Here is a 144179-nt window from a genome sequence, read left to right as displayed (position 1 = left end):
GTATAATTGCATGTTGTCGCACGTGCGGTCATTATTGAGACCGTATACTTTTGTACGTCATATATAGAGGTGATGAGAGAGAAAAACCACACCTCGTGAAAGAAAGTGAGTGAAAGAGAGAGAGAGAGAGAGAAAGAGCCGTCGTCTGCGTCTCCGACAGCAAGCCGACCCATCTTAGACATAACGAAGGTCTGCGTCCTCAAGAGGTTTGGCCCTCTCTCTCTCTCCCTTTGCTTCTGAAATTTCCCTCTGCCTTTGCCTCTATCTCTCTCTCTCTGTTTCTGTCACAGTATATTGCATATCTAGCTCTGTCTTAACAAACAACACACACATACAGCCACAAACACAACACACATACACACACACTCACAAACACACAAACACACAAATAAAACATACACACACACATACACACACACACACACACAGAAACAGACAAATATAACATACACACAAACACACAGAGACACAAATACAACATACACACCAAAGACACACACACTCACAAAACCAGAGACACACAAATCTAACATACACACACAAACACACACAGATACAGACAAATATAACATACACACAAACACACAGAGACACAAATATAACATACACACACACACACACACACACACACTCACAAACACACACACACACACACACAAATACAGACACACACACACACAAATACAGACACACACACACACACAGAGCCTCTCTCTCTCTCTCTCTCTCTCTCTCTCTCTCTCTCTCTCTCTCTCTCTCTCTCTCTCTCTCTCTCTCTCTCTCTCTCTCTCTCTCTCTCTCTCTCTCTCTCTCTCTCTCTCTCTCTCTCTCTCTATACTAAAGGCGCGCGTAGAGAGGCATAACCGTTGTGCATGTCTCTATGCGCGCCGTTAGTACTGTGCATCGACCAGTGTATGTGTGAGTGTTATAGAGAGAGGATGTAAGGTGGGGGAAAGAGAGAGAGAGAGTGAGTCTTTCTTTTACCTTATACTAACGGTGCGCGGAGGTGTTTTTTGAGGTCAAAACATGCTCCACGCGCGCCTTTAGTAATGGGAGTCGCTCACTCTCTCTCTCTATTTAAATATGCTAAGCTATAGAAAGGAGAGGGAGAGAGAGAGAGAGAGAGAGAGAGAGAGAGAGAGAGAGAGAGAGAGAGAGAGAGAGAGAGAGAGAGAGAGAGAGACTCCTCTTTTTGTATACAGTGAAATGGCTAGAACAAAAGCCACTGCAAGGAAGGCAGGCAAGGGACCAGGATTAGCAGCTAAGGCAAGTAGCAGATCTGCAACCCCAAAGAAAAGACCTGGAAAACGCAGTAAAATTCTGAAAGGTCCAAGGGTGAAGAAGTTACAAACCTGCATGGGACTTTTCAGAGAAATCAGAAAGGCACAGAAATGTGTAGATTTATGCATACCAAAGCTGCCCTTTCAGAGGATGGTGAGGTCCATATGTGAAGAAGCTACCTGGGGCACCAAAAGGTGGAAGGTGGTGGCATTAATGGCTCTATAAGAAGTAGCAGAGGACTTCCTACTGGAGTACTTCAGTGGCATCACCATTGTTGCAGCCCATGCCCACAGGGTTACTATAATGGACAAAGATAGTGAGACACTGAAAAGAATAAGGTGGAGGTATGACAAACTACTGGTCCCCAATGTTTGTAGGGATAAGAAAATGAGGGAAATTTTGTTATACCCCCCTGAGCTAGTGCCACAACTCACAGTTGTAGATGTCACACATGATGTGAATACAAGGGCAAGGGCAGAGACTATTGCTCGCCAAACAGAGGACATAAGAGAAGCAGAGCTTAAGGAGAAAGCAAAAGTAGCAGTGGAGTCCCAGAGGCAAATAGAATGCAATGTGACCCTATCCATAGAGGCAAGCAATCAAGAAACTCTACTTTCAATGAAGGATGGTTTGCTTGCAGAGATACCATTTGTAGATGGAGCCAGAAAGCTAGCTCTGGAAAAAGTGGACATTAATTTATTTCAGAATCCAGATGCTCAGATTTCAGACACAATTATCTATGCTTGTCTTAAGTAAGTGTTACTATCTTGCTAGCTTTGAAAACTCAGATAATAGGTTTGCTAACTCAGGTAAACTCTCTGCAGCCTGATCAAAGTCAACTCCCACTGCACACCCACACAGAGGTGTTTCTTCTTGATCCACAAATGTCAGTGATTATTAGACAAAAGAACAGTCCATCTGGGACCTTTGAGAGGTGGTTTCTCCACTGTGCTATGCTGGAAGTTACTGTCATCATCTTTCCATATGAGAACAACCATCACTGGAGTCTCATATGCCTTGATGTTGACCAACCAGTAGTGTGGGTGTTCAATTCAATAAAAGGAACTCACCCTGAAATTAGGCTGTAAGTGTTTTGTATCAGAAAGTGTTTCTTATAGATATCCATGTAAATTTGAAGCCTCATGCTAACATCTTGACGCTGCTTTGTGCAGTTGTATAAAGAGGTTGTTGCTTGCCTATGGCAAGCTATGTGGAAGGTATGAACTATACAAGGCCCCAATCAAAGATGTACCTGTCCCAAATCAAACCGATGGAAATTCTTGCGGCTGGAGATGTCTTCTCCATGCAGAATATGTCCTGCAAAGCTACTTTGCATTAAAACCTTTCATGACTAAGGTAACCATTTGGCAATGAATTCAGTCAGTTTTGGTTTAGTTTATAAAAGAATTCTCACCATGTGGTCTTTCAATTTTGCAGAGTGCTTTAAAAAACTACACATATGATTATTTGCAAAGATACTGGGTAAGTTTAATACAACACCTGCTTACTATGTCTAGCCCCAGAGAGCTTGAAGATAGCGGCTTGGATGACCGCACTATTGATCTAACAATACATGACGTGCCACCACGACAAACCCCTGCATCCGATACAGTGGAATCACAACGGGCTGAGGGGGTCATATCAGCAGAAGATGAAAGAGCCGAGGATGAGGAAAGGTCAAATGAGAATATGGAAGGTGCTAGTGTACAACCAGAGGAGACAATGAAAGAGCCAAGTCAGCCAGTGGAGGAGCCAAAAGAGCCTATGGATGAAACCCAAGATGAGGAAAGCAGGCCTATAGATGAGCAAAAGGATATGGATGAGGAAAGCAGGCCTAGGGATGAGCAAACTGATATGGATCAGGCAAGGATGTATGAGGCAAGTCGGTCAACCGAGGGAGAGGAAAAGGCCTTGGAGGAAACCTTGAATGAGGCAGAAAGAGCCATGGGGGAGACCCCTGATGAAGATGTGAATGATGACTATGAAGATGTGAATGATGAAGCTAAAGCAGAGGAGAGCAACAACGACATCAACACTACAGAGACCCAGTATGGACCCTTGCTACCTGTAGATACGGTTGTTCCGGTAATGTCTATTCAAGTATGGAAAAATATGTTCAGCTTCTAACTACTTATATGTACTTGTCAACTTTTACAGAGGTTGATTATCTTGGACGTCAATGGATTGCTGCTGATGCGCGTGCCTCTCGGTGACATAGAACCCTTTGAGGATTTGCAAACGTTTCGGATGGGAACTTGTCGCGTCGTGGTTTGTCCAGGAACCAAGGAATTTATTCAGTTTCTTCTTCTGCGCTTCAGAGTTGCCATATGGTCTTCAATGCAAAGGCAAAACTTTTCGCCACTAGTTACAATAGTTTGCAGTGTATGCGGCGCTCACACGTCAGATTTTGTCTTTTTGTATGATCAAAGAAAATGCGTTACCGTTGAGGGCCACTACCACCCTAAAAAACCACACTTACCTCTTTTGTACAAACCGTTTAGCCAAATTGATGTACCCTTTGATGCAACTAATACACTACTGATTGATGATACTCCTGAAAAGGGAGAACTAAATCCGTCGGGAAAAACTATCTCACCACCTTCTTTCGAGGGGCATTCCTTCGATTTTTACCTTGAAGACATTGTGATTCCATACTTACAGAAATTGTATCTCAGTCCATTGTTCACAGACGAGTTTGTACTTTCTAATGAATTAAGATGACTCTTCTATCATGTCTTTGTCTTGTCTAACATTGAGAGAGAGAGAGAGAGAGAGAGAGAGAGAGAGAGAGAGAGAGAGAGAGAGAGAGAGAGAGAGAGATTTGACATGGTAAAGAAATGTACTTCAAGCACACTTTTTCACAGGGCACAATTCACAAATGAGCTCAATAAACTTCATGTATTGAAAGTCATTTGTATACACTTGGGTTCACAAGAATATCTGTTACATTGACACTACTTCAACCCGACCATCCAACTCTTTGCACAAAATATCTTTTTCCCTTCGCCGCATCACCTTACGGCCAGCTAGGAAAAAGGAAAAATCTGATAGGTCCCTGTCCATTGACTCTTCAATTATGTCATGCCGCAAATGCTGAAGACTGCATAGCTCCCTTATTGTAACCACCAACAGTAGGCCATGCTCTTTATCAATCACTTCCACATCCACAGCAGGATTATCTTCCAAACCTGCAGAAACCTGGTCCATAGGAATGTACTTACCATTGAGCATTTGTGATCGCATATACCAAAAAGAGAGTAACAGTGATTGGCTTGCAATCATGTACTTGACAACTAGAGTATCAAGCACGACCTCGCACCGTAAACCAATCTCTTCCTTTACATACCATCCTCTGTCAAGAATTTTGTCACAGGATGACTGCTGAAATGACTTGCATATGAACATAGTTTTCGTAACACGGATGTTGTAGCTATGAAACAACTCTATGAAGAGTGCAACAGGACAAAAGTTTGTAATTCTAACCAGTTTGGTGGGAATAGAGCTACGTAGAGACCTCTGTATATCCTTGTAGAGCTTACTTCGCATTGCCTCCACCATTGTTTCCTCGAGAACTGGCCAGTCCACAGTGTTCTAATCGGTTGGTAGAGGCACTTTCACCAACATGCCATTCTTATTCCCTGAGCTGAGTTGGTAGAAGTGGTCATACAAAAATATTCCCTCATCAGCCAGGCTTTTGCTGCTCCTCCCTGAATACTGTAGAGAACCAATGTGGGCATGAACAACATGGAAGAGGCCTATTATGCACTCCACATGCTCCCATTGCTCATAAGAAGAGGGATAAACATCTGCAATATATATAAGAAGAGTTAAACTAAGAGTATCAATAAGTAAAGATGACAAATCTAATGTAATTGAGCTGTGAAGAATGGAGACATTGCTCATAAGAAATGGGAGAAACATTGCAAAATATATAAGAAAAGTTATAATGAGAGTATCAGTAAGTTCACATGTCAAGAGTACTTACAATTGCAACATGGTTGATGTATATCTGATACATTTCCACCGTTTGCTATCACCTCTGGATGGGTAAACACATGCTGAACAAGAACTTCCTTTACAGATCTTTTGCCGATTTCAACTTCGAAATCCAACACTCTGGCCTTCCATGCTGAGCGGTAAACGTTGATACCACTAGACCTCTTGGGTCTTCTTGGTTGCATGAGGACCCATGAACCTTTGTTTATCCTTTGTCCAATGGCATTGGTTCTCTGCACTTATTGAATTTGATATTGTAATTGAGGATATGCTACTACTTGGCCTTCTAGGCAAAGTGCAGCTGTTGGTTGTTGGTGTGAGAGACAGTAAACACATGGAGCTTCTTGGGCGAGAAGACGTGGAAGCCATAGCTCTCAGAGAAAAGCTTTAGTGGAGGGAGATTCACTTTGAAAGCATTCTAATGGAGGGAAAGTGTTTTAGAATTCCAATATCTTGTGCGGGCTTAATGGTCACCCTCCAGTACGTTAATGACCATAAGAGAATATCAAAAGTGGGACCACATGCAAGCACCTAAAAGATCGGTAAAAGGAAGGAAATTACGATGCTACAATCCTAGATTCGTGAAAGTTTTATGCTATTTTCCTATTTTTTGAGTCTTTCCACGTACTTTCCTATGTAACGTAGCCTTCGTGCTCATTGGAAGCGCTCTATTTTTCTCTCTCTTCATATGGCCCTCCAAATGACCTCTGAAATTTCCTAATGCCATAATTGGGAATTACAAGGGCATCAAGCAGGGAATTTCACCAGATATGTACGTCCTGATCACCTTCAAATGACTCTAATGGCATGCATAAGTGGAAAATTTACAGTCATGATCTAATTTGAGAGTGTTAAACTCTCCTATCACCATCACTGCCATCAACGGCAAACATTTATAATTGAATTTGGCTAATCATTAGCAGCTTGGAACATTCTGCTCGTCAATTTTTAAGCATTCAAGGTGTTTTAAGAGTCTTTTTCTTTGTGTCTTGCATCTAGTCTCTCACACCTCCCACAGCCAGAGGCTCGACGCCTGTCCGGCTCACGTAGCGAACACATATCCTCCGACATCTTTGGTGAACCCGGCGCGAAACGAGCCGGGGTGGGAGGTAAAGATGGAGATGCTAGAAGAGTTAAAGCAGTTTATTGAAGATTTCAGTACCAATGGATTTGATAAAAATCTAGCAGTTGCAGATTTGCCAAAAATGATGGAATTGGTTCAGGGGTATCTGCAAGAAGCAAAAGCCATGCAGATAAAAAAGCAGATTGATGATGCTATAGAGCTAGCACTTGATGTTGTATGTGAGCAGTATTATGTTTTTTAGGGATATGATCCTGTTGGAATTAGGGTTGCAGAGAAACACACACAGCTTGGAGAAGACGAAGGAAGCTCAAGGCACACAATAGAGAGTGTGTTACTTAGTGTGCAATGGAAAGATAGATAGCCCTAGAGTGATGGGCGTATATACAATGCACGGGGGAAAAAACCTCCTAAAGAGGGAAAAAATGCCCCGGCGGTCCTAGTGTGTTCACACACATCACTACCACATGTATATGGTAACAAATCCCCCCTGGAGTGATGCGGTGAACGAGAGCTGGCACATGAGTAAAGGGAAGTGCCATGCCCTGAGGACAGGATCAGTCCACAAAGGGGAGTAAGCCCAAAGCTTTGCGGAAAGCTTCAAGCTTCTCACGAGACAATGCCTTTGTGAAAAGATCTGCAAGGTTGTCCTGTGTTGGCACATAAGCCAAGCTGATCTCTCCTGCTGAGAGCCTCTCCCTGACATAGTGGTAATGCACCTCAATGTGCTTTGTGCGAGCATGAAAAACTGGGTTCCTCGCAACTGCCAATGCGCTCTGACTGTCAGTGTAGATAGTGTTGGCAGTGTCCTGTCCAACACCCAAGTCAGCCATAAGGCGTCTGAGCCATACACACTCAACCGTAGCTGTGAAGACTGCCCTGTACTCAGCCTCACAACTCAAAGTGGCCACAGTAGGTTGCTTCTTGCTCAACCATGATATACATGAACTGCCAAGCATGAAACAAAAACCTCTTGTGGACACTCGCGTGTCAAAACAACCAGCCCAATCTGAGTCCGAAAAAGCATGTAAGTCTGGCGGCAATGATCCCCCCTTGGGATAAAACAAGCCAAGATGTAAAGTGCCACTAAGGTAGCGGAAAATCCTCTTGACAGCCTGCCAATGCTTAGACCCTGGGCTATGCATAAATCTGCTGACCTGCGAGACTGCAAACTGAATATCTGGCCTCGTGTTGCATACATAAATGAGGCAGCCAACAGCAGTTTGGTAAAGAGTGACATCAGCAGGATCGCCAGCATCATGTAGACTCAACTTCAAACCTGTTTCCATGGGAGTGGCAATAGGTTTGCAATCCTCAAGTCCAAACTTACATAGCAATGTCTCTATGTAACTTTTCTGACACAAGGCAATACCACCATCACACTGCTTAAACTGTATACCCAAGTAATGATGCAACAGCCCCAAATCTTTCATCTTGAAAGTAGCATTCAAATCAGCCTTAAATTCAGCAATATGTCTCTCATTTGGTCCAGTGATCAGCAAATCATCAACATAAAGAACCACAATGAGAAATACATCATCCTCACGCTTTACATACAATGTGCTTTCTGTTGGACTGTTACGAAAGCCTCGTTTAACCAAATGAGTGTCAGCTTTCTCATACCAAGCACGAGGAGATTGCTTCAACCCATACAAAGCCTTCTTACATTTGCACACTTTGTCCTCTTGTCCTTTTATGACAAAACCGCGAGGCTGCGTTACATAAACTTCCTCAAATATGTCACCATTCAAGAAAGCAGTAACAATGTCTGATTGATGTACATCCCAACCAAAATGAGCTGCCAATGCACATAGAAAACGCACAGTAGTCATACGACAAGTGGGAGCAAAAGTCTCTTCATAATCTATGCCTTTTTGTTGTGCATAACCCTTTGCAACAAGTCGAGCCTTATGGCGATCGATCTCACCATCCGGCTTGCGTTTCAACTTGTAAACCCACTTCGTACCAATGGCCTTTTTGCCAGGAGGCAAATCACATAAAGTCCATGTGTCATTCTCTATAAGTGCATCATATTCTGATTTCATGGCAGCAATCCAATTTTCTGAATTCTGTGCTTCATCAAAAGACAGAGGCTCCTCAACGTCATGTAAATTAGACACAGCCAAAGCATAACAATCTGATGCATAAGATGCATGGCGAGAGCCTGAACGAGTACGACTAGATAAAGGTGCATCCAATTTACTGTCACGCAAAGTGTGCACCAGCCATTTTGGCATACCTCTAGCCTGCTCATTTTCAGCCCTTTCCTCATCAAGTACATCATGTACATCTGCATCAGTAATAGGCTGTTCTAAAACATTTTCAGAAACCCCCATAGGCTGTACATTTGCCTCATTGGAACTTACATTCGTATTTCCACCACTGAAAAGAGGCAACAAAGTGTCATAAATGTCCTGTGAGCTTACATTACTGTCTCTAGTACATGACAACAAGGGTTGAACAGAATCTTCCACAAACACTACATCCCGTGAAACCAAAATACGTTTTGTTTGCGGATGATACAACCTGTAACCTTTGCTTTCAGCACTATAACCAACAAAAATACATTTGACAGCCTTATCATCCAATTTTCTGCGCTGCACTTGTGGCACCAAAGCATATGCCAAACAGCCAAAAACACGCATGTGCTCAATAGAAGGTTTTCTATCATGCCATGCTTCATATGGAGTAATAGACTGCAAAGCTTTCGTAGGATACCTGTTAAGTACATAAGTGGCACACATGATGGCCTCAAGCCAAAAAGAATGCGGCAAAGCTTGACTTTTGACCATACATCGTGCCATTTCCGTTAGTGACCTGTTTTTCCTCTCAGCAACACCATTTTGCTGAGGTGTATAAGGCACTGTACATTGGTGTTTTATCCCACGACTAGCCAGAAATGCATTAAATTCATGAGACATATACTCCCCCCCTCGATCGGAACGGAGGGTGCCCATAGTACATTTTGAGACATTTTCAGCCATAGCCAAAAATTGTTTGAAGCACATAAAAACTTCGGACTTTGCTTTAAGCGGAAATACCCATGCATGCCTGGAGTAATCATCAATGAAAGTCACGAAGTACAGGTAATTGCCCAAGGACGGAGTTTGCATGGGCCCACAAACATCACTATGCACAAGCTGCAACCTGCATGTGGCCCTAACTGAACCATCCTTTGGAAACTTAGAACGCTGCATTTTACCCAGAATACAGCCTTCACAAACATGTTTGATAGGTGCTTCAAGAGGCGGCAAAGAAGCAACCATATCAGATTTCTGCAAACGCAGCAAACTGGCAAAATTCAGATGACCAAAACGTGCATGCCAAAGTTTTGCATCTGAAATAGCCCTTGAATCTGCAACAGCATTTGCAAAATTTTGTCCACACTTGTCATACAAAGTGAGCTTATACAACCCACGGCACAAAAGCCCAGATGCAACAATTTCATCACCAAAACTGAGATCATGAACTGTACATCTGTCATCCACAAATTTGACTACAAGTCCAAGTCTAGCAAGTGCGGATACAGACAATAGATTCTTCTTGATCCCAGGTACATAAAGTGCATCAACAAGTGTGAAGGAACTGCCATTAGCAGCAGTGAGCACAATCTTTCCAACTCCCTGAACTGGATAAGAGGCGTTGTTGGCACAAGTGACTGAATTCCCATGAGGGACAGACTCGAGAGAGGTAAACAATTCACGATGTGAGGTAATGTGCTTTGTAGCACCACTGTCGAAATACCACACATGTGAATCTGCAGCAACTGACAAGCATGCATCATGGACAGCAGGATTGTAAGTGCACTCTGCGCTAAAAGCCCATTCTGCATCAACATCAGCATCACAATCTCCTTTCACAGAAGACTCAACAATGGCTGCATTTGTAGTGGAACCAGCATTTGCAGTGGAACCACCCTCTTTCTTCTTAGCCTCTTTGGCCTTCAACTTAGGACACGACTTGATCAAGTGATCATTGGCTTTACAATAATGGCAACGCATCTTCTTTTTGCCCTTATCACCAGAATTGCCAGACGAAGTGCTGCCAGCAGAAGCATTAGGAACAGAATTTTTGCCACTCGCAGCAGAACCATAAGAAGTGGCTGCATTACTGTTACCACCCTTTCTTTGAGAAGCAATAAAAGCCTGTTCAACTGCACGCTGCCTAGTCCTGTTTTTTCTAGAAAGTGACTCTTGCAACAGCAATGTGCATAATGCATCAAACTTGACAACTTCAGGATTTCCTTGGGTCATCAGTCTCCAAGTACTAGCAAAAGTCTGGTAGGAATCTGGTAAGGCATCAAGAACAGTCTGCACAAGGGAACTGTCAGAAATGACTTCACCTGCAGAAATGAGTTGCTCATTGATATCCTTGACACTAGCAAGGAAAGTGTCCATATCATCTTCCTCATGCATAATCTTCGACTCTAGCTCTTTACGCAGCAAAGCAATTTTAGCCTCATTGCGGCTTGCATAAAGACCTGCTAGAATATCCCAAGCCTGTTTTGCAGATTTTGCTGAACGGATGTGAGGAATAATGGTGCGCTTCACAGACAACGCAATCAATGCATGAGCCTGCGCATCCTTAACATCCCAACGAGCTTGTTCTGCTGTAGGCAAAACAACTCTAACAGCTGCAATCCTTGCAGCAAGACCTGCAACATCCTCAATATCGCCTACATCTTCAGAACCAGGACGTACATCAATGCCCTGCACAATGTTCCAGACACCTTTTGACACAAGAACGTGTTGCATCATATAAGCCCACATAGGGTAGTTGTCCCCATCCAACCTGTCCTCAGCAGCAAACATCTTGAACACATCTGTGTTGTTGTTGTCAGCCATGGTAAATGCTGCACCTGATGTGAAAACTGCCCGAAAATAGGAGAAATGGAGCTGGAACAACTTGTGCTATATAGCACAAACCGTAGAAGACTATAAGGCACCTGTTATGCAGAAAACGGCACTGACAGAAAATCTGCACAAAATGACGAAATAACCTGTGCAGTACTGCCCGTAGTGGAAACGGAGGCCGAAATGAGCCCAAATCAAAATTCTGAGCAGACCGAGCTCTTCGACCTCACCCAAAAGATTTGTCGACCTGCGAACGCTTGCCAAAGCTCACTGAAATCGGAGAAAGTGAGCAGGCGTGTGCTGGAGCAGTTGGCGACTAAGCCCGGGAGGACGTGACCTGCTCTGATACCAATTGTTGGAATTAGGGTTGCAGAGAAACACACACAGCTTGGAGAAGACGAAGGAAGCTCAAGGCACACAATAGAGAGTATGTTACTTAGTGTGCAATGGAAAGATAGATAGCCCTAGAGTGATGGGCGTATATACAATGCACGGGGGAAAAAACCTCCTAAAGAGGGAAAAAATGCCCCGGCGGTCCTAGTGTGTTCACACACATCACTACCACATGTATATGGTAACAGATCCAGAAGGTTTTATTGCATGTTATGAAGCTGAGATGAAGAGCCGAAATGTTCCAGAAGATCGGATGATTGCAGCTTTTGAGGAGGTTGTAAACTTGGATTTTAAAAAGCAGGTCAAGAACTGGCAGAAGAATATCCCACACGGTGGGAGTATTTCACAGAGGAATTTATTTACGAAACCTCAAGGATTCCAGATCGGGAACTTAAGGAGATTACTGAACGAAATAAGGTTGTCTTCAGTAAAGGTGAAGGGGATCAGATGCAGATCCTCAACTATGATGAATTCTGGGAGCATATATCTGCAAGAAGTAAAGCCAAAGAGAATGCTAAGCTGGAAGTAGCAGATTCAGTTTCAAAGGAGCTTAATTTGAGCAACGAAGAAAAGGTAAACAATGAATTTAATGCTGGAACATATTTATATGATTTTTTTTCAAAGATTGCTTGCATGGACGCTACCTCTAATCATGGTTCCAGTGAAGACATAGACTATGCAACAAGCGGTTCGCAAGCTGTTGACCTTGACATGGGTTATTCTGAAGGAGTTCATCAAGCAGATGAGCCTCTACAGGATATTACTGAAACTATCAGCACTATAGGCGAGCAGGTTAACATGTTTGCTACAGATGATTGCATAAAGAAAGCTATTATATACGCAGTAGCTGATGAAGTGACTAAAATTGTGGACCCAGCACAGGATGAGCCTGAGGACATCAATGAACCTATGATTGCTACTAACAATATGCTTGCAGATGATGCTATCACAGAAGAGGATTCTATAATCGATGAATTTTTGTCTAGATCTGAAGGAGATATTTATGGCAGTATAGAAGAGCTTTCTGATGCGTATACCTCTTCAGAGGGGGTGCCAGATGAGCCTTTACAGTTCTATAATGTATTTCTAAGTGCAGATGAGGAAGCAGAGGATGATATGGATGAGTATGAAGATTCCTCAGAACATGCTGATTGTGAGCAGATTATAGACATGGATTTTTCATCTATGCTTGTAGATGAACTGCATGAGGAGATAACTCCTACAGAACGTGCTAATTGTGAGCAGATTATAGACATGGATTTTTCATCTATGCTTGTAGATGAACTGCATGAGGAGATAACTCCTACAGTTTTGATTAATGTTGAGACTTCTAAGAGTGATTTTCCCAAGGATGCTACAGATGAAGATTTATAGGATACAGCTGCTGTGCATGATCAAGATGAAAATCCAACATGTAAAAATTCCTCTGATGATACAGGTCGAGAGACTCCCAAGTTTTTTCGTGATGGCTATGAAGATAGAGGGGCTGATGATGCTAAATCATCCTTGATACTGCATAAAGTACACATGGTTTTTCATCTGCTTGGACAATGTGCCAGATGTGGCTGGATTTGGATGCTATTCCTATTGATGCTTATGTCAGTGATGTCTTGGATGCCAGTAAAAGGGAGTCAGATTTCTTTAATGCTTTCTGGTAACGAGATTAAGTTGCCAACAGTTTACGGGATGTGGGTGCTGCACTATGCTTCAAGTGAAGCTCTAGTATATAGCGAAGTGCGCAGGAGAAAGGGAGAGAGATGATCGCGCTGGCCAGCTCGCGCCTCGGTTTGTGTCGGGCATGAAACGAAATGTGTTCAGATCGGTAGGGCGACTAGATTCGGAGCCATTTTTTCTGGTTTTTGCGCACCTCGTTTCCACCACTGCGACGTCATAGGGGCATTTTTTGGGCCTCCCTAGCAACGACGGCGCCGTCGTTGCTAAGGGAGGGAAAAGGCTATTAATAGAGGTTTGGAGGACATGTAGTGGTGATTATTGATCGGGGGGAAGACGAGGTCAAGCAAGGCAAGAGGTAAGCAAGCAAAGAGGAGCTTGAGATTCCAAGCGAAGAAAAGCTTGGGGGGGAAGACGAGATCAAGCAAGGCAAGAGGTAAGCAAGGCGAGAAGGAGCTTGAGATTCCAAGCGAAGAAAAAGGCGAGGAGGTGAAGAGACCCAAGGCGAGGAAGCATCTCTCTCTCTCTCTCTCTCTCTCTCTCTCTCTCTCTCTCTCTCTCTCTCTCTCTCTCTCTCTCTCTCTCTCTCTCTCTCTTTCTCAGGACCTTGAGCCATAAGAGGAAGCTAAGACTCGAAGGAGCAAGAGCACAACGTTCTCTCCCTCTCTCGGCCATAATCAAGAGGAGGCCGAAGGGAATGAGGCTCGGCTTCAAGCTCACAATTGAATCAGAAAATCTAGGAACTCTCTCACTCAAGATTAAGAAGATCTCAGCAAGGGAAAGATAAGGCGAGCGAAAATCCGAAAGTCGAAGCTTGGCAAGCAAAGGAAGGCAAGTTGAGACGTTGTAATCGGCAAGCATTCAGGGAGTGTGGGGTTAAGTAGCAAGATAAGGGAGTGGTAAGGTAACCAGGAGAGAGGAAAATATTGCTCTAGCATAATTGGGAATTACAAGGGCATCAAGCAGGGAATTTCACCAGATATGTACGTCCTAATCACCTTGAAATGACTCTAATGGTAGGCATAAGTGAAAAAATTACAATCATGATCTAATTTGAGAGCGTTAAACTCTCCTATCACCATCACTGCCGTTAACGGCAAACATTTGTAATTGAATTCGGCTAATCATTAGCAGCTTGGAACATTCTGCTCGTCAATTTTTAAGCATTCAAGGTCTTTTCGGAGTCTTTTGCTTTGTGTCTTGCATCTAGTCTCTCACACCTCCCACAGCCAGAGGCCCGGCGCCTGCCCGGCTCATGTAACGAACACGTATCCTCCGACAATGTGCTCATGCTAGATAGTACAGAGGATAAAGAGCTCCCTTTTCCTTTTTACACAAATGCACACCTAGCCTTGAAATTTATACATGAGCTTCAAAAAATATATAGCTTTTGAAGATTTCACGCATTGTATAATATTAATTGAAAATATCACACTTGGCACCTCTATGTATAATTGTCCATCTAGTCCTGAGAATGTGCACGTCGCACATTATAGCTTTGCGCAACGAGCCAGATTGTACTTGCTAAGTACCTTGTAGGATTGTAGACTTAGATTAGGATTTTGAGAATGATTGATGGACAAGACAAGTTTGAAGATCAATGCTCAAGAAACCATTAAAAACAAGAAAACAATTATGGACACCTTTCACAACCCAATTGCAGTAGAACCTAGGAGTAGAATAAGTAGAATCCAAAGTGGGATCTCAAATCATTGCTCACTCCAAAAGAATCATCTGTGAGTTGTTTATGTGAAATTGCATAATGTTAGGTCTACAGCTTGAAACAGTATTAAAAGACTACGCGAAAGACTTTCAACCACTAAATCCGGCTGGAGACTATGCTCATAAAAGTTATATGAACCAGTGGGTAAGCTTAAGGATGCATTTGAGGTAAATTTTCAAGAGTTTGCAAAAACTTAGATTATTTTCATTTTCTTGAGAATTTAGGCCAAATTAGGCTTTGACTTGACTCAGAGGCTTAAAACATGTCACAAAAAGACTGACCGGTGAAAAAATTGAAAAAAATGTTCATTTTAGGCCAAAAGTAAATAATCGTGATTATTTACTTTTAGCTCAAAATTGATCAAGGTTGATACCAAAGACTATATGCATGATTACAAACATCTTTCGTGAAGAGTCATAGAATTTGGATCACAAAACAGACAAAAAACTTGATAAAAGCTGAAATTTGTACTGATTATCGAGAAATTGAGTTTGACTTGATAAATCTTGTTCAAATTTTGTGAAACTGGCTCAAAGGCTTAAAACATGTGACAAAAAGACCAACCATTGAAAAAATTATAAAAATTATTCATTTTAGGCCAAAAGTAAATAATCATGATTATTTACTTTTAGTTCAAAATTGATCAAGATTGATACCAGCGACTCTATGCATGATTATAAACATCTTTTGTGAAGGCTCATAGAGTTTGGATCACAAAATAGATGAAAAACTAGATAACCACTAAAATCTGTATTGATTGTTGAGAAATTGAGTTTGACTTGATAAATCTTGTTTAAATTTTGTGAAACTTGACTTAGAAGCTTAGTTTAAAGTGTAGAACATGTTTGTATGCTCAAATGATAAAACAATTTCTATAATTTACTAGAAGTAAATAGTTACAATTATTTACTTTTGTCCAATTTTCAAAAAAATTTGGCCAACTAAGCAACTCACAAGTTCTATCATGTTGTATTGAGCACTCACATCAAATCTGGTAAGATTTGGATCTTTAAAGTGGAAATTGTGGCCAGTTTTGTAAAGACACTCTGCGGACACAAAATTGTTGACGAATTGAGCAGGGTTTATCCAAACTTTGTGAAACTTTGCTAGGGAGCTTAAGTTGAGTTACTTTACCTATTTGTATCAACAATTTGACAAAAAGTTGCTAAGAAATCCCAGAATTAAATAATCGCGATTATTTATATTTGCTTCAAAATTGAGATTTTTTGCACAACTGTTACCATATACATGTGGTAGTGATGTGTGTGAACACACTAGGACCGCCGGGGCATTTTTTCCCTCTTTAGAAGGTTTTTCCCCCCGTGCATTGTATATACGCCCATCACTGTAGGGATATCTATCTTTCCATTGCACACTAAGTAATACACTCTCTATTGTGTGCCTTGAGCTTCCTTCATCTTCTCCAAGCTGTGTGTATTTCTCTGCAACCCTAATTCCAACAATTGATATCAGAGCAGGTTGCATCCTCTCGGGCTTAGTCGCCAGCTGCTCCAGTACACGCATGCTCACTTTCTCCGATTTCAGTGAGCTTTGGCAAGCGTTCGTAGGTCGACAAATACTTCGAGTAAGCTCGTAGAGCTTAATCTGCTCAAATTTTTGATTTGGGCTCATTTCGACCTTCGTTTCCACTACAGGCAGTGCTGCACAAGCTATTTCGTCATTTTGTGTAGAATTTATATCAATGTCGTTTTCTGCATAACAGGTGCCTTATAGTCTTCTACGGTTTGTGCTATATAGCATGTGTTATTCCCGCTCCGTTTCTCCTATTTTCGGGCAGTTTTCACATCAGGTGCAACATTTACCATGGTTGATAACAACAACACAGATGTGTTCAAGATGTTTGCTGCTAAGAATAGGCTGGATGTGGACAACTACCCTATGTGGGCTTATATGATGCAACATGTTCTTGTGTCAAAGGGCGTCTAGAACATTTGTGCAGGGCATTGATGTACGTCGTGGTTCTAAGGATGTAGGCGATGTTGAGGATGTTGCGGGTCTTACTGCAAGGATTGCTGCTGTTAGAGTTGTTTTGCCTATGGCAGAACAAGCTCGTTGGGATGTTAAGGATGCGCAGGCTCATGCATTGATTGCATTGTTTATGAAGCGCACCATTGTTCCTCACATCCGTTCAGCAAAATCTGCAAAACAGGCTTGGGATATTCTAGCAGGTCTTTATGCAAGCCGCAATGAGGCTAAAATTGCTTTGCTGCATAAAGAGCTGGAGTCGAAGATTATGCATTAGGAAGATGATATGGACACTTTCCTTGCTAGTGTCAAGGATATCAATGAGCAACTTATTTCTGCAGGTGAAGTCATTTCAGATAGTTCCCTTGTGCAGACTGTCCTTGATGGCTTACCAGATTCTTATTAGACTTTTGCTAGTACTTGGAGACTTATGACCCAAGGAAATCCAGAAGTTCTGTTCCTAATGCTTCTGCTGGCAGCACTTTGTCTGGCAATTCTGGTGATAAGGGCAAAAAGAAGATGCGTTGCCATTATTGTAAAGCTAATGATCACTTGATCAAGTCGTGTCCGAAGTTGAAGGCCAAAGAGGCTAAGAAGAAAGAGGGTGGTTCCACTGCAAATGCTGGTTCCACTACAAATGCAACCATTGTTGAGTCTTCTGTGAAAGGAGGCTATAATGATGATGTTGATGCAGAATGGGCTTTTAGTGCAGAATGCACTTACAATTCTGTTGTCCATGATGCATGCTTGTCAATTGTTGCAGATTCACATGTGTGGTATTTCGACAGTGGTGCTACAAAGCACATTACCTCACATCGTGAATTGTTTACCTCTCTCGAGTCTGTCCCTCATGGGAATTCAGTCACTTGTGCCAACAATGCCTCTTATCCAGTTCAGGGAGTTGGAAAGATTGTGATTACTGCTGCTAATGGTAGATCCTTCACACTTTTTGATGCCCTTTATGTACCTAGGATCAAGAAGAATCTCTTGTCTGTATCCGCACTTGCTAGACTTGGACTTGTAGTCAAATTTGTGGATGACAGATGTACAGTTCATGATCTCAGTTTTGGTGATGAAATTGTTGCATCAGGCCTTTTGTGCCGTGGGCTGTATAAACTCACTTTGTATGACAAGTGTGGACAAAATTTTGCAAATGCTGTTGCAGATTCAAGGGCTATTTCAGATGCAAAACTTTGGCATGCACGTTTTGGTCATCTGAATTTTGCCAGTTTGCTGCGTTTGCAGAAATCTAATATGGTTGCTTCTTTGCCGCCTCTTGAAGCACCTGTCAAACATGTTTGTGAAGGATGTATTTCAGTTCGGGCCACATGTAGGTTGCAACTTGTGCATAGTGATGTTTGTGGGCCCATGCAAACTCCGTCCTTTGGCAATTACCTGTACTTCGTGACTTTCATTGATGATTACTCTAGGCATGCATGGGTATTTCCGCTTAAAGCGAAGTCCAAAGTTTTTATGTGCTTCAAACAATTTCTGGCTATGGCTGAACATGTCTCGAAATGTACTATGGGCACCCTCCGTTCCGATCGAGTGGGGGAGTATATGTCTCATGAATTTAATGCATTTTTGGCTAGTTGTGGGATAAAACACCAATGTACAGTGCCTTCCACACCTCAACAAAATGGTGTTGCTGAGAGGAAAAACAGGTCAGTGACGGAAAGGCCATTCGTACGAAGTGGGTTTACAAGTTGAAACGCAAGCCGATGGTGAGATTGATCGCCATAAGGCTCGACTTGTTGCAAAGGGTTATGCACAACAAAAAGGCATAGATTATGAAGAGACTTTTTCTCCCACTTGTCGTATGACTACTGTGCGTTTTCTATGTGCATTGGAAGCTCATTTTGGTTGGGATGTACATCAATCAGACATTGTTACCGCTTTCTTGAATGGTGACATATTTGAGGAAGTTTATGTAACGCAGACTCTCGGTTTTGTCATAAAAGGACAAGAGGACAAAGTGTGCAGATGTAAGAAGGATTTGTATGGGTTGAAGCAATCTCCTCGTGCTTGGTATGAGAAAGTTGACACTCATTTGGTTAAACAAGGCTTTCGTAACAGTCCAACAGAAAGCACATTGTATGTAAAGCGTGAGGGTGATGTACTTCTCATTGTGGTTCTTTATGTTGATGATTTGCTGATCACTGGACCAAATGAGAGACATATTGCTGAATTTAAGGCTGATTTGAATGCTACTTTCAAGATGAAAGATTTGGGGCTGTTGCACCATTACTTGGGTATACAGTTTAAGCAGTGTGATGGTGGTATTGCCTTGTGTCAGAAAAGTTACATAGAGACATTGCTATGTAAGTTTGGACTTGAGGATTGCAAACCTATTGCCACTCCCATGGAAACATGTTTGAAGTTGAGTCTACATGATGCTGGTGATCCTGCTGATGTCACTCTTTACCAAACTGTTGTTGGCTGCCTCATTTATGTATGCAACACCAGGCCAGATATTTAGTTTGCAGTCTCACAGGTCAGCAGATTTATGCATAGCCCAGGGTCTAAGCATTGGCAGGCTGTCAAGAGGATTTTCGGCTACCTTAGTGGCACTTTACATCTTGGCTTGTTTTATCCCAAGGGGGAATCATTATCGCTAGACTTACATGCTTTTTCAGACTCAGATTGGGGCTGGTTGTTTTGACACGCGAGTGTCCACAAGTGGTTTTTGTTTCATGCTTGGCAGTTCATGTATATCATGGTTGAGCAAGAAGCAACCTACTGTGGCCACTTCGAGTTGTGAGGCTGAGTACAGGGTAGTCTTCACAGCTACGGTTGAGTGTGTATGGCTCAGACGCCTTGTGGCTGATTTGGGTGTTGGATAGGACACTGCCAACACTATCTACACTGACAGTCAGAGCGCATTGGCAGTTGCGAGAAACCCAGTTTTTCATGCTCGCACAAAGAACATTGAGGTGAATTACCACTATGTCAGGGAGAGGCTCTCAGTAAGAGAGATCAGCTTGGCTTATGTGCCAACATAGGACAACCTTGAAGATCTTTTCACAAAGGCATTTTCTCGTGAGAAGCTTGAAGCTTTCTGCAAAGCTTTGGGCTTACTCTCCTTTGTGGACTGATCATGTCCTCAGGGCATGGCACTTCCCTTTACTCATGTGCTAGCTCTCGTTCACCGCATCACTCCAGGGGGGATTTGTTACCATATACATGTGGTAGTGATGTGTGTGAACACACTAGGACCGTCGGGGCATTTTTTCCCTCTTTAGGAGGTTTTCCCCCCCGTGCATTGTATATACGCCCATCACTCTATGGCTATCTATCTTTCCATTGCACACTAAGTAATACACTCTCTGTTGTGTGCCTTGAGCTTCCTTCGTCTTCTCGAAGCTGTGTGTGTTTCTCTGCAACCCTATTTCCAACAACAACTGAGTATGCCACAAGGTTAAGCATATCAAGTAGACTCCACATATCAAGTTTGGTAAAATTTGAATCACAAAAGTGAGACTTAAGCTAGATTCTTGAAAACCGAGTCTTCGGATACTAAACAATTGATAACTTGGACAAATTTTGTTCAAACTCAGTGAAACTTGTCTAGAGACTTCATCAAGGTGTCTATATGGAAACAATTCTAAAAAGTAACAAAAATTGAGAAAAGCAAATAATCGGATTATTTATATTTGCTCCAAAATTGAGATTTCTTTGCACAACTGAGTATGCCACAAGGTCAAGCATATCTAGTAGGCTCCACATATCAAGTTTGGTGAAATTTAAATCACAAAAGTGAGACTTAAGACAAATTCTCAAAAATTGAGTCTACGGACACTAAATAGTTGGGCTAACTTGGACAAATCTTGTTCAAACTCAGTGAAACTTGTCCGAAGACTGCAACAAGGTGTCTATATGGCAAAATAATTCTAAAAAGTGAGAAAATTTGAGAAAAGTAAATAATCATATTATTTAACTTTGAGCCTGACAGACAAGATTTTGGACTTTTGAGCTTGTATAGTGTTAAAGCAACATATCACAAGGTCATTGATCAAGTTTGGCTTCCATTCGATCAAAACTAATACATGATAACTCAGTTTCTAGGTTGCAGCTTAGTCCTTTAGCTCTTTGCAAGGATAGAATTTGGAAATCTCATTTGCTGACTCACTTAGCTCAGATTGAAGTGATATACACAGATCAATCACAATAGTTAGCAAAAAATTGAGCAATTTGAGCGAACGATAAAAAACCTGTCAAAATGGGATCGAGCATATAACGGATTTTCAGTAAAACAAGCCATTAGGAAAGTTTCACGCATGGAACTTGCGAATCGGGATACAAATCACATAGGACTGCAGGTTAGATTATTCAAGGCCTAGATTTCCATCATTTCAAAGGCTGCAATCAATTCTGATACTTTTGAGCTAGAGTTAATCAACTCTTGTGAGTCTAAGAGAAATCAATTGCCAAAAGTACTTTGGCAAAAGCAGTCTTATCAAACTCGAGCAAGAGTAATTCTGCTAATCAACATCAGGATCTGCTAAGAGATAGTTCTTAGAGACCAAGATGACATGGAGTCAAGTCGAGCCAAGAGTTCAAATGCACAAGAACCAAAGGTAACTAGTAGCAGTAACAACACATGCACAACTGCAACATAGAAAATTTTATAGCTATATGGCTACATTGGAGATAAAGTTTTATATATAGATTTGGAAGGCCATCGGTATCTTATGACTGGCAAAAGCAACACAGGAGTCAAGATCCTATTGAGTAGAGTAAAACCAGATTCAGAGAACTCCAAGATGTTCACAAACTTCAGTGGAGCTACGTATTGCAAGCTCAAATTCGAGGTCGGATAGAAGTGCAAAAGATGGATGCAAGTGGTTATCCACAAACCTGCATGAGCTCGCAAAGCATCCATTTAATGCATATGCAATCAGGATTGTTGTACATGGATTAAATTGGTCAAATCTATAGTCAAGAGATAGTAATGGAAGGTCCAATAGATCAACCAACAATAGAAGCAAGTTTAGTTGGAGAACCAAGTCAACATCCCAGCTCATAGAAGTGCATCCAGTGATAGATCAGAAAGGAAGGTTCATTTTAGAGGATAGAATCTATTATAGCCCATCCTCTCTAGAGCTGAAGGATATTACTCTGATGAATCCAAAAAAAAATTCAGAGCCAAACTCTCCTTCATTGGAAATCAAGCTTCAATGTTGTGATCAAACAAGCATATACTTTGATCAAAATAGACGTAGATATAGACAAGAGTTTAAAATCTATGATGCCTTGGGTCCTGAAACCACAGAAGCTCATATCATAGGAGACCCATGATATAGAAAATATCAAGGCAAAGATAATTCTATATATAGCTTGAATTGAAATAATTTGTCATGTTTCACGAAGATACATAGAAAACTATGCAGAAGGTTTACAGATGCCAAACATCAACAATGCTACCCAAAGTGTTCCTTCACAATTTCAAAAGGTGAGACTAAACAAGAACCAAATAGTTTTGATATCTCATTATGGAGCAGGCTATAGTGATCACCCTAGGAAGGGGGGATCTGCAAATCCATCAAGCTCAGCTCTAGTACCTGAAAATGCTACACCACTAAGAAACCCTAGAAATTCTAGCCAACAGACCCCTTCAAAGCAAAAAACATTGGAAGATCATATGGTTGTTGGAAGTTTTCCACTGACCCAAATCCCATCAAAATATGCAAAAAAATTGTTCTATGAATATCATCAAGGAAAAAAGTTTCAGATGTTCTCCATAAGTCAAAGACAAAAGCCAACAAATCCCATAGTGTTCAAGAAATTTCATATGACCAAGCTCACATATGCATATAGAGATGCGAATGGCAATGATTATTAGTAGGTTCATGATTGTACAAGCCCCTATGGATGTTAAACTTGAAGTCATAGACTATCTGAAGATGATGCAAAGCCTCAAGTTACCAGAACAGGTGATAGATAGGTCAAAATCAATGAAAAAAGCTCACAAAACTACACAAAGGTCACCACCCAAATCTCCTCCGAAGAGACAGATTCTTCCAGAAAGTACAGTGGTGGATCTATTAAGATCAAGGGTTACCCAAATGCAGGCAGACAATGCTCAATAGTTGCAAGAAAAAGGTGCAGTATCATAGTCATACGAGTCAACATCATCGGAAGTAGGTGATCAAGACAAAGCCAATGTAGAAAAAGTTCAACCCACGAACACTACCACAACAAAAGCAGTCAATTCAGACACAAATCCTAAGACTATCAAGTGTAACATTGTTGGTGAGAATGAAGAAAAGCTCTCAAGAAAAGTAAAGCTAGATTTCTTGCTAAACAAGAACCTCATGTCCTTTCTCATCTGGAAAAAAAGTGGCCAACCACAGCTGGAGGATGCTCCTAAATCTGGGAGCATATCTAGAGACAAACGAGTAGAATGTTGGGGTATCGTCTCCACTGCCATTCAAATAGGTTCACAGATCATCACAACCCAATTCCATGTAATCACAGCAAAGAATATACCGAACGACATCATAGTGGGAATTCCAATGGCCGAGAAGATGTTAGAGATACGAAGTTCAATGATGACGGAGTCATCACAGACAACAAAGAATAAAGACCAAGACTGGTCAGTCATGGATGACAACACAAAGTCCTCAAGCGCAGTTAAAATGGAGATCAATGCCAAAGCAAAGCTTATTAGAGATGATTCATCTCCATCAGACATAACCTCAAATGATCTTAAAGCAGATCAGGCATCAAGAAGTGCACATCAAATAGAGCAAAGGGCAACCATGATAGCTATTGAGCAGAGAATGCCACCAAAGCCAAAAGCTAAGAAGAATAGGATTACAGACAACCAAGAAGCTATAGGAAGTCCACAAATCCAGACATTGCTAGTCGAATCAACCGATGTAAGTCACAGTGGAAAAGAAAGTCTCAAACCACCCTCCATAGAGACACATTTAGATAAAGATGATACCGTGACAAAAGCAGGACAGAAATCTTCAATAGAACCTCCAATGAGAATAGTTGTAGTTCTCAACAGTATAAAAGGAGCAAGTGTCAGATGTAATGCTCTATTGAATAAAGAAGCAAAGTGCAATATGGTTTTATATAGCCTCCAAAGAATACTCGAGATCACTCTTGGAAAACAAAATAGCAAAACAATGCTAGGTACGCATACATGTCAAAAAGACATGGTTGCCAAGAGCACGAAGAGCAGGTAAAGTTTCAAATAAAGCCTTCAAAAAAAATGCTTGTAGCTGTCATCCTTGGACATTAGTGGCTAGACCAACACAAGGCTTGCAGAGAAGATACAATGTTGATACTCTCTTACCCAAGTGTTAGCAAGCAACAAATACAGATACCACTAATGCTAGATTCAGAGTTGCAAAAGTCACAAGAATCAACAAAAAATCTTGTAGACAAAGGTAAAGACAAAGTGGACCTTCCACCATCGATTAGCACGAAAGGTGATAGCATATGCCTCTACATCAAAGAACCCTGGTGGATCAGATACTTCTAGCAAGTCAGGCTTTCAAAACTTCCAGTCAATTGATGACCCAACTGAAACCTCTAGAAAGACACCCAAAAAAACAAAGATCTTTCAGCCAAAGTACTCAAGAAAGCAAAAGATAGTCAAGCAAGTTTTTGTTCCGAGAAATTTAGTCAAAGTCAATGATCCGATTTGTATTAACGACACGAAAATCAACATAAAAAAATAAACACATGGGATGGATAGCATCACAATGGAGCTTAAAAGAACAAGAGCACTATAGAGGTAATAGACATATATGGGTACCAAAACTGCAGGTAAGGGCATATGAAGTAACATCAAGTCTCTCCCAAGAATTGTGATCTCTTCTCGGCGATGCCGCATTGCTGCTTTCAAAATTTTTTTGCGTTGAAGTTAGCATAAAAGAAGAAGAAACAAGAAGAGCACATGGTAAGGAGCCTACCTCTCATGTCTAGCATCAGCCAGTGTCTAACAGTAACGTGTTACAGGCTCAATAAGAGTTTCAAGATGTAAAGAATAGGTCAACTAGTGTACCTAGGTTGCAAATACATTGAGTTGTGGAGCCTCGAAGGTCTTGGGCACCGGACTTTACACATTTTAGAACTTGGCTAAGGTATAAAAGCCAACTTTGTAAAGATTTTATTAAGTTTTTGGATAAGTAATACACAACGTGAGCTAACGAAACTCACTTCTCTCCTTCTCATGCTTCCTACTCCCTTGTCGGTTGTCACATTGTAGTGCCGCAATGCAACCGTAGGTAAGAGCTCTACGCATTGCCGTAAACATATCACGGTAGATTGTAGATTTTGGCGTCGTTGACCCATGGCCTAATTTCATCATAAGTAACAATTTAAGCTAGGAAATCACAAAGTAAGCATAGGCGGGGTATAGGGGCATCATTGCTAAAGGTGATAGCATGTTTAGGTGGTACCAAAAAGGAGTATCTTGGACACTCCTTTGGGGGGAGATGAAATGGGTGGTGGGTCATTTTCGTTTCATATAAAGGAAAGATAAAATATTTTTGGCTGAGAGGTTGAAATTCAGGCGGGTTGGAAATTCCATTTCACTTTAATACTATATCTTAAAGTAGCAAACTGCCTGCGCATTTAAATTCCCTCTCGCTGCCAATCCTCTGGGCTCTCTGCAGTGCTGCCTCAATGGGTCCCTCTGCCTCTTGTGCCCATTATCTCTCTCTCTCTCTCTCTCTCTCTCTCTCTCTCTCTCTCTCTCTCTCTCTCTCTCTCTCTCTCTCTCTCTCTCTCTCTCTCTCTCTCTCTCCCCCCCCCCCCCCCCTTTCTCTCTTTTGATAGCCTCCGCTGTGGGGCTCATGCAGCGTATGCAGGCTTGCGGACTCAATGCTCTCTCTCTCTCTCTCTCTCTCTCTCTCTCTCTCTCTCTCTCTCTCTCTCTCTCTCTCTCTCTCTCTCTCTCTCTGTGCTTCTCTCTCTCAGTCCTCCATAGCCGTTGCAGGTGCTTGTGGGTGCATCACAAATCCATATCAACCAGCTCCTCATTGCCAGCCATATTCAGCTTCAATGAAACCTCTCTCTCCCTCCCTCTCTCTCTCTCTCTCTCTCTCTCTCTCTATGAGTACTATGGCACTGTTTTGACTGTCTTCATTGTCGTGTCAATAACATCCTTGCACGTTCCACATGGAATAGCATAATACTCATAATGGAAATACAAACCCCCTTTACCTTCCTCCATTATCTGCTACACAGCATATCCCAAGGGATCTTCTACCGAGTCTACGGAACTACTAGCTCCAAAGAAGAGGAAACAAAGAAACATGCAAAAAAGGATAGCACCAGCGTGAGCGGATGGTGACATTGATGCAGGAGGCAAAGAAAATATTTAGGGTAGTTGCTAAATGTTGGCGTTATCAAACAAATGGGCTTTTCGAGGGTCTTCAATGGAGTATTCTACAACAACTTCTTAGTCATCCAACATTCTCAGTGTTGCAAGCCACATCAGAGATAGCTATGAGGCTGATTTTCTCTAACATTTGTCATACATTCTCTAAGGTGAAGACTCCTTGTTCAAACAATGACCTATTTTTTAAATGGGCTACTATCCATAAAGTGCCTCAAAATGCTCTTAAATAGCACTGAAGTGCTTTTGAAGAGACCTTAAAGTGCACTTCAGAGTACTTTCAAGTGTTCAAAAGTGCTTTAAAGTGTTGCATAGTGCTTCAAAGTGTTTCAAAGAGCTTCAAAGTACTTTAGAGTGCTTCAGAGTGATTTGAAGTGCCACAAAGTGCCTCAGAATGCTTTAAAGTGCCACAAAGTGCCTCAGAATGCTTTAAAGTGCCACATGGTGCTCGAGAGTGTTTTTAAATTTCCACCAAGTAGTTTAGAGTGCTTCCAAAGTGCACCAATGTAGTTCAAAGTGCACCAAAGTGCTGGTAAAGTGCTTCAATGTTCTATCAAGTGCCACAAAGTGCCTAAGAGTGCTCTTAAAGTGCGTTGAAGTGCTTCAGAGTGCTTTCAAGTGCCCCAAAGTGCTTTGTAGTGCTGTAGAGTGCTTCAAACGGCACCAAAGTGCATGACAAGTTGCTTGAAAGTGCCAGTGGTGCTTGAAAGTTCCACAAAGTGCTTCACAGTACTTTCAAGTGCCCTAAAGTGATTTAAAGTACTACAAAGTGCTTAAAAGTGTCCCGAAGTGCTTTAGAGTGTTCTCCAAGTGCACTTCAGAGTGCTTTCAAGTGCCCAAAAGTGCTTTAAAGTGTTGCATAGTGCTTCAAAGTGTTTCAAAGCGCCTCAAAGTACTTTAGAGTGCTTGAAAGTTCCACAGAGTGCCTCAGAGTGCTTTGAAGTGCTTGAAAGTGCTTTTAAAGTGCCACCAAGTAGTTTAGAGTGCTTCCAAAGTGCACCAATGTATTTCAAAGTGCACCAAACAAAGTGTTGGTAGAGTGCTTTAGTGTGCGATCAAGTGCCACAAAGTGCCTAAGAGTGTTGTTATAGTGCACTGAAGTGCTTAAGAGTGCTTACAAGTGTCCCAAAGTGCTTTACAATGCTGTAGAGTGCTTCAACGGGCACCAAAGTGCATGGCAGGTTGCTTGAAAGTTCCAGTGGTGATTCATAGTACTATCAAGTGTCCCAAAGTGCTTTAAAGTGCTGCAAAGTACTTAAAAGTGCCTTCAAAATGCTTCAGAGTGTGTAAGTGTTGCAACTAGATATCAATACATTATAGTATTTTTAAATGTCTTTTATGTGGCAGAGGGATTTTTACATGCGGTTCCAGGAGGCTAATCATAACATTAGGATGCCACTTAGATGCTTTGAGTGTCTGAAGCCATACTTTTTATGCAAGTTGAAGGATCGCAACACCTGCTGTTGTGAATACCATGTTCAACTTGTTTACTTGAAGGAAGGCTTAAATCAGATGCGTCATGGAAGATACGGGCTACATGGAACGTCATGCTTTTGCAGGTGTCTTGTGTGCAGCCTGAGTGGTGGAATGGCGCAATGCACAACATTAAAAACAACTTTTTCATCCTTGACAGAACTATGGGAGTCTGTATTGTGTCCAAAGCCAACTGATAGAGCTTTTCATTGCAGCAAATGTATTTTGGAAACATGCACTGATTGTTGCAGGATTGAAAGGCTCTTGTTGTGTCCCGTTGAAGAGAGTAATGCCTCACATCTCTTCAAGAAGGATTTCAATCCCACTTCCCTCTTGATTAGAGGAGGTAATCTTCACTTCTAGTAGGATTAATCACTACAACAAAATAAGGTGTCATCGACACAGATATCGACGGGGCGCGTCGCTATACGCGTCGCTATCCACGTCGCTGTGAAACGAGTTGCTATTTTCGACGCAGGTATAGACGTGTATAGCGACGCAGATTGCCACGCACATAGCGATGACCATAACAGAATTTTTTTTTCTTGGGAAGAGGGCAGGTAGCCTGGCCTGTGCCTAGTTAAAAGATGGACACAGCCACAGCCAGAGACTTCCTACCCTCTGCCCAAGAAAGCGAGCAGCACCAAAATATCAACCATGCTCCCGCACGCAGAAATTTTGGCAGAGTTCCCTTTGTTTTTACATAAACTTTTTTAAAAAAAACCATATCATGTATACGCCTCCTACATGCTATCCATGTAGGATCTCGCATGAGATTTAAGGCCAATGAAAGACAACCGTACCAACTGAAAAGCATAACCATAACGAACCATAACCATAACTTAAAAGCATAACCATAACGAACCATAACCATAACTTAAAACCATAACCGGCTATAACCACTTTGATCAAAACCATAATGCAGATAACCATAACCATAAACAAAATTAAGAATAACCATAAGCATAACCAGAAAGAGAAACAATAAATGTCTATACAATGACAATGACAATAATCATAACCACAAGGGAAACAATAACTGTCTGAACACTAACTGTTTGTACAAAAAAGAGACACAGAAGCGTGTCTGTGTCTCACAAAGCATATATATGAAATCTGGTCCACTAATGACTAGGCGTCGCAACCTGCACATAGGACAACTCACAAAATTAGTATTGATATTACTTCACATATACTGACTTAATTAAATCAACTTACACATATTAACGTCTCATCTCAAGCAATCAGCGAGACTGTAAGGCCTCCCAGTCTACAGGCTCTCCTGAAGCTTCAAGATCATTCAGTACTTCATAGATACCTCTGCGATATCCATCTGACTCCTCCTCGCGGGTCGGAGCTCGATGCATCGCAAGATTCTGCGTTTATACAAAAATCAAAGTAATAAGAATACATGATTCATCACGTTTTAAAAAACGCCATAGTTAAGATTGGATTAGAAACTCACAAACTCATAGCGAAAGGTGTCGAAGCCTCTGCTGCCAAGATGAGATGTCCCCCTAGTCATCTGTCGTACCTGCGTGGCCTCACGCTGCTGTCTGAACCGTGTGGCTGCTGTCCGCTCATCCTCCCTGATCTGCAGCCACGTCTCGTGTGGGATGCCCGAAGGCTTCGGCGAGCCGGTCCCGAAATCCTTCCGAGCTGCATCTCGTCGATGTTTCAAGGTGTCCCGTGCAACAGCCTTGATCCACCGCACCGAAACAACGGAAGAACCCGGAGCAAGCTGGTACTCTCTTAGGATGGTCTCCACTATGTAAGTGACTTTTTCCTTTTCTTGTTGATCCCAAGACGTCAGAATGCTGGTCGAAAACTGCAGCTCCACGAGCTGGCGAATCCGCTATCGCATCTCAGTCCCAACTCTATCCATGTCAACAGAACTATCTCCCAGTACAATATAGAGCTTGGAGGCACTAGGATCGTGTGCCCCCCAAGGTGTCCAAGGTGTGCCAAGAGGTGTGTCGGGAGGTGTGCCTGGGTAGGACGGGGGTTGTGAGCGAGGAGGGGTCGAAGCATCTGTGGACCCTCCTCCACAGCAACCACCACCTCCACCTAACGATCGTCGAGATCGGCGAGTGCGCCTATGCTGCGGAGATGAGGACGTACCGGCCTCTGCCCCACCCCTAGGTGTTGAAGCAGCCGTGATGGGAGAAGAAGGCATCGTACCCATAGGCGTCCTAAACCCTGTAGGCGTCCCCCCCCTAGGCATCAGACCCTCGGGTGTGAAGCCCGGAGGCGTAGTACCCGTGCCTCTGGCTACCCAGTACTGAGAAGCCTCTGCCATCTGAGCAGGCGTCATCCGTGTAACGAAGCCCATGAATGCATTTGCACTCATGGAAGCGAGATCTGGAATCTCGTCTGCCATACTAAAGTCCTGCACAAAGAAAGTAAAATAAAGCGCCAGAACACAGTTGTTTAAATTAACTTTAAGCTTAATTTTAAATCAAAGTCTTCATACAAACACTTACAGGCCTAGGCCTCGACGAGTGAGGCATCATCGATAAGATCTTGCACCGTATCATTGTCTATCTCTAATTGCAAACATAACTCTACCCCAACTCGTTCTGGCAGATTGTCTTCATCCATTGCATCTTCATCTACAAGTGTCAATTCTGGCTCGTCTGCATCATCCCTCGTATATCTGTCAGCTTCCTCTGCCATACCTTCGTCCATCTCATCTAATGTCACAGTAGTATGGACGTCGTCTGTCTGACTTTCCTCCAGGAGATCTTGCCCTTCAAATACTTGTTTATTTCTCTGGAGCAACCTGAACCACAAACCACCATTGTCGCTCTCGAGGGTCCGGTACAAAGACCACTTGCTTGCAATGTTCGGGGAGAGCAAATGTGTCGCTCGCATCTGTCCAAATATTTGTAGAATCTATTTGCACAAGTTTGTTTCCATCTCTGCGTACCGTTGCATTGCGACTAGAAGTAATCACCTTGAACCACTTCACATCCAACAAAAACATCTCAAACCGCCTGAAGCTTACTTTCAGGATATCTGACACCAGACCACAGTAATCCAGGTTGCTAGTGCTCTCATTCGTGTCTCTAGCACTGGCCCTGCTCTTCTGCATGAAACTAACCATTACCCCACTGTCAAACGTGTTTCTTCTGCTGTCAATTTGTTGTGTTCTGACATGCTTTCCATGTGAACACAGTGCCATGTATGTATGATACTTCCAGTCACATCCAATAGCCAGCTCTTCCTCTTCTAGAGATATGGGTTCTCCGATCTGTCGAGCTGCTCTCACTGTCTTGTCCAACCATGCCATTGTAGGGAATTCAGGTAGAGGAGCGAGATAGTCTGGCAAGGGTAAGCCTCTAGTCGTTCGACTTTGCCTGAAATCCTGTCGCTCTAGATTGCGTCTCTCTTTCTCTTCTTCGTACCTTTCAAGACATTTTTTCATCGGCGCTGAATTTAGTATACAGAACTTCATGATCTTTTCTCGCATGGCCAGGTTCATTTTCTTCGGCACCCCTTGCCCTTGCGGCTCCTCTCCCACCAGTCTTGCATCCTCCTCATCGCTCCACAGTCGAGGCATTTCTAGGTCAAAAACGGATAGAAATTCGGTTGTCCCGTATCTCCTTGGAAGAGATCCACCGCACTAGCTCTGAAATCTTTTATATGCAGGTCCGCACTTCCTCCATTAAACACCCCTTGATTGCAATTGGAAGAATGAATTGCAAGAACTTATGCCAGTCGTGCGATTTCAACCCTGACAGTTGATCGTCACGGGTGAATGCTGTCTTGAGACATCGCATATATCTTGTTGGCGTCCTACACTCTGAAATCACCCTTTTCACTTGTCGCTCTTTGTTTTTTAGCAATACCCATGGCGCTCTTGGAAGTTTTGTTTGACCAATTGCATTGGTGAAAGGCCACAGCTCTGGCATCTTTCCGACCGTCTGCAAATCATCTCGTGAAGCTCGATTGTCTTTCATTCCCATGATTGTCTTCCAGAGGAGCTCTCCCACATTCTTGCATATATGCATTGGATCCAACAAATGGTTAATTAGTAGATCACCCCAGTACAGCAACGTATGGAGAATGGACAAACGTTTCATTCTTGGAACAGGTTGCCCCTCATGTTGCTCCCATCGGCGACGCCACTCTTGTACATGCATAGGACGACATTCGACGTGACCAAGCTGGCCTTCGTGCAGGTGATGGCCATCTGGAAGATAACAGTGGTGGCCTTGATAAATTTTCTTTCAAAGAGAGGTAGAATAGCACACATCCAAAGATTGCCCGCAAATTGGACATGCATTGTATCCCGAAGTTGTTAGTCCTGCATATATCAAAGCATGAATCAGGCCAAGGCAAAGGGCTTGCGAATAGCGAGAATTTTGTAAATCAATAACCATTACCAGAAGCTTCTCCGTATCCTGGCCAATCATGCATAGTCCACATAAGAAGTCCATGGATCCTTGCATGCTGTTGTCCTACTGGTTCAACCGCATCTGCTATGTCGATCCCATGCCATAACTCCTGGAGCTCGTCAACTAGTGGATCTAGATAAACATCCATGTTTTTTGCCTTGAACTTACCAGGTACAATCAAGCTTAAAATCAAATGACCCTTCTTGATAGCAAGCCACGGCGGGAGGTTGTGATTGATAAGACACACAGGCCAAGTGCTCCATGACGAGCTTCTCAAGCCAAATGGATTGACTCCATCCATTGCCATGCCCAAAGGCAAATTGCGTGGTTCACTCTTAAAATGTGGCCAGGTATCTTCAATGTGCCTCCAAGCCTTCGAATCAGCGGGCACCCTAAATGTTGCGTCAGTGGATCTATTCGTAGAATGCCACCGCATCAACTTTGCAATGGAGCCACAACGAAACATGTTTTTTATCCTAGGAATAATAGGGAAATGCCGCAACACTTTAGCTGGCACTCTCTCGCCAACTGCATCTTGTTTGTAGCGCATTGCTCCACACTTAGGACACGACAGACAATCTGCGAATTCATTGCAAAAAAGAATGCAATCATTTGGACATGCATGAATCTTGTTGTAGTCCAAGCCAACTGAGGTCAGAAGTTGCTTTGCGTCTGGCCTGGAGGGGGGCATTTCATTGCCAGCCGGGAGAAGTTGCTCCCGCAATAACCTGTTTAAGCCACATTACATTAAAAAGCTCTCCGAGCACATCACCGTTGCAATCGGAAAATCTCTTTTGTAAATAACGTACCTAAACAAAGCAGTGACGCTTGCATCTGACCACCCGTACACTGACTGAAGATTCAAAAACGCCAGACAAGTACAAAGCACAGATATTTTGGTGCCTTCATAGACTGGTTGAAGTGCCAACTTCCTCAACATGTCTTCAAGAGATAGGCGCACGGCTTCTGGTGCTGCTTCGTTCGCGTTCTCCTCACTTGTCTGGAAGAAGGCATCCAGCATCTCCTCCATGCCGTCGTCTTCTGTCTGTAAGCCCTTTTCTGCTTCCATCCGTGGATCTATATTGGTCGGACCTTCACGCATAATATTTTTTTTTTCTCTCTCTCTCTCTCTCAGATGTAGGTGCTATGTTGTGGGAATCAATGCCCGTTCCGTAGGAGTCGTATCGCAGATTCTGTATGGTTTCTCTAGCAAACTCTCCATACTTGTGCACATGCTCATTACATATCCTACGCTTGCGCAGGATTTGATACTTGCAGAGCGTGCACGAGCATGCAATCTTTTCCTCCATGTTAGTTGATGACGTTGCCATCTACAATGATTATGAATGTTGTTTTAATATATATATATATATACTCCTCACAATGTAAACTACCTTGCATTCTCTAGTCTTGCCCAATCTCCGTACACCTCGGTCCAGAGGTGTACGGAGATCTGGACCACCGGGTCAAAATATCGTCTTTATTGGTCAAATCCTATATGGGTAGACACATACGTGCACTCCCAGGTGTACATGGCAATGCATATAGCAGGCAAAACCCCTTTGCCTCTTTTAGTTCCATAGTTTCTTCTCTGTCTACGTACCCTATCTCTCGTTCTTTCTCTCTCGATCTCGCTCTCGCTATCTCTCTTTCTCTCTCTCTCTCTCTCTCTCTCTCTCTCTCTCTCTCTCTCTCTCTCTCTCTCTCTCTCTCTCTCTCTCTCTCTCTATCTCGATCTCGCTCTCGCTATCTCTCTTTCTCTCTCTATTTCCCTATTTGCCTATCTCTCTCTATTTCTCTATTTTCCTATTTCTCTGCCATAACTCCTGGAGCTCCACTTCCCTATCTCTCTCTCTCTCTCTCTCTCTCTCTCTCTCTATATATATATATATATATATATATATATATATATATATAACTCTCTTTCTCTATCTCTTTATTTCCTATCTATCTCTCTCTCTCTCTCTCTCTCTCTCTCTCTCTCTACTTCCCTATCTCTCTAATGATCGAACGAGCGACTGATCTAGGGAGATCTAGACGCCCACGACTATGGAGGACTACACAACATCGACAGAGGCTGCATCAGAGGATCTAGCTAGGTCACTTTGGCTCGACATACACAACGCCCGATCAGAGTACTGAACATCGAGGAGATCTACCTATCTCAACTAGCTCATTTAGCCGTTTAGTCCACACCCAACAGTTTAGGATTCCATAATATTTTGTTTTGTCATCTTCTTACTCTGACTTTGTATCAGATCCACCACATTGTAACTTTCTTGTCTCATGTCTCATAGGTCACTTTGGCCTTTCGAAGACGTTAATATAACATTTCATTTCATTTCTCTCTTTAATTTTTTTTTCTTTAATTTTAATTTCCTAAGCATACATTAATTCTCTCTCTCTCTCTCTCTCTCTCTCTCTCTCTCTCTCTCTTGCCTACACACACACACACATTTCTCTCTCTCTCTCTCTCTCTCTCTCTCTCTCTCTCTCTCTCTCTCTCTCTCTTTCCTACACACACAAACACCGCTCTCTCTCTCTCTCTCTCTCTCTCTCTCTCTCTCTCTCTATTTCCTACACTCACATACACACACACCTCTCTCTCTCTCTCTCTCTCTCTCTCTCTTTCCTCTACACACACACACACACACCGCTCTCTCTCTCTCTCTCTCTCTCTCTCTCTCTCTCTCTCTCTCTCTCTCTCTTTCCTACACACACACACACACACCGTTCTCTCTCTCTCTCTCTCTCTCTCTCTCTCTTTCCTACACACACACACACACACGATGTAGAGGTAGAGAGAGAGAGAGAGAGAGAGAGGGGTTGGGGAGGGTGGAGATGGACATAATACCTGTGCACCAGGTTTCGGCCAAGACCCGAGCAGGCGAAAATGGCCCCTGCGCGCGGGTTTCGCTTTTTTCCCCCAAATTTTTTTGCGTGGATATACGCGTCGCTATACGCGTGGCAAATAAAATCCTTTCCACGCGTATATCGACGCACACTACGACGTGTATAGCGACGCGTATAGCAACGTCCGCTAATGTCGTCGATATACGCGTGGAAAAGCATGGCCGTCGATATATACACGTCGATATCTTCATTTAGTGTTGTGGTGAATTAACCTAACCCATGTGTTTTAATACTAGAAAGGTTTATGTGCATCATTTTAAGTTTAAGCTTTAATGGTAACCTTGGAATTAGGGTAAAGTATTAATGGTAGTTATGCATCATTAAGTCACAGCTTCAAAGGTAGATTTGCACTCTTAAGCTAAGATTTAAAGGTAACTTTGCCCTTAGGTGTAAGCTTTAGTGACTACCTTGTATTTTAGGTTTGAGCTTTAATGGTAACCTTGCAAGTAGGGTTAAGTGCTAAGAGTATCTATGCATCATTAGGTTAAGTTTCAAAGGTAGATTTGCACTCTTAAGCTAAGCTTTAATGGTAACTTTGCACTTAGGTGTAAGCTTTAGTGACTACCTTGTATTTTAGGTTTAAGCTTTAATGGTAACCTCGCAATTAGGGTTAAGTGCTAAGAGTATCTATGCATCATTAGGTTAAGTTTCAAAGGTAGATTTGCATCCTTAAGCTAAGCTTTAATGGTAGCTTTGCACTTAGGGGTAAGCTTTAGTGACTACTTTGTATTTTAGGTTTAAGCTCAACTTTAGTGACTACTTTGTATTTTAGGTTTAAGCTTTAATGGTAATCTCGCAATTAGGGTTGAGTGCTAGGAGTATCTATGCATCATTAAGTTAAGCTTCAAAGATAGATTTGCATCCTTAAGCTAAGCTTTGTTGGCAACTTTGCACTTAGGAAAAGCATTAAAAGACAAGTTTGCAATTTAGGGTTTAGCTTCCATGGTGACTTTGTGTGTGATTAGGGTTAAGCTTGACCTTGTGTGATTAGGGTTAAGCTTCCATGGAAACCTTGTCTCATTAAAGAGAGAAAGTTTTAGTCTCATTATGGTAATCAAGCTTAGGGTTTACATGTCTCTTTACAGTAGGAAGAATGTATGGTTATAATCCTCTCTTCCAAGCTTTAATGGAAAGCTCTAGATTCCATTTTTTCTCCAAAGCGAGGTTTAATGGAAATCTCAAAGACTCATAAATTATAGGACGACTTTCTAGCTTCCGAAATGGAAAGCTAGGCACCATAAGAAAAGAGTAGTTGTCTAAGCTCGATAGAAGTAGTTTAATTTTTGGTATTGAAGAGTATTTCTAAAGTTGTCATTTTCAAGTTTGTTTGCAAATATGGGATGGGGGAGATAGGAGATAACTTCACGGAATTGATCTCTGTGTTGTTTGAACCGAAAACTCTACAAGCTTCCATGGAGATGTCCCATGGATGGCAAAGAATTGCAAAAACCTGGGAATCGTACAAAACAAGGATTGAACTTAAAAAATTGGCGTTTCCGAAGAGACATTAACCATCAAATACCTATGGAGAAAACTCTCTTGTATTCTCTAAATAAACTTAGATGGTAGATAAATAATGAGAGTAGGGATTAAAGCTAATAAATGAATAACCTCGAAATTACCAACTAGGAGTTAAAAAGGAATCTCGAGAGGTGATAGGGATAGCCCATTGAAAAACATAGATTTAACTAGAAGTTTTGAAGATTGTCTGGAAATGACCGGAAACCAAGATGGATCTTCTTGGGGTCAATTTGATTGAAAGGCCAGCCCATTGAGAGGATTCTCTTGGGGAACTTGACGGAGATTGGCCCTTTTCGGCTAGGGCAGCGTAATCGGCAAGTTTGTTATACCTAGGTCATTCATGACCTATGGATAAGGGATGAATGGGTTTGTTTTATTTTTTCCTGGCCAGGTGAAGTACCCGCGGTTTCTTATTGGAAAACGGCCATAATCCGGGTATGGCCTGATGCCAATAGTTGGATGAGAAGGTCATACTCAGGGAGGATGATGTGAATTTATTTAAGAAAATTTGTTCGATTTGGTTGCTTAAAAAGGAACTGGAAAGGCTAGGAATATAGGGGCTATCTTGTGCATCTGTCACCAGATGGTGCTATATCTGTCGAAATAAAATTCTTAGGAAGGAATGATTAAATTACTTGATGAGCCTTTCCCAAAAACTTAATTCTGGGAAATATTGTGAAGTGGTTGTCATTTTGATGGCTTGTAACCGATTATCTTGGTCTTGAGTGAGGCAAGATGAATTGGTTGAAACTAAATGTGTTACATGATTAGTTAGGAAACTAGTTACAAGCTAATTGTAGCAGATAAAGGTAAAGAAATGAATTAAAAGTTTTTAAATAAAGATCTGGTAGGAATAACCAAATGAATTTCCCTGAACAAGGGTATGCAACAGATTGTATGTTGTTTGTTGTTTGACGATGTCTGATAGATTGTTTCCTGATTTTGTAGTAGTTAAGTACTACCTCGAGAAGGGATTTTCATGAAATGGTTTGGTGGGTGGGAAGATCCGGAGGGTCAGATGGCCGGATGTTGAATAATTTTTTTTAATGTTAAATGCTAGGACTATGCGGGATAAAAACAGGTAAGTGGGAACGAGCGAGACCAGGTAGGATTACAAGGTCCCTCTTCTTAGGGGAAAGAGATAATTGCCATGCCTACTTGTCAGGAAAAAGGGGTTATCGCCATGAACCAAGGGAGAACAAGAAAGCAAGAGAAGATCCTCAAAGTTAAAGATCCAGAGAATCAAGACTAAGGACCACGATTTCGGGTGTGAGTGACTGAAAGATGCCAAGGACGGATTTAAATTATGATAAGCAGATAGAGTCATCAAATTGATGGGATTTACCCCCTTGGGTTGGCATTCGAGATAGGCTAGAAGACTGAGGGAGGTGAGTAGGGTTGAGTCTGGGTATAGCCCTCACAAGTGGTATCAGAGCATGGTTTGCGATCTGGAGAAATATAAAAGCTAAATGGTTTATGATTTGGGAAAAATATCAGAGCTCATAAGGGTACAAATTGAAAATAATGCTGTTTGAAACTTTAAAAATAAAGGATAACCATAAACGAGAATTCGAGCATTGATGTACAGGAAGATGCCAAGATTGTTGCTACAAGTTTGAAGTATTGAGATGATGTATATGGAAAGTATGATGGAAGCTGTGATGAAGGCTTTGCTCTTTCTTGAGCGAGGAGAATTGATCAGGGTTGAAAGCTCATAAATGAGAGATTTATGAAGGTTGGAATTTATCAAGATTGGAAGATTAAATGGAATGGCAAGGATGGCATTTTTGTTTACATCAATACTATGAAAAATTCAGTACTTATCCACTGAATTGAAGAAGTCTTGTTGAGCGCAAGAGTTGCGGATTTTCCAAGTTTTCTATTGTCAGGACATCATGAGAATTCAAGATTACTGTAAATCGTACCAAATAATCTTGAGACAAAAGGATTTTTTATATCAAGTGAAGAAATGGATTGCCAAATTGCAAGTCATAAGAAAGAATCTTAAGAGTGCAAGTGATGACCAAGTTTTTCTTTAAATTCCGACCAAAAGAAATCCCTTAAAGATGGGAAAGTGCAAGAGATAAGCTCACAAATTCTGCGGATCATTCAAAGACCTGAGAAGAATAAGAAAGCAAACTTATGAGTTAGCCAAGAACTTTAAAGTTAGAATCTTTACTCAAGACTATTGTAGACGAAAGACCATTTGCAAAAATTAAAAGTACACAGTAAATAGAAGTCCTTAAAAACTCACTAGCAATTAAAGAAGAGAGACTGACATTTGAAGAAAAAAAAATACTGACAATACTCATTTTTTTCAAAAAGGTTATTTCTTCAATTAAATCCAAAAAGGATTACAAGGGAGGCAAGAAGTAATTAGAAAGGAGGCAAGAAAGTTTACAACTTCAATTAAAGCCAAAAAGGATTACAAGGGAGGCAGGAAGTAATTAGAAAGGAGGCAAGAAAGTTTACAACTCATAAATATCCTCTAATATATGTTCACATAACCAAGTATCACAAGCGCCGCACATGTTAGGACGCTCACCCTCTGGAATGGTTCTACAAGAAACAGCTTGAGCAATTTCTCGGGTATGAGTTGAGAAAAGAAAAGGACCTCTAAGAGGAGGACTCCAGATGGTATCGAGGCAACTCTTGTAATGGGGAATAAATTGCACAATCAAGACAACCTTGCGGAGAACCCAGGATCTCCTATCCTTTTGACGCAGTAGTACGGAGGGCCAAGTCCCAGAGCCTCTGTAACCATAGCAAGTCGGGTATTGTTGCGGAAATGGACTCTACCCCAGAGAGTCACTCTTGTGAGATGTCACCATGTCTTCCATATCGTCTGGCCGACACAAGAATTTGGCTGAGGAAAGAGGAGATCTTTGTATCGCTCTAAAAACTGTCTTTTAACTGCCTCATCTGCACTCTTCAAGTGAGAGATGCATATAGGAAGAACCAAGTCTTCTTGCCAAGACGCCATCAAATAAGAAAATGACTAAGTTACAAGAGAGTGAAGATCGCAAAAATAAGAGGATAACAAGTGATGATAAAGAAGGGATTACCAGTAGCTTATAAAGAGGAAGTAGCGTATCGAAGAAGCCATAAAAACGATGACTTATTCAAGAAGATAGCTTATTAAAAAAGATTTCCCATGATCCGAATATTATATTAGCAGATTTTTGGGGATGAAGAAGTGTAAGAGAGAAGTCAAATTGAAAGCATTAACAAGAAGTTAAGTCGCAAGACGTATCCAAGAAGCTTCATTGATTACATATTTTATTCGAGTTGAGGACAGCTCTTTCTTTTTTTGTTGGGGAGAGATGCTACCTTCAATAGACTCAAAGCCCTCTTGACCAGCAATCCTGTCCTCATCAACCCTGACTAATTCACTCTTTAGCTCTTCTTTATCCTAAGAAGAACCTGAGGGAACACTTAACTGACTATACCTTAGCAGATGGTCTTCTTTACTACTTGGAAAGCTTCAACCCCGAGATATTCCTCAGATGAAGTGAGAATGTCTGAGTATGGACTTTGTTACAAGTCTTCCAAAGACAACTGGAAACTATGATTCTATTTTTGTCATAGTAGATAAACTCACTAAGGTGGCTCATCTAATTCCAGTCAAGCAGACAGCCACCGCCATCGACATAGCCCAAGTATTTGTCAAAGAGGTAGTAAGATTACATGGAATCCCTTCAAGAATCATCAGTGATCGGGATGCCAAATTTACTTCTAAGTTTTGGTAAGCCATGTTTCGATCTCTAGGTACCCAACTGAATCTCAACTCAGCATATCAGATTCTGGAGACTGATGGTCAAACCAAGCGACTGAATCAATTCATTGAAGATATGCTTCGAGCATACTGCAACCAGCAGCCCCAACAATGGATCAAGTTTCTTCCCCTAGTTGAGTTTTCTTATAACTCTTCTCACCATCGCAGCCTCGAAATGTCACCCTTTAAAGCCTTGTATGGTCAGGAATGTTTAGTCCCTCTTCGATTAGCCGACCAAGCTCTTCATGTTCCTGCCGCTAAGTCTACCCTGGAAGAGAAGGATCATCAACTTCTAGTCATTAGAGACAATCTGAAGAGAGCTGGTGATAGGTAGAAGAGCTACACTGATCTTCATCGCTCCGCTAGAAGCTTTAGCGAAGGTGAACAAGTTTTCCTCAGAGTCAAACCAAAACGCAACTCCTTAAAGCTAGGGAAATTCCATAAGCTTGCATTCATATATTGTGGACCTTTTGAAATCCTTAGAAAGATAGGAGAACAAGCCTACGAGTTAGCCTTACCGCCTCACATGTGCATTCGTAATGTTTTTCATGTCAGTCTCCTTAAGAAATATGTTGCTAACTCTCTACATGTTTGAATCATGATGACACCATTCTCGTCAATCAGTAAGAATTTCGAATGGAACCAGAACAAGTTTTGGAAACTAAAGAGAAGCAACTGCGACACATGACAATTCAAGAAGTACTAATCAAGTGGAAGATCTATCCGGTTGAAGATGCTTCCTTGGAAGATTGGGACCAGATAATTACCCAATTTCCAGGTTTTGGAGGATGGGCAATTGTAATTCATCTTTTGGTATCAAATCAATATCTCCCTTTTGTCCAAACCCTTGATCATATTTTTGGTCGGTTCTTTGGAACAACTTATAATTATTCTTCAAGATATTGATGAAATTTTTGATGTAATTTTTATGCGGATGTAATCAATCGTTATATTTATGGAATTCAAGCATCTCTAGTCTGTCAATTCTTTTGAGATTCAAATCGTCTATGGTGTTTTACAAGTCTAATTGTTATGATGCATGAAATATTTGATTACCAAGTGAAAGATGAGACAGTAAGCTATAGACATAAGAGAAATAAGGATGGAGGAAATAAATTGGGTACACAAGGGAGGCGATATTGCAAGATTAATTGAAAGATCAGTATGAAATCCTTAACTGTCAAGATCATGGTATCAGTTGGATGATATCAATAGAGAAATGAGTCAACGCTCAAAAACGGAAAAAGTTAAAGTCTAGGTAAGAATGGTAAGATTTTTACAAAGCATATTGAGGCTAGATAGAGAGCAAAGTGAAGAAATGATTTTCAGACCTCACAAGAGAAACACAATCCGGTCACACCCAAGGAGAAATACCTAGTTGAGTAAGATCACATTTAGTAATTAAAGTAACCTCGATTCATTAAAACTTCTTTATGATTAAGACTTTTGAATCAGCACTAAAAATGGAAGAGAAGTATGTTATTTAAGGTCCATACCAGCTTCACTTTCCTTTAATCTAAATACCCTAAAGTTACTTACCATCTTTTATCATAAGTTGACCGAAGATTGAGTGTGACTACTCTCTAAAGCATGTCCCGAGCTAAGGACAGCTCTTTGTTTTTGTTGGGGCGTTTGTAAGGTCTCTCCCTAAACCCTAGAGCCATTCAGAACTTTTTTAGCCTAGAAAATAATTTAGAAAAAGAAAGACCGACAAAGAAGTCATGCGGACAACGAGACTTTACTCCAGAATGAAAAGACAAGGATATTCCGGATAAGAAATCACGTCATTCCTATATTTTTTCAAAAAGACTACGATTATTTTTATACTTCTTCGTGGAAAGCCACGTGGGAACTGATCTAGATTGAGGACTGGCAGAAAAAGAGACTAACTTGATTGGAAGATAAAGTTAAGAGATGGGAATTGAGAAGAAATTGGGGTCCAATAAGAATTAAGAAGAGAATTGGGGTCCAATAGGAATTGAGAGAATTGAGAAGAGAATTGGAGTCCAATAGGAGTTGAGAAGAAATTGGGGTCCAATAAGAATTAACAAGAGAACTGGGGTCCAATAGGAATTGAGAAGAAATTGGGGTCCAATAAGAATTTAAAAGAGAATTGGGGTCAAATAGGAATTGAGAAGAAATTGGGGTCCAATAAGAATTGAGAAGAGAATTGGGATCCAATAGGAATTGAGAAGAGAAGTGGGGTCCAATAGAAATTGAGTATTCTACCCACCATTTCCTATATAACCACCCCCTCTCCTTTGTAATTCTACACATATTGCTAAGCTACTTACATACTTGCCATGCTCAAGATTATGCTTGAATAAATCAATGTTTTCATTAAACCTTGCTCTTGCTCTCTCCCTCTCTTGAAGGACAAACCCTTGAGGGTTTTGTGAAGAAGCTCCTCTCTCCTTCCTCTTCATCATAAATCCCTTTCCTTCTTCCTTGAGCCTCACATCTATTCAAGAAGGATTTCAACCCCACTTCCCTCTTGATTAAAGGAGGTAATCTTCACTTCTAGTAGGATTAATTAACCTAAACCAAGTCTTTTAATACTAGGAAGGTTTATGTGCATCATTTTAGGTTTAAGCTTTAATGGTAACCTTGAAATTAGGGTTAAGTATTAATGGTAGTTATGCATCATTAAGTTACGCTTCAAAGATAGGTTTGCACTCTTAAGCTAAGCTTTAAAGGTAACTTTGCCCTTAGGTGTAAGCTTTAGTGACTCCCTTGTATTTTAGGTATGAGCTTTAATGGTAACCTTGCAATTAGGGTTAAGTGCTAAGAGTATCTATGCATCATTAGGTTAAGCTTCAAAGGTAGATTTACACTCTTAAGCTAAGCTTTAATGGTAGCTTTGCACGTAGGTGTAATCTTTATTGACTACCTTGTATTGTAGGTTTAAGCTTTAATGGTAACCTCGCAATTAGGGTTAAGTGCTAAGAGTATCTATGGATCAGTAAGTTAAGCTTCAAAGGTAGATTTGCATCCTTAAGCTAAGCTTTAATGGTAGCTTTGCACTTAGGTGTAAGCTTTAGTGACTACCTTGTATTTTAGGTTTAAGCTTTAATGGTAACCTCGCAATTAAGGTTAAGTGCTAAGAGTATCTATGCATCATTAAGTTAAGCTTCAAACGTACTTAAGCTAAGCTTTGATGGTAACTTTGCACTTAGGAAAAGCATTGAAAGACAAGTTTGTAATTTAGGTTTGGCTTCCATGGTGACATTTTTTTGATTAGGGTTAAGCTTCCATGGAAACCTTGTCTCATTGAAGAGATAAAGGTTTAGTCTCATTATGGTAATCAAGCTTAGGGTTACATGTCTCTTTACGGTAGGAAGAATGTATGGTTATAATCCTCTCTTCCAAGCTTTAATGGAAAGCTCTAGATTCCCATTTTTTCTCCAAAGCGAGGTTTAATGGAAAGCTCAAAGATTCATAAATTATAGGACGACCTTCTAGCTTCCGAAATGGAAAGCTAGGCACCATAAGAAAAGAGTAGTTGTCTAAGCTCGATAGAAGTAGTTCAATTTTTCGTATTGAAGAGTATTTCTAAAGTTGTCAATTTCAATTTTGTTTGCAAATACGGGATAACTTCGCGGAATTGATCTCCGTGTTGTTTGAATCGAAAACTGTACAAGCTTCCATGGAGATGCCCCATGGATGGCAAAGGATTGCAAAAAACCTGGGAATCGTACAAAACGGGGATTGAACTTAAAAAGTTGGCATTTTCGAAGAGATATTAACCATCAAATGCCTATGGCAAAAACTCGTTTGTATTTTCTAAATAAACTTGGTTGGTAGATAATTAATGAAAGGAGGAATAAAGGTTGATAAATGAATGAACCTAGAAATTATGAACTAGGAGTTAAAATGGAATCTCAAGAGATGATAGGGATAGCCCAATGCAAAACATAGATTTAACTAGGAGTTTTGAAGATTGTCTGAAAATGACCAAAAATCAAGATGGATCTTCTTGGGGTCAATTTGATTGAAAGGCCGGCCCATTGAGAGGATTCTCTTGGGAAACTTGACGGAGATTGACCCTTTTCGGCTAGGAAAGCGTAACCGGCAAGTTTGTTATACCTAGGTCAATCATGCCCGAGGGATAAGGGATGAATGGGTTTGTTTTATTTTTTCTCGGCCGGGTGAAGTACCCGCGTTTCTTATTGGAAAACAACCATAATCTGGGTATGGCCTGATGCCAATAGTTGGATGAGAAGGTCATACTCAGGGAGGATAATGTGAATTCAATTAAGGAAATTTTTTCGATTTGGTTGCTTAAAAAGAAACTGGAAAGTCTAGGAATATAGGGGCTATCCTGTGCATTTGTCACCAGATGGTGCTATACCTCTCAAAATAAAATGCTTAGGAAGGAATGATTAAATTACTTGATGAGCCTTTATCAAACACTTAATTCTAGGAAATATTGTGAAGGTGCTGCCATTTTGATGGTTTGTAACCGGTTATCTTGGTCCTGAGTGAAACAAGATGGATTGGTTGAAACCAAATGTGTTGCATGATTAGTTAGGAAACTAGTTACAAGCTAATTGTAGCAGATAAAGGTAAATAAATGAATTAAAAGTTTCTAACTAAAGATCTGGTGGGAACAACCAAACGAAATAAAATGCTTAGGAAGGAATGATTAAATTACTTGATGAGCCTTTATAAAACACTTAATTCTAGGAAATATTGTGAAGGTGCTGCCATTTTGATGGCTTGTAACCGGTTATCTTGGTCCTGAGTGAGACAAGATGGATTGGTTGAAACCAAATGTGTTGCATGATTAGTTAGGAAACTAAATACAAGCTAATTGTAGCAGATAAAGGTAAATAAATGAATTAAAAGTTTCTAACTAAAGATCTAGTGAGAACAACCAAATGAATTTCCCTAAACGTGGGTATGCAACAGATTGTATGTTGCTTGTTGTTTGACGATGTCTGATAGACTGTCTTCCGGATTTTGTAGTAGTTAAGTACTACCTCGGGAAGGGATTTTCATGAAATGGTTTGATGGGTGGGCGGATCCGGAGGGTCAGATGGCCGGATGTTGAATTATTTTTTTATATGTTAAACGCTAGGACTATGCGGGATAAAAACGGTTATGTGGGAAAGAGCGAGACCAGGTAGGATTACAAGATCTCTCTTCTTAGGGAAAAGCGATAACTGCCGTGCCTGCTTGTCAAGAAAAGGGGGTTATCACCATGAACCAAGGGACAACAAGAAAGCAAGAGCAGATCCTCAAAGTTAGAGATCCAGAGAATCAAGACTAAGGACCAGGTTTTCTGGTGTGGGTAACTGAAAGATGCCAAGTTTGGATTTAAATGATGATAAGCGGATAGAGTCGTCATATTGATGGGATTTACCCCCTTGGGTTGGCATTCGAGATAGGCCAGAGTCCTTTTTGGGTCTCGGTCCCAAGTGGGAGGGATACCTGCAGATAGATCTACGTCATTCCCTGGAGCAGTGTGGAAGACTGAGGGAGGTGAGTAGGATCGAGTCTGGGTATGGCCTCACAGGAATTGCAAGCTCATGACAGGGTCTCGAACCTAGCACTGTGTCAATGGCTACAGTCAAACGGATATGCACGAACTAAGGCACCTACTACTCTCTTGCTTTTGCGGTGCGTGCATCAAAGGTCAATGGAGGAGATGTGCCAACAAAGATCATGTGCAAGGGTGGGTATACTATCAAATACAACCCACAGTTATGGATGAAAGTGATGGAGAAGCGTCAAGCAAGGACGAGGATGAATACGCCCCCATGTATGCTGGCCACCACGATGACCTGAGCGATGCCTTGATGGTTGGCCAGAACTTTGCAGTGACTGCAGAGGAGTTAGGTGCAGACTTCTACGTCCTGAAATGCACCAACACAAAGCGCCTGACCAAAATAGAGAAAAAGGATCAACGGCACAACATCATTAAGAAGAATTTGTATGTATTTGAGAGCCTATTCTATGACAAGGTAAATGACTGAGATGATACTTATGTCCTTTTGGACAACAAGCCCACTCCTCTAATCTAATCCCATCTGGTGCGATGCATTAGGTTTTCCATGTCCCCGAGGGAAGGTGAGCATAATGTATATGATATGTTAAATGACATATTCAAGCAAACCTATAATAGCATGCCCCAAGAGGAGGACTTGTAAGATTTATCTCTATAAATTTGACTTTGACCAGTACTTTTAACAGTAGCTAGCACTGTTTTTTTATAACAATAAAAAGGAGGCAGTGAACCATATTTTTTTAATAAAAATAAAATGGGGGCAGTGAACTTGGCCAGTTCACCAGCACTTTACTAGCCCCCCTGAACCACTTTACCAGTCCCCAGAAACACTTAAAAGCACTTTTGATCACTTTACCAACCCCCTATACCACTTGGCTAGCTCTTTGGACCACTTAGGACCACCTGACCATCACTTTTAAGCACTTTATACTACTTGACATGCACTATGAGCCACTTGACCATCACTTTATACCACTTGACAAGCACTCTGAACCACCTGACCAACACTTTGAACCACTTGACCAACCCCTTGAACCACTTGGATAGCACTTTGTTCCACTTAAGCACAATTTACCAGCCCACTGAAAAACTTGACCAGCTCTTTGGACCACTTAGTGTTGGGGTATAAAGCCCAATGTGGTCGCCCAGGTAAGTGGGCGGGCCGCCAGGTATGTACACACATTCTTTTGTAAAGACCTAATAAGAACTCACTATGCTCTACACATTACAGTAGAGCGAGTTCACCATATCGTCATGCTCTTCTTCTCGCACTCTCTCTCGCGTCGCACTTCCGCTCATACTCCTTCAACTGGTATCAGAGCTCAGATCGAGGCTCGAGGCAGCACTGCAGGAGGCTAGAGTCACCAGCTCAGATTGGAGTGAAATTCGACAGGCGAAGACACGGCCCCAAATCTCGTGGTGAATCTCGGTCACCGTTCGGCTTCGACAAAGGTCTGCGTAGGCCATTTTCGACTACGTGGTCTTGGCGGGTGCAGATCCGACTCTACAAATTTGGGGTTTTCGGCCTACGACTGCATGTGCTGAGGATATCGACACTCCCAGAGTGTTGATTTGTGGCTGTCTACACATCGAAGGACGGCTCACAGTTCTTGGAGGCGTGTCACATACGACACGGGCGCATCTACACATAGACTGTAGGCGACATCCACTAGTTCATCAGGTAGCTTGTGTTTGCTGCTTGATATTCCAGATTTCATCCTGACATTGCAGGTAGTTCCAGATGGGATGTATTGTCAGAAATGATGTATGTTTGTTGAGGGTTTGCTGGCTGTGAGTCGCAGCAAACAACAGCCGCAGCGGTTACAACATACAGTGGGAAATTTGTGGATGTATGACTTTGTGGGAAGTCTATATACTGTCAGATTTACTGCAGCCTTTGTTGAGGGTCGAGTGAGGTTTTATTGAGTTGGGGGATTCTTGAATGTTGAGATCCTTTCGGTGATACAGGTCTTGGAGCGATCCCTCGAGCACCCTTAGATAGGCAGCTAGGATGTATTGACTGTGAGTTAGACAGCTGGGATTGCATCTTTGCTTTACTGCCGTTGAGGCATTGTCATAGTCTATGCTTATAGGACAGTGAGAGACAGTATAGGTGTAGGACAGGTTTACCCGCAGCTTACAGTGTTAGAGAGACAGTGTTTTTGAGCTGTTTTTGGTCTGTTTTTTGAGTACACTAGAGCCATTTTACAAAGGAGACTCTGCCGAAATTTATGCAGAATCTGAAGCTTTTTTGGTTCATTTGACAGGTTGATATTGGTTCAGAGGTCAGTTTACAGGGGAAACTCTGCCAAATTTTTCCCAGGAAAGTAAACCACTGTGAAGCGTAGCTATGGCTGGATCACAGGACACTGCTCTTTACAATATCAAGAAGCTGGATGGAACCAATTTCCCATTGTGGAAGAAGCAGATTTGGCAAGTGTTGGTACAAAAGAAGAAGATAAAACCTATAAAGCTCAAAGGGATAAAACCAGAAGATATGGACGAAGATGAATGGAGCGAAATGGATGAATTGGCACTTTCTACCATTATGCTGACTTTGGCAGAAAGCGTTTACTTCAATGTAGCAGACGAGATGTCGGCTTAAAAAGCATGGTTAAAGCTGAGTGATCTTTATGAGAAGCAGAGTGCAGCTTCACAGGTATACTGGCTTAAGAAGCTTGTTGATTTGAAGATGAAAGAAGGGACACCTATGTCCAATCATCTGAATGAATTCAACACAATCTACAGTCAGTTGTCAGCTCAAGGTGTCAAGTTTGATGAACCTGTTAGAGCTATGTTCCTGTTGATCACATTGCCGAAAAGTTGGGAAACTTTTCGCACAGCTTTGAGTAATTCTGCACCTCCAGATGGTTTGAACATAGCAAGTGTAGAAGGAAGTCTGCTTACTGAAGAAACCAATAGAAAGACAATGGAAAAAGGCAAAGGAACAGCCTTAGTTGTCAGGGGAAGGACCAAAGAAAAGTACAAAGGTGGAAAGAGGAATCAGTCTCGTAGCAAGTCCCGCAGTGCTAAAGGCAAGAGTGACATAGAATGCTACCATTGTGGCAAGAAGGGTCACATGAAAAGAGACTGCAGAGAATGGAAAGCAGAAAAAGGCAAAGAGAAAGCTGAAGACCATGGTGAGAAGAACAAGTCCTCAGTGAAGATTCAAGAAATAAATGTGACAAACACTGTTGCAGAGGATGATAGTCTAGTGTGAGGAGACATCTACTTCTTGAAGAATACAATGGACTTAGCTCTTCTTACAGCATCTGATGGAAATGCACTGAGTGACTGGATTATAGACTCAGGGGCATCACTTCATGTGTCTCCAAACAAGGAGTGGTTTACCTCTTATGTGACCACTAAAGATCATGTTCGGCTAGGCAATGGGCAGACATGTGAGATCTTAGGTGTTGGAGATGTTCAATTGAAGTTTCAGAATGGCTCTTCTTTCACGCTGAAGAATGTGAGACATGTTCCCGCAATTACAAAGAGCTTGATCAGCACAGGTTTACTTGATGATGCTGGCTACGTCACCACTTTTGGACAGAACATGTGGAAGATATCCAAGGGTTCTATGACAGTAGCACATGGAGTAAAGTCTGGAGGACTTTACATGATTTATGTATCAAATGTCTCTAAAAATGTAATCAATGTAACCGAGCAGCCGAACGTTTCTTTGTGGCATAGCTGGTTAGGACATATGTCCAAGAAGGGAATGGAAATCTTGTCTCATTCTGGTTATTTGCCTGGCTTTTCATTTAATGATTTTGAATTCTGTGAACATTGTCTGTATGCTAAGCAAACACAGCAGCCACATAAGCATAGAAGCAGTAGAAGAGATACACAGTTGGCACTTGTTCATAGTGATTTGTGTGGACCTATGCCTAACCTATCTCTAGGGGGAGCTTCTTACTTTATGACATTTATAGATGATTACTCGAGGAAAGTATGGGTTTACTTTCTCAAGCACAAGGATGAAGCGTTTAGTGTTTTCAAAACGTTTGTGACACTTGTGGAGAATCAGAGTGGCAAGAAGCTTAAATGCTTACGCACTGACAATGGTGGAGAGTATGTTTCAAAGGCCTTTCAGGACTTTTGTGAGTCAAAAGTTATAAAACGTGAACTTACTGCTCCTTACAATCCTCCTCAAAATGGTGTTGCTGAGAGGATGAATAGGACCATACAAGAGAAGGTCAGAAGTATGTTGTCTAATGCACAACTGCCAAATGGGTTTTGGGTTGAAGCTGTATCAACAGCTGTTCATCTTGTAAATAGATCTCCTAGCAAGGTTTTGCAGAAGGATTCAGTGCCAGAGATGGTATGGTCAGGCAAAATGCCCTCATACAAGCATCTCAGAGTCTTTGGCTGTGAGGCATATACTCACATTCCAAAGGAATTTACGAACAAACTTGAGCCAAAGAGTAGAAAGTGCATCTTTCTATGCTATGGTAATTCTGGTGAGATGGGGTACAGACTTTGGGATCCCGAATCCAGAAAGGTTGTCCGCAGCAATGATGTTCACTTTAATGAATCCAAATATCATTCTAAACCAGAGAGGGTTGAGGAGATTAGAAGAGTTGTCTTCCAAGAAGATGGACCTGCACGTGCAAGACAAAATGTCAGGGCTCAAGAGGAGCAAGGACAGGATATATTGGAACCACAGGTTGTGGCTGAGCCTGAGCCACCTATTGTGCGTAGATCTGGACGTGTCACGCGACCTCCTGATAGGTTTGTTCCATCTATGAACTATGTCATGTTGACTGATTGCAATGAGCCTTCATGTTACAAGGAAGCAGTGCAAATGAAGGACTCCAGGAATTGGCAATTGGCCATGCAGTCAGAGATGACAGCTCTGCATAAAAACCAGACATGGAAGCTAGTTAAATTACCACGGGGCAAAAAGGCTCTACCTTGTAAATGGGTTTACAGGTATAAGATCACCGCTCATGAGAGTCAGCCAAAGTACAAAGCAAGGCTTGTTGCCAAGGGCTTTAAGCAAGAACAAGGCATTGACTTTGATGAAGTCTTCTCTCCGGTGGTCAAGATGACTACATTGAGATGCTTTCTTGCATTGGTTGCCATATTAGATTTGGTGTTGCACCAAATGGATGTCAAGACAGCGTTCTTGCATGGTGATTTAGATGTGGAAATTTACATGCAGCAGCCAGAAGGGTTTGTTGAGAAAGGCAAGGAAGATTGGGTATGCCAGTTGTTAAAAAGTCTTTATGGCATAAAACAATCACCGAGGGCATGGTACCATAAATTCCACAAGTTTATGCTTTCTCAAGGCTACAAACATAGTGAGTTCGATCACTGTCTATATACAAAGAAGGCTAAGGATGGCAGTTGGCTGATCCTTATTTTGTATGTGGATGACATGTTGATTGCTGGCAAGCACTTGGAAGAAATTTCAGCTTTGAAGTCAAAGATGGCAAAATCGTTTGACATGAAAGACATGGGTGAGGCAAGTCATATACTTGGTATGCGCATTGAGAGAGACAGATCAAGAAAGTTGATTTGGTTATCTCAAACAGAGTATATTGACAAGGTTTTGCAATGTTTCAATATGGAGAAGGGAAAGGCATTGAGTGTTCCATTGCCACCATATGTGAAACTTAGCAAACAAGATTGTCCTGTGTCTGAGGAAGAACAGGCTGAAATGGATAAGATTCCATATGCGTCTGCAGTGGGTAGTTTGATGTATGCAATGATTGCTACTCGCCCAGACATTGCATTTGCAGTGGGAGTAGTAAGTCGATACATGTCAAACCCAGGCAAGAAACATTGGGAGGCGGTGAAAGGAATATTGAGATACGTGAAAGCTACAAAGAGTATGCATATATGCTATGGGAGTCAGGAGCTAAGTGTAAAGGGTTTTACAGACTCAGATTATGCAGGTGACTTAGACAACCGAAGGTCTACGTCAGGGTATGTCTTTACATTGGCTGGTGGAGCAGTATCATGGCGTTCTAGATTACAAGATTGTGTTACTCAGTCTACTACAGAGGCTGAATATGTTGCAGCATCAGAGGCATGCAAAGAATCAATTTGGCTTAATCGACTAGTAACAGATTTGGGAATCAAAGAAGAGATGCCTGTGTTATATTGTGATAGTCAAAGTGCTATACAATTGGCTCGCAATCCAGTTTATCACTCAAAGACAAAGCATGTGGATGTGAAGTATCATTTCATCAAGGAAATGCTCGAGGATAAGCAACTTCGGCTTGTCAAAGTTCACACCACAGAAAATCCTGTGGATCTACTTACAAAAGGACTTCCCTCAGAGAGCTTTGCGCATTTTCGCAAGCAGTTAGGTGTAGGGTAGTACATCACTTCTCTACACCTCTTGTATATTATCTTGTATAGTAGCTTCTCTCACACTTAAAGTACCACATTGGACTTTAACTGGGAGGTTGTTGGGGTATAAAGCCCAATGTGGTCGCCCAGGTAAGTGGGCGGGCCGCCAGGTATGTACACACATTCTTTTGTAAAAACCTAATAAGAACTCACTATGCTCTACACATTACAGTAGAGCGAGTTCACCATATCGTCGTGCTCTTCTTCTCGCACTCTCTCTCGCGTCGCACTTCCGCTCGTACTCCTTCACTTAGGACCTCCTGACTAGCACTTTTAAGCACTTTATACCACTTGACAAGCCCCTTGAACCACTTAACCACCCCCCTGAACCACTTTGATAGAACTTTATACCACTTGACAAGCACTCTGAACCACCTGACCAGCACTTTGAACCACTTGACCAAACCCCTGAACCACTTGGGCAGTGCTTTGTACTACTTGACAACTACTTAACAACCACCTGAACCACTTGACTAGCTCTTTGGACCACTTTGGACCACCTGACCATCACTTTATACTACTTCACAAGCACTATGAAGCACTTGACCAACTCTTTGGACCACTTAGGACCACCTGACCAGCAGTGTGGACCACTTAGGACAGCCTGATTAGTACTTTTGACCACCTAACCAGCACTTTGAAGCACTTTATACTACTTCACAAGCACTATTGACCACTTGACAACTTGACCACCACCCACTTTAAACCACTTGACCATTTAACCAACACTTAACACAAATTCGAGTTGACAGCACTTTGGACCACTTAGGACCACCTGACCAACACTTTTGACCACTTGACTTGCACTTTGAAGCACTTTATACTACTTCACAAGCAATATTGACCACTTGAAAACCACCCACTTTAAACCACTTGACCACTTAAGCAACACTTAACACAAATTCCAGTTGACATCAGTAGTAGCAATTGACTTTCAAAATCTTCATAGTATATTCAGGTTTAGATACAAGAACAGTTTTCTTTACAGGGAGTTATCTTTTTCAAGGAGTAAAGCCAGTTAGTAGACTGCTTTGGCCATTCTTGCCGACATGGCCGCTTATAAGTGGTTGCTAGACATAGCATTTTCGGTGCAAGAATTTCCTGTTGTGCCCACACTTTTCCATGTGCCAGATTCCAGTTCATTTTTTCAAGTTTATCCATCCTCGTATCAAATGGACATTCCCTAACAGTCTTAGCTCTGTCAGGAGTCTCAGCCCACTGTATTATAAACAAGGCAACATCTTCTTTGAGGAAAATTTCCCACTGCCTCTCATTTTGCTTTTCTATCCCAGACAGAATGACCAAGTTACTGGGATCATTGAAGTACATCTTATAAAGGGAATCATCCAGCAGTAAAATGTTAGACTTATTGAACTTAGGAAAGAGGTGCGAAAAGGTTTCAAGTTTTTCAAAGAACATTTGCTTTGGGGGTTTTCCAAATTCCCAACTGCTAACATGGCAGCAGTTTTGTGCTAGCCACCCACTCAGACAATGCTTGGCCTGAGATAGGCACTTGTCCATACCCTTCTCAAGATTGTGGCAGGCACGCGACAACCACAGAAAAGTCTCTGCTATCTGACTGAGTCCAAGCAAGAATAACTCTGCATTGTTTTGTGCATAGTAGGTGATGGTATCATCCCCCTTTACTTTGTCAAAGTACATCGTGTTTAAATCTGGAACCAATCCTTTGCGCTTATTATGCACACAAGCAAGCACATTTTTTAAGTCTACAATTACTACCAAATCTCTATGGACTAGGAAGCGAGACATTTTGTAAGCAAGGAAGCTGGCGATCAATGTGCTCTACCTCATCAGGGGGTAGTGGGGGTTTTGAGCCAACCACACAAATTTTAACTACAGAGAACAAATGGAGAGAAACTAAGAGAGAATACTTAAATTTATATTGCCAGGGAAAAAGATATAAAGTTGCAATCTAAAAAAGATAGCATGAAAAAAAGATACAAAGATTCAAGAAGCTAAAGCTTCTTGCATGCTCTCGTTTTTGGGGGCGGTATGCCATTACTTTTTTTGGGGTCCTGGGATAGCTCGTCCTCCATCTGATTTTTTCTCTTCTTCCGCATCTCCACCACTACAAATTGTTGATTCCATTTTAGGATCCTTTGCCTCAGCTACACTGTCCTCCTTCAGGCATCAATACCTGGGCAGCATAATGTGACCACAATGAAAACGGTGACCATGATTCATACATGGGAGGAGACAGATATACAAAACTGACATTACCTTGGTTGCTTACGGACGGAGTTGTCTCCTTCAGAATGTCTTGGTCACTACCCTCAACAGTTTTCCCACCTTCAAAGTTCTTGTACTTCAGCAGCATGGCGTCAAGGTCAAAGACCTCATCCACATCGTGCATGGACGATGTGGAAGCTTCTTTCTCAGCCACTGGCTCAGTTGAACCAACGCACACAATTAGTCTCGACAATAGATTAGCATAAGTTCTGTTGTATAAAATGACCAACCTACCTTCAAGCTCCTCATAAGAATTCCCAAGTGCCCAACATCTTGCTATATGGGGTATCTCCCATTTACAATCTGGTACAACACACTTGGGATCAGTCGCGCTGACCATTGAAAAGCAGAACGAATGGTATCTGTGTGCACATGATAGCTGAAAGACATCGGTCGCATATTTGCTCGACAGTTCTTGACCATGTGCCACACAATTTCCAGACAATAAAACAATATCCACACTAAATTTAGACTTGGAAGGTGGAGTGGCCACAAGAAGGGAAATGCCCTCTCTTTTCATGAACTTGTTGGACGAAGGAGGCCTGCCTTCTGAACTCACCAAGCTCCCACTCCATTTCCTGAACTATTTTTTGTACAAAATGAAAAAAAAAGGAAGATTATTGCACAACCAACCATCATAAGCAGGCACTTGCAAGAACCATGGAGCACTTGCTGGAACATTCAAGTACTTGTAGACACTTGCAAGTGCCTACAAGTGTTCTATCTGTCCACTTGTTGCAGCCCTTTGAAAGGCACTGGCTAGCACTTGGAAGCTCTTTTTAGCACTTTGAAGAACTTTCAAGCACTTGCAAGGTCTTAAAAGTGGTTAAAAGTGCCTCAAAGTGCCTCAAAGTGCTCTAAAGTGATTGCAGAATAAACTTTTTAGCACTTTGAAAGAATTTGCAAATTAAGAACTTTGAAGCACTTTCAACCACTTGCAAAGTTTTGCAAGTGCTTGAAAGTGCTTTATTATCCCTGCAGGTGGTTCAAAGTGCTTGCAAAAGCATAAAAGTTAGGCACTTTTTAGCACTTGCTGGCATTTGTAGGTGTTTACAAGTGCTTCTAGGTGCTCAATCTGTTCACTTGCAACACTTTGAAAGGCATTTTCTAGCACTTGGAAACATTTTTTAGCAATTGAAGAAATTTCAAGCACTTGCAGGGTCCTAAATTGGTTAAAAGTGCCTCAAAGTGATCTGAAGTGCTTAAAAGTGCCTCAAAGTGATCTGAATTGATTGAAGAGTAAACTTTTAAGTACTTTGAAATCATTTTGATGCAAGTTTAATCACTTTGAAGCACTTTCAACCACTTGCAAAGTCCTCCAAGTGCTTGAAGGTGTTTCAAAATGCTTTAATATCCCTGTGGGGGTGGTTCAAAGTGCTTGCAAGTGCATAAAAGTAAGGCAATTTTTAGCACTTGCAAGCATTTGTAGTTCAATCTGTCCACTTGCAGCACTTTGAAAGGAACTTGCTAGCACTTGGAAGCTCTTTTTAGAACTTTGAAGCACTTTCAACTACCTGCAAACTCCTGCAAGTGCTTGCAAGGTCTTCAAATTGTTTCAAAGTGCTTTAAAGTGGTTAAAAGTGCTCTGAAGTGATTGCAAAAATCACTTTTAATCACTTTGAAAGCATGAAGCAATTTTAACCACTTTGAATCTTCTTCAAGCACTTGCAAGAGTTTGCGAGTGGTTGAAAGTTCTTCAAAGTGCTTTAATGTGCCGAATGGTGGTTCAAATCGCTTGCAAGTGCATAAGAGTTAGGCACTTTTTAGCACTTGCAGGCATTTTTAGGTGTTTTAAAGTGCTTGGAAGTGCTTTGCAGGTGGTTAAGGCGTTTGCAAGTGCTAAATAGTCAAGCATTTTTTAGCACTTGCAAGAACTTTTAACCACTTTTATGCACGTGCAAGCACTTGCATGTATTTCCAGATGTTTTCATGTGCTTAAAAGAGCCTATAGGCGGCTGAAAGTGGTTGCAAGTTCTTAAAAGGTGACCACTCTCAAACATTGTTAGCACTTTCTAGCACTTTATACACTTTAAAGACAGAGAAGAGTGGAGTGCCTGCATGACTGACACCTCCCCCTTCATCCTTAATGCAACATCATTTAATCCAAAGTACTTGGAGAGTACCCTTATAAGGGCTCCGATTTCAACCTCCTTTTTGACAATCGCAGCTACGTTTTTTGATGGAGGGGCTTTCAATTTCTCCACCTCCTCTCTAAGGCTCTCAACCTCTGTAGTGATGGGTGCGGTGCACAAGCTGAGGAGGTACCTTCGTTGCGCAACCATAAGTCCCGCTTTGTAGCCAGGACTGTCTTCGTAGACTTCACCTTCTCTTTTGCCTTCACTGCCTGCTGCTCAAGGTCATCGGCAAGATTATCCACCCATGCTGTGTAGAGGGGCTGAGAGGCTGTCCACATGTGTTGTAGAGGGTGGCTGGATGCCGCATGACTATCCTCAACATTCTCTATCAGTCCTTTAAATGTGGGGGCTCCCTTCACGCCGTAATCGAACATGAACTTCTATATTTTTTGATTGAGTCCCCCTTTCTAGATTTTGACATTCTCTAATACTTGATCCGCAACCAAAGCCCATGCAATCTTATGGTTGTCGGGGTCTACCTTGGCAGCATCGCAATACTCATATGCAAACCCCCTCGCAAACCTCATCATGAGCTCGCCATTGGAGGGGACAACTTGGTAGACCTTCTGATACAGAATCCTGCATGCATTGTAAAGGTGGTCATGCACCTGGTGGAGGAAGATCTTAGTCTTCTTCTTCTCTAGAACCTTGAACATTGTTGACCACTGTTCAGGTGGCAGGTCCTTGTCTGTTAAATCCTTGGGCAGCTTGCCCTCCATGCTCAGTCCATATTCCTCAGGCAACTGCAATGCAAAATATCAAAACCTGGAAAGTACCAGATACTCCACCGATGCTGCAAGCAAAGTCAGGGAGAAAAATGATTTGCAGCCAATGCTGAAAAAAGGATTTTTGGCCTTACATTGCCATTAGGCGCATAGACATGAGGCGATGTAAAACTCACCTTTCCGAGCATATTTTTCAACCGACAACATGCATTTGGAGAGGGAAGTTTTGGCGGTCGGTACGTAAGAGGAAAGGAGAAAGAGGACAAAGGCCATGATGACTGTAAGTTCAAAAAAAAGAGACCCACTCCACCCCATAATGGCTCGCATGCATCTAGATTATAGGTACATAAATTATACTGCATGCAAATTTAGAATTTTCCTCTCCCTCTTTTTCCAAATTTGAAAAACGTTGAAGTTCCCTCCAACTAGGTGCTATTGGTGGTACCACAAAAAGGTTCAAAAAGTGGTACCACCTAAACATGCTATCACCCCTAAGCATTTAGATGCATTCGGGGTCAAAAATGACTAGTTCAAAATCTCACTGCTATTAATAATTGTGTTTTTTCACTTTGTCAAAAGTGAGATTTGAGACCATAAGCATGAGTGCTTAGGTATTATATACTTATCCTAGAAGTAACATTCGGATGTCATTTGATGTCGTAATGGTTATGTTTTGTTTGCCGATTAGTGACTAGCTTTTGATGACTTAGGTCATTTGAGTATAGCTTGAGTTAGATGCAAGTTGTCTGTTGTTTTTGAAGAGATCAACACCCTCTTGTAGTCTCTATGCACTAGTCGAGTCAGCTTCGTCCCATGGATTGACAATTATGTTTGTGGTTCTCGCTATATCTGCAATAAGATAAGAGTGAGGTAAGATTTTATTAAGTTTTTGGATAAGCAATACAGAGTGTGAGCTAATGACGCTCACTTTTCTCCTTCTAATCCTTCTTACTCCCTTGTTGATTGTCACATTGTAGTGTCTTCTGTTGTGTTGAAATCGCAGGTAAGAGCTCTATGCATTGACGTAAACATATCATGGTAAATTGTAGCTTTTGGCGTGCCGACCCGCGTCCTAATTTTATCATAAGTAAGAATTTAAGCTAGCAAATCACAAAGTAATCATAGGTGGGATATTGGGACATCATTGCTAAGCATTTAGATGCATTCAAGGTAAAAAACAACTAGGTCAAAATCTCACTGCTGTTAATAATTACGTTTTTTGCACTTCATCAAAAGTGAGATTTTTTACCATAAGCATGTGTGCCTAGGTCTTATATACTTGTCCTAGAAGTTTCATAACGTTCGATGCTATAACGGTCATGTTTTGTTTGCCGATCAGTGACTAGCTTTTGATGACTTAGGTCATTTGAGTGTAGCTTGAGTTAGATGCGAGTTGTCTGTTGTTTTCCAAGAAATTGACACCCTCTTGTAGCCTCTATGCACTAGTCGAGTCAGCTTTGTCCCATGGATTGACAATTATGTTTGTGGCTCTCATTATGTCTGCAATAAGATAAGAGTGAGGTTAGGAAACCCATCCACATCACTCCCCTCTCTCTCTCACTCCTCTCCCTCTCTCTTCTCTCTCCTACTTTAATGCACACCCTCTTCCCCCTCTATGTTCTCTCTCCTACTTTTCAACACACACTCTTTCTCCTTCCCTCTCCTTGTTGCAGGTTTCTTTGTTGAAGCTCTCCACTCCATAGCTCTTCACTCTGTAGCTCTGTTACATCTCTCCATTACATAGCTCTCCACTCCATAGCTCTTTACTTCAGTGAGCATCCAACCTAATCTCCTCTACAAGTCCTTTCTCCTTATCTTGCATGAGTCCAACTTAATTCCTCTATCCATGGAGCTAAATGATATTATAAACCTTCCATCCACAACAAGATCTCCAAGTTTGGAAACAATGTATCTATGTGTTTGGCAACCAAAGAACTTCACACCCTCAAAGTGTCATTACTTGCAAACTCCACAACAACCTCGTAATGCACATCACACCAATGTGGACCTTTGGGTGCATGGTTTCCTCTACCCTAATGATCCAGTCATCAATGTATATCCAATATTAAATAGCCTTGCTACATTCTTACAGTATGTAGGTAGAGGGGAGCAAGGTCTTCTCGGTTGCTGCAAGTAATTGTCGTCTATTGGAGATGATAACACATGACGGTCTTTGCATCAATGCAAACTAATTTTCCATACCACTAGTGGATTTCATGAAAGGGTCATTCATGCAGAGAAGGAAGTGGAAAATCTTGAGTTACAGGTGGAAGAGAAGGATGCTAAGATTGTGAAGCTTGAAGGTAAGATCCTACACCTTAAAGAGATGCCCTCAGGTGCAAGGAAACATAAGAGGAGCATCTCCAGAAGGTGGTGCTTGCAAACGAAGGGTTACAGCTACAAGGTGCATTTTTCTATGCTCTAATCTGTGCTTTAAGTTACTTCTATGGTAATGATTTTGTCTCTTCTTAGTAATGAATATGAAGAAGATGGCAAGCTTAAGCATTGAAGCATGGCTCTTGGTTCGATTTGCATTCCATAGCCAAGAGTGTTGGTGTAGACTCTCGACTTCTCAATAAGATTGTAGAAGGAGATGGAGTTCTTGCACTTGGCACTTCACACAATGAGTGTGTGTGTATGGGAGAGTATACCCCCCAAGCTAGCCCCCAAGTTGCGTGGTTGACCCCCTATTTTGACCTTGCTTGAAGCTCATTGGCTCTCTCAAGCCTAGCCCATCACATGCCTGTGTCATAACTAGCAATAGGGGTAGTCCTTGAACAAGTGTCCTCCTTTCCCCTTTGAGAGAGAGGACTTGATAAATGATTAAACAATTAATTTAATTAGCTAAATTATCATTGGACCCCTCTAAGGATCAACCAGTAGGCGTTAGGCACCTTATGACGGCAACATGGGGAGGACCTGACATGTGTCCTTGTTGCCTCTTTAGACTTGGCTTGCATGGAGTGAGTGTGTGTGTGTTCTCTCTCATGACCCTACTTGTAGGGCTCTCCCACCATTGTGCAAGGATGTGTTTGACTTTTTGGAGCACCTCAAGCTCCTCAAGCACCTTAGTCAGCAAGCACCTCAAGCTTGGCCCGGGTTCCCACCTCAAGCACACCCCTAGCTTCCCTAAGGTCCTAGGTCTAAGTACTTTTAGCAATAACCTTTGGAGGTCTTTAATGAAGCTAACCCTAAGTTCTTTCAAGATCCATTATCTAGAATTGTTCTTTGACAAACCATCTCTCATTTGGACCCATTGACTTTCCAAGCATGTCTGCTCTCGAGTCTATTTCCTTCTGCCAAGTAGAGTGACAAATTCTACTTGGTGTTTGAGAGACGTCATTATCACAAACATGATTCTAAGCATGCATATTACTTAAATTTGTTCACAAGAAGAAGAGAACTAGTCTTATAAGACAAAAACATTGATCATTTAAAAGAGACATGTACATTTTCTCACTCTAATGTAGCATTGTCAGCATTGACAAGGTTCATACTATCCTTAAGTTGTAATCCTTGCATCCATCTAGCATCTTCAACTTGATAATTTTTGAATTTAATAAGATATCAGTGGATAATCTTACCATTACATATCACGTTGTCTTCATGTCAAAGGATAGCTTTGGGTTGTAGAACCTCTTCTTGATCTTCAATCTCTAGTGGGTCTTCAATAATTAGTTCTCTTGGGGGCTCTCCTTTGTAGGGCTTAAGTAGGCTCACATGAAAAGCATTTTGTATGAGCCAATGGTTGGGTAACTTGAGTTGATAAGACATGCCATTGATTGGCTTCAAGATTTGAAAAGAACCATAGTATCTTTTTGCTAGTTTAGCATAATACTTTTGGTGGCCTGTAGGATTTTTTCCCGTCGTTTGCCTTAATCGAGCCTTGGAAAACTTGAGTAAGACCCAATCATTTTCTTTGAATGATAAGGGCCCTCTGTGCTTATTACTTGTATATTTTTTCCTTTGTTGAGAGATGGATATAGCCTTCTTAATCTTTTGGAAAGATTCTTGTAGGTCATGGCTATACTCATCAGCACAAAAAAGATATGCCGATGTACTTTAAGTAGCAAGGGACTTTTAGGTCTTCTCTCTATGATCTCAAAAGGTTCCTTTCCTATAGTAGTATGGATAGTATTATTGTATGCATACTCTACAAGTAGTAAATACTTCTCACATTGTGAGCGTTGATCTACTTCTATAACATAAGTTTTTAGTAGATCGAGAATCATAAGATTGGCTCTCACTTTGGCCATCCGTTTGTGGGTGATAGGCCGAAGATAAATTAAATCTTGTTCCTAGATTCTCAAAGAGACCTTTTCAAAAATTACTGGTCATTCTAGGATCTCTATCTGACATGATGGATGTTGGCAATCCATGGTGTTTGAAAATCTGGGATACAAAGAGGGTTGCCATTTGGTGTGCCTTAATAGTCTTTTTGACAGGAATAAAGTGTGATTTCTTTCTAAACATATCGACTATTGTCCATATTCCCCTATTCCCATGGATACACTCAGGTAGTCCAAAGATAGAATCCATGGATATACTCTCCCATGGTGAATTAGAGATTGGCAATGGCTGAAGTAACCCAAGCTACTTTTCTCTATCATACTTGGTCCTTTGGCATATCACACATTTTGAAACATACTCTTGTATGTCTACTTTCATGGTAGGCCAATAGAATTATGTTTCTACTCCTTGAAGAGTAGGTTGAATGCCTCTACGCCCCACACAGGGAGGAGCATGGAATTCATACATGACTTTCTCACGAAGGGAGTGAGTAACACATAGCCTATTGCCATGGATAAGATAACAATCCTCCAAGCTGAATGGTTCTTCTTTCTTCCCCAATGCAAGGGATGACATTATGTCTTTAAAGGCAGGGTCAATAGCATACTCATCTATCATAAAAGATAGATCATTGTGAGTTGCTATAGACACCACATTGACTCTTGGTCATCGTGAAAGTGCATCGGCCACTTGATTGTGCCTACCAGCAATGTGAGCAATATGAAAATAAAATTGTGAAAGAAAATTTTCCCACCTCATTTGTTTGTTGAAAAGCTTGGTTTGCATCATGAAGTACTTGAGACTTTGGTGGCCTAATTGCAAAATAAATGGATTCCCCAATAGATAGTGCTTCCATGTGTCTAGGTCATGTAGAAAAACTAAAAGATCTTTTTCCTATGTGCCCAAGACTTGCTCATCCGTATTGAGACTTCGGCTCTCATATGCTATGTCATGCCCTTCTTGAAGCAAGACCTCTCCAAGGCAATCACCACAAGCATCACAATGGACCTCAAATGGCTTTGAGAGACCCAGAATCACAAGCACTGGTTGGGAGGTAATATTCTCTTTGAGCTTGTCAAAAGCATTTTTCTCTTTAGCAGTCCATGAGTACTTAACATTCTTCTTTGTTGATTCATGCAATGGTTCTGCTATTTACAAGAATTTTTCTATGAAGCGTCTATAATATGCATACATACCAATAAATCTTTGTAGATCATGAAAATTCCTTGGATTAGGCCATGCTTTTATTAACCTCCAACTTTGATGGATACATACGGATACAATCTTGAGAGATAATATGACCTAAGTATTGAATATCTTGAAGGAAAAATTCACTCTTCTTTTGATTGATAAATAGCTTGGTTTCTCCCTTAAAGCTTGAAAAATTACCTGGTGATATTGCTTGTGCTCCTCCAAGGACTTGGAGTAGATAATGATATCATCAAAGGACACTCCAATGAATTTGCAGTAGGGCTAAAGATTTTCTCCATCAAACGATTGAACGTGGCTAGAGAATTTGTCAAGCCAAAAGGCATCACAATATATCCATAAAGAGAAAACATTGTACGGAACGCGGTCTTTACAATATCTTCATTCACTATTCTTATTTGATGATAGCCACTTTTAAGGTCAGTGCTACTGAAGTAGGTCAAACCTTGTAGCTTATCAAACAGACGTTCTACCCATGGTACGGAAATTATGCTTTTGATATTGATATGGTTTATCGCTTGATAGTCCACACACATGCGGTATGTACATTGTTTCTTTTTCACTAAAAGGATTGGAGAACAAACGGGCGAGGATCTAGGCCTCACCATCCCTTTATCTACCAATTCTTGTACTTGCCTCATGATCTCCTCTTGTTGAGCTTAGGAAACTCGATAAGGAGGCTTGTTAGGTGTTGTGAGATTCCTAGTAGGAGCTCAATTTGATGGTCATGATCCCCTTGTTTTGAAGGTAAGTCCATAGGGATATCATGGATAAAAACATCTTGGAATCCATTTAGAAAATTAGACAAGTCTAACTCTTCTTGATTCCTACCATTTTCATTTGATAAAATATTAGGACCATTTAGAGACTCTTTGACAAAAATCATGTACAAGGAAACTGTACTTTTCAATGACTTATCAAAAGAAGGTGAATTTACAAGTGGTATAGTACGACTAGGCTCATTAGCATCTATATACATGCTCTTTTCCCTGTAGGTGAAGTAGATTCTCCTTTTAGAGAGCTTCATGTTGGTAGCCATGCGGTTGAACCATGGTGCCCCTAGATATCAACCTCATGTTGGACATGAGAGATAAAGAAGTCTTCTTTGTCAATGTAGCTTTGGACATGAAGCCTCAACTTCCCAATCAAGGGAGTAATGTATGCTTGTTGTCCCTTGTGAAAGCTCCATTGGGAGTTACAATATCTCCCATATCAAATGCTTGAATGCCCAACTTAATGGACAACTCCATTGATATGAACGTGTGACTATAGCCAGGGTCAAACAAGATGAAGGCATCATGCCTTATGTTTCCCCAAGCATAGGAGAGAGAGGTGATCCTTTGCAATGAGCATCCTCTTTTGGAGCTTCGATCGTGGAAGCTTTAGGAGTCTCATTGTGGGAATTTCTTTCGGGGCAAGAATTATAGCCATGTCCTTGCTTCCCACACTTAAAAGCATTTGTGGTCCTTACAAAAAGCTTATAGCTCTTCAGGAGAGATTTTATCTTTACCTTTGTAAACTCCCTTCTCCTTGGATCGATTGTTGTTGTTGTTGTTGGAATTGCATTGGGAAGAGTTTTGGGCATTGTTTTTCCCTCTTGTCTCATTTTTGCCTTTGCTTTCCATGGGCTTGGCATTCTTTTTAGCCCCTTGTTGAAAATTGATACACGAAGGAGATTACTTTGGTGATAGAACGAGGCCATTGGGAATTGACATACTCGGCCATTTCTTCAGGTAATCTTGCACAGAATTGTTGCTTTTTCTTGTTGAAGTCTATTTTTGAAAGACAATAGCCTTGAGATGTAAATCCCACAAATTTTCCACATATTTTTGGATAGACTGGTTGGAGAGCATCTTAAAACTCTACCATTCGATAAGCACTTTGTACTTTGCATTGCTTGCAAGGAATTGCTTCATGATGGAGACTTGTAGGGTTTTCTATGTCTTTGAGGCTTTGTCCTTGCCATGAAGGCTAGCCCACCATTGAGGATGAGAAGATTTTTGGAAGTGCATAGCTACATGGAGTAGCTTCAAGGACTCTGTGAAGCCCTTGTCTCCAAAGGCCGCGTTGAATTGTTGGATGAAGGCCAATACTTTGTCAATATCACAAAAGGTGCTATCAAAGGTGAGAAAAGAGATACTCTTTACTCCCTCTTTGAACTTCTTAAGATTTTGGGACCTTCTCTATGCAGGGTAGGATTTGCGATGTCCTCTCCTCTTGTATTCTCCAGGAGAATAGATATTGATTTTTTCGGAAGAGGAGGAAGGTCAAGAAGAAGGAGGAGATGGTGACCTTGTTCTTGCTTTTTTCTTCCTTTGTTTCCTCTCTTCCCTTTCAAAGTGACGAGAAGAATGACTATGGGTTGATCATTTCTTGTTGGGAGGAGTTGGCGATCATCTAGAACACCGTCTTTGTGGAGCCACATCTTCAAAGGAACTTAGCGATTCACTTATTTGTCATTCTTTGGATTCCTCCTCTCTTGTGGGAGAGAGTCTTATTTTGTGAGTCTTATCAAGAGGCTTCCTAAGCTCTCTCTCCTCTTGAATAGGAAAGGAGATCCCATAAGCACGAATTTGTTGAGTACCTTTGGCTTGCAAAGCAGGGTTTCCCATAGCTTGTTACAATCTAGTAACAAGATAGTTAACAAACATGGGGGCATCACCATTAGCACCTTCATGTGAAAATTAAAGATGTCAATATTCATTCTACTCTCTTGATTATTGTTAGCCATGCTAATTAAACTTATGTATATAATTACTTTGTGCTTTGGTACCCTCAAAAACCTTAGTCGCTACTCTTCTTTACCTTTGAAAATTAGTCCTCAAGCAGCCACAACTGTGGATTAGAGAATGTTGATTGCAAAGACTAGTGTAGAGGGTCTAAAATTGGTTGGTTGCTTATGGTTCCCTCTGAGCTTGCTATTTCTAGTAGCTCAATAATGGTTAATCCAAAGGAAAGCCCTGAGGGACTCCATTATTAAGACTATTGTTCCCAAAGGTGTACCTCAAACTAAGTCCTTTACAACCAAGATAATAGATCCTTGTCCCACTTACCCTATTGCAATGAACAGGTCCAATCTTTTATGGACAACTTAAGGACCTCACTTTGTAAGCAAGAAAAAAGAAACCAATAGCTTTAATACCAATGTAATGGGAATGGCCTATGAACATTGAGAATAGAGGAATTAAGAGACTACTTTGAGAACATAGAGGGTGAACTTAATTAGTTGTAGCAACATAACCATTATACTTGATTAACTTGGCATGCATGATACTTTTGCAAGAGAGAGAATTAGAGAACTTGACAACATTTAAGGACCAGATCTATGTGGATCTGGTCCCCCCTCTAAACATCTTTTGTATTATAATTCTTCCCATAATGAGAGACTTGAAAGAATACAATCTTTGTCTTCCTTAAGACCTTGATGGTGCAATGAAGATAGGGAGCTTCATGCACCACAATTATGCCCTTAGCTTAGCTAAATGAAAGAATTAACTTATCCTTGGCCTCAGTCCCAAGACCTCAAACACCTTCAAAGTGGAGAGAGCTAGTAGGGAATGAGGGTAGGGAAGAGGAAGAAGAAACATTAATATGAGAAAGAAATATTTCCTCACTTATCATCACTCTTATTGCTTACCATAGCAAAATTAAGAATTGAAGCATGGCTCTTGGTGGGATTTGCATTCCATAGCCAAGAGTGTTGGTGTAGGCTCTCAACTTCTCACCAAGCTTGAAGAAGGAGATGGAGTTCTTGCACTTGGCACTTCACACAGTGAGAGTGTGTGTGTGTGTGGGGGGGGGGGGGGGGGGGGGGGGGGGAGAGCATACCCCCCAAGATAGCCCCAAAGTTGGATGCTAGACCCCCTCTTTTTGGCTTTTTTTGAAGCTCATTGGCACTCTCAAGCCTAGCCAATCATAGGCCTGGGTCATAACTAGCAATAGGGGCAGTCCTTAGACAAGTGTCCTCCTTTCCCCTTTGAGAGAGAGGACATGATAAATGCTTAAGCAATTAATTTAATTAGCCAAATTTTCATTGGACTCCTCCAGGGGTCAACCAATAGGCTTTAGGTACCTTATGAGGGCAACATGGGGAGGAGCTTGACATGTGTCCTTATTGCCTCTTTAGACTTGGCTTGCATGGAGTGAGTATGTGTGTGTTCTCTCTCATGTCCCTACTTGTAGGGCTCGCCTCCCCTTGTGTAGGGATGTGTTTTGACTTCTTGGAACACCTCAAGCTCCTTAAGCATCTTAGTCATGAAGCACCTTATTCATTAAGCACCTCAAGCACCTTAGTCAGCAAGCACGACAAGCACATCAAGCTTGGGCCGGGTTCCCACCTCAAGCATAGTCCTAGCTTGTCTAAGGTCTTAGGTCTAAGTAATTTTAACACTAACCTTTGGAGTTCTTTAATAAAGCTAACCCTAAGGTCTTTTAAGATCCATTAGCTATCATTGCTCTTTGACAGACCATCTCTCATTTGGACCCAGTGACTTTTTCCCTGTTTCGAGATAGATCCATAAGAACATGTGTACATTCTAACTCTTGTTCTTGTTTATTCTCCCACACCTTTCTGGATTCTTACTTCTAACATTCTCCTCCCTTTTTTTGAATTACCTCCTCAAAACATAAAGGATGTGTGTAGCGAGGCGAAGTATTAGGGGCAAAAGGATCATGAATTTTCTGGTAGTTGGTCTCAATCACTATCATATTATGGCATGAGATCCATCTTCTCTGCTCTTGGATGAAACTCTCCCCATTTAGCCAAAGTTCTAGCCCTCTTTTCCCTGGCAACCATGTCATGACTTTCCTAGTGTGGGGCTACAACCCCTTGCATTGCACATTATACGGTGTACATATAATATGTCTTAGACGGGCGCTTTATAAGACACCCCTAATTATTTGGCCGTATTATACGGTGCGACATCAACAAAACGAGCGGTTTGTATACTTCCTATAATTTTGATTTGATGGAACTAATATTTGGATCAAAATTTGAAATAATAGCTATTACTAAACAGAAACCATGCACTTTGTATTCATTCTAGGTGGTCTCTTTCTTGAAAGCAGTGCCTCGGGCTCCCCTAACATTTTGAGCTCTAAAGTACCAAAAAGACTCTTTGATTTATTAACTAGAAGTTAAATAGATAGTTAAAATACAATGATAAATTAGTTAAATGCAGTATTTTGAATTTAGATTAGCTAAATTCCAAGTTAGTGAAGTCTGGGATGTTGCTATTTGTAGAGTTTATCTCACATTTAGAAGTAATTTAGGGAAAGTAGTTAGTGATTGCTTGCATTGTGTAGAGGAAACTCACACTTGGAAGTGATTTATAGTAGCTAAAGTTATTAGCTACTTTCCTTGTGGTGAGCTGCTCATATTTGGAAGTAACCCAGGCTAGATTTATCTAAAGGTTGTCTGCCATGTGTATGCAATACTCACACTGGAGGCAATCTAAGTAGTTTAAATTTCTTGCCTTGTGTAGAGGTATTTGAACACTTGGAAGAGTTTTAGGTAGGATAAGTGATGATTACTTACCATGGTTAACTTGCCAGGTCTAGAGTTTTCTCACACTTGGAGGTTATCTCTGTAGATAAGGTATTTCTCTTCATGTGTAGAGGAAGAGAGAGAGAGAGAGAGAGAGAGAGAGAGAGAGAGAGAGAGAGAGAGAGAGAGAGAGAGAGAGAGAGAGAGAGAGAGAGAGAGAGAGAGAGAGAGAGAGAGAGAGAGAGAGAGAGAGAGAGAGAGAGAGAGAGAGAGCGAGAGAGAGATTTTATTATCATCCTCGGAGGTCATATATGACCTATGGGACCAAAGTTACTTGTAATGTAGTATGTGTATTGTTGATAAGTGACTCTTGATGCTCCAAAATTGTGGTGATGAGACTTGTAATGGAGAGCCCACACTGTGGCTGGGAGAGCCACAAGTTTGGATTTGACCAAAAGCTGAGCACTCTAGTAGTGTGTGGTACTTAGACTCTTAAACTTGTAGTGAGCATAATGTGCACATTCGATTTGACTCTTCTCCATTACCCCAATTCCCTGTCTCACATCGAAGGAAATGGGAGCTAAGCCAAATGGTTTTGATAGTGCGTATTGCTGACAATGGTTTAGGCTCAAGCATGTTACTATGAGTACGGTTTCCTCTTTTAGCGAAGAACATGGTTTTGTAGCTGGGGGCAATATGGTTGGTGTAACGTATGAAGCGTGACCCACCGGATTTCTCCCAAGACATAATACATTTGAGTTGTAGAAAAGCTTCATTCACTTGGGAGTCAATTGAAGCATCATGTAGAAAGTGTAATGCATCCCATCTCCCAAAACACTTTTTAATGTCTTGCATCCATCCCGTGCTAAAGATCTTTCTTTTATGCGTCTTATGAACTTTTTTGCTTGTTTCCCATGCAATTGTAGGAAGTCAATGTGAGGGGTTTTGAGGCATCTTTATCATGTAATCCACAACCCTTTCCATGCCCATAACCTCAACTGGAAGAGATCCTGACTCAAGAAGTAGGAGCATATATTGTGTTTGTGTCTTAATTTGGAGAAAGTTTGTAAGAAAACGCTTTTGGAAATTCTCAAACTCTTTCTAAGTAGAATTTGAGATGCTCCCGCCCCACACTTCTACTCCATAAAGAAGAACCACTGTCACTAATTCATCAAAAAGGTACTTCTTGAGAACCAAACACTTGATGTTTCCCACCGTGATCACCACAATGTTAGCGGGTCGCCGTGAGGGACGTCTGGAACATAGCTTTTTGGTACTAACATAATGTCAATACTCAGGGAAGTGACCCGGATGGGGCACGGAGACTCTTTGAGATCATCAATCTCAAGCACTGAACCTTAACAAGCAAACACAACACTCTACAAGAAAACCAACACTCAATGATTAAGAAAATCTGCTTATGTCCTTTCTCACAGCTCTACGTCATCACACCATTTTGGCACTCAAACGGACTCAAAATGCAACAAAACTCTAGGAGGAGGTCTTTGTTGGGGTTGAACAACACAAGGATTTCATTCTCACACATACTAGCACACAGAGAGAAGAACACCCAATTCATGATCAAAAATATTGTAGAAATTGAGCAAACATTTTAGACTTAACAAGAACAGGAAATCAAACAAGATCAGACATCAGAAATCTTCCTTCTTCTTAAACTTCATACATCTCGTTCCCTTTCTACATGCGACTACTTCTATATCCCCAACCAGTTATAACTGCTCTAATTGACATGAACATCCGACTTAACAAGTCCAAATAACCAATCAGAGAAAAATCCGATTCGCATTCGATTTTTAGTCAGAATCCGACAATCCGACTGAGCATTACTTCAACTATATAAGTACCCTGTCAACACATGGCACGCCCCAGTGGTGGATTTCATAGAAATCCGACTAGGATCCACATATCCCTTGATCAAAACATCATGACAAAATAAAGTCTAAAAACTACAAATAATGTTCAGCCTAAAATAACTAAATGTTGCATCACTTCTCCATAGTCTCAGAAACACTAACAACTTCAGCTTCAGAAATTGAAACTTCTACTGGGTCAGAAGTCTCCCCAGCTGGAACTATAAATCCTGCTAAAACATCTTCATCAATCTGCAATTCTGGCTCAGCATCTGGCTTTTGCTCTAGTTCTAATTCCATGTTATGAACTGGTCTCTCTGAACACTCAGCCTGCTCTGCACCCTGTGACTGCTCTTCAATGACTACCTTCTCCTTGTGCTTTACTTTAAGCTCTTGCACCTTCTTAATCCAAAACTCTCTCTCCTTTTTCAGTTGAGCTACCTCCACCAAAAAATTTGCTTCACGTGCACTAACATAGCCTGTCTTCACCACTTCATATGGATGCTTTAAAACATTATTCAATCTAGCTCTCATGGATTGCCAGACTTCCTCCATGGTGTGCTTGAGCTGCTGCCTAAGGACCTGCACATCTCCCTCTGACATCAGCACTCCAGTGACATCTAAATCCTCATGAGATAACACTTGTTTCTCTAAATCCAGCAAAGGATGAAGTCTTTGCTCAAGCACCAAGTTCTGAACCTGCAATTCCACATTTGTGTTAGCCAACTGCTCTAACTCATTGTTGCTGACTTTACCTTCCAGATTCATGGTCCACTCTTTGAACAGCCCTAAGGACAGTTTGACCTTGGCCAATTCATCTTGATGTTTCCCCACAATAGTCTGCATTTCCTCTATATGTTGAATCTTCAAATTGTCCATCTGCATAGTCAAATTTTTGACCATATCAACTTGCTCCTGTAATAATACCTGATCTGCCCCTGTTTTGGTCATTGCCTGCACTTGATTATCCACCTGTAATTGCTGTTTTTTAACAAACTTCTTAACTTGTGCCAACATCTACACAGCCATGTCAACATCATCAATGTCCACCACTTCCTTAACCTTAACATCAGAGCCATGATCAAAATCTAACTGCCTAACTACCTTGAACATGTCATTGTCCACTTTTATTTTCTTTGAGAAAGTGAACAACTTTCCCAACTTAGTGGTTGTCTGCACTTTATCCTTAGTACTCATGATAGGCATATCCAAATCTGGCATAGAAGTAACCGTATCTGAATTATGCACAGCCTTTAGAGCCTCCTCCTCTGAATATCCAGCTTTGACCAGGAACTTAAAAGAAGCCATCTGCTGCTTGTTCTCCAAAATATCTGTTGGCAAGTCCAACTTCAGACCTGCAGTCAGATATTCCTGCATATCCGACAGTCTGCCCAAGTCACTAGTAAAATTCTCATCACCTGCATCCTTGATTGCACTAGGGGCTTTGTAAGGAAAACTAAATATTGTTGCCAAAAATGCAAAAAGTCTAGTACAGTTCTGAGCTCTCTTTTTGTATGATATATACACGTCAACAAAAATCTTATCAAACAGCCAATTAGCCCAATTAACTTTGCCCCCTTGTTCTTCAAAGCATAGTGGTCCATAATTCTGCTTTGACATGTAGTCAAACTTAATCAAAAAGCACAACCTTTCAAGGTACCACTTTAGCTGCTCCCTTCTGATATAATGAACATTCCTAAGCATGTAGTATTTTCTCCTTCAGTGGGACCAAACTCTTTTTTCAGCAAAATTTCAGAACACTTAGGGATGGTGGTACTCCCTTTTGATGTCCACTTAAACACCTCAGCTACCAAATCAGGGTAAGAGAGACTGTACTAGAAATCATACCCTTTGTTTTCCAGATGACGTCAAGCTGAGCCTTGGCATAATAGTTATTCCTCCAATCATCCCATGGTAGCATAGCAAAGTCCTGCAATCAGATGGTCTGCAACCATGCAAGATTTGCTTCAACTGTCAAATCCAACTGCACTTTAAAATCCGTGAAAGGATCCATCAGAGATTTTCTCACTTCAAGGAGTACCCACAGGTGTATCCTCATCTCCAGAAACTTCTTCTTCTTCCGGGTTGCTTACATCCACAATCACAGCTTGCCCCTTGCATTGCAAACACCATGGTGGTTCGTCTTGCTTCAACTCGGGTTGCATGGCGCTACTTTGCTTCCCGTGTACCATTGATGTAGGTGAACGCAGAGGTGGTGTGTACTTGAAAAAATCACGCGTCCACATAAGGTAAGTATGAGAGCAATAGAAGTGATTGATGGTGCCTTCGATTAGCGCACCCTCCACTAAGAATACCCATTGCACAAGGGATTCGCTTAAGGGGAAATCATCCCTCAATTCAAAATCCTTTTTTCAAATTACCTTCCTTAAAAATTCCGATCCAAGAAAATCCGATGTGACAGACACATCCGATGTGAAAAAGTCCAACTGCAGATGCTGCACTCAACCAATTGTGGAACCTTACAGTTTGACCCTTGTAACGTGTTGGTGCACCACTTTGGATGACATAGTGAGAATCAACATTCTTCAGAAGCACATTCTTTGGAAAAAATTGAGAAGTCCCATACCATTTATCTACACTGTAGTCTGAAAACTGTTCAGGTAGAATCAATCCTGCTAAAGGCCAATCCAAATGAGGTGGTTTCCCCTGAAATTTTTTCAGTCTGGACACATTAACAGGTTTTTCAGCTCTTGTGCCAAAAACATCACCAAATATAAATGTTACCTGGCCCATGTCCTGAACAATTTTATAAGGACCAATATATTTCAAAGTGAGCTTGCCTGGATGTGGTCCCAATCTGGAGTTATACAACATAACCCAATTTCCCACCTGAAAAGCTTTAAACTTAACATTCATGCTTACCCAAGCCTTTCTCCTTCTTTGAATCACCTCAAAGATATATGAACTAATCAATTTGTCTTCTTCCAGCTTCATCAAATACTTGCTCCTATACTTGACTGACAACTTAGGACTCATTTTATCAGCACTGATTCGAAGACTCAGAACTACAAATTCCATAGGAACCACAACTTCCAACCCATAAACCAATTTAAAATGAGTCATTCCTGTTGTGACCTTGAAAGCTGTCCTAAAAGATCATAGTGCTCAATCAAGCTCCTAATCCCAATCCTTCTTATTGTCTTGAACAATTTTCTTCAATATCCTCACTAGGGTCTTGTTTGTACTTTCAGCGTGTCCATTATCTTGAGGATGATAAGCTGTGGACTTCTTGTGCATTATCATGTGAGTTTTGGTTAACTCAGCAATCACCTCATTTAGAAAATGGCTGCCTCTATCACTGACCAGCTCCACAAGACATCCAAATCGAGTCATAATGTTGTGATAGAGAAACCTAGCAACACTGTCAGCTTTATTGTTTTTCAAAGCCACTGCTTCAACCCACTTGGTGCAATAATCAGTAGCTACCAGGATGTACCTACATCCCCTACTGGTGGTAGGCTTCACAGGCCCCACAAAGTCCATACCCCACTTTTGAAAAGGTTCCAGAGGTAAAATAGGATGATCTGTCATTCTATCTCTGGCATCTAGTTGACCTAACTTCTGACAAATCACACAGTTTTTAGCATACTCATGAGCATCTTTTAGCATAGTGGGCCACCATAATTCAGCTTGAAAACTTTTTTGCCTGTAATGTCACCAGAAAAATGTCCTCCAGGTGTTCCTGAATGCGCTTCCTGTAAAACAGCTCTTTTTTCAAAGTCTGGAATGGACCTTCGGATTACCTGATCAATCCCTTTTCTATACAATGCTCCTACTATTACCAAAAATGGTTGACTCTTTAAAGCAAACTTCCTTCTCTGATCTCTTGAAAATCCGATTGGCATTGTATCATCTATCAAAAATATGAGCATTTGATCATACCATGATTCAAAAACTGGATTCTGCACTTCAAACAGATCAGCATCTGATAAATCATCGAAAACCCCTGTCGGTTCCTCTCTTGTATCAATTCTACTTAAATAATCAGCTATGACATGCTTTTTGCCAGGAGTGTGCACAATTACAAAATCAAACTCCTGTAACAACAACATCCATCTTGCTAATCTTCCTATTAGAAATGGCTTCTTAATCAAGTAAAGCAATGCCTGATGGTCCACATGAAAAAAAATCTGTTGCTCAACAAGTAATGCCTAAATTTATTCAAAGCATAGACCATACCAAGAGCTTCCCTTTCTGTTATCGCATAGTTCCTCTCAGTTGATGTTAGCAACCTACTAGCATAATAAACATGTCGGAACCATCCCCTAACTTTTTCTTGCATAAGGACAACACCAATGGCCATATCCAATGCATCAACAAAAACATGAAAAGGTAATGACCAATCTGGAGGTTGTAATATTGGTGCTATAGAAAGCATCTTCTTTAACATCTGGAATGAATTCTCTTGAGGTTCAGCCCACACGAAAGGTACATTATTCTTTGTTAAATTAGTGAGAGGCATACAAACATTGGCTAAATATCTGACATATCTAGCATGCCATTTCACCTCACCAACAAACCTACTAACTTCCTTAACATTCTCTAGAGCTTTTGCTGCTTTGATCACTTCAATCTTCTTCTCATCAATAGACATCCCTTCATAAGAAACCACATGACCTGAAAGTACTCCACTCCGATCAGCAATAACACTCTTGAAAGGGTTAAGACACATTCTGAATTGTTGACACCTTTCAAAACACAACTTTAGATGCTGTAAATGAAGGTCTTTCTTTCCAAAGACAGAAAACTCATCCACGAAGACTCTCATGAAATCCTGCAAATATGGTTCAAATGTTTTATATGTTGTAAAGTTGAATGATGGTGGTCCATTTTTAAGGCCAAAATTCATCATTGTAGATGCAAAAGCACCCACTTGGTTATAAAGGCTGTTTTGTGTTGATCCTCTTTAGCCACCTTAATCTGATTATACCCTGAAAATCCATCCACAAATCTATACATCTCCTTCCCTGCTACAACATCCAATATAGCATCACAAAATGGCATTGGGAAAGGATCAGTAATAATGGCTACATTCAAATTTCTATAATCAACACAAACTTGGATTTTTCCATTCTTTTTGGGAACCACAATGATTGGTGACAACCATGTAACCTCATGAATGGGTTTAATGAAGCCAATAGCTAACAAGTTATCAATCTCCTGTTCAACCTGCTCTGCAAAATTTGGATTCATTATGTACCTCTGTTGCAAAATCGAAATTGCATCCTCCTTCAGATTAATATGATGTTGATACAAACCAAGATCTATACCTTTCATTTCAGAACAATCCTAGGAAAAAACATCTTTATACTCCTTTAACAGCTGAAACAACTCATGCAAAAACTATCCATCCACATGATACTGACCTTGACAATCTCAAGATCCTCTTTAGTACCCAAATTAAGGTCCTTCAATTTCATCTTGCTTGACTCTAGCTGATCCTCCAAATTTTTTATTATAAATCTTCTCAGCCAAATCCCTTGCTTCCTTTTCCTCTTGCTGCTGCAGGGCCTCCCTGGAAGTAGGAACTAAAGTCCGATCCACCAACTGGTTGGATTGGCTCTTCACAATGCTTCTTCTTCATCATCTACCACTTCTTCTGCCAAGTTGATTGATTGAGCATACAATGGTCGTTCCTTGAAAGGAATACTCTTTCTCCCCAACATAGGGATTGCAATTTCCTGCTTTCTCTTTTTGATAACAACTTCATTCTCTCCCCAATCGTGCTTAACTGTAGTCAATTTGAACCAAGGCCTTCCTAATAACACATCATAGGAGGTATTACCCTTGTCCATCTTCAACACAACAAAGTTCACCTGAAATTTAATTCCTGCAATGTAAATAACTTGCTGCCTTAGAATCCTCAAGGGTTGAACTCTCCTTTGATCTGCCATCTTTACCTGAAATGGTGCTGGCTCCAGTTTAACTTCATCTTATGATAAATAGACTCAGCCAATTTGTTGATTCCAGATCATCCATCTAGTTACACTTCTTCAAACAAAGTACTCTGAAATACCACCTTGATCACCGGCACCACAAAATCCACATCTGTTGGATCAACATTATTGACAACAGTCTCTAGCATATGTTTTGTCAGATCTGAAGATTCTTTGGCTAACAATCTATTAAACAACTTGTCTTTGAAATCTGGAACCAAACACAATAACTAATCCAAACAAAGCTGTAAGGGAGAGTTTATTAATACCTCAAACCAATCCTTATCATCCTTGGATACTAAAGGTTTCTCACAATGCTGCTACAGTATATCCTCTTCAATATTGGAAGGAAAGTCATCCACCTTCTTATGCTACTGGTCCTTATGAACCTATTTCTGAACTCTATCTCGGATTCCTTTTTGCTCCTTCCAGTCAATAGGACCTTTGCCCTTTGACCTAGTAACCGCCATAACATCTATCTCCTGATGTTCCCTAGCTTGAGTACAATCACCAGCCCATTCATCACAATGCTCTTGAATTTGCTGCTTCCGATTTTCTTCCAACAAAGCCTCTGCTGGTTGTTGTTCAGCAATATCAATGATAATGACATTGGCTTGAGCAGGTGGTTGATTTTGTTGTTGAGGTTGTGGGCTAACTTGCTGATTACCCTGATTATAGGGTACCATTGATATTCCCCTCTCCTCTCGATGTTTAACCCATGTAAAGCACAATTCAGACCAACCCAATGGTCTGGTGCACCACAATACACACATGGCATAATACTTGGTGGTCTTCTTTGATTATTGTCCTGATTTTTCCAAGGTGGTTGTGGAGGTCGAGGAGGTCTCTGAAATGGTGGTCTCCCCCTGAAAGGAGCAACTTGATTGGTTTCAGCATCCTTTCTCCCTCTTCCTGGATAAGGAGTAGGTCTACCTCTATTGTGGGGATTATACCAACACTGAGCTGTTTTATGTCCTTCCCTTTCACAAATCTCACAATATTGCTTTTCCTTGGGAGCCACAATGGAATACCCAATTTTCTTCAATTGATTGATCAATTCCTCCCCTTTCTCCTTCTTATCCTTTTTCTGCTTACTGCCCTGCTTCTTCTTCTTATGTTTTACTTTTGCTACTTTCAGCCTCACCTTTTGATGACACCTCAGAATCACTCTCTGAATTAACTTCAGACTCAGAATTAGACTCATTCTCAGATACAGAACTAGCCCTGCTCCTATTTTTTGTCTTGGTCATACCAAGTTGTTTTTCAACCCTAGCTGCAGCTGTGACCAAATTATCGAAACCACCAACAATGTCAATGCTAGCCAACATCTCATCTGTGGGTTTTTCATTGCCTTGCATTCTGTCCACCAAAATTCTGAATTTCTCAGCATAATTTTCTACCGGAATATTCCCTTGTTTGCTATCTCTGATTTTCTCTAAAATATCAATCGGAGTTTCTCCTTTCGAAATCTTTGCAAGAATGCTACTTGGAGGATAGCATAGGTTGCAAAGTGTACAATTTCATATTGGCTAAACCAAGTCACGGCCTTGCCTTCCAGTGTTGCTGCAAATTGCTGCAATTTTATACCATCTCCATATACAGCCTGATGCCAACTTGCTTGCCACTTGGTCTCAAATTGGGGCACATGACAATCAGCATCCTCACCAAATTTTCCTCTGAACTTTGTTGCCTTAACCTTGGTGTTAGGAGGTGGTTGAGCCATGGGAGGGGACAGAGGTACTCTCCTAGGTCTTTGCCTGGTAGATACCTGTAATGGGTCAAAGTGGAGTTTTCTTCTACTTCTTGCAGATCTTGCTGTCAAGAGTAAAGCTCCAACAAATTGCCCCACCTGCCTACCCTCTGGTGCTCCTGAACTCTCTCCTACTTGGTTTTCTGGATGTTATTCAGATTCATTTGTTTCACGCGGTTCTTCTATGATTGGGCCATATTGAAAAGGATCAATATTTCCTGTTTGGGCCTGCTCTCTTGTGTAATACACTCGAGATGCCCGTCTATGTCCCTCCAACATACATCATCATTCAAGAAAATCACAAACGACCCCAAATGCTATCTCAAAAAGAATCAGATACAACAAGATCGCCAAATGTGTTGGGGTTCAACAACACAAGGATTTCATTCTCACACATACTAGCACACAGAGAGAAGAACACCCAATTCATGATCAGAAATACTATAGAAGTTGAGCAAACATTTCAGACTTAACAAGAACAGGAAATCAAACAAGATCAGACATCAAAAATCTTCCTTCTTCTTAAACTTCATACATCTCGTTCCCTTTCTACATGCGACTACTTCTATATCCCCAACCAGTTATAACTGCTCTAACTGACATGAACATCTGACTTAACAAGTCCGATTATCCGATCAGAGAAAAATTCGATTCAGCTCCAATGTTCAATCAAAATCCGAAAATCCGACTGAGCATTACTTCAACTAAATAAGTACCCTATCAACAGTCTTGGACACCTAGGGGCACTATCCTACCAAGTATGGTCGCTGGTCGCAATCCGACAAGGTACCAAAATCACAATCCATCATGAAAAAGGTCCTGAAAGCTGCAACATAACTATCCAGAAATGTCACCCTATGGTCTAAGAACACTCTTCTATGGTCAAAACGACTAAAAATAGTGATTTAAGCATTCAAATATGATGAATTAGGCTCGCTAACGCGTAGTCGTACACCTCAACAAAGCTGACAATGCTCACTTGAAAGAAAGAGCAAAGAGAGAGGAACACAATGCAAGTTTTAAAACTGAAATCTGATTACCCATTCATTAGTTGCGATGATTACAAGGTGGAGCACCTTCATAGCTTGAGCGTACATTTTCAGAGCTCCTTTCTTCTCTAAAGATAATCCTCGTTTCACATTAAAGTTATTGACCTTTATACCTAGGGCTTTCTAAATGGCCAGTGGCCGATTCAAATGGACCTTTACAAATGTCATGATAGCATTACAACTCAAGTAATTGACCTGCTACTTTGGAATCAGGATTTTCATAGAGTATTACTACACCAGCTCGAAAAACTAATAGAGTACAAATGTGGTGCCCGGCTACGTGTCTGACCAGTTGGGCGCTCGTTCGATCTGTTATCAAACATTCCCCCCTTCCAAAATCGTGTCGTCCCTTGACACAACCTTGTGCAATCTTGTCATAGGTTTGTCTTCACCTTTGTCTTCACCTTTGTCTTCAAGGTTGGTCTTCACCTTGGAAAGTGTGTTGGCATTGATGATGCTCCCCCCTTCCTTGATTTTTTCATATCTATTGTGTTCTTTTTGATGCATGTGTTGGACTTCAATTGTTGAGGGAATATGCATCTGTTGCTCATTCTTCTTGTTGGTGACTTTTTGGCCGTGAAGATTTCTCTTTATGTCTCTGCCTTTGTGGTTGACTTGAAATACTTCATTAGCTTCAACATTGTTGATCTCCTTATGTTTTGTTGTTGAGAGATATCTTGCTGAAGTCAACATTGCTTGTCATTGTAGACCATTCGCTAACTTGCCATTGTTTGATGGAGCTTTTTTGTCACACTTCAAGATAAAAGATGCTCTTGATAAGCATATGGAGACCTACAACTGTTTCTCTCTTTTACGAATGACGGGTAGCCATTTCCTTATTGTTGATGTAGAAGTAATATATACAAGAAAATGATGATGATGGTTCTAGATTAGGGTCTAAAACTTGGATGATCAAAGGGAAAAAACCGGGTGGGAAAGTGCCTTTGGTATTCGCTCTTATTGAAGTTGAGCATTTGGACTTGAAGTACCTGCCATGCAAGGTGAGTGCTTGGGAGAAATAAAGAAAGAGTGCCTAATGCAAGTGACAATTATGGGACACTCTATATGCATATGAGAAATTTGTCGAACAAAATCATGTAGCGTAAGAGATGGAGTTGATGGGTGCTTCAAGGAACAAACGTAGCACATGTGACATCAAAGGACGTCTCAATAGTTTCCATGTTTCCAAGAAGGGTTTTAGATGTAGAAGCTTCTCCACTCATACCTCACTGTGTTGAGTGTGTGAGTGTCTTTTGGAATTCCTCCTTCACTTACCACTATACTACGATGACTTCGACTCTTATGCTCACCTATACTAGCATGAGCGACACAACGTAATTATGCTCAACTCTTCCAGCTTCAATAGTAACTAGAATAACTAAGACGCTTAGACGACAGAGAATATTACTTGAAGCTTTGGGACTAATGCCTTGCTCATTTAGTGGCTTAGCTACCCGACTCTGACTTTTATGCCATGTATGTTTAATGGAAACTTGGACTTACCTGTTCAAAGTCACAAAACCCAATTCCATAAGTTTTGAAAATCTAGGCCTTTTCCATTGTTTTGGTCTTTGGATGCCACCATTTTGTCGAGTAGGTTGGCATATTTTGGCTCCTCTTGACTTGCTTGTCGAGTGATTGATGTAGCATTTTCTATATCTCGCATGAGAAGAGGTTGTTGATGTGTGTGGGTTCTTTGTGGCTGAGTTTCTACTAGAAATTTTGGAACACACCTTGTCTTTGGTCCTTGTGTGACCGTCTTTGGCATTTTATCTTCTTCTATAATTTGATGGACACTAGGATTTGGTATCCAGACCTGATGATTTTTTGTTGTAAAAGCCTTGCTTTTGCAATTGAAGTCAAGGTATCCATCTGGAGATTGCAGCCTTGCTTGCAATTGGCTTCTGTTGGCTGTTGGTTGTCATTGCTTGCCTTTGGATAGAAGCTTGTGTTGCATGATTTTTCCTAGTTGTTCGAGATTGAGCTACAACTTTTGGTAACCATATTTGAGTGTTACCTTCATGAAATCCTTGTGCTTCGAGTAGCTTCACTAGAATCATCCATTGCTACATCTATTTGGGTTGGGTAGCTCGTTGAAGTCTGACTTTGGTACCCATACTTGTTGTGTTGCTTTCTTGGAAGGTCTTTTCTTCTGACTTTTTTTGTTGTTCTTTCTCCTTCTTGAGTTGTTTACCTTGTGTTAATAGTGCGTCTTGTTCTTTGTAGAGCTTGCTGGTTGAGGTGGGTAGGTCTTGGCTATTACTTTAGGATTTTTAGCCCAAAAATCAGCCTTTCCTTAGAAGTAGCCTTGAGCAGTGATTGGCTCATTTGATGCTACCCACCCTATCACCTTTTGTTGTTGATGTTGAACTTGGTTTTCATGTACCCAAATTGGGTCTTTGACTTTGATGTGCTCTTTGGATACCAACACTTGGTTGACATTCTTTGGCTTCTTTTGGATACTTTTGTGTGATGGAAACTTTGGCTGGTAGACTTTTTGCTTTGGTTTCCATTGCATTGTTGATGGTGTGTCTCTTGATGTAGAAGCTTTGTTGAAAGTTTTATGTAGGGTCGTTGAAGGTAAAGTCGTCTTGCGAGGTTAAAATACTTTAGTGTTTACCTTTGCTTTACCTTTTTTCGTGATGGTTGGTTGCTCCTTTTTTGCATTGACTTGAGGTGCTTTTGGGGCTTTTGATTGTGTTGTTGTTGAAGTTTTTCCTTGTGGTTGAAAGAAGATGTTCCTTCAACTTTTTGTCAAGATCAGACTCTCTTTGATATTATGGGAGTCAATTATGTGGAAAGTATCTTAATATTCCCCGGTACTCAATTTGAGTACGGCTTCTGCCATGCCAAATCTAGGAATTGGAATTTTTGAACTTGTGTACACGATCTCCTCTAGCTCAGTGATTGGCGGCTTTCCCATCATGATCCATGTTCCATAATTCATTAGACTTTTTGTCGCTTTTGGATCTATCACAGCTGAACATGTGATTTTGAGTCTTGTTTCTTCACTTATGATGAATTAGATCGTTGTAGGAGACAATCGATCTTCTTCCTTATCCCTGTTCTTCTTTGGATCTTGCATTTGCTGAACATTTGACGTTGAACTTGGAACCTTTTTTCCTTCATCTGCTTTCATTTGCACTTTTTTTGGAGTCGGCTTCTTTGGAACAGCTTTTGTCAATTCTTCCGGTATGTCAATGATGACATATTCTTGTGGTTTCTCTGCTTCCTTCATTTGCACTTTGGCACCATGCTCCAGGACATAGCTATCTATCTCACCTTTTCTGCTTTCACACTCACAAACTTCATTAGCTTCCTTCAACACATTTATCGTAAACAAGGGAGTTATATTTCATTGAAAATTTGGTGTTGGTCACCTCATTTATGCAGACATCAAGAATCATTGATATTTGATCCCATCCAAAGGATTCAAACAAATCCTTTGGAAATGGTTTTGGAATATAGTACGTGTCCTCCAGAGGTCGATCGAGAATACAGTCCTCCTTCCTCAGACTTACACTCTCAGGAGCTCCATACATCCAAATCTGCGCTTTGCTTTCCAATTCAGTTGTGGGTTTAATTCTTCCCACGGGGTTTACTCTACATCTCTATAACTATGATCTTTGCCACTAATTTTTCTAGTGACCTCTTTGTGTCTCAAGTAGATATAGTCATAGCCCCAGTCTTGTACCATTTTGAGCTGACACATGAATGGTCTGCCCAATATGATATCAAAGGTTTTGCTCTTGTCAAAATTCATTATGGCAAAGGTGTGCTCATACTCTATGCCACAGGAGGATACAATGATTTATTCTAATATTCATATTGGTTTCTCCACGTATACATCTACTAATTGCAATTTCATTCGAGTTTTTATAAGAGCAGGTTTTTCCCATTTTTTCCATTTTTCTTTGGTGCAATAGCAATTTCTGCTTCACTATCTAATATAGCAACCGTATTTACTCCTTTGTACTCAAGTGGTAAGGTGGTGTTTCCTTCTTTGCCTTCACAGTAATCACCCACCTTATTTACTGGTATTGGCTTTGTTTGTGGTTTCTTAGATGAGGTGTCATCCATGTTTTTGTCCGCAAGATGGTCACGTGAAGGGATTTTCAATCCCATGTTTTTCAGGTTTTTGCCCATTTGGCCCCATAAATGCGGTCTAATTATTAGTAGCTCTGAGAGATAAAGTATGCATTGTATAGGAGAAGACTTCAATTCATGCAAGCTCTTAGTATCCATCATTTCTGGTGTGTCTTTCCACTGAGAAGGTACCATTTTAACCTCCGATTTTGTTTCAAGTTCTCCTATGAAAGATGGAAAAGTCTTTAGAGAGTGTGGTTTACTCTATTCATATGCGACATACCTGAAATCCCCATATAAAGATCTTATATCCCCTGGGAAAAATTCATGATCCATGTTTATCTGAGGGATAAGTGCTGGCTCTAAAGTAGCACTATCATATTTTTGGTTTCTGATTGATTCCCATAAGGATTGTGTCCACGATTCTTCTACCTCTAGAATTGGAATCATTGCTTGTGAGGCCACCCCATCTGTGGTATTGGCTACTTCCCTTGTATCTAAAGGTGCCTCAACTCCTGGCTCTTCCTCTCTGTTTACAATACCATGACTTTCCAATTCCTAGATTTTTTTGCGGATTAGCACCTCCACTTTTGGAGCATCTGGAATATGTGGTTCCATAAGAGCTTGGGTCTTCTGGATCAGTTCCTTGCACATTTAAAACCTCTCTTTTTCATACCCTAGATGAGGATATAGTAGCCATCTATCCTCTTGGGTTTGATTGGGGTTTAGTCTAGCTTTATAGGCCTTCAAAATTGCATCTAAAGGCTCAAAGACTTTGTCCACCAAGACTGAACCTCCCGAGTTAGTCTTTGACTCTTTAGGTCCCTTTGCGTTTTTCTTGCTTTCTTGCTCTTGTCTAAGTTGTTCTCTTGTTTGATTCGGTTCAGTTTCCAAAGCAGCTTTCTCTTGTAGCCTCTTTGCTTTCATTTTGTCTCGTTTGGCTTTCCATGATGTTCTTCCTGTTCTCACCGATTATTTTTTTATTTCTGTTTGAACAGGCAATGTGGCTTCCTCAACAATGATTGCATTTTCGGCTGCTTCTTGAACTTGAGCTGGAGTCATCACCTTTAAAGGAATGGTGGGTTCTACCTCAGATCTGCTTGAAGAAGGAATCACGCCTACAACATTCAATGTTGATTTTCCTTTGTATTTTGCATTTTTAGCATGGTGTTGGTGTAGATGGTCTCTTCCACAACGTTCACAATATACAAATGATTCTATTTGTGGACCCTTGTTTGGATAACTTGGTGCCCAATGATCATGTCCACACTCATAGCATGGACCTTCTTGTTTCACAACTGGTGATACAGCCAATGGTTGTTCGTGACTAGTAAGAATGTTCTTTGCACCATACACATGATTGGCTACGAACATGAGTGTATTCGCATCCATGGAGTACTAATTTCTCATCGGTTGTGGCACATGTGTTGGTTAAGCATAGTTTAATATCACTCTACCATCTTTTCAAAGATGTGGTTGTTGCCCTAGCATATGTTGTGGCTTCTTTGGCTGAGTGCTACACCATGGAGTGGGATGATCCCCTCCACAAGTACTACATCTCCTCAATTGAGGTTGTTGTATATCTAGGTTTTGTTTGTAGCCTTGTTTTATTCTTCTAATCACCCCCTCAACCACTTGATCAATGACTGGTTCCCAAGGAGTTTGAACATCTCTCTTTGTTTTTTATTTGCTCTTTAGAGATGAGGCACTACTAGTTGCATTGTCTTTATTTTTAGTCACCTCTCCGTAGGCCTTGCAATTGTCAACTAGATATAGAGCTTCTCTAGTGAGTTGTTCAAATGTCGTGCATCCTTTCAAATGTAGGTCCTTTCTGAGGAGAAATGATAGCTCTCATCTTGTGGTAGCTCTCTCATAGGACATCTTTCAATGTATTGTTTGAAGCGAAGCATAGCTTCCTTCACTCTTTGGTCCTTTTTTTGTTTTAAAGTGTAGATCTGGGACACCGTGTTATGTTTGATTCCCTTTTTCAATAACTCCTTTGTAAATTCTTGCAAGAGTTGTGCGAGGTTGTGAAAATCATCTCTATTCAATGGTTGGAACCAAGTCAAAGCTGTTCCTTCCAATGTCAACCCAAATCCCTCGTACTGAGTATGGAAATCTGCAATCTGTTCAGCTCTCAAAACTTGTGTGAAGAGTGAGAGGTGAGCATATGGATCCCTTGACCCATTGCAGTTTGTCTTGACACATTGAGCCACTTGATATGGTCTTAATTGTTGTGGTTTGGTCACTAATCTAATTAGTTCTTGGTCTCTTGCAAAAATGCCTCTCGGGTTCTCCTCTCGTTTTGGAGAAAAAAATCACAACGAAATCCTCTCATATATGTGCTATGGCATCGTTTTTGACTAAAAGTAAGTAGAGCACGGAGTACCTTTGTACGTATATCATTTTAAGTCAATTGGATTGATAAGTTTGTACTCATGACCATACTTATCTACCATCAAAACTTGAACTCCTTGGGAATATGTATACGTAAATGCATAAAGGTTCTTATGGGTGGTCAACTCTCCAGCATTGGGTTCTACACACCTATACAAGATGTATTCATCCCCTTTTGTGAATTTGTATAAGCCATCATGAGCATAATCCGTTAGAACTCTCATAGCTTCATTGGTTTTGATGAATCTCACATTCGGTTTGTTGATGAAAGGATGCCTCTCCTCTAAGTATTATCCCAATCCCATTGTTGTTGACATTGTAGCGTTTGTTGCGTTTTTCATGTATGTGAGTGGATAGAAAACCCTGGTGGTGGATGAATTATCATGGTTAAGGCTCTCCCAAAAGTCTCAAGATAGTCCTTTTGACAATCCCACTTTGGCTTGGGGCAACTTATCCCTTGCTGCCCCTGATCACGTCTCTCAAAAGTCAAGAATTTGTGACTTTTTTGGTTTTTTGAAAACTAGTCTTGGGGTACCCTAAAAGTTTGGATTTAGGAAACTAAAAAAAAATTAGCTATAAAACCAGAAATTCTAGGTGTGTCCTATTGCCCACAAGCTTTCTTCCTGGCTATACCTGACTCAATTTGGAGTTGTCTATCAAAAGTTAGAGCACTTTTAGTGAACTACACTTGAAACAACACTCAAAACAGTTTCAGGACCTAAACACAAGAACGTTGGCTTGTATCTTGGTTTCCACAAGGTATTTTTAACTCAAACTTGAGATTTGGAATGTACTCAAATATATCTACAAGATCACCAAGTCAGATACCCCCACTATGCGGAGGTACATGGATCGCGATCCATGTTTCTCTATCAAAATTTTTTCTCCAAATTTTGACTGTGTGTAGACAAGGTCATATGCAGGCTATATACCAATTTTCAGCAAATTTTGAGGTTGAGGTACATGGATTGCGATCCAAGTTCAACCACACCTGGACTTGATCTCCTAGGAGTTTTTTCTTGACTATGTCCACAAGCTAAATCTCAAATCTTTTTGGATTTGGACTTGGTTTGATAGGTCAAATAGACAACACTAGGTCTGCACATCAGTTTTTAGCATGTCACCTGTTTTGCACCCTTTAACCCAAATTTATTGATTTTTTCCAAAATTGGACTTAAGAATATGTTTCTTATGTGTGCACTAATGATCTGGAAAGTTTTAGGTCAAGCTGTCACTATCAGTACACATGGATCGTGATCCATGTTTGGAGCCCAAATTGACTTCTCTTGGTACCATCAGATTTAGCATGATTAGTAGGTCCTATGGCATCAAAGTTTTTGAAAATGGACCTCTGGATTGAAAATTAGGTCAACTATGGCACTTGCTCAACATACTTGGTAGTTCTGGGCTTTTGGTTTGGCTTTTGGTATCCAAATTCAGTTTGAAAAAGACCATTAGACTCCCTGTGATGTGCTCTAGCTATGGTGCAAGTTTGGTATAAATTTATGACAAAGGAACATGGATCGCGATCCATGTACCTATCTGTCACATGGTAATGAAACTTGGCACACAGCTTGCCCTTGGTCTCCTGAGGCTAGCTGTATGGTTTCTATGTGACTTGGATCACTTTAGGTCAAGCAAAAGTCAATTCCCAGGTCTGTTTTAGGTTTTTCACCTTGAACTGCTTTTGGATATTTTCACCCACTTTTTGAACTTTTTTGACAATAATTCTTTGGGGAATTTTGTTCACAATGGTCTCTGCTACAGACTAGAAAAGTTTTTGTCCAAAAATTTATCAAGTGTACATGGGTCGCGATCCATGTTCCACCACTTTTGAATCTGAATTTTTTGGTGTGCTGATAGCGTGATATTTGTAGCTTGCTCCACAAAACTTTTTGAATTTGAATCAGTTTGCCCGCATATGGTTCCTTTGGGACAGTTGGTTGTTTATGTCTCAGCTACCTATTGATCAAATCTCAGCCAAAACATTTTCATGAGGTACATGCATCACGATCCATGTTTGACCTGATTTTGACATGAAACTTGGTCAACTTATAGTTCATGTTATGATGACACTCTTCCCCAAAAAAATTTGAATTTGAATCACTTTTACCCAATCAAAAGTGAGTTTTTATCCTGCAATTTTTGGCTATCGGGCAAAATTTTGGTGTTTTGATTAACTTTGTTTTATTTTTTGACTTGGTCCCTTTTGGAAAATTTGTTCCACTAAGTATCAGGGATGTACTTGTCCAATATCAGCCACATATGTCAAAAGGTACATGGATCACGATCCATGTTTGAAAACATGTTTTCATGAATTTTGTTATGCAGGTTCTCTATGCCCTGTAGAAGCCAGACCTCACCCCTTTTTGAATTTGGATCCCAAAATCTAAAGATTTGTCCAATTTTGTGTCTGAATCCCTGTTTTTGCTCTTTTTTCCCTAACAATCAATTTTGATGTGATTTTTTAGTTTTTCTTTCAAGCAAACTTGATCAGAGCAATTTCTCACTGATGCACAATGTCACGGATCACTTTTCACCAAAAATGGTCTCTAGGGTACATGGATTGCGATTCATGTTCCTCTACAGAATCTTGCCAAACTTTTCAGAGTATGTTGATGCCCTTGATCCACAAATTTTTGAGTTTGGATCACTTTTGAGGTCTCTACCAACAAATTTTCAGAATTTCAGAGTTATGGTCATTTCGGCCAAAAGATGGTTTTCACCCTTTTTTCCCTCAATCTTTTAGCCCAAACTTGATGGTTATAGTTTCTACTTACCCTACTCCTAAGTACTGAAATGAAACATGAAAAAAAATACAAAATAAAATTGCAACAGAAAACGGAACAACACTCTGAAAGCATAGAGAAAATTGAAGAATGAAATGCCTTTGGCTATCTTACTCACAACCCTCTTTACTTCTCAAAAATAGATCTAGCAAGTCATCGACTTCTAGACTCTATCAAGCACTAAACCCTGTGTCTAGCTGCTTCACTGCTAATGTATAAATGGAATGGAGAGACAAATCTTTAAAAAAGAACTCTCTAAATACGAACTAGGTCACTCACCATCTAAGGATCATATCGCTGATAGCGGCACCAATGTTAGCTAGTCGCCACGACAGATGTCTCCAACATAGCTTTTTGGTACTAACATAATGTCAATACTCAAGAAAATGACTCGGATGGGGCACAGAGACTCTTTGAGATCATCAATATCAAGTGAACCTTAACAAACAAACACAACAACCTTACAAGAAAACCAATACTCAATGATCAGGGAATTCTGCCTATGTCCTTTCTCATAGCTCTAGGTCATCACGCCATTTCGGTACTTGAATGAACTCCAAATGCAATGAAAACTTAAGAGGAGGTCTAAGACTTTGACAAGCACAATCGTAACAAGTCTGATTGCAACCTGACAAGGTACCAAAATCATGATCCATCATGAAAAAGGTCCTAAAAACTGCAACAGAACTATCGAGAAAGATCGCCCTATGGTCTAGGAACACTCTTCTATGGTCAAAACGATAAAAACAGTGATTTAAGCACTCAAATGTGCAATTAATGCTCACTTTCGCGTAGTCGCGAACCACAGCAAAGTTGACAATGCTTACACTAGAATGAAAGGGCAAAGAAAGAGCAGCATAATGCAAGTTTCTAAATCAAAAATGGACTACCCAATCATTAGTAAATTCGATCACAAGTTTGAGCAGCTCATAGCTTGAACGTACGTTTTTAGAGCTCCTTTCTTCTTCTAAAGATAAGCCTTCTTTCACATTAAAGTTAATGAACTTTATACCTAGGGCTTTCTAGATGGCTAGTGGCCGGTTCACATGGGACCTTTACAAATGTCATGACATCATTACAACTAAGGGAATTGACTTGCTAATCTGGAATCAAGATTTACACAGAGTATTACTACACTAGCTCCAAAAACTAATAGAGTAAAAATGTGGTGTCCGGCTACGTGTTTGACCAGTTGGTCCCGTTTGATCTGTCCTCAAACACCAACACTTGATGTTTCCTGCATTACACATGTTCTCAAATGCATAGTATGCTCTCTTTTGCGCTTCCAAACAAGACATAGCACATTCATGCCACTTGTGATTGGACGAACCTCAAGGCCAAGGTACTTAAAGCTCTCAATAACTTCAAGTGTCTCATTGTTGTACACAATCCATGGCTTCTCCTTATGGTTGGTTGTCACGATCATAACCTTTGTTTTGGATTGATTCAAAATTAGCCCACTATGCAAGAAAAAGTTCTCAAGGACAACCATAAGAATTTGTGCATCTTCTAAAGTGTGTGCTAGAAGCACTACATCATCCGCATTCAACAAAATCATGATTACCGCATTGCAAATAGTGACCTCTTCAATGCCTTCTGCTTGCGTAAAGTCATATACCATTTGTTCCAATTGATCGATGCATAGAACAAAGAGAGTTGGTGACAACGGACATCCTTGTTTATCCCCAATAGTGCTTACAAAAATTTCTAAAACTCCTCTTCCATGCGCAATTGACAAATCACCTTCTCATAGATTCAAGAAACCGCAAGCATAAACTCACTTCGCACTTGGAGTTCTTCCATCCTTCTCCACAAATTGTTTTGTGGAATCATATCAAAGGCTTTCTTAAAGTCCACAAAACAACAATACAATCGCTTGCCTTTCAACCGTATTTCCTCCATGAGAACACGAAGAGTGACAAGTTGATCAATGGTACTATGGCATGGACAAAAAACCCGCTTGTCCTTTTCCACGCTTGTCATTCTCTTCAGTCCAATCACTCAATTGCATCTCCATTATGCACCCAAACATCTTTGCTATAAAAAACCCAATCATTATAGTCCGGTAGTTGTTTACATTCTTTACATACCCTCTTTTATGCAAAGGCTTAACTCAATTAGTACTCCATTCATAAGGCATATCATGTTGAAGTGCAAGGTTGAACATATTGCACATCCACTCATGGGTAAAATCTCCCATCCATTTGATCATCTCCGGCTTGGTACCTTGGAGATCTCCGGCTTTGCGAGTGTCCGGCTTGGTACCTTGGAGGTCTCCGGCTTTGCGAGTGGCTAGCTTTTCAAGCCCACCGTATACATTCTCAATAGTAAAAAAAGAGGGTATACATGGGAGTGAACCATAAAATGATATTTTTTCAGCATTTTCTTGCTCATATAATTTCCTACAATTTGTGTACATATCCACAAGACTCAAGTTACCAAAATTCTCAACCCGCTTGCCTCTCAAGTTTCTCCAAAATCTTCCAAAGTTGTTGCTTTACTTCCCACCTTCTTCTCTTGTTTTGAAACAATGCCTTGTATGTATGCAATTGACTTTGATAGTTGTCTTTTTCCATAGCTACATCAAGCTTTATCAAGGACTTTTGAGCATCTTGACATTCTTTATCAAACCACCTTTTGCATGATCTATCTTGGTTGATACCATGGAGATGCTTTATGGCAAAGCATTCTTCGGCACAAGAACAAATAACTTTCTTAAAAGCTTCCCATTTAGTTTCTAATGGTGCGTCATATTGAAGCTTTGTCATCCATAAATTTTGCTCAACCATTTCAATGTACATTTGTTCCCGTTTGAAATCCATACATAGTGATAATTTCTCTTCTCTTTGGCTGAGATTATCATGCCTAGTTGCTTCTCCACATGACAGGTCAATACATAAGGTCCAATGGTCTGATTTTGAGGTCCATTGGCCAAACATAAAACTCTTTATGCGATACATGATGGCTTTGAAGAGTAGCATATAGTCAATCACACTATCCCCATTATGTTTCCTACATGTAAATCCATTGGTTCCGCTCCACAAAGATACACTACTGTCAATGAGCATAACCGTGCTATTACACATGTGTAAAAGTAACTTTCCATAGTGGTCCAGCTCTTTCTCAGCCATTGAAGTACAATCATACATGTGAACTTCCTCCAACTTCCTTGAAACATATGGCGTATTAAATTGTTGAGTATCATGTTGCAATGTTTTTGTGCGAGCATTCACATCCCCAAATACAATAAAATCACCTTTGCCTTTGAAACAAGCAAAGTCCTCTTCTAAACAAAAAAATGGATGATCTCTATCCATGCAAGCATAAAAGGGGGAATCACGATGAGGAATGTAGCAACCAGCTACATAAAAATGGATGCTCTTTTTGGTGACATAATTTTCAGCTATACATAATGTTTGAACTTTTCATCTTTCATAATTGATACAAAAACACCCAATCCTTTCTTAATCATACATGCTACCCCTCCTTTCCCTCTTTAATTTATTGCTTGAGATTCTTTGACCAATTGATGAATGTACATTGTAATCCTCCAGTCGTTAATCCTTTGTGTATCATGCTCCCAAGTTTCAAGAAGAAGTACAACATCGGCTTTCTTGTTAGCTCATCATTGCCAACCATTCCATGGGTATCCATTACAATTCCAAAATCATATTTTCAATTGTAACTCGCTCTAATAGGTCACACATCCCTATTTTCTCGAGGGACTTGCCTCCCCCTTGGGCACATTTTCTTCGTGAGAGATCTCCTTGCTTTTCTTATTCTTTTCCTCATATGCCTTGCGATGCATTTTTGCTGCTTAATAGTGCGATCTTCACATACAAAACATTTTGTATCCCTCAAATAGATCTAGCTATTATCAAGGATAATATTTCATTTGGTTTCATGCAGCATGGTGCATACTATTAGCCGTTCTCTCGAGCGAGGAGCTCCAGGGGGAGAGAGATAACTTACAATTCAACACATTTCATTTACATATTTTCTATGTTTGTAGGTCCATGCTTTTCCTTAAACCATGCCAAATTCCCTTGGGGGGTCACTATGTATAAATTGTGTATATGACGTGCGTTCAAGGAATATTTCCAAACTTCTTATCTGTAAATTTTTGACAAATAAAATATACCCTTTTCCTATTCAATCTCTAATTTTTTTCCCAGTTCCATTTTATGGTACCCTTTGTATATGAAAATGTGAGAAAAAATAAAATTTTATAATCCCTTGTGCTACACTCACATGATAGGTAACATAATTATTAAGTGACACCCCCGAGAAAATTTCTTTCTAACTCCCTTATACAAGTAGGTAACATAGCCAAGGTCTCTCCTTGGCTTGCCAGGCCTGCTCCTTAACTCCCAAGTTGCTCAAGGAATGTCACCTTCTTAGGGAGATATGTATATTCTTTTTTGTTAGGAGATTCTTCTTGGTTTTTCTCCCAAGAATGAACCTTCTCTATTGGACCTCCTTTACCAATGTTTTCTATAGTAGGATGATCATTCCAATCTACTTTGAGCCGCAACAAGTAGTAACGATAGCATTGCTACAGAAGTAGTAGATTGCCACCTCACTATCATTTGGAGGTGACCTATATATCTATCTGAATGTAGAGAGCATATGTTTTGTGAGAAAAGTGCAAGATAAGTCAAAAACGTTGAATGGGGAAAATCCCTTAGCATTCTCACTTACCCTAAAAAGAGTATTGTGCAAAAAATGGTTGGGACAAAACTGTCTACATTTCTTTTATTTCAATGGATGTCCAACAAGATGTGATTCATCCTCTTGAGACGTAGTCAAAGCCCTAAGATCACCACTCACAACGTGAATTTCCTCTTCTCTTTAGAATTTTGTGCTAGTTTGTGATTGAGTAATGAATTAGGAGGTGGATTATAGCTAGGGGCAGGTATGTTCTCTTCATCTTGATGTTGGTTCTTGTTATTTGGGATAACATCCTCCATATCTACATTGCAACACGATATGAGTTAAGACCGAACTTGAAATAAATCAAAGACACAAATCTAAATAGCTTAACGACCCAGCTTAATATAGTGTAAAGACTCAACTTGACATAAGTCAAAGACCCAACTTAAATTAAGGGTGGCACGGGCAAGGTCTATTGCTATCTAGGGTTCTGCCTTGCCTGTAAGTTTTTTGGAGTAGAAAGATCAAAGGCTACCTGATGTGGAAATGGTGGATCTATATATTTCAATAGCGCTTGGAGTGGGGATGTTCAAAAGTTCCCCTAGTCTACGAGATGAGGGGGTATGCCCCCCTAGGAACATAGGTGGGGGGGATAGCTTTGTCTTCTTCTCTCTTGGACTATCCTCCCTATCTCCCTTTGATTTTTGGCTTTGAAATAGGCATTCACCCCACCCCTCTCATGAGGAGATCTTGAAGACTAGTGCATGGAAGTTTTGGTAGTTCATGGAATTTTTGGCAATGCAGGTCGACAATACGTGCGTCACTGCTAGAGCTTATCCTATGGGGATAAACCTGTAGCATGATGGGGCTTGACCCCCTTTCTTGCTTGGGGCTTCATTGGTTTAGCTTGGATGTCACATCTTGTGGTGATGGGGCTCCTGTGAGAGGGTGCTTGTCTGTGGTGCTTCAACGCTAGTCTACTGGTGCTCAATAGTGACTGGCTTAGTATTCTATTCTCAAAAAATTGTTCTCTTTGGCCCATGTTTGTTGGCTCCCCAATCGAGGTTTTTTTTCTTGGGATAGGAGGAACTGCTTTGTGGGATCCTTGATGGTTGCAGCTGCATTTGGGTTTGGTGATGGAGATTAAGACTCCCCCCTTTTGCATCTATAAGCTTCTCTTGATTTGGTTGGGTGGCTCTCATAATAGCCGATGTACTACCATTTCCCGGTTGTGACGATTAACTCTTTTTGGAACTTGTTTTAGTCTGGCTATGCTACTATGATGCCATGGATCATTTTGAGCATGGATACCCATGTAATTCTTTTTATTATGACTAATATAGATACTACTCACTATTGTGAGTTCTCCAAAAAAAGAAGTTAAAGACCCAACTTGAAATAACATTACACACTACCAAAGGCACAACATATTGTTTCTTTTTTTAACATTAGTAGTTTGCAAGCCAGAATCAAGTACAATAGCATAGCTGATATTATGGGCTCCATTCAAACAAAGGATCAAATCCGATATTTGATTCTAAGGAAATTTTGAATTTTCCATGGATAAGATGCTTGTTTCCATTTTGCAATAGCTCTCATTTGGGGGCCTCAGAACATTTACACATACACACAATCAAGCATTTAAGGATATGGGACGGGCTATATACATCAGAGGCTTTGGTAAAAGGAGGTGGGTTTGTGCTGATGTTTTTGGAAGCCTCCCATGTATAATCTCACTTATGCTGAGATCTCATTTCAAAGTTGAGGTTTGGAAGCTTTAGAAAAGTTTGTAGACTGCTCAAGATGGTACTTTGTCCATAGTCTACAATCCCGACATAAATTCCTTGCTTGCCAATTGCAATAAAGTATTCCTGGTGAGCAAGTTGGTGACTAAAGTTGTGGGTGTGCAAGAACTTCATAGTCTACAGTAGAGCATTATAGATTGGTAGAATGTTGTTCTACAACCTCAGGATGGCCTCCATTACAAAGTAAAAGTAGAACCCATGCACTTTGTGTTCATTTTAAGCGGTCTCTCTCCTAAAATCAATGCCTTGGGCTCACCTAAAAATGTGAGCTCTAAAGTACCAAAAAACACTCTTTGATGATTACATTAGAAGTAAAATAGATAGTTCAGATAGAAAGATAAAGGGTGAAAGCATGTTAACCTGTCATGCTTTTTCATGTCCCGGACAATGCTAACTAGCACAATTTTGACATATGCTAACTAGTACAATAACTTGACCTACATCTCCAAGATCTATGACATATGATATATCAATAGAAAGCACTTGAAACAAGGAATCCAAATGTACAACCTCCGATAAATTTTGATATTATTTGTAAAAAATCTACCGGATGCCCAACTTTTTGAAGATGTGCTAACTTGAAACTGCTAACTAGCACAAAAAGCGCGACAGGTTAACATGCTTTCACCCTAAACTAGTTACATGCAGTAATTTGAATCTAGCTTAGCTAAATTCCAAGTTATTTAAGATTGAAATTTTTCTTTGTGTAAAGTTTATCTCACATTCATAAGTAGTTTAGGTAGAGTAGTTAGTGATTGCTTGCCTTGTGTATAGGAAACTCACACTTGGAAGTGATTTATGGTAGCCAAAGTTATTAGTTACTTGACTTGTCTTGATTTATGCTCACATCTGGAAGTAGCTTATGTTAGATCTATCTAAAGGTTTTCTTCCATGTGTAGAGTAATATTCACACTAGAGGCATTCTAAGTACGCTAAATATTAATCTTTTGCATTGTGTAGAGGTATTCTCACACCTGGAAGAGTGTTAGGTAGGATAAGTAATGATCACCTAAGTACCATGTGTAGAGTTTGATCACAGTATGGGGTCATCTAAGAAGTTTAATTAAAGATAATTTTGCATGTGTAGAGTTGACTCACACTTGGAGGTTATCTCTGTAGATTATGTCTTTCTCATCATGTGTAGAGAGAGAGAGAGAGGTAACATAGCCAAGGTCTCTCCTTGGCTTGCCAGGTCTGTTCCTTGAGTTGCGAGTTGATCAAGGACTGTTGTCTCCTCAGGGAGATATGTATATTCTTTTTTGTAAGGAGGTTCTTCTTAGTTTGCCTCCCAAGAGTGAACCTTCTCTATCCAGTGTCCTTTACCAACGTCTACTATAGTAGGAAAATCATTCCAATCTACTTTGAGCCACAACACTTAGTGACAATAGCATTGCTGTCCAAAGTAGATTGTCACCTCACTATTGTATGGAGGTGACCTATATACCCATCTGAATGTAGAGAGAATATGTTTTGTGAGAACAATACACTATAAGTCAAAAACATTTAAGGGGGCGAATCCCTTAGCATTGCCACTTACCCTAAAAATCGTTTTGTGCACAAAATGGTTGGGATATAACTTTCTACATCTATTTTACGTCAATAGCTATCCAACAAGCTCTGATTCATCCTCTTGAGACGTAGCCAAAGACCTAAGATTGCCACTTGCAACATAGATTTTAACCTCTCTATAATTTTTCAGCGCTAGTTTGTGGTTGAGTAATGAATCAAGAGGTGGATTTTGGTTAGGGGCAGGTATGTTCTACTCATTTTGTGGTTGGTTCTTTCTATTTGGGATAACATCCTCCATGTGCGCATTGTAACATGATAAGAGTTAAGACCCATCTTCAAATAGTTTAAAGGCCCAACTTGAAATAATTTAAAGTCCCAACTTGAAATAAATTTAAAGACCCAACTCTAAATAGCCTAAATACCCAACTTAAAATAGTTTAAAGGCCCAACTTGAGATAAGTTAAAGACCCAAATTAAATTAAGGATGGAATGGAGAGGGTCTATTGCGATCTAGGGTTTTAACCTGCCTGCAAGTTTTGTGGAGAAAAAGGCTCAAAGGCTAGCTCCTGTGGGAGGGGGTGGAGCTATCTGTTTCAACAACGCTTGGAGTGGGGTCTTTCAGAAGTTATCTTGGTCGGTGGGATGCAGCGGTGTGCCCCGGGGGGGAGGGGGGAGGGATATATCTGTAATGTAAGTTTCTGGAACCGTAGAAATTGTACAAAGCCTGATCAAATTAACTTGGTTGTTAAGAAAACACTGTAGAATGATCCAACTATGGCAAATATTGGTATTTTTGGAACCGTAACCAGAGCTTTAGTAGGGTTAGATTTTTTTAGAATCAGATTCCGATAAAATCTGGAAAAGTTCTGGGCTCTGAAAGGTTACACTAGGAATTTAATTCGTTAAGTAAAATTGGATGGTTTCAATAATTATTATTAATAAAGACTTTCTTATCCTAAGGTTCTAAAAATTAATGATATTTCCAATTTTCATCATTAAAAATCAGAGAAATTAGTAAAAATCGATTCTGGAAGCTGGGGGGGCTGTGTGGAGCTATGGGGAACCTGTCTGGGACTAGATTTAGGAGCAGGGGGCATTTTTGGAGATGTAGGGCTGCTTGGGATGCAACTTACTACCATTTTGCAGCCCATGAGTGCCCAGAAACCTATAAATATGACCGTTGCTTCACAATTTCAGACAGACTCGGAGCCTTGGCACACTCTCTCTCATCTAGAGAGACCTCTACACAGAAATCACTAGAGATCAAGCTCTAGTTGGTTAATTAAACGTTAATTAGCCCTAATCTTTCTTAATTAGCAAAGCTAGATTAACCTATTTACAATTTTCTTAATTAATTGAAGATTAATCCTATGTATACTCAAAAATCCTCTCTTAATTAAATATTCTCTGCTGATTATTGTGATTAAGCTTAGGGATATTGTGGTGTGTGGCCGGACGACTTGAGTGTGAACCTACTTGTAACTACCTCTCATGTTAATATAATGAGCTACTCTCGGATGCAAGAGGCAAGCTCAGTTTGGTCCCATCTTGTGTGTACATCACATTGGTGGAGACGGCGGGCAATTTCTAACTGATTTCTGGTAGTTCTTTGGTTTCTTGCTTTGCATAGCTATGGCATTTTCCATCGAGCCCAGACTAGGAACTGTGAGCCGTTCTCATCTCTACAGTCACCCAAAACTCACATTCGCCCTATCTCTTCCAGCTCCTAAGCCCTTGCGTCCCCTATAGTACTTCCTCATGTAACTTTGCTAGTTGCAAAGCAGAATCTCATAGGCCCTTGAAGGTTGTCTCGCGTAAACCTACGATTCCAGTACTTCTGAGCTCTACTCCTAAGAAGGCCAAGCCTCGTGCTGCCAAGAAGCCCAAGACGGAGTCGCTTCATCCTATCAACGAATCTATTCTGGCATTGAAGGAGAGAACAGGCTCATGCCAGATCGCCATTAGCAAGTACATCGAGGCTAACTGAAGGTCAAGGAGTCCTATAAGCTCTCACCAGAAGTGAAGAAGGCAACCCCCAAGAAGTTGGGTTCGAAGAAGGCGGCATCGAAGAAGCCCAAGTCTGCCAAGTCGCCCAAGAAGGCAGCACCCAAAGCCGCTAAACCTGCTGCAACCAAGAAAGGTGACAAGAAGAAGAAGGCAAAAAACACTAAGACTAAACCTGTGGACGGGGTTGTGCGGACTACCGATGCGCACTCAGATGGTAGTGATGAGCCTTCTATACAGGGTTGCTAGAAGCCCACTCAAAAAGCGCCCTACACAATCGGGTCTCACGTTGGGTGCTGAGATGACACAATCAAAGGTCGAATTTTGTCCAGCTATACAAATTTGGCATGCTGCATGTCTCCAATCCGTTCTGGAAAGTGCTATTGAAGCTTCCCATGCAATTCTATCTACACAAAATTCCAACAAAGCAGTGGCTGGCTACTTAATGCATTTGGATTGTCATGAGTGTTTCTTGCAACAACCTACAATCAGCTTACAACTCTACGCAGCCCATTCTCTCAGGATGTTTTGTTCTTTTGGTTTACTAGTGGTTTTCAAAGGTTCCTTTTCTAGTATGCTCAAGGAGATGGGAGTGGCTACAACTTTGTTGCAGAGGTGCCCAATCTTTATGCTCCATACTTATCATATAGAACCACACAGTTCTTCCTTTCCTTATGTTTTTAGTGATAGTTTTTTCTCCTGCAGCTCATTTCGCAATCTAGTATTTGTTATCATCACACACCAAGCCCCTTTTGGAGATGATGCATGTCGCACCAAAAAAAAAAAAAAAAAGTTGTATCTTTTATCGTCGCTCCTATAGTAATTCCTCGTCTTGTCCATTACATCAGGATAGCAACCTGATGTTTGCATAAGCGAGATGTTCGAGCTCCATGCCTTGATGATGTTCGGCATGATGACTAGTCTAGCCCCCAAGTTTCGTCCCTTAGTCCCTAAGCCGTTGTATGATCACTCCCCCCAGATGAGGAGTTGGAGCTGATCCCTTCCTGTCAAGTCCATTCCTAGCCCAAAATTCTAAAAAGATGTCCATTTTTTTCTCCCTAAGGGGGGAGGTGTGGTGTGTGGCCGGACGGCCCGAGTGTGAACCTACTTGTAACTACCTCTCATGTTAATATAAGGAGCTACTCTCGGATGCAAGAGGCAAGCTCAGTTTGGTCCCATCTTGTGTGTACATCACAATATTAAGCTAATTAATTATTATATCATATTAGGGCTGAAATTATCCATTTTAATCATAAATTAATGGTAATTATATTAATTAAGTTTAGATTAAGATGAGATAATTATCAGAGATGTGTTAGAATATCATTATACTAAGAAAATTATCTTGTAATTTTTTGAGTAAGTCTCATAATTAATTAAGCAGAATTACACTATTTTTGAGAGAAAAATAAAGGAAGAAATAATCAAACTAATCCAAAATGTTTTGAGATATTTATCAGAGGTAAATCACATCTTAGGGAGCCTGTGATAATTATGTTAACGTTAGATAATTAGTTTACCTAATTATCTTAGAGAATTACACTATTTTTAGGACAAATTAAAAGGGGAAAAATAGAAAATTGATTCAAAATGCTTTAAGATCATTATTAGAGGTAAATCACATCTTAGGGAACCCACGATAATTATGTTAATCTCAAATAATTAGTCTACCTAATTATCTTAGCAGAATATCATTGTTTTTAGGACAAATTAAAAGGGTAAAAATAGCAAATTAATCCAAAATGCTTTGAGATAATTATTAGAGGTAAAATAAATCATATGAAACTTGTGATAATTATCTTAATCTTATATCATTAGTATAACTAATTATTGAAACAGAATTACACTGTTTTTAGGGGAAATACAAAGGGGAAAATAGCAAACTAATCCAAAATTATTTAAGATAATTATCAGAGGTAAACCACATGTTATGGAACCCGTGATAATTACCTTACCCTCAGGTAATTAGTTTAACTAATCATCTCAGCAGAATTACACTGTTTTTAGGGGAAATAAAAGGGGGAAATTAGCAAATTAACCCAAAAATATTTGAGATAATTATCAAAGGTACATTATATCTTAAATAACCCGTGATAATTATCTTAACCACAGATAATTATTGTAGATAATTATCCTAGTAGAAAACCACTATTATTGAGGGTAAATTAAAGGGGGAAATTAGTAAATCATGTGCTATGATTACTTGCTATTTATCAGAGCTAGATTATAGAATAAAGAGGCCATGATAATTATTTCAAGGTTATAAAATTAGTATAGATATTTATCTAAGTCAAATTTTACCAATTCTAGCTAAAAACTAAAGAGGGAAATAAGTAAATCATGCTATATGATTACATGCTATTTATTAGAGATACATTACGTGATGAAAAGGCCGTGATAATTATGTCAAGGTTAGAAATTTAGTATAGATATTTATCTAAGTCAAAATATACTAATTCTAGTTGAAATTTAAATGGGGAAATTAGTAAATCATGTTATATGCTTACATTCTATTTATTAGAGTTAGATTGCATAATAAAGAGGTTGTGATAATTATTTCAAGGTTAGAAAAGTAGTATAAATATTTATTTAAGTTAAATTATCCTAAGTTTAGCTGAAAATTGAAGATGAAAATTATATAATTAAGTTGAAAAAATAATAAGATAGTTACCAGAGGTCAAAAATATCCTTATCTACTTGTGGTAATTATACCATAGTTAATTAGTGAGGTTAGGAAATTATAATTGACCAAAAGTCCTATGTTTAGTAAAAGATTAATTGAAGTAAATAGACTTTGTAGTCAAAAGTTTTTAGGAAAATTATAGTAAGTGTAAACCTATGATATAAAGTTGAGGAAATGAATTCTTTAAGAGAAAATAAACAGAATAAATATTAAGCTCAAAATAAGTAGATTCCAAGCTTAAAATTCGATGGGGAAAAAGTAAATTAGGATAGCTTAGAAAATCCTTAAGGGAAGCTGTGGAACAAGTTATCATGCCTTTATAGGAAAACAAGAAATTACTAGGTCAAGAATTTACCAATTAAGACTACAAATTTAACCTTGGATGGGTTACGGTTGAATACAAAGGTTAAGTTTAGATTTCAAATAATGTACCTAATGATTAGACTTGCTTTTTTATAAGGATAAGAAGTTATGGCACCTAAAATGACCCGAGCCAATCCTACGTCTAATGACGAGGACAAAGCTCTAAACAGAACTAGAGCGTCGCACGACGATGAAGCTGGGCCTAGTACTAGGCCTACAGAGGAGATTCTTCAGGCGCCAGCGCAGCGTAGATGGCCGATCAGTCCATGTGGGGTTCCCATTATTCAATTAAGTCTTTAAATAGTTTAAGTTCTTTTATAAGTTAGCATTGCATGCATAAGAAGTGAGTAAGAATCAGGAAAGGAATAATTGAGTAAAAATGGAAGGTAACTTCCAACGTGCATTTGTTTATAATGTAGCAAAGAATTGTTTGGGTTAAAACTGGTTGAATTAAGAAAGATATGATTGATCCTCTTTAAGATAGCTTGTCTCAAGACACCTCCGACTCCTTGGTATATTTTGATGATAATGATGGCTTTCCAGTCACGAATAAGTCGGTTACCCCCATGAACATTGAGTTTCTACTCCATGTTATGTCTTGATGTTTCTACATAAGTTAAGATACCGTATTTTATCCTAGGGGAGCCGTCCGGTTGTATGGGCAACTGGTTTGGTGTATGGGCACCCGTAACCTTGGGTGGGGGTTTATCCACTCCGGATTATGAATAAGGAATGGGTGCCGATTTTTCACCCTTAGGTGGTTTTGAGACAAGAAGAGTACTGGTCATGGTTATTATGGACAATGTTTTGATTGACAGTACCCTGTCTTAAGTTTAAAGATGGTTGTTTGCTAAAAGAATGTTTTCAATACTGTTTTCAAGGGTTGTTTTAATAAAATCATGTTATGAAGGATAAAAGGAATCATTATTTTAATTGTGATAAGAACGTGGTAGTAATCAAATAGCAAAAGAATCATGTGTGAGTGCGGGGTGGTAAGTGGGGATTGACTAAGGTTGTCAATCATGGACGGGTGGACCTGATTAGTCAGGTAACTATCATCCCTGCATACTAAAACGTTTAGAAAACTTTGTCTATTGTTCTCAAAAATTAGTTTTCTCTTTGGCCTAGGTTTGCTGGCTCCCTGATGGAGGTTTGGTTCTTGGTGGCAGTAGGATCTATTTTGTGGCATCCTTGGTGGTCGTAGATTTCTCTAGGTTTGGTGATGGAGCTTATGAGTCCCCTCATTTGCATTTATAATCTTTTACTCCTGTGGTTGGGTGGCTCCCATAACAACCCAATGGTGCTTTGGAAATAGTCTACTTGGTGCTCGATTGGTGACTGGCTCAATTTGTTGTTCTTGGAAAATAGTTTTCTCTTTGGCCTAGGTTTGGTTTTTAGTGTGTGCGCATCTGTCGCACGTGTCAATGCAAGGAACTTGCTGATACACCATGTGAGAGCCACAAATGGCTCCAAGCACACAACAAGCCTAAACTAGTAAGCTCAAAGAAGGCGATGGTGTGTCACTCACCGCTCTACGCTTGCTTCGTGGAGGATTCCTCGCCGCGAAGAAGAAGGAGATGCCGCTACGCCACGCTCAACCGCTTCACCGCCGTCGTTCCTTCGTAATGCTCGATCACCCACTCTCTCTCTCTCTCTCTCTCTCTCTCTCTCTCACACACACATACACACACACACAAGGAGGTAAAGAAGAAGAAGATGGAGATGGAGATGGAGCAAGAGCACTCTTCTATTGCACAAATGAGAGAATGAGTGAATTTTAGGTTTAGTTGACTTTTATATGAGCTCGCCTCATTCACACTTGGGCGCCCATGCTTAGCCAACTAATCCCTTGAATGTTCCATTTAGAGTGCGCCTCTCATCGGCGATCACTCTTACTCTTTTCCTATTGGACTGACAAGCCTGGTACCTGACTCTACCAAATAAATAATACAATGTCCGCCGTAGGTTACAACGTCCGTCGTAGGTGATAGGGTGTCCGTGAGCCGTGAGGGTTAACATGCCCCCCTTCCTGATGTAGATTCCATCCTCGGAAGCTATTGAGTTGAAGCTCGTTCGTCGAGGTGGAAGAGCATTTGAGATGAATGTCCTTAGCCTTCTTCAGTTACTGCAAAATCAAACAACATTGGCACAGTAATTGCATTCTCATAAGCGATTAAAAAGCATATGCAGTTTTAGGCAGACAAATTGATTGGTAATGAATTTTGAACAATTTGTCAGCAATAAACATTAAATTGCAATATAATCAAATGCATAAACAGAGGTAAAGGTAAAAAATTAAACAAGTCTAGGGTCGCTAATTTAACGATCGAAAGGCACTAGAGATCGACATTAATACCATGGGTAAGCTTCTTAGTTTTCTCTGGTCAATTAAGTTGTTTAATCGCGAGAGCCAAGTATTTCATGTTCGAGGGCTGACTAGAGGCTATACCTAGAAGACCTTGTAGTTAAGCTACGATAAAAGGAATTTCTCATGAAATCATCGCCTGACTGATTACCTTTTCTTTGAACCCCCAAAGTCTTTTCACAGTGATTCAATTTTGATGTGTGTGCTTATTTTGTATGCCTTGGGTTTTTTGCTTTTCAAGGAAAAGCGCCCACACTGGGAACCTCTACGGCTCTAGTACCATAGGCGATACATGTGAGTGAAGTACCCAATCAAGCTGAGATTTCTCTTCCAGCTAAAGATTTTACATTGTGGCACTTTAATTTTTTGTTCATTTTCAGCATTTTAATTTTGTAACTTTGGGGGGTCATATAACACTGATACACCTCCCCAGGCGCATCACACTAGTAAACTCCCTTTATAATACTTAAGCTAAAGGTCAATAGGGTCAAGCCCACTAGAAAGCCCTAGTACATTTCACACAATGCTACCTAAATCGGATTAAGAACCTAACTAACCATTGATTATTAGGAAGGCATTCCCCATGGTATTAAGAGAAGATCTCTAACACCTAACTTGGTCAAACTAGCTTAGTCGGACTGCTTGATTTTTAAATCTAGACAAGTGATTATGACAAAAAATTCATTGAATTTAATGCTTGGTACTAAGAAAATGCGTTGAATATTATGCCACCAATCACAATCAAAGCAGACAAACATGGATGCAAAAAAGATAAGGGGTAATGCTAATGGACAAAAAACACCTGTTTGTGTCGATGGTCGCACTTGATTTGAAGAGTGAGTCGAGATAAAGATTCCATGAAGGTCCAAATCCTAACAACAGCAACACGCTCCTGTACACACTAGGAAACACAAGGAATATCTCTAGGAGGCACATCAGTGGGAAAAAAGAACTTTGCTAATCACTCAACTCTAAAACAGAAACACTCCTATTGTATTAATCCTACTTACCCTCCATCACTCGAGTGATGGGGATCAAAGGTATTTTATGACATAGGTTTCTGTTTCAATGTAACGGATGTGAATGTGTAGGTCTGAGTCAATGTTTTGACTTTTATTGTGCATACTCATTTGCTAATTGCTCTTGCTCTTTATTTTTTTGTTTTTTGTGAGTATAAGGCTTTATATATACATTCCCTAAGATTAGGAGATTGAGAGGTCAGGGAGGAAGGTTGAGAGGAGAATGAGTGAATGATGACTGTCAGCAAACACTCCCCCCTTCCTTGGGTAGATCATATCGTTTGAAATGAGCTCGTCACCCTTTGAAACCAATTGTTCCAGTTGGTAATAGGTGGCGATTTTTGCCAGTAGTTTTCTCTTACCTTAGGTGCCTCGTCAAGTTGCAAGGGTGGTAAGGTACTCTCCCAGGATCGGACTTGAAGTGGTTCATCTAATGATTCTTGAACAATGGGAGGTGTGGATTCCTTTGTAGCTTTATGAAGGTCCACTATTGTAGGTGGAGGTTGTGGAGAAGCTTTTCCCTCTATGGATGTATTACATGAGGAGCTAGAAGCTTCATGGGACTCCCCCCTTCCTGAGCTAGGTGGAACAAATCGTTCTTTCTTCGGTACCCAAACTAGCTCTGGAACGGGTGTGTAGCATTCAGTGATTTTTTCCTTTCCGCAATGGTCAATTTGTTTTGGAGCAACGGGATTGGGCTCACATGGGTCAGGTGATAGGTAAGAACACAATCTACATTTTGGCACCCAAATTTGATCATTTCCTTGATAGTAGCCTTGGGCATCCAATAGTCGTTTAGGAATCCAACGCCACGTTTTCTTACTTTTCTTGGAGCGAGTGGTACGTTTCCTACAAGGCTTTTGTTTTTTAGCACTAGCTATGGTTGCTAAAGAAGCTTTAGGGACCCACTTGTATGTTCTTTTTGTTAGATGAGGATGAGTCTTGTCAAAAGCTATATGCATTGCTTGTAGCATATTTAAGGGTACGTGTGGTGGTATTTCATCCCCCTCAGGTGTTACCCAGGTCGTCCCCCTATTTCCCCAAGTGTCTATGGCTGCTGCTAGGTGGACCCAATCCACATTGTCCGACTCAGTCATCCCAGGTAGTACATCCATATAAGGAGAATCTTCCCCAACATCAGTGTCCGCTTTACACGTGTAACAATACTGCAATGGGGCCGAGTGAACTGTGGTGTCAGATCTATGATCAATTATAAACTTGTTTCCTAGAGGATGTGCTTGACCCGTCACAAGATCCACTCGAATGATAGAATCTTGGAACTGCAAGTAGACATGGTTTTTAGACCAGTCATGCACCATTTTTGCTTCCCTCATGAAAGGACGTCCTAAGATCATCTCCGATGCCATAGTGTGTTTGGAGAAATCCATAACAATAAAGGTAATCCTTATTTTATGTCCAAAAACCTTGATCTTGAGATCTTCTAGCATCCCAATAGGTTTAACAATAGACCCATTGGCCATCTTCACTACTATGGTTGTGGTCGCAAGGTGAGGTCTTCTTATAGTTTCCTAGCAATTTTTAGTCACAATGCTAACCCCAGCGCCACCATCAAGGATTCCCTTCATAGTTAATCCCTTAGTAGTGATTGGTATGGTCACATTGGATTCATCACCCTCAAAGTATTGTCCCAACTTGTTAACAGGTATTTCTATAACAAGGTTATCATCTAGGTTCGGTTGTGGATCTATGTATTCCTCCTCTATTGGCATCTCCCCAGCTCCATCCATCTGTGCAAATTGTGGTAGCCCAAACTTCAGTTCTCCATTGAGGAAGGCTCGAAGAGCTGAGACTAGCTCAGGGTCTTTATATAGTTTGGACATGATGGTGGTTCTAACTTCTGAAGACATGAAATCCATCAATTTGGCAATGTTTAACGACACCTTTTGGCCTTGAGTCCCTTGACGGGGGGAAGATGGGATCTCCATTTCTTCGATAGGATCAAGTAGTCCCTCTGTAAACATTCTTTTCATCAAGAAGTGAGTACGCCCACTTTCCCATGACTTTAAGTCACTTCCTTCTTGGATGACACTAGGTATGTCCAAGGGTCTATGGACTTGGTGAGGTTGTTGTTGCGTAGGGAACACGGTGTCTATAATCTGGATCTTCCTAGGTGCTGGTTCTAGATCCCTTTGGGTATCTTCTATCAAACTCCTTAATTGCTTGACTCGCTCAATCTCCTCTGTAGGGTTTGGGTAAGTTCCTATCTTCTTTTTGGATCCTGACCATTGTGGCTCATGAAGATCTTCCTTGTTGGTTTCTATGTTAGTGGTCGTTTTGGTCTCCATGGTTTCACCTGAATCAGAATCTTCTTCAGCATCGTTCATATATACGGGGTCGTCACCAGTCCCTATGTTGGTCTTTGAACTGGGGTCTGACTTCGCTCCTTTTTGCGATCTCTTTCTTCGTGTTTTCTTCTTTTTCTGAGATTGAGCAATTGATGCCGTGTCTCTTTCCTCAAGAATATAATTTTGTTTTTGGAGCATCTATCGTGTGAGTACGTTTACTGGTACCACGGGTGTACTTGGTGATGGCTCCTCGGTAACTTCAATCAATTTTAATGGCGTGATCTTTGGTGCATTTGGATTATTTGGACATTGGGCAATTAAATGATCTATGCCACATCGATTACACATGAGTATTGGCATTGTAGACGTGCTCGCTTGATTGGTTTGCATTAGTGTGGCGTTATTTTGTAGCCTAATAGGACACTCGGCTACATGATGTGGACCTCCACACTCATAGCATTGAAGAGGTGGTCTCTTAGCAGTGTAATTGATATTTTGGCCTCTTGCCGCAAGAGCAGCTACTTGATATACAGGTTTGACTTGTCCCCAATAGTCCTCCATGTAGTATTGTGGACTTTCTTCAAGCACATCCATCCCATAGGCGATATTAGGATCTATATCTTCCTCATAGCCTTCCAAACAAGAAATAGATGACTCACAACCCACTTGATTCACAGAAGTGATTCTCGGATGTGGTGGTTGCAGTCCTAGCACTGGAGGTGGTAAGGGTGTTGTTTGAACAACATTTTGGGCCCTAGGGACCATGTGTTGTGCTGTTTGTTCAAGAGGTGGGGCCGACATCAATGCAGGCACTCGAGGTGTGTCTATCCATGCTAAGGTTGGTCTATTGGCGATCGCGCGCTTAAATACTATGCAATCCTTAGCTTGATGACCATACTTTCCACATGCATTGCAGTTCCCATTGAATTTTACTCTAAAAGTACGGCATTCACTGGTACTATGCGGTCCATAGCATACTGAGCACCATTGCTGCTCCATTCTTGGATACATATGATTGTTTTGCGGAGCACGATTGTCTCTAAGACTCTCTTGAATAGCATTGGTGAGATCTGCTAAAGTCATCTCAGATATCTTTGGCTCCTTAGCAATAGACTTTAGGATCATTGGCTGATGCCCTGATGCTTGCGAGCTAATAGATTTAGGCTCAACAGAAACTCTTTCTCCTTGCATCATTAAATTATCCTCCAATTGGATCGCATTGGTGGTGATTGCTTCCCAAGTGGTGATACCTCTAATGACTAGGCCATTGTAGATATCCTCATTCCGTAATCCCCTAATGAATCTATCAAGAAATTGGTTATTGTTGAAGCACTCATTTGGATTACAACGAGAATTCAAATGCTTCAAGCGACTTATAAAGTCTCTCACCGACTCTCCTTCCTCTCGTTGGGATTTATGGAGCTGAGAGGCTACACCCCAAAGCACTCCCTCTTGTATGTATTCCTTTACGAACAGTCTCCTAAGAGTAGGGTAAATCATTTTTTCTTCCACTCTTAGGGTTCTATACCAATCCCAGCCTTTCCACTTAAGGTTAGGCTTAAAGCATTGCTCTTATGTAGGTCATTGTGTTCTCGTAGAGAATCGCATATTTGTTCAAACACTTCGATATGCTTTCTCACATCCCCGTCTCCACTAAATTTTTGTGTGAGCTTGGCTATTTGTACTGCCTTACTTCTAGGCTCTCTATCAGGCGTGTTACGCATATTCTCAGCACTAGATCAACCAATAGCTTGAGCAAATGTAGCCAAGTCACCTAAGTGAGCAGGCACCGTGGGTGAAGGTGCTCCAAAGACTACATGTGGAGTAGGTATTGGCATTGGGCTTGGCGCATAGGAAGCCCTTGGGTTCCACGTTGGGTACGATGTTGTGCCATGTGGTGGTCCCTAGTTCATATGAGTGGCCCTAGGCATAGCAGGTGTCGGATGTGACATGCTAATGCTAGCTGGTATAGTCCCATGGAAATAAGAACGTGTGTATTGTGGTTGTGGAGCAAAGGTAGTTGAAACAATGGGAGGGGTAGGGACTACATGAGTACGTGGACCCATAGGTGTATACGATTGGTACGCACTTGTAGGTACTATTGCAGGAATTGAGCTACCATGTAGTGGTGCTTTACTAACAAATGAGGTCCATGGCGTGTTTCTTGGCATGCCCATCATTGGGGTAGGCATGGTAGACGTGGTGTCATCAAGGGAAAGATGAGCTAGACTTGGAAAAGTAAAGCTATCACTTGTGGGCTCAGATTGCATTGAGACCCCTGGCGAAACAACATATGGGGGATCGATGGGACTCACTGGGGGAGTCTCCATTTGTGATAGAGTGGGTTGTTTCCCTTTGCCCGTGTCTAAAAATCGCATACGACCCGTCGAAGGTATGTTTATTCCTCGATTTTGCCTCTCGGACTAGATAATCCTATGGATGACATTGCAGATAATGTGTTGTTGTTCCTCGAGACTAGTGGCACTAGATGTGGATTGTACAACTTCTAACCAATCCACATGGTATGTGTAGCCCATGTATAGGTCGGTCAAAGTCTCCGTGTGTATGTCATATTCCCAATTTTCATTGAGAAATACCCCGTCCAAACTTGGTGTACTAGAGGGTTGCCGTGAGGTGGATGCAATGTCGCTTCCCGTGTTTTGACTTTTAGTCACCACTACCTTAGAGGCGAATTTAGAGGGTGGTAGCTCGGTAGGGTCCTCATTAAATGAGGTAGGTGAAATGTCCACGTGGACACTCTGAGGGAGTGTGGGGTCTACAGGAGATGTGAATGGTGATTCTACTTCCCCACCCCCTTTGTTTACTTCACTAGCCGTAGGTTCAGAGCGCGTAGCTCTACTAAAAGTTTCCATCAAACGGCTAAAAACACTAGTTCCAGGTTGTTGGGCCCAGCTAGGTACGGTTTCATTTGTTCCCCCGGGGCTTTGTGTAAGATGCTCTTCCATAATATCGTAGTCAGAGGAGGAGTCGCTAGCCGCTATATTTGGGCCTTGGGTTGCACTACCTTGGGTCCCCGCCGAGGGCGTACACCCTAGCGTGGAAGGATAGTGAGTATCCCCGTAAATCGAAGCACTAGCTAGTTGTTCGGACTCTAGCACACGACCAGAGCGTAGATACATGTGCTTTGGGTGCCCTACAAGTGTCGGCGAATAACCTCGAAGGTTAACCGCTTACCTTTTTTAAGCATCCGTTTTCACTCGTGTTTTTTACGTTTTTAATGTTTTTTTAATGTTGGATTTTTTTAATTAAAGTGTGTGATAGCTCAAAATGAGCGTATCACTTAGAGGGTCGCTGTATGCTTTACAACACAATTTTCGGGCATCTGACGTTCTGTTGGTCCTCAAAAAATCGATTTTTAGCTACGTGTGAAGCTAAAATTCACTTTTTTAAAAGGCGACTGAGGCCTAGGCCTGAGCGTGAGCTTGGGTTTGGGTCTGGGCTTGGGTCTGGGAGATATTTCCGATCCCGGTCCTACCTTTAAATTTTTTTATTTTTTTTATTTTTTTAAGGATAAGGTCGCCGCGGCGTACGCGAGAGCACACACACACTCTATCTACCTACTTCTAACTAATATACCTACTCTTACACACTAACACACTCTATTAACTCTCACTAATCTACTTCCTACTTACTGTACACACAGAAAACTAACTACCTTAATACACAAAGAATAAACACAGAACCTTTGAAATCTCTATTAACAAAGAAAACTAACTACCTTAATACATAGAGAATAAACACAAAACCTTTGAAAACTCCATTAACAAAAAAAACACACAGTACAACACCAAATCTCTCTTCTCAACACACATACACACTCCTTCCTTACCTTTCTTACAATAGAAATTGCACCACGGAGAAGCACAGAGTGCTACTCGAGCTTCATGTATGGCATTCCCTGGCAACGGTGCCAAAAATGTGTGCATCTGTCGCACGTGTCAATGCAAGGAACTTGCCGATACACCGTGTGCGAGCCACAAATGGCTCCAAGCACACAACAAGCCTAAACTAGTAAGCTCAAAGAAGGCGATGGTGTGTCACTCACCGCTCTACGCTTGCTTCGTGGAGGATTCCTCGCCGCGAAGAAGAAGGAGACGCCACTACGCCGCGCTCAACCGCTTCACCGCCGTCGTGCCTTCGTAATGCTCGATCGCCCACTCTCTCTCTCTCTCTCTCTCTCTCACACACACACACACACACACACACACATACACACACACACACACACACACAAGGAGGTGAAGAAGAAGAAGATAGAGATGGAGATGGAGCAAGAGCACTCTTCTATTTTACATAAATGAGAGAATGAGTGAATTTTAGGTTTAGTTGACTTTTATATGAGCTCGCCCCATTCACACTTGGGTGCCCATGCTTAGCCAACTAATCCCTTGAATGTTCCAGCTAGAGTGCGCCTCTCATCGGCGATCACTCTTACTCTTTTCCTATTGGACCGACAAGCCCGGTACCTGACTCTACCAAATAAATAATACAATGTCCGCCGTAGGTTAAAACGTCCGTCATAGGTGATAGGGTGTCCGTGAGCCGTGAGGGTTAACATAGTGGTAGCAGGAACTATTTTGTGGAACCCTTGGTGGTTGTAGCTTTGTCTAGGTTTGGTGATGGAGCTTACAGCTACCCCCATTTGCATCTATAATCTTTTATTCCTTTGGTTGGGTGGCTCCTATAACAGCTCAATGGTGCTTCAACACTAGTCTACTTGGTGCTCGAGTGTGACTGACTCAGTCTGTTGTTCTCAAAAAATAGTTTTCTCTTTGGCCTAGGTTTGTTGGCTCCCTAATGGAGGTTTGGTTCTTGGTGGCATTAGGAACTCTTTTGTGGCATCCTTGGTGGTTGTAACTTTGTCTAGGTTTGGTGATGGAGCTTATGACTCCCCCACTTGTATCTATAATCTTTTATTCCTTTGGTTGGTTGCCTCCCATAACATCAAGTGGTGCTTCAACACTAGTCTACTTGGTGCTCCAGTGGTGAGACTAACTAAGTGTGTTGTTCTAGGAAAATAGTTTTCTATTTGTCCTAGGTTTGTTGGCTCCCCGATGGAGGTTTGGTTCTTGGTGGCAGCAGGAACTATTTTGTGGAATCCTTGGTGATTGTATCTTTGTCTAGGTTTGGTGATGGAGATTATGACTCCCCCAATTTGCATCTATAAGATTTTCTTCATTTAGTTGGGTGGCTCCCATAACAACCCCTCTACTATCATTTCTTGGATGTGACTGTTAACTCAATTCGGAACTGGTTTTTGTCTGGCTATTCTACTATGATGCCATGGCTCATTTTGAGCATGGCTAGCCATGTAATTTTTTTGTTATGACAATATAGATACTACTCACAATTGTGAGTGCTGGAAAAAAGAAGAAGTTAAAGACCCAATTTGAAATAAAATTACACACTACCAAAGGCACAACATTGTTTCTTTTTTTAACATTAGTTGGTCCCAAGCTAGAATCAGGTACAATAGCATAGCCGATATTATGGGCTCCATTCAAACACAGGCTCAAATCCCATATTAAATTCTAAGGGATTTTTTAATTTTCCATGGATAATGTGCTTGTTTACATTTTGCAATAGCTCTCATTTGGGGGCCTAAGAACGTTTACACATACACACAATCAAGCGTTTAAGGATATATGATAGGCTATATACATCAGAGGCTTTGATAAAAGGAGGTGCGTTTGTGATGATGTTTTCAAGAGCTTCCCATAGATAATCTCACTTGAATTGAGATCTCCTTTCAAAGTTGAGGTTTGGGATCTTTAGAAAAGTTTGCACAGTGCTCAAGATTGTACTTTGTCTACAGTCTACAGTCCTGAGATACACTCCTTGCTGGGCAAATTGCAATAGATTATTCCTGGTAAGCAAGACGTTTTGAATGAAGCAGGAACTTCATGGTCTACAGAAGAGCATTGTATATTGGTAGAATGTTGTCTACAAACTTTTGTATAGTCCTAGATGTGTGCTAAAACTCTCTAATTCCAGGTCTGCTTCCATCATGATAGCAAGCTTCGATCCTTTGCTCAACATGGCCTCAATTCCGAAGTCTAATCAAAACCCGTGCACTTTTTGTTCATTCTAGGTGTTGTCTCTCTTGAGAGCAGTTCCTTGGGCTCACCTAAAAATGGGAGCTCTAAAGTACTAAAAAAAATATCTTTAATTTATTGATTAGAAGTAAAAAAGATAGTTTAGATAGAAATACAAATTAACTTAATGTACCTTAATTAAATTCCAGCTAGTAAAGTTTGGAATTTTGCTTTGTGTAGAGTTTATCTCACACTTAGAAGTAATTTAGGTAGAGTAGTTTGTGATTGCTTGCCTTGTGTAGAGGAAACTCACACTTGGAAGTGATTTACGATAGCTAAAGTTATTAGCTACTTGCCTTATCTTGATTTATGCTCACATCTAGAAGTAGCTCAGGTTAAATTTATCTAATGGTTGTTTTCCATGTGTAAAGTAATACTCACAGTGGAGGCTAAGTAGGTTAAATATTAATCTCTTGCCTTGTATAGAGTTATTCTCACATCTGGAAGAGTTTTAGGTAGGATAAATAATGATTACTTATCGTGTTTAGAGCCCGAGGGATTCACCACAGAAAAATTACTGCACCACGTAAGTGCAGGGGAGGGATTTTTTTTTACAAGTTACATAAGCGTATAAGTTCGAGGCAGGGCCCCAATAATTTATCTCCCAAGCTTAATATAAGGGAGGAGGTATCATATTTATGGGGGGAAGGGGGGGGGGGACCTGGCCCAAGTTAATTACTTGTAATGATTGATCACTAATGTGCACTAGAACTCGGATGAATTTTGGGAAAGTTTTTTTTATCATGTCACACATAAAATTTTACATCAAGACGGTCATAGATTAGGGCTGATTTGGAGCAGTCAAGGGTTAATTTACACCAGCTTTGGATGGGTCAAAATTAGACAAGTAGCCAGAGTGCGCAGGCTGATCGAGCACATAGTTTGAAAGTCAAAGTAAGACACATTGATGGCACATATAGTTATCAACAAAAGTGGTTCCTTAGTACGTTGCCAGTCACTATGCTACACACTCTTTGACTAGTTTTACTGAGTTGGATTATGTGAGACCTAAATTTTATATGTAAAATAGGGGTATGATAGTTTTCTTCATTTATTATCGTATAAGCTTAGAAAGGGGGGTCATATTCCCTAGTATGAGTCGTACATAGGGGTTTTATTAGAGTTGTCCGCTCGTAGGTGGCATATTTTTTTTAATATAGAGTGAATCCCCCTAGGTTAGAGCTTGACTCACACTATGGGGTCATCTAAGTAGGTTATTTAAATAAAACTTTCCATGTGTAAATTTTATTCTTACATGGAGGTTTACATCTGTAGGTTACATATTGAGAGAGAGAGAGAGAGAGAGATGGTTCTATTATCGTCCTTGAAGGTCAGATATGACCTATGGCACCAAATGAACATGTCACGTGGTGTGAGTGGAGGTCATAAGTGACCCCTCGATGCTCAAAAATGGCTGAAATGAGTGTCGCAATAGAGAGTCCACATCGTGGTTGGGAGAGGAAGGTATGTAGGGAGAGTTCATGGATGAATATATAGGGAAAAGAGGACCTAATGTGGTCAAAAGCTGAGCACTCAAGTACTGTGTGGTACTCACTCTCTCGCACTTGACGAGGACACAAGGTGCAAAGTCGACGAGACTCCTCGCCAGTGCCCCAACGTCCTATCTCGCAGCGTAGAGAATGGGAGCTAAGACAAATGGATGCAATGGTGCAGATCACACTCAACGGGATAGGCTCAAAAATGTAGGGATGAGTTCAGTTACCTCGTTCAGATAAGAAGAGATATTTGTAGTTTGGGGCAATGTGTGTGGTGTAATGGCTGAAGCAAGAACCTCCGGATTTCTCCCAAGCCGTGATACATTGGCGTTGTAATAAGGCCTCGTTAACTTGGGAGTCGATCGATGCATCCTTGACCAAGTGACATGCATTCCATCTTCCAAACTATTTCTTGATGTCAAGCATCCACCCCGAACTTAGTATTTTGCTCTTGCATGTCTTTTGGACCTTTTGACTTGCTTCATATGCAATTCTAGGAAGTCGATACAAAGGGCTACGTTGTGTCTTAAGCATGTACTCCACAACCCTTTGCATGCCCAAGACCTCAATGGGAAGCGATCCAGACTCAAGAAGTAAGAGTATGTAGGGTGTTTGTGTCTTGACTTGGAGAAAGCTGGTAAGAAAACGCTTTTGGACATTCTCAAACTCTTTCCAAGTAGACTTCCCTATGCTATCACCCCACACCTCCACTCTATAAAGAAGCACCGGTGTCACCAATGTGTCAAAGAGGTACTTTTTGAGAGGCCAACACTTGATCTGTCCAGCATTGCACATGTTCTCAAATGCATAATAAGCCCTCTTTTCGGCTTCCAAGCAACGCATTGCGCAATCCTTCCATTTATGATTGGATGGAACCTCAAGGGCAAGGTACTTGAATCTATCTACCACTTCAAGTTGCTCATTGTTGTACACAATGCATGGATGTTCGTTATTGAGGGTCTTTACAAGCATAACCTTGGTTTTGGATCCATTCACAATCAGCCCGCTATGTAGGCAAAAGTGTTCCAAGACACTCATAAGCTTTTGTGCATCTTCTAAGGTATATGCCAAGAGCACTACATCATCGGCATAAACCAAAAGCATGATCACCACATTTATGATCTTAACCTCTTCTATGCCTTCTTGTTGCATAAAATCAAGAACCATGCATTCCAATTCATCAATGAGTAGCCCAAAGAGGGTTGGGGAAGTGGGCATCTTTGTTTGACACCAATGGTGCTTGGCAAAAATTCTGAAATTTCATCTCCCATACGTAGTCTACATATCACTTTTTGGTAGATGCGAAAGACTGCATGCATAAATTCTCGCGGCACTTGAAGGCTTTGCATACGTCTCCAAAGATTTCCCCGTGGTACCATGTCAAAAGCTTTCTTGAAATCCACAAAGCAACAATACAACTTATTTCCTTTCAATCGAAACGCTTCCATAAGAACTCAAAGAGTAATAAGGTGATCAATAGTGCTATGATTCTTTCAAAAACCTGCTTGGCCAAGCGCACGTTTGCTGTTCTTTTCAGTCCATTCACTTATCTTCATCTCCATGATAAATCCAAATAACTTTGCCATCAAAGAGCCAACCATTATAGTGCGATAGTTGTTCACATTGTTTACATCTCCTCCTTTGTGCAAAGGTTTGATCCAATTTGCACTCCACTCATGAGGCATGCCATGCTGAAGTGCAAGGTTAAAAATATTGCGTATCCAATATCGTGTTTTCTTGCTTGTCCATTTAATCATTTCAGCCTTGACACCTTGAAGGTCACCTGCCTTGTGAGTAGCAAGTTTCTCAAGTGCGCGGCATACATCTTCAATGGTAAAGAAGGGAGGCATAAACGAAAGGGAGCTACAAAAATCCATCTTATCAACATTGGGTTTCTCATAGAAGTTCTTGCAATGCGTATACATATCCTCAAGAGTCAAGTCATCAAAGCTCTCAACACGCTTGCCTTTTAGATTTTGCCAAAACTTGCCACATGCATGTGCTTTCTTTTGCGCTAAAAGAAGTTCTTTTTTGACTTCCCACCTTCTCCTCTTTTTTTGAACAACTTCTTTGTATGTGTGTGAATGTTCCAAGTAACCTTCCTTGTCTTTGCTTGCATCCAACCTTAGCAAGTGTTTTCGGGCTTGACTACATTCCATGTCAAACCATTTCTTCTTAGTGCTACCCTTCTTAGACCTTTTGCAAGACATGTGTTTCACCGAAAATCATTCCTTCGCATAAGAGAAAATTACTTCTTTGAAAACTTTCCACTTGCCTTCTAATGTTGGGCTCTCTTGATGCTCTTTCATGCTTAACATTTGGTCTACCATATCGGCATATATAAGTGATTGTTTGAAGTCTAGACGTAGGTACAAATGATTCACATCATGATTGGAGGCTACATGCCTCGGTATTTTACCACAATTGAGGTCAATACATAACATCCTATGATCCGATTCCAGATTCCATTCACCAAGTGTAAAGCTTTGTATGCATTCTAGAGTGTCTTTTGAAAACAACATATAGTCAATCACGCTATCACCATTGTGCTTTCTACATGTAAATTCACTAGTGGCTTGCCATAGAGATACACCATTTGCAATGAGCATTTTGGTACTATTGCACATATGTAGAAGTGACTTTCCATAGTGATCTAGTTCTTTTGCATCATTATAACTTCGATTATACATGTATGAGTCATCCATTCTTCTTGAGACATGCGGCATGTCGACTTGTTCTGTGTCGTGTTGTAGCGTATTTGTGCGAGCATTCATGTCTCCAAAGACAATGACTTCACCATGGTCCTTGTAATGAGCAATGTCTTCCTCTAGTTCAACAAAGGGCTGATCTCTATCCATATCCAGGCGAGCATAAAAGTTGGAGTCATAGTGAGGAATGTAGCAACTAGCCAAAAACACAACTTGACCATCGGTGTGGCTTAAAGGCAGAAGAAAACGGCCGCGAACACCTAGCTGTTCTAGGCACTCTTCAAGTAGTGGGCATGGTAGTCGGTCCCAAGGAGTGATTTAGGGCAAAAGATTCTTCACGTGCACAACAACAAACACCTCAATGTAGAGTTAAGCAACACGTCGAGCGCTGGCGAGAAAAGGAGGGTCATCAAACATCAGAGTTTGACATGGAGGAGCCATCGTGCCACCAATCGCAAGAAAGACCATTCAGAGCTTGGGTGGTCCATACAAATATTGAATCAAAGACAGAGCCACCATGGCAGCGTGCTCAGATATTGTGCACACACCCGGTGCTAGTGGGGGGAAGATCCTGCCCCGTGGCTAGGGAGCTCTCCCCATAGCACAAGATTGGGAGGCAAGGGGAGAGGATGACTCAGAAGAGGAGGTAGATCCAACACCAAAGCATGTAAACAGGTGCAAATATAAAATTTTCAAGAATCCCAAATGCCACCCACCATCAAATGTGCAAGTGCCCCCTAGACAACCTCAGCGGCATCATAAAATAGCAAGGGCATTTGCAAAAATCTGGCACTACTAGAAGACTACGGAGGTTCTAATTTGACAAGCCCCCTTTTCTTGCACGGTGAAGGAGGTGCTCCAAAGCTATGGCAATCAATATAGAATGCAAGCAATGGTGATGGAGGCTATTCAAGAAGCTACAGAGGCCAATATCATCGTGGTGTTGGAAGATACCAACCTATGTGCCATACATGCAAAGAGAGTGACAATACAGCCAAAGGACATGTAGCTTGCACGCTGATTGCGGTGGGCTCTTGAGAATTTTCCAAATTTACACTCCCTTTTTGTATTGCACACCCTTCTTTTTGTAGTCAGATGATTTTGCAATGACAAAATGATTGAGAGTTTTGTGTCTACTGTCTCCAAATTCATTTGCTTTTTTTGCTTCTTCATGTGTTTTAAGTTAAGTGATTTTGTGCATGAATAGTTAAATTTAAACCAAATATTGACATTTGCTAGTCTCTTGGAGAGCATACAAGGCCAAGAGAAGCCAAAAGGGGGGTGGCCACAAGGGCGTGCAAATGGGCCAAACAAAATCCCTGTAGCCCATCTGTGCACCCTTGTGGTCATCCCCCAAGTTTGGCCTTATGTGGCCTTGTATGCCCTCTAGGCTACCAAAAAATGTTAATATTTAGTGAAACTAGATGTTTATGCAACATGAAATTATAAACTCCACTTATTTTACTCATATGATTTTTATGTTTTCCCCAAAATGATTTTCCTTTTTGGTTTCTAATGTATTAAGTTAAGTGGAAGGGAGTGATCATGTACATTAACAATTTAATTTAATCTTTATCTCACCATTTCTAGGGTCCTAGAGTGAAAACAAGACCAAAAAATGCCAAAAAGGGGGTGGCCACAAGGGCGCATAGATGGGCCAGACAGGGGTCCTGACTGGCCCATTTGTGAGTCCTTGTGGCCACCCTTCTTTTGGCATTTTTTGGCCTTTTTTGCACTCCAAGACCCCAAAAATGGTGAGATATTCTATGAAATCAAGTGTTTATGTGCAACACTGTGTAAAACCCCTTTTGGCCCTATCTGGATTGGTCTGCAGCTCTGAACAATAGAAAAGCACAAGTGCGGCTTCAACTCAAATACCTTAGCATCATTTTAACCCAAGTGACCCATTTCCACCCCCTTGAGAGTGGTCCCACTTATGCTGAGTTGTTGCTTAAAGCAAAAAGGACATCGCTTATTAAAACACAACACAAATTTCAATAATTTACAAGATTGAGAGATCACATTGAAAAGAATGTACAAGATAGAGAGGCAAGTCAAAATATATCTTATTACTTTTGAAATTTCTATTTACATCATACATTTGAGGAGCTCATAATTTTCTTTGCCATTTCTTGGAGCCTCTCTTGCACGTAAGGTAACTCCCCGTCCAAGAAAGAGTGCAGTATTGCTTGAGGGTCAATTGAGCCAATGGAAGCATGTATCCCTATCTGGGCAAGAACTTTGCCACGGAACTCAGTGAAAACTTTTGTGCATATAAGGGATCTACGCACTAGGAACACAAGATGCACTGGAATTGGAGCTTATCTCTCAAGATAGCTAATTCCAGTGTTGGAAGATTTCAGCTACTATTGTAGGAAGATTTCAGACAGCAGACTGGATATGAATCAGAGACTAGACTGGAATGTGGATACTGAAATAAGAATCAGACTTATGTACTAGAAATAAGGTTCAGATTCAGAAGACTGGACGAGAAGTAAGTATAACTGAAATATATGCCATGATTGAGATTACAGATCAAGATTACAACGAATATGATTTGCAGAGTGAAAGTACAGCCGACAATACTACCAATGATTCTCAAGTACAAGTATAGTCAAGGCGCTAACCCAAATGATAATAACTGCCAACCCGATTACAATGTAATGGGCCCTATTTATACACTTCGGGTTTACTGTAGTAATTACCATAGTAACTATTAAGTAACTCGCTGCCTACCTTCTAAGAAGATGTTCCCACATAGTGAACTGTCAAGCCGTCTACATCCTTCCCTTCTTTCTTGAATTTTGGCAAGAGTCCAAAATTTCTAAAAAATTCCCCTGTCTGATTCTGATGTGAGACTGAAAAATCCATCGTATGGTTCTGATGTTGGGATTCCGGCTTGACCACTGATAGAATGGCCATACAAAGATTGCGAGTAGGCAGCTGAAAAGGCCAAGGATTGCAAGAGGCAGTTAAAAAGGCCAAGGTGGAGCTCTCACCAGGCCAAGGTGGGGTTGTCATCAGGCCAAGGTAGAGTTTTCATCTCCACCGATCTGCTGAGGAGAAAATTTGCCACTGAATTCTGAGATGGAACTACCCAGTATCCTTCCATTGGACCATCTTCCGTTTGCCCTTTGACCTAGATGGTGCCTGAGAAGTCCCAGTACCAGCATTCTCCTTCTGAATCAGTCGGTAAATGGCCTCCTGCTCAAGATGATCCCGCCGGTCGGTGGTCATCTCTACTTCATAAGGCGTGAGAGAATGATAAGTTTTGGTGTCAGGATCATAGAGTGTATGCCTGCCCTTGCTCAGTCTGGTTCTGGCCAGCTTATGACAATGCGAAGCAGTATGGATCCATCCTTCTGGAAGAGGCTGATTAGTTTTGACTCGAGCTTCGAAAAGAATCTCAGCCATCTCCCTGTCCTGTGGTGCCAGACCCGGCTTTGCTGCAATGTCTTTTTCAGGAAATTTAGAAGATTCAATTGTAAGTTGTAGTAACTGATTAGTAATCCTGGTCAGTCCTCTGACTTGAATCTTCCACTGGCCCATACACAGCTGGATCCTATGCATCTCCTCTTTCAGTGCTTGAATGTCGTTTATTTGGAGAGCATCATTGAACATCGTCTCTGCCAAGTCTTCCATTCCATAGTTGATCGCTCATACCAATCCTGAAGCTCATCAGTAATTTTGAAGTATGTGAGATGATCAACTGGTTCTGGATGTTGAGGATATAGCGCTGGAAATAATCTTGGCAGCTCTGTTTCTCTTGCTGGAACAACATACAAGAGAACTGGAGAATCAGGCACAAATTCTAAGAAATTGAGAACAGAGTGGTTCTCCTGCTGCATCATCTTTCTGGTGATTCTCACTAGCTGGAACAGTGTTCGGAGAGCAGTTGCCTATGCTCCGACAGACATTCTCGTCTAAGGTCCTTTGCTAGTGGCTGTCTAGTCCTCAAGAATGGCTTTGAATCTCTGATCCAAAACACCTCTGGCAGTTTGTATTTGCACCAAAACTTCCTTGAGTTGTACCCTAACATCCTTCATACAGCGGTAAGTTGGTTTGTTACCCAGCAGAAGTTCCAATTCCAGAGCTAGGGAGCGACAATCTGCAGTAGACTGCCTTTGCGAGTGCGGGTTTGCCACTCTTTCATCAGCATTGAGTATCCATTCAGGAACTTGTTCCAGCAGCTGGACTGTACTGGGATGCGCAGGTAGACAGCAAGCTTCTTTCTCATGGAAAGCTGTTGATTTCCAATGTTCTACCATTTCCCTGGCTCCCACATATAACCTTTGAAATCTTTCCAAGTCAGACAAGAGATCATCATCCTCCAGATACTGTCTGGTTATGGAGGCATGTTGATGTCTCAATTGCCTATTCAGGGTAATGAGCTGCAATGAATGTTGATGATCAACAACTGGTCCCTCATCATGCACTTTCATTTTCCCTTTAGCATCTCTGCTGAGTTGGGACTGATCTGTTGACTGATTCCCAGTGTGACTGGGCTGCTGCTCTTCAGTCTGCTGGTTACATGACTGGTGTCCTTTAGCCTGTCCTTCCTGTTGGCCCTCATTCTGGACTGGCTGGTCTGGCTGTGACTGGCCTCCTTCAATCGGCCCTGTCCCACCAATACCAGGTCTTGGAGATGGAGATGGTGGTGGGGCATCATCATCATCCTTTGTATGCCCAGCTTCTTGATCATCCTCCTCCTGATCAGCTTCATCTTCCTGGTCTTCTTCTTCCTCATTCGGAGAAGTCTGCTGCTCAATATAATCTAATATAGCTTGATTCATCAAAGCATTATTATACTCAGTCACCTTGTCCTACAAATCACTTTGCATACTTTCCATCAAGGACTTTAAATTCTCTAGACTGAAAACAACATTGCCGGATGGATTCAAAATTTCAGACAAGCTGTTATAGATGTATCTTTCAGTCACAGAAGCCTTCATAGCTGTATGGCGCATTAGCAGGTTTTTTAATTCCGTCCGCTTCATCCTGAGCATTGTTTCAGCCCGCTCTGCAGCTCTCAGTGCTTCATTTTGTTGATTTTTGATGATCATTATTTCAAACTCAACCTTAGATAACTTTTTGTTTAGCAACTCATTAGTCCTTTCTGAATGAGCTTCCAGTACCCTGTGTTGTATGTTCTGCTCTTCCCGTGCTTTTTGGAGCGTTTCAATCTGATCTTGCACCTCTGTCAAATCAGCTTTGAGCTTTTTCACTTCATCTTCTGATCCAGCAGCCTCCATCAGTTGTCCCATACAACTGACAATGGTATTCCAAGAAGACTGTATAAGGACTGAACATCTGTCTTTGACTGTGGTTGGATCAGAGACTGTGGTTGGATCAGAATCAGTAGGCTCATATATTGCCACTGGAGCTATGCACAAAACGTTCTTGAGGAGCTTCATGTCCGAAATGTCGTCTTTTGGAACGCACTGATCGTGGGATGTGGGAAACAAGAGTAGGGCAAGAATGCTCTGGATTGTTTTTAGCAGATGCGAATCAAGCTCTTTCTATATCCTCATGTAAGGATCACTTGGAACGGTGTCTCTTGGAATGCACTAGTTGCACAATACGCACAACAGGTGCAAGACCAGAAAGCTCTAGGCTGTTTTTAGCTTTCTATCCAAAGTGGACTCTTGGAATGCAATGATTGTAGGATTTGCACCACGGGAGAAAGCTCTAGTCTATTTTCAGAAGACGCAAAGGGAGGGCCTCTCTCCATATGCAATCACCTACACATGCGTCTTGAAGGCATGTGGATCTACGCAAGATGCTGATTTGAGCACAAAAATTCACAATTATATTGTTAGTTAGAGGTTGTTGAAAAAAGATGTCCTTATTGGCACTGTCTTGGTCAATATGTATGCCAAATGTGGTGCGCTTGAGAAAGCACAAGAAGTGCTTGAGGATCTTCTAGCTCGGAATGTCATCTCTTGGAATGCATTGATTGCGGGATGTGCACAACAAAAGCAGGGCCAAAAAGCTGTAGCCTATTTTTTGCCGATGCAAAGCAAGCTCTATCTATATCCTAATGTAAGGATCACTTGAAATTGCATCTCTTGGAATGCATTGGTTGCAGGATACGCATAACAGGAGTAGGCCCAAAAACCTCTAGGCCATTTTGAGTTTCCTAATTGCAAGATATGCCCATAGGAGAAATCTCTAGTTTGTTTTCAACAGATCTTAAGCGAGGACCTCTCTCCAGATGCAATCACCTACGCAAAGTTGCATAATCATCTTTGCTGAGCAGAAGATGCCCTTTCAATTGCTTAGTCTGTATTTGCTGCAACTTGTCCTGTTTTACCAGTTGCAGAAGGTTTCCAGTATTTGGAGTAGGAACTCCACCAGGTAGAGTCGAGGAAGCTGGACCTTTCCCTTTGTCCAGTTGGCTCTTGCCTTTGTCCCCTGACTGGTCTGCTATCTTCTCAGAAGTGGCTGGCTTGGCCTGATCTTTCCCAGAACGAGTAGCAGCTGTATTTTTTACGACTGACTGGTCAAGCACATATTCTGAGCAGATTGCTGCTCTCTCTGGCTCACTACAGCTTTCTCAGTGTTTACTGTCTTGACCTGGCTTTCTATCTGCTTCAAAAGCTCACTAATTTTTGCAATGTAATCTTTGGCTTCTTTGAACTACCAGCCTGTTCTATAGTTGCTTTCCTTTTCAGGTCTGTTGAAATAGTTTGACTGTCCATTTCTTCATCGTCTGAGGACAACTCAATGTTCTTCGGCTTAGAAATTGGCTTCTCACTCCAAGCCTTCTTTACTTGCTCCTTAGCATCTGCTGCTGCAGTAGCCCAATATAGGAATTGCCAAACATACCAGGCTTTGAAAACATTTTGAGATTTTAGCTTGGCAGTTTGCTGGAGTACATTGTGCGAGAGAATTTGACAAAGATTAATAGGAACCTGTGGATCCAATATCTTGGCCAACAGCATAGCAAACAGTTTTTCGGATACATACGTTGGGTTGTTTTTAAGGCTTACTACTTCGGCTACAAACCTGTAAGTAGTGGAGGCTTCCAGTCCTGCTACTGGAACTCCTTGAGCACTTGCCTTGCGCTCTCGTCTAGCTGTTTCATCCTCCTTCAGAGCTATACTTATCTGCTGCGCAGTTGCCACAAAAGGTTTGGGCTCATTGGGCATTCAGAATGCAAATGCTATGGCTTCTGGTGTCACTGACACCTTCCTACCATTTACCATGGCACTACCATCTTCAGCGTCTAAGGAATCAAGAACTTGCTTGATGATGTCTACATCAAAAGCAATTCTTGTAGCTTGCAACACAACTCTAAGATCCCAGAGTTGTAGCAGAGTCATTGCTTGATCAGTGAATACATAACACTGTACGGGATAATGGGAATGCTTGCCTTTGCCTCAGCAACTATGACCTGGGTTTCCTCAAGAGACTCCTGCATCTTCTCTGAGCGTTTCCTTCTACCCATACACTGTGAGGACGATGACGATGAAACAGGCGAAGGAGAAGATGACTTACTTGTCGTATCCAAGCCGTTCCCTGGTGTCGTTGGCAAGGTTAGCTGACAGTCAACTGTCTCTTCAGAGGTCGATGTTTGTGGCTGTAGCAAAGAAACCTCGGAGCTTGGCGATGGTGAATGGTTAACAGGAGGAAAGCGTCGCGCAGGGGATTTATGAGGAAAAATGCTAACTCTACTGACTGTTATACGTGTTCGCACCATAAAAGCTCCACCACTCGCCACTCCTAGACTTGTGTGCATCGTTGCTATCGTGGTAGACATGCATTGGACAAGACTGCGACCCATCCTTGAAATAATTACCACTGGCGTGCCATTTGACCGTTGGGTGCTTAAAAATTGGAAAGTGTGTCCACACTGGTACTGGACTGATTTCCAGTTTGGATCGACCATACTGGTACTGGTTCTAAGGTCAGCCTGATCTGATTTTACTGGTAGTGGTACTGGTTCTGAAGTTGGAACTGGTTGCACATGAAAAAGTCCAAAAATGTCTGATTCTAGTATCTCTTGATCAGCAAGTTCTAGTTCCTTAGTACCTTGTTCTGGCCCAGTTTCTCTGGTCTCTGAATAATAAAGCTTGATCTTTGCCCCATTATATACCCCTGGAAACAACAATCCAGATAAATCTTTCAGTCTGACTGTGCCATTAGAGAAGACCCAGTCTACCTCAAATGGTCCTGCCCAGGCAATCTTCAAGTTCGGCTTCTTTGGACCCAGTCTAGACTGATATAAAAGCACTAAGTCTCCTTTCTGGAATTCTCAAAATTTAGTTCGGCGATCATGCCAGTGCTTCCTTCGTTGTTGAACAATTTCTTGTTCCAACATAGCCCTTTGCCTGAGTTCATCTAATTGCATCAGTTCATCTAGCCTCTTTTTGAGATTATGGTTGAATTCTAACCCATACTTCACAGCCATTCTCAGACTAGGGATCACAAACTCCATAGGAACCACAACTTCATTACAATACACCATTCTGAATGGTGTCATTCCGGTAGTTACCTTATAAGTTGTCCTATAAGCCCATAGAGCAGTCTGAATTTTCAAATCCCACTGGTCTAGTTTCTTTTGCACCACCTTAGTGAGAATATTCTTTATTGTCTTGTTGCTACTTTCAGCCTATACATTGCATCTGGGATAGTAAGGAGTAGATTTCCAATGCTTAACTGAAAGCATATCCAATAGGATTTTCATGGTGTCATTGATAAAATGTGTTCCTTGATCGGTCACAATCTCTACTGGACAATATTATCAAATAGAAACCTTGCAGTTGACTTGGCTGTGTTGTCAGGAAGAGCCTTAGCTTCAACCCACTTGGTAACATAACAAGTAGCCATTACTATGTACTTGTTCTTCCTGGGAGTAACCTTCTTAAAAGGCCCCATAAAATCCAGTCCCCATTTCATGAATACTCCCAGTGGTTGTATTGGCATCAAGGGAGTCATATCTCTAGCTGTTGGTCGACCCATTCTTTGGCATATGTCACAAGTTTTACAAAACCTACTGACATCAGCAATCAATGTTTGCCACCACAGACCAGCTTGCAGAATCTTCTTGTAGGTTACTTCATTGGAAAAGTGTCCACCAGACTTCGGTACGCTTCTGAAATCACTTGCATTCTTCCTTCCATAGGGACACATCGTCGAAGTATATCATCAACACCCAGTCGATAAAGTAATCCTCCTATGATAGTAAATTTCAGGCTTTTTATGATCAGAGCTTTCTTCTGATTCTGCTTCCAATCCTCTGGAAAGGCACCTTGGGAAAGAAATTGATAAATATCATACCATTCAGGATCCACTGATTCTTCTGTCTCTAATTGAAATAAATCAGCATCCATTGGTTCATCTCTCAAGGGTGATTCTGAATATTCTTCCGTACTCCTTGAAAGAAAATCAACTCCACAATGGTTTCGGCCAGGCTTATGGAAAATTCTGAATTCAAATTCCATAAGGAACATCATCCATCTTATTAGCGTGCCTTGAATAATGACTTTGTTAATCAGAAACAGAAGAGCTTGATGGTCCACATAAAAATGGAATAACTTTCCCAACAGGTAATGCCTGAACTTCATGGAGCTAAAAACCATTCCGAGGGCTTCTCTCTCAGTAGTCATATAGCCTTGTTCAGCCTGGCTGAATCTGCGACTAGCAAAATAAACCGGATAGTCTGTTCTGCCATTTGGTTGAGCTAATATTGCCCCCATTGCCAATTCCGAAGCATCTACATGTACGTTGAAAATAATATCCCAATTTCGCTGCCTAAGGACTGGTTTACTGATAATGGATTTTTTCAGATTCTGGAAACTCTCCTCACACTCAGCAGTCCATTTGAACTTACTGGTCTTCTTTGTAAGCTCATATAGTGGTACTGCTTGAGAAGCAAACTTGTGTACAAATCTTCTATAGAAATTCACATGACCCAACAAAGAACTTAACTCTGAAGCAGTTCTGGGTGCTTTAGCTTGCTGAACACACTGTATTTTGTCATTGGCCATCTCTATTCCATTGCAAGAAACCACATGTCCCAGTAGCTGTCCCTTCCAGACTAGAAAAACAGATTTGAATGGATTCAAAAAAATCCGCTTCTCCTGACAGCGTTTGAAAACCATTTCTAGAAATAGAAGGTGATGTTCCTCATCTGAATAGACAGTGAAGTTGTCCATGAAAATGGCGAGGAACCAATGAAGAAATTCATTAAACATCTCCATCATACACCGCTGAAAAGTAGCTGGTGCATTGCACAGGCCAAAAGGTATCACTAGATTGGGATTACAGATCAAGATTACAGCGAATATGATTTACAGAGTGAAAGTACAGCAGACAATACTGCCAATGATTCTCAAGTACAAGTATAGTCAAGGCGCTAACCCAAATGATAATAACTGCCAACCCGATTACAATGTAATGGGCCCTATTTATACACTTCGGGTTTACTGTTGTAATTATCATAATAACTACTAAGTAATTCACTGCCTATCTTCTAAGAAGACGTTCCCACATAGTGAACTGTCCAGCCGTCTACATTCACAGTTTGAGCAATGGTGCACAAACACAAAACCTTGCTCAGAGCTTTCAACGACCATGTCATGAAATGGACTTGGGGAGTATATTTATTATGTATAATGAAAAATCGCTAGGGGGGGGTTGTCCTATGTAATGTGCAAGGGAAGGCCGAGGTCCAAAGGCCCCGCTACCTGTCCTTGCTGCAAACTCATCAACCTCCAGGACGTCCTATCATAAACCAGTCAAGGGTAAGGAAAAGATAGTGAAGGGCAATAAAAACAACATGTAAATTAGGATAGAATTTAACTCGTTCTCCTTTTCCTTTTCCTCCCTATTTCCCTTTCCACCCAAGTCGATGCTTGATTTCATTGCATCCACGAGCTTTGGATCGTAAGAGGGGGGGTTCTGTAATGGAGTAGGCATCCTAGCGGCCACAACCTTGGCTTATGTGGCCTCAAAATCTTCCTTGGCCATGTACAACTACTCTCCTTCTAGGACCTCTGCACACACAACTACAAGCGTGTTAGTGATAGAGTCCCTGAGTGGCAAGAGCTGCTCTCAAGGGCATCCGGTGCACTGTCTAAGGGAAATTGGGTAGATGGTGCATAGCACGCTCAAGCACTCATCCATGCGTAGACCAAATGCTTTCTCCAAGGAATTCATAAAGAAATACTTCTCCCCATCCACTACCACTGAGAAGAAGCGGCTAATTTATACCTCTAGGATAGCCTCATCCATCAGTGGTGCATCCACTAGAGTGTCACTAGTACCAACCGCAATGATGGAAATCTCAACCACCTCCTCAAGCCCCTTGGGGTACTGGAGCCAAAGTGCCTGGCCTTCTACTGCAAGGTTCATGGGGACACCCTCGTGCTCCTTGGCGTCCTTGATAAAGGACCCAACCTGAAGGTGTGGTAGGCGGAGCTCCTCTAAATCAGGTTCCTCACGCACAAAGAAGATGAATGTTGCCAACCAATAAAGGTACTCCACCCCCAACTTGTGCTTCTTGAGCACTGGCACCCATCGGCCAACCTGAAGGAGTGGTAGGCGGAGCTCCTCTAAATCAGGTTCCTCATGCACAAAGAAGATGAATGTTGCCAGCCGATAAAGGTACTCCACCCCCAACTTGTGCTTCTTGAGCGCTGGCACCCATGGGGCTTGCTCGTCCTAATTTTTAGAAAAAGGCACCTTCACCAAAAATGATCTTTCATCTCAATGTGACGGTTAGACTTCAATAATAACTAAAGATGGTTCTAAAACAAGATGTAAGACGACCATTGTAGAGTGAAAAATTATATTCAAAGTATTAAATATATCGAAGAAAAGCATATTGATTACACAGGGAATTGTTTCCAAAACTTCAAGAGTTGCAAAGCTATAAGAACGATAGCATAGTTCCATCCATGCCCCAATCCTCCTGGACCTTCAATTTGTCTTTCATTCTCTTCTCAATCTACGGACATTCATTAAAATAAGTAGCCAATTATCGTCAAACTTTGATGGAGTGAAAATGTGGTGGAAGGATTCTCACCTTGTGACCTTGTAAACAAAATTGTGCTTGTTGAAGGTCCTCAAAACCCATAATAGCCAAATGTTCTCTCACATTGATGTGTGTCCAATGCTTGTTCACTTGGACATCCTCCAAAGCATTGTTGGGTACCCTCACTGCAATGTCAAAGCTTGCAATAGCTCCATCTACACTCTATAAGGGAGTCCACACTCCAAGCTTGCACATCCAATTATCATAGTGAGATCGTATGTACAAGGAGGTGCGGGATTTTAAATAGTGCATCCCAATACCTGAAGATCCAATCTTACAATGGTGCCTATCCCCATTGTGCATGCCCTCCACAAAATCCTAGTCCTCTTATTAAATCCTCTCTAAATTCTCATAATGCACATCTTTACATACAAGCATTGTGGTAGTCTCCACAAATCCAAACTCTTTAAAGATATGTACGAAATAATGAATATGAAAACACCAACTCAAGCCTACAGACCTAGAAGCTTTAGAATATTTCAAGGAGTTTTGGACATCTATTATCATTGTTTGCTTGAAAGATGCTACCGACCACAAATCTGGTTGTGGTCACTCCATACTTAATAAGGAAGATACTTTGATGGGTTCGACCTTCCAACCCCAATTTCAGCACCAGCATGGATTCTAGTTATCCAATCAGTTCAGCCACATCTAGCCGCACCATTAATAGCGCCAGCTAGTTGCAAGTGGAAAATGTAGCAAATCCCAAAACGAATCGTGCCATTAATGATGTTAATCGGACAAGAAAATGCTACATCATAATCTCTCTCTACTCTCCCTCGACACCCTAACCTCTATCTCACACCTCTCTCTCTACATAATCTCTATCTCTACTCCCTCTATCTACATCCTAGCCTCTCTCTCTATACTCTATCTCTACAACCTAGTCTCTATCTCACATCTCTTTCTATTTAATCTACATATCTATGTAGTCTTTACACCCTCGCTTCACTCTCTACCTAATCTCTATCTCTACTCTCTCTACCTAATTTGTATATTCTCTCTCTAGTCTCTCTCTCTCTCTCTATCTGTGTGTGTGTCTGTGTGTGTATCTCCCCTCTCACTTTACTTAATCAACAATCTACCTAATCTCTACACCCTCTCTCTATCTACCTAATCTTTACACCTCTCTCTCTTCCCAATCTACCTAATCTCTATTTCTATCTTGTCTCTCTCTCTCTCCCCTAATCTCTACTCTCTCTCCCTCTGTCGTCTATCTACTCTCTCTACACCCTCTATCCCTCTTTTTATCTCCCTAACTTTACTATCTCTCTCTACATCCTCTATTCCTCTTTCTCTCTCTAATCTCTCTTTTCTGTATGTATATCTCTTTTTCCCTCTCTAATCTAAAATACACTATTTTAACACTTTTCTCTCTCTAATCTTTCTCTCTCTCTCTGTAATTTAACATACACCAAATTAACACTTTTTCTCTCTCTAATTTGTCTATAAAATCTCTCTTTTAATGTCCAATTGATCATACTCTGATTGATCACTTGTTTTATTTTCTTATTCCTAATGTTTTAATTTTTTCTCTCTATTTGACTTTCAGTTGTTTAACATACACATCTTTTACAAATTTTCTCACTCTAATGTAACACTAATCTAACAATAAACATACAAGACTTTAATGTGTAGGTGAGTGATGTTTAATGGGTAATGTTTAACTTTTCTCTCTCCCTAAACACACACCTACAACAAGTAGTTTTTAGTGTGTGTGTGTGTGTGTGTTTAAAACAATAGGGTGGGTTGGGTAGGGGGGAGGTAGAATCTTTTCCTGTGGCCCTCTTGTGAAGATCCGTGTTGTCATCCATCCTCTCCTCTCCAATGATCTTGTCGAGTGATAGAGCTCTCCACCAAAGATTGTTTGTGTGTGTGTGTGTGTGTGTGTGTGTGTGTGTGTGTGTGTGTGTGTGTGTGTGTGTGTGTGTGTGTGTGAAGGACAGAGAGAAAGATGTGTGAGCTTTGAGAGGGAGAAAAGGAGAGATTATGGCTGCAAGTGTGATGGTGGGAGGAGTAGAAGAGCAAGGTATGTTGCAAAAAATGTGACTGCATGAGTTATCGTGAATATTGCCGTGCCTTTTGTATTGCAGATACTCCCATGAATATCACCACAGTATGAATTTTTAAAGCGTTCAAAAAAGAATCCAAGGTTATAGATCTTACCACTAGTCAACCACCACTCAATGTGACATTATCTACTACTTTTTTTTAGTTTTTTTACGTTCATTTTTCTTTTCACGCTTATTAGTTGTTTTTGAATTAATACTTTAGTCTTTTCTTTCACTTGTCACTATTAAGCTTTATTTTGACCTAATTACTATTCATTTTTTTGGTAATATGTATTTTAGAAAAAAGTTGAATTAACGTAGCTCTCTTTTACGCGTGAGAAAGGCAATTGAGATGAAGGTGTCCCTCTGAACAGTGTAGATGATGAGTAGTGGCTATGTAAGCTGGTCTCAATTCTTTCATTAGGAAGAGAATGGGGTCTAGGAGGGCCTCTTTATTTGGCAGTTTAAGGGAGTCAAACCTCTAGTATTAAGAAAGCAATCAAAGAAGAGTTTTTGAATTCAAACAGGAAAAACGGCTAGTTTATTTGAATTCAATTTCTCCCCCAAAATGAAAATTCAAAATCTAACAGACAAAACCATACCGTGTAACATATCTATGGAAAGAGCTTGACATGTAGATTACGAATTTATAATCTTGGCTCAAATTGGAGATAATATAAAGAAGCTATGGAAGGACAAAATTTATAAAGTTGTTCCCCCCTTTTTGGCAGGGGAAGTGCATCCTTTGACCACTCTTACACCTCTCTTACACACCCACCATTCTTGCACACATGGCATGAACCTATTCATCAAAATGCTAATCACCTTTATAATCTCATGGAAAATAAAGAGGCCTTCCTAGACCCCATCCTCTTCCTAGTGCCTTGATTCAACAAGATCAATCCTATTTGCATTTTCGGGCCCATCGTACGATGGTCCTAGTTCTTGAAGCTCTCACACTGGTTGCTCCACCACAATACGTCGGTCTTGAATGGTGTACTTTTTGTAACGAGAGGGTGCATTGAACTTTTCAATGTTATAATCCCTCTCTGTCCATTTTTGTTGTCCAAACCTCCTTCAGTGCTCGTTTTAACTTTTAGTATCCACTATTCCATTCAATTTTTGACATCCTTGCTATTTTTTTACCTTGTTTTTTGGTTTTTTTTTTGCCTATTCTTTGAGTTTGCTTGAAATGTTGTTAGCTTCAAGAGTTTTCTAGTGATTCTGTATTACACAGAGTCCTCTGCTCTCACAAGCATGAGATACCGTGTTTTGGTTATCGACTTTGGCGTTGTTTTCTCCAACTTATTTTCTTGTTTCTTCCTCTATCTCATTTGATATCTCCTTTGTCTCCATAATTTTTGGTTAGGAAACTCATAGAAGATTGGCTCATCCGGTTTTTGTGCATTTTCATTTTTTGAGCAACCCAACATCTCATCCTCAGCATCATTACCACATTCATCGCTGTTTGAATCATATGGAATTCAATTTTCTCATCATCACTAAGATCTCAAACAAAAATTTTGTCCACTATCTGTTTACAATCGATTGTTTCATCGGTACCTTTTGTTTTTATTTCATTTGCTGGATTCAAGATATCAATTACCATGTGGAAAGGTATTATGTTGTAATTGTCCTTGTCACAAAAGATCGTGGTGTTACCTCATTTACACAAACATCTAGAGTTGCTAGAACCTTCTCCCATTCAAAGGGTTCAAACAACTCCTTTGAAAATGGCTCTTTCATGTAATAGTTATCTTCTACATAGCACTCTAGGACACAATACTCCTTTCTCAAACTCCCACACTTAAATACTCTGCACATCCAAATGTGCGCATCCTTCACTAACCAAGCAAGCAATTGTATTCTTGAATCCGTAGTTACAGTGAAGTCCTCCACCCATGTTCGGTTCACATCCTTGTAACTATGATCCTTCATAGTGACCATGGTTGTGATCCCTTATGTCGCAAATAGAGATGTTCATATCCCCAATCTTGATCCATTATGATTTAACACATGAATGGTCATCCCAAAATGACTTCGAAGTTGTTTCCATTTTCAAAATCAACTAAAGCAAAAGTATGTCCATATTCTATCCCACATGAGGATACGATAACTTGTTTCAACATTCCTAAGCGTCTCTCTACATAGCCATCTACTACTTGTAATTTCATGCTCGTATTCTTGAGAGTTGGTCTTCCCTATTTCTCCCAAATCCCCTTTGTAGCAATGGCTACTTCGGCCCCACTATCAAGTATTGTTATCATCTTTACTCCCTTTTATTCTAGAGATACGGTGGTGTTTTTCTCTTCTCCCTCACAAAAATCACCTACCTTATTCACTAGTACATCCTTTGCTTTGGGTTTCTCAAGATGATTCACTTCCCTAATTTTGTCTACAAGTTTATCTTTTGGATGGATCTTTAATTCCAATTTCTCGAAAGTTTTGTTCATTTTTCCCCACAAATGTGGTACGATTTTTAGAATTTTAGTGAGAGTGATGGTGTATCTTATAGGAGAAGACATTAAATCATGTAAGCTCTTTGAACCCATTGTCTATGGAATAAGATTCCATTGAGAGGGTACATTTCTCAATTTCCATTTTGTCTCATGCTCCCTTGCTAAAGTCCTTATGGTTGTTGGTTTACTCTCCATAGATGCTTCCATACCTACATCATTAGGAAAAATATGAACCCTCTAGGGGCCCTTTGTGATTAAGATTAATTAGAGGGCAGCCAATGAGAAGAGGGTGGTGGACACACTCTATGCCCTCAAAAATGTAGGGGGACAAAGTAGTCTTACACTTCTTAAATGGGCTCTTACCTAGGGAGAAGGTGGGGTGGGGGGGGGGCCTCCTTTTTGATCCGGTTTTGAAAAAATCCCAAAAATTTGAAATTTTTCAAAACTCAAATTTTATCTTCTTAAAACCCCCCTAAATCTATTTTATGGTCAAAAAAGCATTTTTTGACCTCAAAAAGTCAAAACGTGCACCCAAAAGTAGTCCCTAGGCAAAAAGTTATTTTCTCTCTCTAGAACCCCTTTTCCAACCCCTCATTGGTTGCAACCATCACACTCATCCTCTACTCCAACACACTCTCTCTCTCTACACCATCTCCATTGCTGCAGCAAGGAAGCTCCTCTCTCCTCCCCTACCACCTTCCATTGCCACACCAAGCAAGGGTTATCCACCTTCTCCTCCCATTGCCACAAGGTTAACCACCTTCTCCTATGACTTTATCCCACCTACATTGTAGCAATAAGCAAGGTCCTGCTCCTCCTCCTAATTTTCTTTGCTCAACCATGGCCAACTCTACTTCGCAAAGGCGGCCAAAGGATGAGGTCACAGTACTGGCATGCCACAACACTAGAGGTATAGATGATGAGTGGATGCCACAAGAGTTCACCAAAGGTGCTTGGGTATACATGCAGCCATCTGCGATTGGCCCTCATCGTGTGCGGAATCGTGCAAACTTGGACCTTCATTGGAAAGGAAATCTCCTTGGCTTCAAGAACCGCAAAGACAAGGGAACGGACCGTAGCCATTGTGCAACATGTTTTCTCAATGTCAACCATGCAATGGCAACAACCACCTCGATTTCCAACACATTGTAAGTACATGTTTTGAGAATACAAAGCTAGGTGTGAAATCACAGTGTATTGTTATTATGGATTCATACTTAATATTTGTCATGCATTTATAGTCATATTTTCATCCACGTTGGTGGAGGAGCAGCCGCTACATAGTCTCTCTGGCACATTCAATGCTATACATGCGGATATTGGAGCAACAATTTTCCCACATCTTTGCCCAACCAAACTCGTTCCAAGAAGGATTTTCTTCTATTCTTACTCCTATATTGTGCCTACTTCTACACAAATTTGGAACACTTGAACCCATCAAACTAACTTCCTTATTAAGTATGGAGTGGCCGATGCCAACAGATTTGTGGGCGGTAGCATCTTTCAAGAAAAAGATGATAATAGATGTCCAAAACTCTTTGAAATGGCCAACTCTACTTCGCAAGGCGGCCAAAGGATGAGGTCACAGCACTTGCATGCCACAACACTAGAGGAGTAGATGATGAGTGGGTGCCACAAGAGTTCACCAAAGGTGCTTGGGTATACATGCAACCATATTCTATTGGCCCTCATCGTGTGCGGAATTGTGCAAACTTGGATCTTCATTGGAAAGGAAAGCTCCTTGGCTTCAAGAACCGCAAAGACAAGGGGACCGTAGCCATTGTGCAACATGTTTTCTCAATGTCAACCATGAATTTGCAACAACCACCTCGATTTCCAACACATTGTAAGTACATGTTTTGAGAATATAAAGCTAGGTGTGAAATCGCAGTGTAATGCTATTATGGATTCATACTTAATATTTGTCATGCATTTATAGTCATATTTCCATCCACGTTGGTGGAGGAACAGCCACTACATAGTCTCTCCGGCACATTCAATGCTATACATGCGGATATTGGAGCAACAATGTTCCCACATATTTGCCCAACCAAATTGGTTCAAAGAAGGATTTTCTTCTAGTCTCACTCCTATATTGTCCCTACTTCTACACAAGCATTTGGAACGCTTGAACCCATCAAAGTAACTTCCTTATTAAGTATGGAGTGGCCGATGCTAGATTTGTGCTCGGTAGCATCTTTCAAGCAAAAGATGATAATAGATGTCCAAAACTCTTTGAAATACTCTAAAGCTTCTATGTCTATGGGCTTGAGTTGATGTTTACCTATTCATTGTTTTGTGCACATTTTTAAAGAGTTTGGATTTGTGGAGACTACCACAATGCTTGTATGTAAAGATGTGCATTACGAGGAATTAGGAAGGTTTTTAGAAGAGGACTGGGGTTTTGTGGAGGGCATGCACACCGGGGACCGGCACCGTTGTAAGGTTGGAGCTTCAGGTATTGGAATGCGCTATTTGAAATCTTGCACCTCCTTGTACATATGATTTCACTATGATCGTTGGATGTGCAAGCTTGGAGTGTGGACTCCCTTACAGAGTGTAGACGGCGCTATTGCAAGCTTTAACATTGCAGTGAAGATACCCAACGATGCTTTGGAGGCAGTCCAAGTGAACAAGCATTGGACACTCAGTAATGTGCAAGAACATTTGGTTATTATGGGTTTTGAGGCCCTTCAGCAAGCACAATTTTGTTTACAAGGTCACAAGGTGAGAATTCTTCCACCACATTTTCAATACATCAGGTTTGTTGATCATTGGATGCTTATTGTAATGAATGTCCGCAGATTGGGAAGAGAATGGAAGACAAATTGAAGGTCGAGGAGGACTGGGGGATGGATGGAACTATGCTATCGATCTTATAACTTTGTAACTCTTGCAATTTTGAAAACGATCCCCGATGTAATCAACATGATTTGCTTCGGCAAATCATGTCTTTGAATATAATTTTTTGCATTGAGATGAGAAATCATTTTTTGGTGAAGGTGCCTTTTTTTTTTAATGTCTTTAAAAAAGGGACCATTATAAAAGGGGGGCCGCATAACTCATTCACTATTTTCACTTTTGCAACTCTTGAGCTCCTCCACTCTCTATCTACACCCCAGGCTAGACATGGATGCTTCCACAGCCTCTGCATTTGCACCCACATCTACCCCTTTGTCACGCTTCATCCTCTTCCTCGAGGACACCAAATACAAAGGGAAGTTGGACCTCCACATCTTTTTTACTCGTCTCCCTGACCTTGACGCCACAATTGCCCTTCACATGGATGCATTTGCCGAGATTTTTGTGTTCATGGAGGAGCACATCATAAAATATTTTGTATCTATCTCCCCACATGCAGGGATCTGAGTGCCTTGCGATCTTTTGCGCTATATACACAAAGGTGATTGCCCATTGTCCAAGTGGTTGCAATGATTCCAAGAAATTGCCACCGGCGCAGGCCATTTCTTAGACGAGCAAGCCCCAGGGGTGTCAGCTCTCAAGAAGCGCAAGTTGGGGGTGGAGTACCTTTCTCGGCTTGCAACATTTATCTTCTTGGTGAGCGAGGAACCTGATTTGGAGGAGCTCCGCTTATCACACCTTCAGGTTGGGTCCTTTATCAAGGACACCAAGGAGCAGGAGGTTATCCCCATGAACCTTGCAGCGAAAGGAAAGACACTCCGGCTCGAGTACCCCAGGGGGCTCAAGGAAGTGGTTGAGAAATCCATAGTTCTGGCTGGCCCTAGTGACACTCCAGTGCCACTACCATTGACAGATGTGGCTATCCCAGAGGTAGAAATGAGCCGCTTCTCCTCAGTGGTAGTGGATGGGGAGGAGTATGTGTTTATGCATGATTTGGAGAAAGCATTTGGCATACGCATGGATGAATGCTTGAGCGTGCTATGCAACAGCACCAAATGTCCCTTAGACAATATGCCAGATGCCCTAGAAAGAAAGCTCTTGCCAGTTGGGGACTCTGTTGCTGACACTATTGCAGTTGTATGTGCGTAGGTCTTGGCAGCAGAGAAGTTGCATGTGGCTGAGGAAGAATTCCAAGCCACGCAAGCCAAGGTTGAGGCCGCTAGGATGCCTATGCCATTATGCAACCTCGCATCTGATGATCCAAAGCTCGTAGCTATGGTGCATGGGAGCATTAACTTGGATGCAAAGGGCGACAAGGAGGAGGACGGCAAGCAGCAGGAGGTAAATTGTATCCTAATTTTCATGTTACTATTTTATCCTTCATTGTATATTTTCTCAACCTTCATCGGTTTATGACAGGACGTTGTGGAGCTTGATGATTTTGCTGCAAGGACGGGTGGCAAGAGGACGGGCTTTGGACCTCAAGCTTCCCTTGCGCAATACCTAGGACAACTCCCCCCTGGTGATGTGGACATTATCCATAATGAATTTACTCCCCAAGGCCATTTTATGACTTGGTCGTTGAAAGCTTTGAGCAAGTTTTTGTGTTTGAGAACCATTGCTCAAACTGCGCATCTTGTGTTCCTAGTGCGTAGATCCTTTGTATGCACAACGTTTGGCACTGGCTTCCGTGGTAAAGTGCTTGCCCAGATAGGGATACATGCTTCCATTGGCTCAACTGACCCAAAGGCCATAGCACAATCTCTCTTGACTCAGGAGTTGCCTTACACGCAAGATAGGCGCCAAGAAATGGTCAAGAAAATTATGAACTCCTCAGATACATGATGTAAAATCACCGTTTTGGAAGTAATAAAAAATATTTGGAATTGTCTCTCTATCTTGCAAATTCTTCTAAATGTGATTTGTCAATCTTGAAAATTGTTGTAGTTGGTGATATGTTTCAATAAGCTGTCTTTTTTGCTTGAAGTAACAACACAACGGAAGGTGGATGCACATGATACTGGGGAAAGTATAAAACACATTTGAGTGAGAAGTGGTTTCTCTAAAGTAATGATGCAAAACCAATTCTTTTTAGTTAATTTATGTATTCTAAGTATCCCAAGGGGTAGAGAAGCCTACCAGGTGCCAAAAAAGGGGTGGCCACAAGGGCGCGCAAATGGCCCATCCACCAGTTTTGGATGGCCCATTTGCGCGCCCTTGTGGCCACCCTTTTTTTGACACCTCGTAGGATTATCTACCCCCTAGGATACTTAAAAAACACAAATTTACTGAAAGCAATTGGTTTTGCATCATTAATTTAGATGGAGCATTGTGGCCACCCTTTTTATGGCAATTTTAGCATACGTTAACAGTCAAGGACACTAGAAAAGGTGAAATCAACTCTGAATTTAAGTTTTTCAGCACACTATCACCTGCTTTAGCTCTACCTAGTACACCCGTGCACCAAAAAGCCCAATTACATTGGACATTTGAAAAATACAAATTAATGTTTCATAGACACTTGGTTTCACTATATGTTAACTTTTTTGATATCCTCTGGGGAATTCAAAGCTTGAAATGGCCAAAAAAGGGTGGCCACAAGGCTCCATCTAAAGTAATGATGCAAAACCAATTGCTTTTAGTAAATTTGTGGTTTTTAAGTGTCCTAGGGGGTAGAGAAGCCTACCAGGTGCCAAAACAAGGGTGGCCACAAGGGCGCACAAATGGGCCATCCAAAACTGGTGGATGGGCCATTTGCGTGCCCTTGTGGCCACCCTTTTGTTTTCCCCTGGTAGGCTTCTCTACCCCATAGGATACTTAAAATACATAAATTAACTGAAAGCAATTCATTAACTGCACCCTAAGGCCCAATTACATTGGACATTTGAAAAACCTATTTTATTGTTGCATAGACACCTGGTTTCACAATATGTTAACTTTTTTGATATCTTATGGGTAAACAAAACTTGAAATTGCAAAGTCATCTCATTACAAAGATAATAGACACAATAGACAGAAGTGTTGATCATATTGTCATTGGAAAGTCAAAACATTACAAAGATAAGGGTGTGCAATACAAAAAGAGGGGTAACTTCGGCTAATGCTCGAAGTCTCGTCGCAATCGACGTGCAAGCTGCATATCTTTTGGCTGTATTGTCACTCGCTTTGCATGAATGGCGCATAGGTTGGTATCTTCCAACACCGAAATGATGTGGGCCTCTACAGCTTCTTGAATAGCCTCTAGCGCTATTGCTTGCATTCTATACTGATTTCCATAGCTTTGAAGCACCTCCTTCACTGTGCAAGCAAAGGGGGTGCGTCGAATCAAAAGCTCTATAGTCTTCTAGTAGTGGCGGATTTCTGCGAATGCCCTTGCTATTTTTTGGCACCATTGTAGTTGTCTTGGGGGCACTTGCACATTTGCTGGCTGGTGGCATTTAGGCTTCTTGAAAAACTTAGACTTGCGCGTGTTTACATGCTTAGGGGCTGAATCTGCAGCCTCTTCTGATTCATCCTCTTCCCTTGCCTGCCAATCTTGTGGTGTGGGGAGAGCTCCCTGGCCTCGAGGCAGTGTCTTCCCCCCAACGGGCACCCAGTGTGTGCGTGGTATTTTAGCTCGCAGCCATGGTGGCTCACTCTCTGATTCAGTGTCTATATGGACTACCCGAGTCCTGGATGGTCCTGCTTGTGATTGGTGGCGCGACGGCTCCTCCCTATCGGACTCTGTTATTTGTTGGCCCTCTTCTTCTCTCTAGCGCTGGGCACGTTGCTTCATTCTTTTTCTAGGTGTTATATCTTGAGGATGTGGACATTCAACAGCCCTCCATGACTCTGGTGCCCTACTACCATGCCCACTGTTAGAACAGTTCCTGGAACGGCCACGTGTTTGTGGCTGTTTTCTTGTGCCTTTAAGCTATGCCGGCTTCTCACATCCTTGGAGGGTGTTTTTGTTGGCAGGCGGATGCTCTTTTGCGGTTTGTTTGGTGTGCACCATTTCATATGGTAAGAGCTCACTTGTTCTTAAGAAATGAGTGGTTTATGAGAGCATGCAATATTTATAAGGGACCATTTAAAAAGGGCCCTGTTCACACTAATTTTAAAAAAAAACTATTATTTTTTAAATAAACATGTCGCTAAGAGTTGGACCCTGCATTCACATGTAGTGACTCGCGCAGTATCCACTTTGATCCTTGTCACACTCTGCATTGCTGCCATACAGCATGCTTGGCGGGACCTTGCGACATTCACCACTTGTTGCTATGCTCTTGACGACTCCATTTCCGCACTTCAATAGAAATCTTGGATTGTCGTGCACGCTCCATTGTGACCTTACGAGCAAATGTTGTGCAAAAAAATCAGTTGAACATCTCCTCCAAATAATTGGATTGCACCATTCCACCACCATGTCGAGTATTTTTAAAGTACACTCCCCTTGCTCGATAATGGGACTTCTCCATACCTTGAGTGCTAAAAATTTCAAGCGATCCATACTTGTGCATAAAAAATGCACCATGCGCAAACAAGATATGTTGCTCACATGAGTAAACGATCCGCATTATTTAATAAAAACAATCCCTTGTAATAAATACACCACGTAACATGGCTTACATGTAATGTGTGATGTTATTTTCACCCCAAGAAAGGGTGAAGACCTTGGTAAAGTCCGCCAAGGCTTCTTGAAATGATTGGCGTTGTTCTTTTGTTGTGTTGTTAAGGCCCATAAACTTGATCATTTTATCAAAATGTGCCCAAACTTGCTTGCGCTTGTTTGCAAGCTCGCCATTTGAATCATTGTCAGTAGTAGCTTTGCATAACTCCTTCCAAAGCTCCCAAAGGTTACCTGCCTGCTGGTTGGAGCTGTTTTGAGCATCATATCGACTTGGCTTTCCTTGGGAAACTTTCTTCAAAAAGGGTCTAGCTTTTTGTCCACTCATTGACACTTGTTGAGCAATTTCATGGGCCTCCCCTGTATTCTTTGCAGCAACGATAGACACATTTCCACCGTGACAGCCAATGGAATTCAAGAGTACCTCCACTCTTTCGATCGCTTTCTGGGACTTTTCCAATGGTTTCATTGTGAAAGCATAGTCAATGTGGAGCTTCAATAGCCTATCAAAAATGTGCATGAATGCGTGTAATGTAAAAAAATGTACATTCGATAGAGGAAATGGAAAGATTGATTCCAAGCGTGGTCCTTTTGATCACGGTCTGGGGCATTGAGCATGGGACATCTCAGAATAGACGCTTCCCATTCTCTACCTTCATCTCTGACATCACGACAATCTAACCCTTGTTCTCCATGCCCTTGCCATGGAAGCATGGAACCGACCTTTGCAGTGCTCTTATGTGATTTTTGTCCATTAGGTTTGTACCCTCAAGTGCAAAATATAATCCTCTCTTCCAAGCTTTAATGGAAAGCTCGAAGACTCATAATTATAGGATGACCTTCTAGCTTTCTAAATGGAAAGCTAGGCACCATAAGAAAAGAGTAGTTGTCTAAGCTTGATAGAAGGAGTTCACTTTTCGGTATTGAAGAGTATTTTTAAAATTTTCAATTTCAAGTTTGTTTGCAAATACGGGATGAGGGAGATAGGGGATAACTTCGAGGAATTGATCTCCGTATTGTTTGAACCGAAAACTCTACAAGATTCCATGGAGATGCCCCATGGATAGCAAAGGATTGCAAAAACCTGGGAATCGTACAAACCGGGGATTGAGTTTAAAAAGTTGGCATTCTCAAGAGACATTAACCATCAAATGCCTATGGCAAAAACTTGCTTGTATTTCCTAAATAAACTTGGCTGGTAGATAATTAATGAAATTAGGAATTAAGGTTGATAAATGCATGAGCCTAGAAATTACCAACTAGGAGTTAAAAAGGAACCTCAAGAGGTAATAGGGATAGCCCATTGCAAAACATAAATTTAACTAGGAGTTTTGAAGATTGTTTGGAAATGACCGAAAACCGAGATGGATCTTCTTGAGGTCAATTTGATTGAAAGGCCGGCCCATTGAGAGGATTCTCTTGGGGAAATTGACAGAGATTGGTCCTTTTCGGCTAGGGCAGCGTAACCGGCATGTTTGTTATACCTAGGTCATTCATGCTCTAGGGATAAGGGATGAATGGGTTTGTTTTATTTTTGCCCGCCCGGGTGAAGTACCCCTGGTTTCTTATTGGAAAACGGCCATAATCGAGGTATGGCCTGATGCCAATAGTTGGATGAGAAGGTCATACTCACGGAGGATGATGTGAATTTAATTAAGGAAGTTTGCTCGATTTGGTTGCGTAAAAAGGAACTTGAAAGGCTAGGAATATAGGGGCTATCATGTGCATCTGTCACCTGATGGTGCTATACCTCTCGAAATAAAATGCTTAGGAAGGAATGATTAAATTACTTGATGAGCCTTTCCCAAACACTTAATTCAGGGAAATATTGTGAAGGTGCTACCATTTTGATGGCTTGTAACTGATTATCTTGTTCCTGAGTGAGACAAGATGAATTGGTTGAAACTAAATGTGTTGCATGATTAATTAGGAAACTAGTTACAAGCTAATTGTAGGAGATAAAGATAAAGAAATGAATTAAAAGTATCTAAATATAGATCTGGTGGGAACAACTAGATGAATTTTCCTGAACGAGGGTATACAACAGATTCTATGCTGTTTGTTGTCTTACGATGTCTGATAGACTGTCTTTCTGATTTTGTAGTAGTTAAGTACTACCCCAAGAAGGGATTTTCATGAAATGGTTCGGTGGGTGGGTGGATCCGGAGGGACAGATGGTCGGATGTTGAATAAGAATTTTATGTTAAACACTAGGACTATGCGGGATAAAAACGGGTAAGTGGGAACGAGCGAGGCCAGGTAGGATTACAAGATCCCTCTTCTTAGGGGAAAGCGATAACTGCCGTGCCTGCTTGTCAGGAAAAAGGGGTTATCGCCATGAACCAAGGGAGAACAATAAATCAAGAACAGATCCTCAAGTTAAAGATCAAGAGAATCAAGACGAAGGACCACAATTTTAAGTGTGGGTGATGGAAAGATGCCAAAGACGGATCAAATTATGATAAGCGGATAGAGTCATCAAATTGATGGGATTTACCCACTTGGGTTGGCATTCGAGATAGGCCGGATTCCTGTCTGGGTGTTGGTCCCAAGTGGGAGGGATACCTGCAGATAGATCCACGTCATTCCGTGGAGGAGTCTGGAAGACTGAGGGAGGTGAGTAGGGTCGAGTCTGGATATGGCCCTCACAAGTGGTATCAGAGCATGGTTTGCGATCTAGAGAAATATCAAAGCTAAATGATATAGGATTTGGAAAAAATCATAAACCATTTAGCTCATAAGGGTACGAACTGAAAATAATGCTGTTTGAAACTTTAAAAATAAAGGATAACCATGCTCGAGAGTTCGAGCATTGATGTAGAGGAAGATGCCAAGATTGTTGCTA

This window comes from Adiantum capillus-veneris, chromosome 1, assembly GCF_014529385.1.
Source record: "Adiantum capillus-veneris isolate H3 chromosome 1, ASM1452938v2, whole genome shotgun sequence".
NCBI classification, from domain to species: domain Eukaryota; kingdom Viridiplantae; phylum Streptophyta; class Polypodiopsida; order Polypodiales; family Pteridaceae; genus Adiantum; species Adiantum capillus-veneris.
Note: the sequence above shows the minus strand (reverse complement) of the source record.